Source organism: Scyliorhinus torazame, chromosome 12 (genome assembly GCF_047496885.1).
Source record: "Scyliorhinus torazame isolate Kashiwa2021f chromosome 12, sScyTor2.1, whole genome shotgun sequence".
Lineage (NCBI taxonomy): Eukaryota > Metazoa > Chordata > Chondrichthyes > Carcharhiniformes > Scyliorhinidae > Scyliorhinus > Scyliorhinus torazame.
Genome location: NC_092718.1, coordinates 130055447 through 130199625, shown reverse-complemented (window position 1 = coordinate 130199625; position 144179 = coordinate 130055447).

The following is a 144179-nucleotide window of genomic DNA, read 5'->3' as shown; positions in this document are numbered from 1 at the left end:
CACGTCCAAATTCAAATCTTGTTGTTTAGCTTTGAGGCACACTAATGTGCTCATTTTGATGAGATTTTGATTAGATTTATTTGCACATGTACCGAAGTACAGTGAAAATTATTTTTCTGCGGCCAAGGGAACGTCCACAGTAAATATATAGTAGACATAAAAAGTAATAATTTACAGAGTACATGAACAAACGGTATATCGACGAACAGTGATTGGGTACAGTGCGGACAAAGGGGCATAACAAAGCCAATACATGATCCAGAGAAGCATGGGACGTCGTGAATAGTGTTCTTACAAGGAAAAGATCAGACCAAGGGAGAGTCGGTGTAGAGTCTAGTAGCTGCGGGGAAGAAGCCGTTCCTATATCTGGATATGCGGGTCTTCAGACTTCTGTATCTTCTGCTTGATGGAAGGATATTAAAGAAGGTAAATCCTACATGGGGGAGGGGGGGGAGGGTGGCGGGATCTGAAAATGCTGTCTGCCTTCCTTCTTAAAAAAAAAAAATTTAGAGTATCCAATTCATTTTTTTCCAATTAAGGGGCAATTTAGCGTGGCCAATCCACGTACCTTGCACATCATTGGGTTATAGGGGCGAAACCTACGCAAACACGGGAGAATGTGCAAAATGCACATGGGCAGTGATCCAGAGCCGGGATCGATCATGGGACCGCTGCGCCGTGAGACAGCAGTGCTAATCACGTGCCACCGTGCTGCCCAACTGTCTGCTTTCCTCAGGCAGGGGCAGGTAAACACAGAATCAATGTGCGAGTGGCAAGTTTGTGTGATGCAGTTTCTTGCACTCCGCAGTTTCTTGCGATCTTGGGCCGAGCAGTTGTTTTTTGTTTTGTTTTTATTGCTTATTGTCACAAGCAGTCTTCAGTGAAGATACTGTGAAAAGCCCGTGGTCGCCACATTCTGGCGTCTGTTCGGGGAGGCTAGTACGGGAATTGTATCCACGCTGCTGACCTTGTTCTGCATTACAAGCCAACTGTTTGGCCAACTGTGCTAAACCAGCCCCAGTTGCCAAACCGAGCTGTGATGCAGCTGGATAGGATGTTCTCTATCGCATATCTGTAGACGTTTGTGAGAGTCGATGCAGATATGCAGAATTTCTTCACCTTCCATAGGAAGTAGAGACGTTGTTGGGCTGTCTTGACTGTTGCAGCAACGTTAGTGTACCAGGACCTAGTGTTGGGTGGTGGTGACCCCCAGGAACTTAAAGCTATCGGCGATCTGCACTTCTGAGCCATTGATGTGTCGTCCTGCGCTTCCTGAAGTCAACGATCAGTTCCTTGGTCCTTCCGACATTTAGAGAGAGGTTGTTTTCGGTACACCATGCAACCAAGTGATTTATCTCCCTTCTGTAGCCTGATTCGTCATTGTTTGAGATACGGCCCATCAACGTTGTATCATGCACAAACTTATAGATTGAGTCGGAGTTAAATCTTGCCACACAGCCGTGTGTTTGTAGTACAGTAGAGGACTGAGCACTCATCCTTGCTGGGCCCCGGTTGAGAACTCTTGTGGACGAAGTGCTGATGCCTATCAGGGCAGATTGCGGTCTGTTGGTGAGGAAATCGCGGATCAAGCTGCACAGGGAGGAGTCAAGTACAAGATTGCAAAGTTTGGCTGTAATTCTTGTTGGGATTATGGTGTTGAAGGCGAAACTGCAGTCCATGAACAGCAGTCTCACGTAGGTGTCCCTGTTGTCGACGTGTTCGAGTGTGAATCATAGAGCCAGTGAGACAGCATCTGCTATGGGCTTCATGGAGTGTCGTCAATGAAAGAATTAGCTAATCCAAATAAAGATTTAAATATGATAGTAAAAATTGTGACATTTGAAACGTTTCTAAGAAAATGTCTTTACTCGGTAACGGGAAGTGGGCGTCACTGGCTCGGCCAACATTTATTGACGCTGAACTTCCGATGACGACGATGGGCAGAGCAGTCGCGCGTCAAGTGGCTCTGCTCCCGTGGATCCGATAAATAGCCACTTTTGAACGAATACTTGCCAAAAAACGCACCAACCCATTTCCCCAACCTTAGAATGACAGAGGAAGGAAGAAGGAGGGGGGTAATATGAGAAAAGATGCCCGAAGAAAGTCAAACTAGGGGCCGAATAGAGACCCGGCGTGGAAGGGGCCAGGAACGGCAGTACTCGGACGAGCCAACCAGCACACGAGGTGGCGGAGCATAAGTTTCGCCGGAGCACGAAGGGCAGGGCAGCCATGAACAAACCCCTCTCGCACCGAGGGGCAGGGACGGGGGGGGGGGGGGGTGGAGCTGAAGGGCATCGTTCACGGAATCACGAAGGAACCACCAGCAGGAGATAAAGGCTAAGATAAAAGTGGACATGCAAGACGCAGTAAAGGAGGTGGTAGCCGAGACCCTGGCCAAATACAACTCGCCCTGAGTAGAAAATAGAGGAGACTTTAAACGCTAGAGGCTACTATCAAGGACATGGAGCAAGATGCAACCGATCAGAGTGATCGGATTGTGGAGCTAGAGAAAGATGGGGCAAGATTGGTCGCGACACAGAGCACTCTGAGGGGTGAAGTGTAGGATCAGGAGAACCGCTCAAAGAGCAAAATGTGCGGATTGTGGGCCTACTGGAAGGAATCAAAGGCAGAGACCCCACGCTCTATGTGGCCCAGATGCTGGGCAAACTGTTGGGAAATTAACTTTCCCAACCCACCAGAAATAGACTGGGCTCAGCAGTCGCTGTGCCAGAAACCCAAAGCCGGGGAACAACCGAGGGCAATAATCGCCAGGATATATCAGGACATTGGGGCTGACCTGGCTAGAAAACGGGAGCAATGTAACAGGGCAAAAGCAGCCCTTTACAAGAACGGCGTACACTTTCGTATGCTGTACCCAGTAAAGCCCATTTCCCCAACCTTAGAATGACAGAGGAAGGAAGAAGGAGAGGGGTAATATGAGAAAAGATGCCCGAAAAAAGCCAAACTAGCGGCCGAACAGAGACCAGGCGTGGAAGGGGCCAGGAACGGCATTACTCGGACGAGCCATCCAGCACATGAGGTGGCGGAGCATAAGTTTCGCCGGAGCACGAAGGGCAGGCCACGAATAAACCCCTCTCGCACCGAGGGGCGGGAGGGGGGGTTGTGGAGTGGAGCTGAAAGGCATCCTTCACGGAATCACAAAGGAACCACCAGCAGGAGATAAAGGCTAAGATAAAAGTGGACATGCAAGACGCAGTAAGGGGGGAGGTAGCCGAGACCCTGGCCAAATACAACTCGCCCTGAGTAGAAAATAAAGGAGACTTGAAACGCTAGAGGCTACGATCAAGGACATGGAGAAAGGCGCAACCGACCAGAGTGATCGGATTGTTGAGCTGGAGAAAGATGTGGCAAGATTGGTCGCGACACAGAGCACTCTGAGGGGTGAAGTGTAGGATCAGGAGAACCGCTCAAAGAGTAAAATGTGCAAAAAGGCAAGGAACACTTTATTTACAGCCCCATCCGAGGCAGACAATGTTTGTTGTGGAGTGCAGACTGGAACAGCGACAGCAGGGGAGCGATAAAGGGTCCCTGGCAACAAACGAAAGCACGGCGACGAGACGTCGCTGTGGAGGGGGGGGGGGGGGGTGGAGAGGAAGCGCCTCTCCCCACCCAAATAAATCCTGAGTGACAAGCAGCGATGCACCACCTGACACCGGTTCGCGCGGGAGTACGTGGACTCGTTTAAGAGAACGAGAGCAGAATATAAGGGTAAGTGGAGGGGCAAGCGAGAGGTGTGCATGGCACGACGGTGAAAGAATGGGCATGAACTACAGTGAACGGGCGGGGAAGAAGCGAGACAGTAACTCCCGGGAGGGGGGTCGCCAAGCTAGCGGGCAAGCTCGTGCCGGCATCATGCAACAGAGAAAGGCCGCGGCGCACCATCAACAGGGGAATGGCGCCAGGCGGGGAGGAGGGGGGCTGTGGTGGCGGGGGGGGGGGGGGGGGAGCAAAGGGTGAAAAGAGCAGGGAGAAGGGGGCAGAGGAGGGGGAGCACGAGAAATGGTGGAAAAGAGGGGAGGGTGGGCATAGGGAGGGAGCGGAACATAGGGAAAGAGGTACCAATATGATCGGAGCGAGAGAGGCAATATGGTTACAAAAGGGCCGCAAAAAGCGGCCCGGAGCAAGGAAGCACTGCAAGCAACCACCTAGTAAGGATTCTGGGCGAAGGGAGATCAGAAGTGCAGGGGCCTACCCATCTGGCGGATGCACTTATGGCGGCCATGTTGGGTGCCCTCAGGCACGGGGAAACTCCGGAGCGCAGAAACCCGACCGATGGAGAGAGCAGTAACAGCGGCCATCTTGGACGCCCCCCGAACAAAGGTAAATCCCGGATTGCATGGGCTCGTCCACCAGATAAGCATGGCTAATACCACAGGAACGAGCGGGAGGGTTACACCCCCCCCCCCTTCCATATTGTTCACCCACCTAAGAAACAAGAAAGCCGACACAGCCTTCCTCCAAGAGAAACACCTGAGAGAGCAGGGCCGACTGCGGGTAAGGAAGGGCTGGGTACGACAGACCTACCGTTCCTGTTACGGAACAAGGGACAGGGGGTGGCAGTACTGATCAATAAGAGGACGATGCTAAGGCAACGAAGATAGTTGCAGACCAAGGGGGACAGTACGCCATGTTCAGAGTGGCACCGGTCGTACAAAACATGGAAGAACTCGAACATTGCGAAGGAATTTGGTCATTTTATGGAGGTTCACCCACCCAGGGGAGAAAGAGTTCACCTTCCTCTCCTCAGTGAAAAACGTATAATCTAGGATCGACATCTTTGTGGTGTGAAAATGGATACTACCAGGGCAGGTCAAAACAGAATACTCCGCAATCGTAATCACCAACCACGCTCCATATTATATGCATGTGACGTTGGAGATGGGCATTGCCCAACCCCCTACATGGAGATTAGACACTGCACACTGGCTAATATGGCTTTCAACGAGAGGGTACCACATGCCATAGCTGAGTATACGTAAAATAACCAAAATGGAGAGGTCTCACCCTTCATGTTATGGGAGACGCTAAAGGCCCTGATTCGAGCGGACAGCATCATCATCAACGTGCGAAGCGACAGGGAGGAAAGGATGGCGATACAGCAGCTGGTCGACTCTGCACTGGAGGTAGACCGTAAGAACTCCGAGACAACGTCCGTCGAGCTCCTGGTGGAGTGGAAAAAGCTACAAATGGGCTTTGGCCTGCTCTCCACGAGGATATCGGTGCATCAAATGCGCCAGGCACGGCAGACCCTATACGAACACTGAGACAAAGCCAGCCGCCTGTTGGCACACCAAATGAGAAAGCAGGCCGCCACTAGGGAGATCACGCATGTCTGAGAAAACAGAGGATCAATGGACACAGGCCCAGAAAAGGTCAACAGAACCTTCGAGGTCTTTTACTGGGGTCTGTATACCTCAGAGCCCCATGGGGGACTCAAGGATGACACAGTTCCTCGACGGACTGGACATGACAGTTGTGGGGGAGGACAGAATACGGGACTTGGAAGCACTGCGAGAATTGAGAGAGATCATGGAGAGTATTAGCTCCATGCAGGCAGGGAATGTGCCGGGAGCAGAGGGATGCCCGGCGGACTTCCACAAAAACCTCGCAATAGCACTGACCCTGCACCTGCGGGAGATGTTCACAGACTCGCTGGCAAGGTGCCCACTGCCACCTCCACTAGCACAGGCCTCAATCTCGCTAACACCTAAGAAAAACAAAGGCCCAATGGAGTGCGGGTCGTCCAGATACATCTCACTGCTAAACGGAGAAGTGAAAATATTGCCAAGATCCCAGCCAATGTGTTGGAGAACTGCATTGCAGAGGTGGTCGCAGACGATCAACCGGACTTTGTCAAAGGTGGACAACTAACATCGAACATTAGGCGTTTGCTGCACGTGATCATGACCCCCTCCGGGGAGAGAGCACCTGAGGTGATCGTCTCCCTGAACGCAGAAAAGACTTTCGACAAAGTCGACTGGAAGTACCTCATACAGGGATTGGATCGGTTTAGACTTGTTACAGGTTTCACCGTCTGGGTGAAGCTCCTGTACAAAGTTCCCATGGCGAGCGCACGGACAAACAACACCAGCTGCCTGTACTTCCAACTGCACAGGGGCACCAGACAGGGTTACTCCTTGTCCCCGCTGCTGTTCATCCGATCGATGGTACCACTAGCGATCGTTCTAGAGCAGGAAAAATGGGAGGGGGATCTAAACGGGATGCAGAGAGCAGTGTCCCGCTCAATGCGGGTGGCCTGCTCCTGTTCATCTCGGACTCACAAAGCAGCATGGAAGGAATCACCGCGCTCCTGACAGAGCTCTTTGCCTTCTCGGGCAACAAACTCAACAAGAGAAAAAGTGTGATCTACCCAGTAAGCCCGCAAGGGGGAGGGTCAGCAGTGGTGGGACTGCCGTAGAAACAAGCCCAACACAAATTCCGCTAACTGGAGATCCAAATCGCTGATGACCAGGCGGGGCTTCACATGTGGAACATGACCAATCTGCCAGAGGAAGTCAAAAAGGAACTGCGGAGAAGGACCATACACCACCCCCATTTCCCGTCCATGGAGAGTGCGGACGATCGAAATGAACGTGCTGCTCAGGTACCTCTTCCTACCTAGATCTATCACCATCTATATCCCCAAGGCCTTTCTCACTGGACAAATCAATCATGGCGTGTAGAAGGGGTGCGGGGGAGGGGGGTGGGGGTGGGAGAATGCTTGGTTCCCAAATAAGGTCTTACAGAAAACAAAGTCCAGGGGAGCCCTCGCCCACCCAAACCTACAGGACTACCACTGGGCAGCGACACAGAAAGAGTAATGGGATGGATTAAGGAGCCAGAAGTCGAGTGGGTGCGCGCACAAGAGGCCTCCAGCGGGGGAACCTCGCTCTGGGCCCTCGCCACGGCGGCACTCCATCACCATACAAAAAACAGCCGAGCCGCCAAGTGGTAATAGCCACCTTCCAGATCTAGAACTAGTTACGGCAGCAATTGCATGACCTAAGTGTCCAATAAAGCCCCCATCTGCAATAACCATCGGTTTGCACCAACACTCACCTTTAAAATGGCGCGGGAACACTGACAGTCAGGAACCTACACACCGACGGCAGGATCACAACACCGGACGAACTGTCGGAGAGATTCCAGCGAGCTAAGGGCAACAAACTCAATTACTTGCAGCGTAGAAACTTCATATGGAAGGAGACAAGTACGTACCTGCGGCCACTGCGACAGAAACTACTAAAATAACTATTGGATGCAAATATTCTAGGTACAGGGAACGAGCAACATGTACGAACGACTGATGGAGAGGGCCAACACTGTACTGGGTGCGATAAGTGGGAAATTGGAGGAAGACTCGGGACTCGAAGTAGGGTGGGGACTCTGGAGCGAATCACTGCATAGGGTCAATTCCACCGCCACGTCTGCAAGACTCAAGCTAACGCAACTAAAGGTGGTACATAGAGCCCACTCAACAAGAACCCGAATGAGTTGGTACTTCTTGGAGATGGAAGGCAGATGTTGAAAGGTGCCAAGGAGACCCGGCCAACTATGAACACATGTTCTGTTATTGCCCATGACTTGCTGGATACTGCACAGCCTTCTTTGAGGCAATGTCCAAAGCGGTTGTATAAGTGTCGAGCCAAATGTGGCAGTCTTCGGGGTATCAGACCAGCCAGGTCGGTTCATGTGCAGGAGAGGCTTCTTTATCACCCGCTGTAGAACCCTGTTCGGCTGGCGCTCGGCAGCACCACGTAAAGCTGCAGATTGGCCGTCTGATCTTCCGCAATTTCGCCAAATGGAGCAAATCAAATTCGCCAGCCGGGGGTCAGAAGATGTCCTCCTCAGAACATGGGAAGCATTCAGACAATTATTCTGGTACCTGTTTGTGGCCAACGAACAAACACATAGATAAACAAGTAATGGAGAGGCAGGGGAAAGTAACCAGACATGAGAGGAGAGAAGAAACGGCGGGAGGACTGGGGACGGCAGTGCAAGTGGGAGTAGCCAAACACAACGGTCGAGGGGAGGAAAACAACAGGGGGGAGCCAGAGGAGAGCAAAGAAGAGGGAACACAAATAGGGGGAGAGCAAGGAAATGACATCGGCCACAAGCACAGCATGGCAAAAATGAGCAAATGGACAACATGCACGTGACATCAGGGGCACCAGCCAGGTGCCCCTCCCACCCGTTTTTTTTGTTTGTATTTAATTTAAAAAAAAAACATCATGGGCAGGACGGTGATGCAATGGTTGGCACTGCTGCCTCACGGCGCCGAAGTCCCAGGTTCGATCCAGGCTCTGCCTCACTGTCCGTGTAGAGTTTGCACATTCTCCTCCTGTCGCCCCCCACAACACAAAAAGATGTGCAGGGAAGGTGGAATGGCCATGCTAAATTATCCCTTTACTTGAAAAAATTGAATTGTTTACTATAAATCTATATTTACAAAAGCAGAAAAGAAAAGCGGGGAGGGAAGCCCCCTTCTCCCCTTAATGGCATGTGTAATGGAACGTTCTCTTCTTTGCTTCTTTGTATATGTATATGTTTTTATTCCCCCACCGTTGCGTTTTTTAGTTTTCTAGTTTTGTAGTGTTTTTGTTATTTCATTTTGTTTTCTCTGTGCGTACATCTGTAAATGTACCATGTATAAAATACAATAAAAACATTCTTTAAAAAAAAATTATTGTCCCTTCCTCTTGCACATTACATGTGTTGGTGAGGTGCTTTCTTGAAGAACTGTACAGGACTCTGCTGAGACCACATTTGGAGTATTGTGTTCAGTTCTGGTCACCTCACTGTAGGAGGGATGTGGAAGAATTGGAAAGGGTGCAAAGGACATTTAAAAGGATGCTGCCTGGTTTGGAGTGTATGTCTTATGAGGAAAGGTTGAGGGAGGTAGGGATTTTCTCTTGGAGCGTAGGAGGATGAGAGGCGACTTAATAGAAGTTTATAAGATAATGAGGGGGATAGAGAGAGCGGACATTCAGAAACTATTTCCTAGGGTGGATGTAGCTGTGACAAGGGCGCATAAATATACGGTTCGGAGTGGAAGATATAGGAGGGGTGTCCGGGGTAGGCTCATTACTCAGAGAGTGGTTAGAACAAGGAACAAAAACAAAGAAAATTACAGCACAGGAACAGGCCCTTCGGCCCTCCCAGCCTGCGCCGATCCAGATCCTTTACCTAAACCTGTCTTCGATTTTCAAAGGATCTATTTCCCTCTGTTCCCCCCCCCCCCGTTCATACATCTGTCTAGATGCATCTTAAATCGTGTCCGCCTCTATCACCTCCGCTGGCAAAGAGTTCCAGGCACCCACTCCCTCTGCGTAAAAAGGTTTCCACGCACATCTCCCTTAAACTTTCCCCCTCTCACCTAGAAATCGTGACCTCTTGTAATTGACACCCCTACTCTTGGAAAAAGCTTGTTGCTATCCATCCTGTCCATACCTCTCATAATTTTGTAGACCTCAATCAGGTCCCCCCCTCAACCTCCGTCTTTCCAACGAAAACAATCCTAATCTACTCAACCTTTCTTCATAGCAAGCACCCTCCATACCAGGCAACATCCTGGTAAGCCTCCTCTGCACCCTCTCTAAAGCATCCACATCCTTCTGGTAATGTGGCGACCAGAACTGCACACACTATTCCAAATGTAGCCTAACCAAAGTCCTACACAACTGTAACATGACCTGTTGACTCTTGTACTGAATACCTCATCCAATGAAGGCAAGCATGCTGTATGCCTTCTTGACCACTCTATCGACCTGCGTTGCCACCTTCAGGGTACAATGGACCTGAACTCCCAGATCTCTCTGTACATCAATTTTCCCCAGTACTCTTCCATTCACTGTATAGTCCGCTCTTGAATTAGATCTTCCAAAATGCATCACCTCGCATTTGCCTGGATTGAACCCCATCTGCCATTTCTCTGCCCAACTCCACAATCTATCTATATTTTGCTGTATTCTCTGACAGTCCTCCTCGCTATCTGCAACTCCAACAATCTTAGTATCATCTCAAACTTGCTAATCAGCCAACCTATGCCTTCGTCCAGATCATTTATGTATATCACAAACAACAGTGGTCCGAGCACGGATCCCAGTGGAACACAACTAGTCACCTTTCTCCATTTTGAGACACTCCCTTCCACCACTACACTCTGTCTCCTGTTGCCCAGCCAGTTCTTTATCCATCTGCCTAGTGCGCCCTGAACCACATACGACTTCACTTTTTCCATCAACCTGCCATGGGAAACTTTATCAAACGCCTTACTGAAGTCTATGTATATGACATCCACAGCTCTTCCCTCATCAATTAACTTTGTCACTTCCTCAAAGAATTCAATTAGGTTTGTAAGACATGAACGTCCCTGCACAAAATCATGCTGCCGATCACTGCTAAGTTTATTTTCTTCCAAATGTGAATAGATCCTATCACTCAGTATCTTCTCCAACAGTTTGCCTACCACTGACGTCAAGCTCACATGTCTATAATTCCCTGGATTATCCCTGCTACCCTTCTTAAACAAAGGGACAACATTAGCAATTATCCAGTCCTCCGGGACCTCACCCGTGCTCAAGGATGCGGCAAAGATATCTGTTAAGGCCCCAGCTATTTCGTCCCTCGCTTCCCTCAGTAACCTGGATAGATCCCATCCGGACCTGGGGACCTGTCCACCCAAATGCCTTTTAAAATACCCAAAGCTTCCCCCTTCTTTATGCCGATTTGACCTAGAGTATTTAAACATCCACCCCTAGACTCAACATCCATAATATCCCTCTCCTTGGTGAATACTGTTGCAAAGTACTCATTAAGAATCTCACAATTTCCTCTGACTCCACGCATAAATTCCCTCTTTTGTCGTTGAGTGGGCCAATCTGTTCTCTAGTTAGCCTCATGCTCCTTATATACGAATAAAAGGCTTTGGGGTTTTCCTTAATCCTGTTAGCCAAAGATATTTCATGACCCCTTTTAGCCCTCTTTATTGCGCGTTTGAGATTTACTTACCCGATATTCCTCCAAAGCTTCATCAGTTTTCAGTCGCCTAGATCTTATGTATGCTTCCTTTTCCATCTTAGCTAGTCTCACAATTCCACCCGTCATCCATGGTTCCCTAATCTTACTATTTCTATCCCTCATTTTCACAGGGACATGTCTGTCCTGCACTCGAATCAACCTTTCCTTAAAAGACTCCCACATTTCAAATATGGATTTACCCTTCAACAGCTGCTCCCAATCCACATTCCCTAGCTCCTGCCGAATTTTGTTATACTTGGCCTTTCCTCAATTTAGCACTCTTTCTTTAGGACCATTCTCGTATTTGTCCATGAGTATTCTAAAACTTACGGAATTGTGATCGCTATTCCCAAAGTAATCAGCGACTGAAACTTCAACCACCTGGCCGGGATCATTCCCCAATATCAGGTCCAGTATGGCCCTTTCCCGAGTTAGACTATTTACATACTGCTCTAAAAAACTCTCCATCTAATCCTGCAACACAACATGAGCCCCTTTCAATGTTTGGGAAATTATAATCTTCCATCACGACCACCCTATTGCTCCTCATGTTTCTACAATCTGTCTACATATTTGTACCTCTACTTCACGCTCGCTTTTGGGAGGCCTTTAGTAAAGTCCCAACAATGTTACTGCACCCTTCCTATTTCTTAGCTCTACCCATAGTGCCTCAGTCCTCGAATCCTCCATTGTACCCTCCTTAATCCCAGCTGTGATATCATCTCAGACCAGTAATCCAACTCCTCCACCCCTTTTACCTCCCTCTCTGTGCCTCCTGAAGCATTTATACCCTGGGATATTTAGTTGACAGTCTTGCCACTCCCTCAACCAAGTCTCAGTAATACCAATAACATCATATTCCCAGGTACTAATCCAAACCCTAAATTCATCTGCCTTACCTGCTACACTTCTCGCATTGAAACAAATTCACCTCAGACCACCTGTCCCTTTGCGTTCATCATCTCTTCCCTGTCTACTCATCCCCTTAGTCACATTGTGTTTATTATCTAGTACCTTACTGACTTTAGTTGTTGCCTCTTTACTGACCTCTAACTTCCTAATCTGGTTCCCATCCCTCAGCAAAATTAGTTAAAAACCTGCCCAACAGTTTTAGCAAAAGGATCTCCGAGGACATTTGTTCCAGTCCTGCCCAGGTGTAGACCATCCGATTTGTAATGGTCTCACCGCAACGAGAACCGTTTCCAATGTCCCAAAAATCTGAACCCCTCCCTCCTGCACCTTATCTCAAGCCACCTATTCATTCTGACTATTCTTGAATTTCTACTCTGACTGTCTCGTGGCACTGGTAGCAATCCTGAGATTACTACCTTTGAGGTCCTACTTTTTAACTTATCTCCTAACTCCCTAAATTCAGATTGTCGGACCTCATCCCGTGTTTTACCAATGTCGCTGATGCCTATATGTCCCACAACAACTGGATATTCACCCTCCCCCTTCAGTATGTCCTGCAACCGATCTGAGACATCCCTGATCCGTGCACCCGGGAGGCAACCTACCATTCGGGAGTCTCGTTTCCGACCATAGAAACGCTTGTCTACTCCCCTTATGATTGAAACCCCTATGACTACAGCCCTGTTAGTGTTTTTCCCGCCCTTCTGTGCAGCAGAGCCAGCCACAGTGCAATGAGCCTGGCTACTACTGCCTTCCCCTGGTGAGTCATCTCCCTGTTTTGGAGGGAGATGACCGTAGGGGAAACCTGCACTGCCTCTCTGCTCTTTCTCTGCCTTTTGGTCCCCCATTCCCTGTCTCCCTTTCCAATCCAAATCTGCGGTGTGACCAACTCACTGAACGTGCTTTCCACGACCTCCTCAGCTTCGCGGATGCTCCAAAGTGAGTCCATCCGCATGTCCAGAGCCGTCATGCCGTCTAACAGGAGCTGCAACTGGACACGCTTCCCGAACATGAAGGAGTCAGGGGCATCGGCCGCGTCCATGAACTCCCACATTGAGCAAGAGGAGCATAACACGGATCTGGGATCTCCTGGCATTTTTACACTCCCAACAGTAAGGTTTTTAAAAAAGATTACTTTCCTTATCAGCAAGCACTCACTCAGCAACCACTGTGCCCCGCAAGATAACACCTCAGGAAAAAGAAAAACTACTTACCAGTCACATCCAATCACCTACCTGCAGGCTGTGACGTCACGGTTCAACTTCCTTCTACTTCTACCTGCTCTCGAGTCTCCCTCTTGATCTTTACTCGGCTGCGATGCTCACAGTGATTGCCTTTTTTTTGGTTAGAGGAGGAGGTAGGGAGGGAAACACTGAAGAAGTGTTTCTGGTTTAACTGTCACCTGCCAACAGCTCCTCCACAAACGACCTTTTGGATGCAGTGACCGCAATGCACGGATGCAAATTTCCCCACAACAGCCAATCAGCATCTCCGCTCTACTGCCCTCTGCTGGATGCTTGCCTTGCCTTGAACACCTAGAGTGTCTTGCTCAGGTACGCTTTCTGGATGCAGTGACCGCAATGCACGGATGCACATTCCCCCCTTCCCCCCCCCCCCCAACAGCCATATTTCCCCCACAACAATAGAGCTCGAGTTCCATCTTAAGGCACTGAAAATTAAATGCGATCTTCCGGGAGTTAGGGAGTATCGTAATTCTGGAACAGAACCTAGTGGCGATACGTCTACGCCCATGCAGTCCCTCACAAAGTTTGAAGAAAAGGAAGTAGAAACATTTTCTTAGGTATTTGAGAAAATAGCAACTCAAATGGAGTGAACGAAGGAAAGGTGAACAGTCCCCACGCAAAGCACATTGACGGAGTGTGGACATGATGCGCACGCTTTCCTGTGAGATGAGGTATTTAAGGAATATGAGAGCGCAAATATGACTATTGCTAGCGTATATGAATTAGTTCCCAAAGCATATCGACAAAAGTGTTGGAATTTAAGGATAGAGCCGGACAGACTTATATTGAATTTGAAAGGGTGAAGCAGAACAATTTTAATCGATGCTTAGGAGTATTAGTAGTTGAAGCTACCTCTGAGGCTGTAAGAAAAGTAATTCTCTTCGAAAATGTAAAAATTCTCTCCCTTCTGTGATTATGGATCCATGATGAAGACAAAAATATAATAGCGGCTAAACAAGTTACAATAAAGGTTGAGAATTATCAGCTGACGTATACATTTAAACCTTTGTCCCATCATCCCCATACCTTTGAGAGTGACTGAGTGGGAGAGTGAAAGGAAGGCAGGTAGCCAAGATAAGTAACGGGCAGCTGGGTATGCTCCGAGATCGTACCTTAAAACAGCGAGTCAATAATTGAGGGTGGAGGTCTGACTCGAAAGCCGAGGTGTTACAAGTGCAATAAAACATACCACGCTCATTCAGCATGTTGGAAGTCGCGAGAAAACCCCATGCGAGTTGTTCGAGTTCATAAGTACTATTCTGAAAAGGGAACATAACGTGGCAGCATAATACAGGGCAGATTGTAGCTCCAACTGAACTTAGGAGACCTGAGATAAACACTGTTGTGGGAGCATGTGTGGCGAATGAGGCAGATGTAAAATATGCAGAGTAAAGTTCTATGGGGAACGTCTCCCATCTTCATCAACATGTAGCCTACCCCGTAGCTATTTTATGGAGTAGAGGTGCTACGTAATCTCTCTTACTGGAGAGGCATTTGGTTTTCCTTCCGGGTTGTTCAACAAAATCTAAGATATTAGTGAACTGGATAGGGGAGATTATATCCGAGTCTCATTGTATAAGGCATAATTGGACTGTACTTTATTGCCAGGTACTGTAGTAGTCAGAATTTTTAAGACGTTACCAGTGGATGCAGTAGACGTACTTTTCGGGAAAGATTTGACAGGAGCGCAGGTTGTGGATTCACCTATGATTGCATTGACTCTGAGGGAAGATAAGGAGAAGCACAATTACAGGAAAAATTTCCAGATATTTACCCATCGTTTCTGGTGACCAGGGCAGTGGCTAAACATAATTCACCACCAGATATTAAAGTAACGTTGCAATCAGATAGTAAAGTAACCGAAATTATCTTTGGGAATAGGGATCGTGCCGAGGAAGTTTTTGATAGGACGCCATTGATTGAGGTCCTGAAGGAATATCCAGAGATACATAGATTAGCACAGTCAACTGTTACAGAAGTTGAGGTCAAGGTTTTTTTTTACAATTACATTAATAACAGTGTTCAGGTAAGGATATTGAGGCATGCTCATAGGCCTCAGGACGAGGCATGGAGACTGTTCAACAGACAGTGGTACCGCTCAAATATTGGAGGAAATTCTGAAGATAATGCTTTAATTACCAATGGCAAGATATGTGGCAATTCGGAAAACTCGGGTATTAGTCAACTGGCTTTTTTCCTGGCCAGAACTGCAAAAGAATTTGCTGCAAATCTGTACAACCTATCATACCTGTAAAACACAGCATTTCCTTAAACATGTACCAGTGTTTGAAGAACAATTTAGTTGAGTATCTGTAGATTACGTAGGACCATTGCCTAAAACGACGACAGCAATCAGTCCATTCTTATGGTCGGCGATATTACGACCCGATTTCAGGAAGTTATACCTTTGAGAATAATTTCAGCTCATATAATGGTTGCTACAGTTTATCACACGCTATGGCCTACCCCTAGAATGCCGGTTTTGATCAAACTGAAAACACCCCAGCTCCAAGTAATTGGCCCACATCTCTCCCTTGATGCGCTGTAATGTAAGCCGTGATGTCATTTTTATGGACTTCGCTAGAAACCAATCAACTCCATTCCAATCCCGGGGCTGGGCAGATCTTCGATACGAATTGTTGTTTTTTTTATTGTAGACTTCACTGCTGGGTTCCTCTCCGTGTGATTGGTTTCAGTTTACATTTTTTGGGTCAGAGATGAAGAAGTCTTTAAGTTCTCCCTCTTTGAAAGATGTGAATCTCTCTCAAGAGCTCCAGTTGGAGGCTGCGTTTCATCCACAGCTGAGCTGGTAGGCATTCTTTGTGAGACGGTTTCTCTACTCAGTTTTGTTTGGAGCTGTAGAGCGCATCAGAATCCTTTTGAAAAGCTCTCCCTGAAGGGGGGAATTTACTCTGAAAAATCTCGTCAAGTAAACAGAGCTGTTCGTGAGGATTCAACGTCTAAAGATCGATCTTGCAGAGGGTCGTGGGGATTTCTGAATTCCTCTCATATTAAAGGGCAGCACGGTAGCACAGTGGGTCGCACCGTTGCTTCACAGCTCAAGGGTCCCAGGTTAGATTCCCGGCTTTGGTCACTGCCTGTGCGAAGTCTGCACGTCCTCCTCGTGTCTGCGTTGGTTTCCCCTGGGTGCGCCAGTTTCCTTGCACAGTACAAAGATGTGCAGGTTTGGTGTATTGGCCATGATAAATTGCCCTTGGTTCCCAAAGAGGTTCGGTTGAGTTACTCCGTTATGGGGATAGGGTGGAAGCGTGGGCTTCAGCTGCGTGCTCTTTCCAAGGGTCTGTGCAGACTTGATTGGCCAAATGGCCTCCTTCTGCACTGAAAACTCTGTGTTCTGTGATGACCAGACTACTCGGCCTCGCGAAAACTGCTACTCTGATGATCTGTTTATATGAGGCAAGCTGCTGCTGAGCCTGCTGAAACGGACTCCGTATCGGAAAGTAAGCAGTCCTGAAGTGCATCTTCCGTGAATAAGGCTCAGCTCAACGCAAGTTGATCCCGTGCAGAGGATCCCACAGCCTGATGTTCCGACATAAGTGGCACAGATTGAAGATCCAAACCAATTGATGGTTTTCAACACATGATATTCTGAAGCGATTACCACCTGCAAAGACCTTAACCCCAGCGGTGAAGATCCTCAAATCACTCATAACTTTCAATTCCTGGTATTTTTGTAACCTTTCCTACCCCCACTATATGTCTGTATTATGTGTGTCTGGGTGGTGGGTGTGATGGGGTTTTAAAAAATAATTAGACCAGCAGACGATTATTCCATTCTTAATGATTATATATTCACCTCTTACTCTGGTTATAGCTAAACAGTTTTGTTGATAATTTACTTACAGATACGGTGTCTGTAACCCATTGGAGCAGTCAAGGTTCAAAGATCTCCGGAAAATACGCAAATTATTGGTTAATTTACTAATGTTGGGACTCCGGGGTCTGTGGGGCTGTATCTGACTGTGAACTCGCCCATCGTGTCACAACAACATCTATTGGGCTTTGATAATCTGGATTAATTTATGGCCTTGAAATATGGGATGCATAGATATTTATGCAAGATAAGATTTTAAATCCTCAGGACAAATCCTCAATGTTGGATTATGTAGATGGTACGTGGCACAATGGTTGGCACTGCTGCCTCGCGGCACCAAGGACCGGGTTCAATCAGGGGCCTGGGCCACTGTGCGTGTTGAGATTGCACATCCTACCAGTGTCTGCGTAGGTCTCATCCCCTCAACCCAATATGTGCAGGTTGAGTGGGTTGGCCACGCTAAAATGCTCCTTTATTGAAATGAAAATATTGTATTAGGTATCCATATTTCTTTAAACTTTTGCAACAGCTTGTCAGGTAGCCCAATAGTATGTCAAGGGCAAGCTTTCCCACTTACCAGAGGAATAGTGAAAAGATCTAAAAAAGGTACTGAAAAAAATAGGCTGGTTTTTGGCACACAAGCATGACTTTAACTAATCATGATATAGATATAGCGAATTGTGAACCAATGTAGCAACATCAATGTTGACTACCCCCAGAGAGACTGGCTCAAAAAGAGGCGGCAATCCGGTTCATGTTGGATATGATGCTGAAACAAACGCAAAGGCGAGACCCACAGAACGCCAAGTGGAGTTGAGGGCGTGTCAGTTGGCGAACTAGTGCTGACAACCCCAGATTTTTCAACACCGTTAAAATGGCGGTAGCCGAGAGTGATCAGGGGTGTGACAGTGCTACTGAAAATCGTTGATGCAGCAGTAGAAATGCCAGTGGGATATTTTTCAATAATAATCTAAATCCGTGCCAAATACAGAATCCACAATTGAGAAGGAAGCCTCCTTATTGCCACTAGCACTTCGGTACTGTGCCGTGTATGTCTGGCATGATAATAAGCAAAGCATAGTTTCTCGGAACCGTAATCCTCTTGCATTCATGGAACAGTATAAACCCGGAATGTAATATTATTATGTTGGAGTTTATTGTTACAATAGTTCAATGTTGGAATTGTCCACATCACCAGAGGGTTACCGTGCTAACCGATGCTTTATAATGGGTTTAAGGGTAACGAAATAGGAATGTATGCGCCGGGAATGGAAATTACATAATGAAGATGTATGAACAGATATGTCTTTGTAATTTATATATTGCGTACCTCATAAGGAAACGTCCATGCCCTTTCATTTCTTTTATGCAGGTACGGTATGTAAGGGCCATTCCTGTTTATCACATTACTTCCCATTTCTGTTACTTCGTCATTGTCATTTTTATCCATTGATATTTAATGGCCAGATAAAATTAAGACGAGCAAACGTAGTGTGGAACTCGAAAGTGTTGAAGTTCTTAGCTAGATTATGAATAGATGTTGCTCCTGACAGTAACAGCTAAAGGCTGCTACTGTCAACAAACGCCTTTGACTCAAGTAACCATACTCGTCAAGGGAAATCAAACAACATGGAGCATAAAGCCCGCCAACAATCGCTTACCCCAAGCCTGTTAGAGCGAGCGGTTATAGTATTGAATGCATCAATGCCGCGTGCAGTGACAGCTGATTCATTGCAATCATAATTGAGCACAAACGACACCCGGGTCTTTTTATGGTGAACAGGTATTATTTTTGAATCAAAAGCCTCAGGATTTTGTTTTCCAATTTGAAGGTTATGGTTGCATATCCCCACACCATAAGCTCGATAATCGCACTTCATGTCCTAAAAATAGAAGTGTTCAAGAAATCCTTATTGTTGTTTAAGCCAATCAACTAAAATTGAAAAAAATTGTTTGCTGGCAAGTCCATCAATCTTGACTGTTTAGATCAATTAACTCTGTCCTGACTCATTGGACAGCACCATCGGATCCTCCCTCAACCTTGTCTTCCAGGGAGCAATCCAACAGTCTCCAATCTACCGTCGCAACTGAAACAGATATATATCTGAAGCCTCTTTTAAGATGTTTGAATCAAGCAATTTGAGACTATGAGTGGAAGGAAAGTGAGGTGAGGAATTATTAATTGCTTTGCACTGCTTCGAAAATATATTAATACTAGTTGCTATTATAAAAAAAGCACTTGCTAAAGCATGCTAGGATTGCTTGACGTTATTTTAACACTGTGCTTAGCCATGTCATAGAATGATGGGTAAATTAAAAAGTAGTGGGAAACAACCTTTCGATTCATCCAGCATTGCTGAGAAGTTGTTTCAACCAAGGAAGCCAGGATGTGCTACACAATGTTGTCAGTTACGAGATAATAAACCAAAAGATTGTAGTCGCACTCCCATGGTTGCCTCGTATAGCTATGGACAGGCCAGGTGTTGTTTTGCACGAATAGCTGTTCATTTCGGTGTATAAAGATAGGTTATGTGCTGCTGTAACTCAGGGAGCTGGCGAATGGTCATTTGCAGGCTCTCGACGATACGGTGTTAATAAACTGAAACAAAGCTCGAAGTATCCGTCCAATATTATTTCCACACCAAATTGGCAGGATCTCTAATTTAACGAAATTCGAACAGACAGAAACAGTAAGACTAAAAAGCACATTCTCAGCTGAAAGGGAGAGAGCGACCGGCGTGTCCCAGCTGTAAGGGGGATGACGCCCGGCAGCCTGCTTACCGGCCGGTGGCTCATGATTGAACGAGATAGATGTCCATAGGTTCCATCGAGAAAGTATAGTCAAAGAGCTAAATTGAGAGGCAAACTTCGAGGGTCGCGAAAGGAGAACATATAACATACAGTGCAGAGGAGGCTATTCGGCCCATCCAGTCTGCCCCGACCCATTTTAAGCCCTCACTTCCACCCTACCCCCGTAATCCAATGACCCCTCCTCACCTTTTTGGCCATTAAGGACAAAGTTGCATGTTAAATCTACTTTACCTGCACGTCTTTGGACAGTGTGAGGAAACCGGAGCACCCGGAGGAAACCCACGCAGACACGGGGAGAATGTGCAGACTCCGTACAGACAGTGACTCAGCGGGAAATGTAAGCTGGGACCCTGGCGCTGTGGAGCCACAATGCTCACCACTGTGCTACCGTGCTGCCCCTGAGAAAACCGGTGAACGCTCGTAATATTTCTGAATAATTTCCGTTGTTGTATGTATGTACTAAAGTATCTTTGCAGGGAACTAGAACCATAGGCAATAAACTCGGACGCTCCTTTACAAGTCGTCCCGAAGCCTCGAAGAAGCATCTAGAGCGAGAAAGAAGGTGACGTCCAGAAATAAGACAGACGAGATAGTTAAAATGAGTAAGAAAACTTAAAATAGGATAAAAATAATCGTAAAGCCTCGAAATAAGTAGGAGATCCTATCGTTCCGCCGGCATCGCCATTTAGCATCTGGAGCGAGAAAGAAGGTGACGTCCAGAAAGAAGACAGACGAGAGAGTTAAAATGAGTAAGAAAACTGAAAATAGGATAAAAATAACCGTAAAGCCTCGGAATAAGTAGAAGATCCTATCGTTCCGCCGGCATCGCCATTTGACGCTGTAATAAGAGACATTGGAGACAGTCGATATGCGTGAACGTTCAGTAGCGATTTGTATGGTTGGTCCCACGGAGCAATACGTTGATTGAAACATTTGAAGCACTGACGGGAGACGGGCGTGGAGATTCTAATTGGGATATTAATTATATGTTGCGGTGTTGAAAGACATGGAAAGAAGTGGCTAGGAGATATCAGCCCCCCGAAATAACGCAAATGAAAGAATAGTGATATAAGTGAAAAGGTAGTAGAGAATGAGAAAAAGGGAGACGGTAGAAAAAATTATTCTTTTTCAAATGAATTTTGAGTCCCCAAATATTTATTTTTCCAATTAGGGAGGAATATAGCATGGCCAATCCACCTAACCTGCACATCTTAGGTTTGTGGGGGGTGAACCCCACATAGACACGAGGGGAATGTACAAACTCCACATGGACAGTGACCAGGGACCGGAATTCGAACCCTGATCCTGAGTGTCGTAGGTAGCAGTGTTGACCATTGTGCCACGTGCCGCCCTGATAGAAATAAAGATGAGGAAAACGAGGTAGAGCCCGAAACTGCAGCAGGCATGTACCCTAATGTGTTAACAGAGGCTCCTGGGGCGTCAGAAGAATTAAACAACATACTAATGGTGGCAGCTGCTTGGAGAGGACAGCATCAAGCGGCAGCAGCAGCATCCCCCCCCCCCCTTTCAATCCTCTAGCGAATCTACAAATTGATCAGATTGTAATCCAGCCCGGTGTACTCATTGCCCCAGACTACCAGCCTCCAGCTGCAGTTCCTCTCCCCTTTGCAGTCGGTGCAGGTGCTGTAGCCGCCAAGCAAATCCCCGATGACGGCAACGTTCAGCCAGATTGTACGACATCCGGTAGTTCAGAATCTCCCCGACTACGTAGGCCAAGACCGGGAACACAAAACGAGAAAGAAGAGAAGGGACCAGGCGGTTCCCCTCAGGGCCTGTTGTCCATAACCCCAAAACAATGATTGGAGGTTTACCGGTCTGAAAACCTTGGGCTCCTGCTGAAGTAAGGGCCATGGTAAATGAAAACCCTGATCCCATAAAGAAACCTACAGCATTCCACAACTGGGTAAAACAAATGTGTAATATTTATAGCTCCTTGCCAGGGGATGTTTTGCTGCTTCTAAAATGCACTTTGGCCAGTTTTGAAGGATGGATTTGCAGTTCCACCCGGCATCAATGGAGACTGGGCTCACAATATTGATCATCTGAATGAAAGAAATGAGTCCCTTGATCACTGGTTAGCAAATAGAGGGAAAGAAACTATCATGAAAGAGCGAAAAAGCACAGTGATGTAAGGGAAGCGACTCTATGTTTGGAGAAAAAGAGTAAGAGAATGCCCGAATTTGTGGCTCGAATTAAACATTGGTGGGAAGAGCATGCTGCTATTTCATTGGGTGCAAATGGACCCTTAGGTGTTCAGACATTGCTAAATTGTATGCTGCCAGAGCATGCGCAAAGTTACAAATTGATTAATCTCACCTGGCAAAACTAGACATGGTCAGAAGTAATTACCTCCTTGGTAAATGTGATACCTGCGCTACTATGTTCTCTGTACCCACTTCGTGGAAATGCCCCACCCCGTCATCCGGTGATCCTCTATTGTCACTGTGAGAATAGCCGTATTCCCATGATGGAGCCATTATCACGCTCAACAAACATGGAAATAGATAATGTCCCCCTGGTAGATACTATGGTTAGAACATAGAACATAGAACATACAGTGCAGAAGGAGGCCATTCAGCCCATCGAGTCTGCACCGACCCACTTAAGTCCTCACTTCCACCCTATCCCTGTAACCCAGTAACCCCACCTAACCTTTTTGGTCACTAAGGGCAATTTATCATGGTCCATCCACCTAACCTGCACGTCTTTGGACTGTGGGAGGAAACCGGAGCACCCGGAGGAAACCCACGCACACACGGGGAGAACGTGCAGACTCCTCACAGACAGTGACCCAGCAGGGAATCGAACCTGGGACCCTGGCGCTGTGAAGCCACAGTGCTAACCACTTGTGCTACCGTGCTGCCCTAAGATTATTTCAAGAAGAGCGTCCCTTCTCATATTCGGAAGATAGACACTCTGAAAATAGGAGCGGCAATTCATTCCAGTAATGAGGGAAATACCAACTCATCAGTTGCTAAAAATAATAGGTTTGGAGGCTGTGCCTAATCATTCCGTGCCTGTGTTGTATTGCTGGCTGCTGAACGCGAAGTCCTTTGGTAATATTGTTCAGGGAATGCAAGAAATCCTACAACAGATTAATGATCCTTGGACACTACCGTTGAAAAACCTGATAGGGTCCAGCCGAGAAAATATAGTGACTCATTGCACGGCTGGGTATGCTTGTGGGGTGAGAAAGCGCACAAAGAACAAGCGCAATATCACTTGGGAAAGCAGTCCTAATTGCAAGTCACTCCCTATTTACTTTTCGGTGTTTTGGGATTAGGAATGTTAGTAGAATTAACCCGGCTATGCAATTGTATCTCCATTCCAAGGAGTGGAAGCTTTTAATCTGCCTTCGGGAACGTCTGCTTAAGCGGTCGAGTTGTTTGCCCTCACTGGAGCATGCATTCTAGCTGAAAGCAAAACGGTCAATATCGACACCGATTCTCGATAACTTTTCGGGTAGTTCATGATTTTGGCCAATTATAGAAAAACGGGGGATTCATGACTTTCTCCGGCCAACATATTAAACATGCTTAATTACTTATAAATTTACTAGATGCTGCTTAGTTGGCCAGCAAGGTAACGGTTTTAAAGTGCGAAGCACATATTCGCGCAGAGGATGATGTATCCTGCGGCAATGGATTCGCTGATGGAATTGCAAAGGACGTGGCTCTCAAACAACAGCCACAACTGCAAGCTGCAGCAGTTGATCTTCCGTCCACCATAACAGAACCACAGTTACAACAGGCCCAGGAGCAAGACTCCCGACAGGAGCAACGCTCTTGGTTAAAAGCGGGTTGCTATAAAAACAAACATTAAATATGGATCCACGCAGATACACGCGTAGTATGCCCCAGAAGTCTGTTTTTGCCACTGTGTCGCGTTGCGCATGGGCAGGCTCCCGTGGGCAAAGGAGGGATGACACAAGCATATGTCAACAATGGTATGCTACAGGTATTACTGTAACAATTGAAAAAGTAGCCCGCACATGCATGATTTGACAAAAGAATAATCGGGATAAAACAGCTGCTGTCTTTGACCATCTATCACAGCTCGAAACGCCTTTTGAAAATTTTCCGATAGGTTTTGAACACATGCCGGTGGCTAAACGATTCAAATATCTGTTGGTGATAGTGGGTATGTTTTCACAATTGGTAGAAGCATTTCAACCAAAAGAGATGGTGCTAGAACAGTCGTAACATATTCTATTAAAATAAATAATATCTAGGTTAGAATATCAATGGGTATCAACAGTGACAGAGGAACTTAATTCACCTGCAAATTGACCATAGCCCTAACAGAAACCATGGGGTTTAACTGGAATGTGCATATACCACATCAGCCAAAATCCTCAAGAATGGTGGAAAGGCGAGTGGAATAATGAAAACAGCAGTAACAAAAGTGTGTCAACAAAATGGGCTGCTATGGCCAGATGCCATGCCTATAGTAATGTATGTCTAGAAGAATCCAAAAATTCGTAATACGGGCTTAACCCCGGATGAGATATTAATGGGACGGTCCATGACAACTGAAGCAAAACCCTCAATGACTCCAGCGGAAGTAGCCTTAATATAGACAGATGAGGTATTAGTAAAGTATGCCCAAGCCATGTGAGGAACCGCTGGAAAAATACATTAAAGAGTACGACAGGCTCAGTTGCAATCAAAAGAGTGAAATACACACCCCTTAAACCTGAACGCATTACACAAAGATTATTTTCTCCTAGGTGGAAACGACACTTCTAAGTGCTGCTAACAACCCGAACAGCTATTGAAGGAAAATAAAAACCAGATTGGATCCACGCAATTCTGCGTAAATGATATCATACGGAGCTGTGAGAATACTATAGAAACGCTGACCTAAAGGGAATGATACACCTTAATATACATGTTTCACTCGTACGTCAAGAGGATAAATAAATCCAGTTGGTGAGTTAGCACACAAATACCGAGATGCTCGGGGGAGGCATACCTGTGGAGATATCCCATTCACCAGTTAGGAGATAGCAGGATGGTCTCTAAGAAGAAATAGTACAGGACATGGCTTAGGTACACAGGACATGTTAGAATGGAAATCATCTCGATACGATATGAAGAGGTTTGAGGGATGGTGGTTGCCAAGGTTTAATGTAACACGTAGACCGCCCAGTTTGGTCCTTCCCAATCACGCTGGAGTCCCAAAAGGAGGTATGTACTTACAGCAACCTTTTTACACAGAGGGTAGTGGGTGCCTGGAACTCGTTGCCGGAGGAGGTGGTGGAAGCAGGCGAGAGTGACGTTTAAAGGGCATCTTGACAAATACATGAATATGATAGGAATAGAGGGATACGGACCCCGGAAGTGTAGAATATTTTAGTTTAGACGGGCAGCAAGGTCGGCACAGGCTTGGAGGGCCTAAGGCCGCTTCCTGTGCTGTGCTTTTCTTTGTTCTTTGAAAGAGAAACCAAATTTGACTGATGGAAAAGGAGACGTGACTGCATATAATGGCACATATTTTATCTGTGCTCATAAGGAGTGTCCTTGGTTAACGGAAATTGGGAAGGTTCCTGCTATTTGGGATAGGTTGTCCTTATGTTCATCATGTCCAGTAATTAGAGGATCATCCCCATCACAGGAGTAAACGAAGTGTTATGACATGGGCAAAATTGATGGGAATATTGATACAATCATTAGGAATAGTAACCAATAGATACGAGTTGCGTGAACTACGGGGTATCTTGAGCAAGTGGCAAATGATGCTGAAGACGCTATTAAACAGATCGACGCTGAGATGGTTGCTATAAGAACGGTTGCCCTGCAGAATAGAATGGCGCTTGATTTCTTGTCAGCTGAAAAGGGAGGTACTTGGGCCCTCATTGGAAGCGAATGTTTCCGTTACATTCCAGATAACTTGCAAAAAAATGATAATCTGTTAGATCCCATTCGTAAAGGCGAAGCAAAATTCCATGACGATGAAGGATGTGCCTTTGGGTTTGGGTGGTTAGGCAAGTCAGGACAGAACATTGTATTCTGTATTATAATCGCCCTTATAATATTAATTGTAGCATGGTTACTGTTTAAATGTTGTGCGGGATATTGTTCGAACATAAGAGGAACCCTTGCAGCATTACCACCTTGCTACCATCCTCCTAACACGCAGGAACAGATAAGCAAGGAATTTTCCTGTAATACTTCCTTTTCTCAGACATTATAAACCACCCTTTGATACGAAGGACACGATAAGGTACCACAACGTGTTGATTAAAAGATCAACAAGGAAGGAATTATACAAGGAAAGTAATGTTAGGAATTATTAATTGCTTTGGCCCGCTTCGAAAATATATTAGTTGCTATGATAAAAAAAACACTTGCTAAAGCAATCTGGGATTGCTTGACTAGATTTTAACACTGTGCTTAGCCATATCTTAGAATGATGGGTAAAGTAAAAAGTACTTGTAAACAACTTTTAGATTAATTCTATTGTGCTGACAAGTTGTTTCAGTCAAGGAAGCCAGAATGTGCAACAAAATGTTGTCAGTTAAGAGGTAATAAACCAAAAGAGAATAGTCGCACTCCCAATGTTGTCTAGTATAGTCATGGCCAGGCCAGATGTTGTTTTGCACGAAAACCTGTTTGTTTCGGTGTATAAAGATAGGCTCTGTACTGCTGCAAGTCAGAGAATGGTCATTGACCATTGCAGACTCTCCACGATATTGTGTTAATAAACTCCTGAAACGAGGCTCGAAGTTTCCGTCTAATATTATTTCCACGACACTATGCACAATTTGAATTAGGACCACCATCTAAATATACGTTTTTTTTTCGTTTTTTTAAATTTAGAGTACCCAATTCATTTTTTCCAATTGAGGGGCAATTTAGCGTGGCCAATCCAACGAGCCTGCACATCTTTGGGTTGTGGGGGCGAAACCCACGCAAACAAGGGGAGAATGTGCAAACTCCACAGGGACAGTGACCCAGAGCTGGGATTCGAACCTGGGACCTCGGCGCCGTGAGGGAACAGGGCTCAACCACTGTGCCACAGTGCTGCCCGTCTAAATATTAATCGCACCTTAAAATTCTTTGTTTTTTCATCCTATGCCACTTTTTATCAATTCAATGTCTCAGTTGCCTTTGTAAACCACGTTCCTGAATCTGTCACATTATCGGATTTATACACGGACACCAGCAGGAAGTTGTGCGCCTGTGTACTCGTCAGGTTATACAATCTCTAATCGTCCTTAATCCTAACACAATTCATTGGCTTCAGTTCGAAATTTCGTCTGTCAGATTTTGGTCAATTCTGGTAGTATTTCTAAATCGCTGTGATTAAGATAACTCCGTTCCCCATAGTTCACAAAGCGATAGAGTTTTGTGCCATATTAAAAATTGGAAAGGTAGGCCTTCATACCCACCTTTATTGAGAAAATTAAAACACAGTAGGCTTGTCCTTGGCAGAGATTCGTGTTCTTTTCCATTTCTTAGAACAAGTAACAAAGAATAATACAGCACAGGAACTGGCCCATTGACCCTCCAAGCCTGTACCGATCATAACAACCCCTGCCAAACCCTTTAGCACTTCCTTGTGCCGTATCCCTCGTACTAATCAGACCAGCAACATTTACCTCAAAATCGTTATGTATACTGTAAACAACGGACTTCCCTGCACAGATCCCTGTGGAACACCACTAGACACAAACTTCCATTCAGAAAAGCACTCTTATACTGCTACTCTTTCCCACCGTGACTGATCCAGTTCTGTAACCATCTTACCACCTACCGCTGATCCCATGTGACTTTACCTTTGGTACCAGTTTGCCACAAGGCACCTTGTCAAAGGCTTTACTGAATTCCAGGTAATAAACATCAACCATCCTTCCCTCATCAATTATCTTTGTCACCGCCACATAAAACGCGGTCAAGTTAGTGAGGCACGACCTCCCATTCTCAAAATCATGTTGTCTATCGCTAATGAATCCATTTCATCATAGAATTTACAGTGCATATGGAGGCCACTCGGCCCATCGAATCTGCTCCGCCATTCAATCATGACTGATATTTTCTCATTCCCATTCTCCTCCCTTCGCCCCATAACTCCTGATCCCCTTCTTAACCAAGAACGTATCTATCCCTGTCTTAAAGAAACTCAGTGAACTGACCTCCGCAGCCATCTGCGGCCAAGTGTTCCACAGATTCACCACCCTCTGGCTGAAGAAATTCCTCCTCATCTCTTTTAAAGGATCGTCACTTTAGTCTGAGATAATATCCTCTGGTTCTCGTTTTTCCTGCAAGCAGAAACAGCCTCTCCACGTCCACTCTATCCAGGCCTCGCAGTATCATGTAAGTTTCAATAAGATCCCCCCTCATCCTTCTAAACTCCAACGAGTACAGTCCCATAGTCCACAAACGTTCCACCTACGGCAAGTTCTTCATTCCACGGATCATTCTTGTGAACCTCCTCTGGCCCCTTTCCAAGGCCAGTACATCCTTCCTTAGATAGGCGGCCTACAACTGCTCACAATACTCCAAATGGGGTCTGACCAGAGCCTTATACAGCCTCAGAAGTACATCCCTGGTCTTGTATTCTTGCCCTCTTGACATGACTGCTTACATTGCATTTGCCTTCTTATCTGGCAACTGAACCTGCACATTAACATTAAGAGAATTGTAAGCAAGGACTCCCAATTCCGTTTGTGCTTCTACTCTCCGAAGCATTTCCCCATTTGGAAAATTGTCTATGTCTATAGTCATCTTCCAAAGTGCTGAACCTCACACTTTTCCACATTGTATTTCACTTGCCACTTCGTTGCCCACAGTCCGAGCTTGTCCAAGTACTTTTGCAACCTCCTTGCTTCCTCAGTACTACCTGTCCCTCTACAGACCTTTCTATCATCTGCAAGTTTAGCAACAGTACCTTCAGTAGCTTCCTCCAGATCGTTATTGTATATTGTAAACAGTTTTGGTCCCAGCACAGACACCTGAGGCACACCACTAGCCACCGGCTCCATTCAGAAAAAAGACCCCTTTATCCCCACTCGCTGCCTTCTGCCAATCAGTCAATCCTCTACCCACGTCAGCATTTTACCCTGAACACCATGAGCTCTTAACTTATTTAACAGTCTCCTATGGAGAGCCTTGTCAAAGCACTTCTGGCTATCTAAATAAATCACGTCCACTGGTTCTCCTTGGTCTAACTTCCTTGTTACCTCCTCAAAGGACTCTAACAGATTTGTCAGAATTAACAGATACGACCTCCCTTTGACAAAGCTGAGCTGACTCAGTCCCATATTATCATGCACTTTCAAGTATTTCACGATCTCATCTTTAATAACAGACAGTAATATCTTACGAATGACCGAAGTCAGGCTAACCGGCCTATAATTTCCCGTATTCTGCTTCCCTCCCTTCTTAAACAGTGGTGTTACATTGGCCACCTTCTAGTCCTCTGGGACCCTTCCTTCCTCCAGTGATTCCTGAAAGGTCATCACTAATGCCTCCACAATTTCCTCAACTGTCTCTTTTAGGATCCTGGGATGTAGTCAATCAGGTCCAGGTTACTTATCCACCTTCAGACGTTTCAGTTTCCCAAGATCCTTCTGCCTAGTAATGGTCACTGCACTCACCTCTGTACCCTGGTTATCCTGGAGCTCTGTCATCGCACGGGTGTCTTCCACCGTGAAACTGATGCAAAGTAACTATTTAGTTCGTCTGCCATTTCTTTGTTTCCTATTATTACTTCTCCAACCACAGTTGCTCGTGGTCCAATGTCTATTTTTGTCTGCCTCTTACCTATTATATATTGAAAGAATCTTTTCCTATCTTCCTTTTTCTTACCAGCTAGCTTGCACTCATACTTCATCCCCCCCCCCCCCACGCCCCCCCCCCCTTATTGCTTTTTTGGTTGTCCTCTGCTCTCGTTTAAGGTTATCCCAACCTCTAGTTTCCCACTACTCATCGCAATTTTGTATTCTTTTTCTTTAGCCTGTATGCTGTCCTTGACATCCCTCGTCAGCCATGGATGCCTTGTCTTCCTCTCAAGCATGTTTCCTCCTCCTTGGGATGAACTTCTGTTGTGCCTCCCGAATAACCCCCCAAAACCCCTGCCATTGCTGTTTTACTGTCTTTCCTGCTATGCTACTTTTCCAATGAACTCTGGCCAGCTCATCCCTCATGTCTGTATAGTTACCCTTATCTAATTGTAATACCGTTACATCTGATTGTAGCTTCTCCCTCTCAAACTGCAGGGTAAATTCGATCATATTGTGGTCACTGCTCCCTAAGAGCTCCTTCACCTTCGGTTCCCTAATCACGTCTGCCACATTACACATCACCAAATCGACAACTTCCTGTTCCCGAGCAGGCTCTGTCACAAGCTGCTCCAAAAATCATCTCTTAGACATTCCACAAATTCCATACCTTGGGATCCACGACCAAGCTGCTTTTCCCAGTCCACCTGCATATTGAAGTCTCCCAGGATTATTGTAATATTGCCACTTTTACATGCCTTATCTATCTCCTGATTTATTTTCTGCCCCACATGCTGTCTACTGCTAGGGGGCCTGTATATAACTCCCATCAGGGTCTTTTTACCTTTTCACCTGCACATCTTTGGACTGTGGAAGGAAACTGCAGCACCAGCAAGAATCCCACGCAGAGACGGGGAGAACGTGCAGACTCCGCACAGGCAGTGACCCAAGCCAGAAATCGAACCTGGGGCCCTGGAGCTGTAAAGCCACTGTGCTAACTACTGTGCTGCCGTGCCTCCCATCAAAATGGGTATAAATCCTGACACTGAGAATTCTCTCCAAATAATTTACCTACTACTGACGTGAGGCTTACCAGTCTATAGATTCCAGGATTTACCCTGGTACCTTTCTTAAACAGTGGTACCACATCAGCTATTCTTCAGTCCTCTGGGATCTCACCTGCAGCCAATGAGGATATAAAGATGTCAGTCAAGGTCCCAGCAATTTCCGAACTTGTTTCCCTCAGTATTCTGGGGTAAATCCCATCCGGCCCGGGAGACTTCTGTACCTTAATACATTTTTAAAACTACACAATGCCTCGTCCTTTTCGATGTCAACATGACCCAGACTGTCCACAAACCCGGCCCAAGAATCATATTCAACAAAGTAATTTCCTTTGGGTACACTGATGTGATGTACGCATTTAGTACCTCACCCATTTCGTCTGGCTTAACACATGGATCCACCCGCCACTGTCGTTAAGTGGTCCAATCCGTTCCCTGGCCACCCAGTTGATTTTTACAAAGGAATAAAATGCTTTGGGATTCATCTTGAATATACTTGCGAAGGACTTTTCATGACCCCCCCCCCCCCCCCCCACCCCCCCAGCCGTCCTAATTTCCTGCTTGAGTACCTTCTTACCTTGTTTATACCCGTCGATGTTTCCGACTGTCCCCACCCTTCTGGACCGTACACAGTCTATTTTTTCTTTTTGCCGAGGTTCACAATATCCCTCGTTATCCAAGGTTACCTCAACTTCCCTTCCTTATCGATCGTTCTCTCAGGATAGTGACTTTCAGAACGGTGGAGACACAGTATAAAAGAGCGCGAGGAGTGCGGCGGGGACACAGTGAAAGAACGCGAGGAGAGCGAAGGAGATACAGGATAACAGAGCGCCAGGAGAGCGGCGGGGTCACAGTGAAAGAACGCGAGGAGAGCGGCGGAGACACAGGATCACTGAGCGCCAGGAAAGCGTCGGGGCACAGTGAAAGAGCGCGAGGAGAGCGGCGGAGACACAGGATAAAAGAGCGTGAGGATAGCGGCGGGGACACAGTGAAAGAGAGCGGCGAGAGCAGCGGGGACACAGTGAAAGAGTGCGAGGAGAGCGGCGGGGCCACAGTGAAAGAGCGCGAGGAGAGCGGCGGGGACACAGGATAAAAGAGCGCGAGGAGAACGGCGGGGACACAGCTGCAGGGGAAGCGGCCTTCTGATTTTCGGTGGGAGCAGTGGCCAGGGGTCTGTCGGGAAGGTACGTTTACCTCTTTAAAAACGTACCTGAAGAGTGACATCACAGCAAAGCAGTGACCTGATTGGCTGGTAAGGAAAGTGCTCCAAATAGCAGTAGCTGGGAGAAATTTAACTCATCGCGTGTTGGTAAGTCTTGTGATTGGTAAGTAAAATCTTTATTCCTGTCACTTATTCATTATTTGATATTATATTTGTAATCAGTTAAGGTAAAGTGTAAAAAGGGGAGGAGATCCCAGACCCATGTTATGATCCACGTGCTTAATGTGTCAGTTCAGGGACCCGGACGATGCCACTGACTCCTTCATGTGCGGGAAGTATGTCCAGCTGCAGCTTCTGTTAGACCGGATGACGGCTCTGGAACTGCTCATGGACTCACTTTGGAGCATCCGCAATGCTGAGGAGGTCGTGGATAGCACGTTCAGTGAGTTGGTCACACCGCAGATTAGAATTGGAGAGGGAGACAGGGAATGGGTGACCAAAAGGCAGAGAATGAGCAGTAAGGCAATGCAGGTGTCCCCTGCGGTCATCTCCCTCTAAAACAGGTATATCACTTTGGTTACGGTTCGGGGAGTTGACTCACCAGGGGAAGGCAGTAGTAGCCAGGCTCATGGAACCGTGGCTGGCTCTGCTGCACAGAAGGGCGGGAAAAGACTGGCAGGGCTATAGTACAGGGGTTTCAATCGTAAGGGGAGTAGACAGGCGTTTCTCTGGTCGAAAACGAGACTTCCGAATGGTATGCTGCCTCCCGGGTGCACGGGTCAGTGATGTCTTAGATCGGCTGCAGGACAATCGGGGAAGGGTGAACAACCAGTTGTCGTGGTGCCTATAGGTACCAACGATAAAGGTACAAAACGGGATGAGGTCCTACATTCAGAATTTAGGGAGTTAGGAGATAAGCTAAAAAGTAGGACCTCAAAGGTAGTAATCTCAGGATTGCTACCAGTGCCACGAGACAGTCAGAGTAGAAAATCAAGAATAGTCAGAATGGATACGTGGCATGAGAGATGGTGCAGGAGGGATGGGTTCTGATTTTTGGGACATTAGAACCGGCTCTGGGGGCGGTGGGACCATTACAAATCAGGTGGTCTACACCTGGGCAAGACTCGAACCAATGTCCTCGGGGGTGCTTTTGCTAACACTGTTGAGGAGGTTTTAAACTAATATGGCAGGGGGATGGGAACCAGATTCGGAAGTTAGAGGTCAGTAAAGAGGCAGCACATAAAGCCAGTAAGGTGCTAGATAATAAACTCAATGTGACTAAGGGGAAGAGTAGACAGTGAAGAGATGATGCACGCAAAGGGACAGGTGGTCTGAGGTGCATTTGTTTTAATGCGAGAAGTGCAGCACAAGTGCTAGGGCTTGGATTAGTACCTGTGAATATGATGTTTTTGGTATTACTGAGACTTGGTTGAGGGCAAGACCGGCAACTAAATATCCCAGGGTATAGATGCTTCAGGAGGGATAGAGAGGGAGGTAAAATGGGTAGAGGAGTTGCATTACTGGTCAGAGCTGATGTCACAGCTGGTATTAAGGAGGGCACGATGGAGGTTTGAGCACTGAGGCACTATGGGTAGAGCTAAGAAATAGGAAGGGTGCAGTAACATTGTTGGGACTTTACTACAGGCCTCCCAAAAGCGAGCGTGAAGTAGATGTACAAATATGTAGACAGATTATAGAAAAATGTATGAGCAATAGGGTGGTCGTGATGAGAGATTTTTAATTTAAAAAAAATTAATTTAGAGTACCCAATTCATTTTTTCCAATTAAGGGGCAATTTAGCGTGGCCAATTCACCTACCCTGCACATATTTGGGTTGTGGGGGCGAAACCCACGCAAACACGGGGAGAATGTGTAAACTCCACACGGGCAGTGACCCAGAGCCGGGATAGAACCTGGGACCTCGGCACTGTGAGACAGCTGTGCTATCCACTATGCCACCGTGCTGCCCTTTGATGGGAGATTGTAACTTCCACAACATTAAGTGGGACTCATGTAGTGTTGGAGGCGTAGATGGGGCAGCATTTGTAAGGAGCATCCAGTGGAGTTCTTTTAGAGCAGTATGTAAATAGTCCAACTCGGGAAGGGGCCATAGTGGGCGTGGTATTGGGGAATGATCCCGACCAGATGGTTGAGGTTTCAGTCGGTGATTACTTTGGGAATAGCGATCACAATTCCGTAAGTTTTAGAATATTCATCGACAAAGACAAGAGTGGTCCTAAAGGAAGAGTGCTAAATTGGGGAAAGGCCAAGTATAACAAAATTCGGCAGGAGCTAGGGAATGTGGATTGGGAGCAACCCTTTAAGGGTAAATCCACATTTGAAATGTGGGAGCCTTACGAGGAAAGGATGATTAGAGTGCAGGACAGACATGTCCCTGTGAAAATGAGGGATATAAATGACAAGATTAGGGATCCATGGATGACGGGTGGAATTGTGAGACTAGCTCAGATGAAAAAGCAAGCATCTCGGCGACGTAAAATGATGAAGCTTTGATGGAATATCTGGAAAGTCGGACAAACCTCCAACACGTAATAAAGTGGGCTAAAAGGGGTCATGAAATATCTTCGGCTAAAAGGGATAAGGAAAATCTCAAAGACTTTTATTCGTATATAAGGAGCAAGGGGGGAACTAGAGGAAGGATTGGCCCACTGAAAGACAAAAGAGGGAATTTATGCGTGGAGTCAGAGGAAATGGGTGAGATTCTAAATGAGTACTTTGCATCAGTATTCATCAAGGAGAGGGACATGGCCATTGTTGAGGCTAGGGATGGATGTTTAAATACTCTAGCTCAAGTCGGCATAAGGAAGGGGGAAGTTTAGGGTATTCTAAAAGGCATTAAGGTGGACAAGTCCCCGGGTCCGGATGGACCTAGCCCAGGTTACTGAGGGAAGCGAGGGACGAAATAGCTGGGGTTTTAACAGATATCGTTGCAGCATTCTTGAGCACGGGTGAGGTCCCGGAGGACTGGAGAATTGCTAATGTTGTCCCTTTGTTTAAGAAGGGCAGCAGGGATAATCCAGGGAATTATAGACCTGTGAACTTGACGTCAGTGGTAGGAAAACTGTTGGATAAGGCACTGGGGTTAGGGTCTGTTCACACTTGGAAGAAAAAAGACTTGTTAGTCATAGGCAGCATGGTTTTGTACAGGGAAGGTCATGTCTTACAAACCTATTGGAATTTTTGAGGAAGTGACAACGTTAATTGATGTGGGAAGGGCTGTAGAGGTCATATACATGGGCTTCAGTAAGGCGTTTGATTAAGTTTCCCATGGTAGGTTGATGGAAAAAGTGAAGTCCTATGGTGTTCAGGGTGTACTAGCTGCATGGATAAAAAACTGGCTGGGCATCAGGAGACAGAGAGTAGTGGTGGAAAGGAGAGTCTCAAAATGTAGAAAGGTGACTAGTGGTGTTCCACAGGGATCCGTGCGCGGACCACTGTTGTTTGTGACATACATAAATGATCTGGACGAAGGGATAGAAATGAAATGAAAATCGCTTATTGTCACAAGTATGCTTCAAATGAAGTTACTGTGAAAAGCCCCTAGTCGCCACATTCCGGCGCTTGTTCCGGGAGGCAGATACGTGAATTGAACCGTGCTGCTGGCCTGCTTTGGTCTGCTTTCAATGCCAGCGATGTAGCCCTGTGCTAAACAGCCACTGGGGTGGTCTGATTAGCAAGTTTGCAGATGTTACTAAGATTGGTGTTGTTGCAGGTAGCGAGGAGGACTGTCAGGGAATACAGCAAAATATAGATATATTGGCGAGTTGGACAGAGAAATGGCAGATGGAGTTAAATCCAGGCTAATGCAAGGTGACGCATTTTGGAAGATCTAATTCAAGAGCGGACTACACGGTCAATGGAAGAGCCCTGGGGGAAATGGATGTACAGAGAGAGCTCGGAGTTCAGGTCCATTGTACCCTGAAGGTGGCAACGCAGGTCGATAGAGTGGTCAGGAAGGCATACTGCATGCTTGCCTTCATCGGACGGGGCATTGAGTCCAAGCTCGGCAGGTCGTGTTACAGTTGTAAAGGAATTTGGTTAGGCCACATTTGGAATACTGCGTGCAGTTCTGGTCGCAAAATTGGCGGAAGGATGTGGGTTCTTTAGCGAGGGTGCAGAGGAGGTTCACCAGTATGTTGTCTGGTATGGAGGGTGCGAGCTATGAAGAAAGGTTGAGTAGATTAGGATTGTTTTCGTTGGAAAGACGGAGGCTGAGGGGGACCTGATTGAGGACTACAAAATTATGAGAGGTATGGACAGGGTGGATAGCAACAAGCTTTTTCCAAGAGTGGGGGTGTCAATTACAAGGGGTCACTATTTCAAGGTGAGAGGGGGGGAAGTTTAAGGGAGGTAGAACATAGAACATATAGAACATAGAACGATACAGCGCAGTACAGGTCCTTCGGCCCACGATGTTGCACCGAAACAAAAGCCATCTAACCTACACTATGCCATTATCATCCATATGTTCATCCAATAAACTTTTAAATGCCCTCAATGTTGGCGAGTTCACTACAGTAGCAGGTAGGGCATTCCACGGCCTCGCTACTCTTTGCGTAAAGAATCTACCTCTGACCTCTGTCCTATATCTATTACCTCTAAGTTTAAAGCTATGTCCCCTCGTGCCAGCCATTTCCATCCGCGGGAGAAGGTTCTCACTGTTCACCCTATCTAACCCCCTGGTCATTTTGTATGCCTCTATTAAGTCTCCTCTTAACCTTCTTCTCGCCAACGAAAACAACCTCAAGTCCATCAGCCTTTCCTCATAAGATTATCCCTCCATAACCAGGCAACATCCTGGTAAATCTCCTCTGCACCCGCTCCAAAGCCTCCACGTCCTTCCTATAATGCAGTGACCAGAACTGTACGCAATACTCCAAATGCGGCCGTACCAGAGTTCTGTACAGCTGCAACATGACCTCCTGACTCCGGAACTCAATCCCTCTACCAATAAAGGCCAACACTCCATAGGCCTTTTTCACAACCCTATCAACCTGGGTGGAAACTTTCAGGGATCTATGTACATGGACACCTAGATCCCTCTGCTCATCCACACTTCCAAGAACTTTACCATTAGCCAAATATTCCGCATTCCTGTTATTCCTTCCAAAGTGAATCACCTCACACTTCTCTACATAAAACTCAATTTGCCACCTCTCACCCCAGCTCTGCAGCTTATCTATATCCCTCTGTAACCTGCTACATCCTTCCACACTATCGACAACACCACCGACTTTAGTATTGTCTGCAAATTTTCTCACCCACCCTTCTGCACCTTCCTCTAGGTCATTGATAAAAATGACAAACAGCAACGGCCCCAGAACAGATCCTTGTGGTACTCCACTTGTAACTGAACTCCATTCTGAACATTTCCCATCAACCACCACCCTCTGACCTCTTTCAGCTAGCCAATTTCTGATCCACATCTCTAAATCACCCTCAATCCCCAGCCTCCGTATTTTCTGCAATAGCCTACCGTGGGGAACCTTATCAAACGCTTTACTGAAATCCATATACACCACATCAACTGCTCTACCCTCGTCTACCTGTTCAGTCACCTTCTCAAAGAACTCGATAAGGTTTGTGAGGCATGACCCACCCTTCACAAAGCCATGCTGACTATCCCTGATCATATTATTCCTATCTAGATGATTATAAATCTTGTCTCTGAGAATCCCCTCCAATACTTTACCCACTGCAGACGTGAGGCTCACCGGTCTATAGTTGCCGGGGTTGTCTCTGCTCCCCCTTTTGAACAAAGGGACCACATTTGCTATCCTTCAGTCCTCTGGCACTATTCCTGGAGCCAATGATGACATAAAAATCAAAGCCAAAGGTCCAGCAATCTCTTCCCTGGCCTCCCAGAAAATCCTAGGATAAATCCCTTCAGGACACGGGGACCTATCTATTGTCAGCCTGTCCAGAATTGCCAACACCTCTTCCCTACGTACCTCAATGCCATCTATTCTAATAGCCTGGGTCTCAGCATTCTCCTCCACAACATTATCTTTTTCCTGAGTGAATACTGACGAAAAATATTCATTTAATATCTCGCCTATCTCTTCAGACTCCACACACAACTTCCCATCCCTGTCCTTGACTGGTCCTACTCTTTCCCTAGTCATTCGCTTATTCCTGACATACCTATAGAAAGCTTTTGGGTTTTCATTGATCCTACCTGCCAAATACTTCTCATGTCCCCTCCTTGCTCGTCTTAGCTCTCTCTTTAGATCCTTCCTCGCTACCTTGTAACTATGCATCGTCCCAACTGCAACTTCACACCTCATCTTCACATAGGCCTCCTTTTTCCTCTTAACAAGAGATTCCACTTCTTTGGTAAACCACGGTTCCCTCGCTTGACGCCTTCCTCCCTGCCTGACCGGTACACACTTATCAAGAACACGCAGTAGCTGATCCTTGAACAAGCTCCACTTATCCAGTGTGCCCAACACTTGCAGCCTACTTCTCCACCTTAACCCCCCCCCCCCAAGTCACGTCTAATGACATCATAATTGCCCTTCCCCCAGCTATAACTCTTGCCCTGCGGTGTATACTTATCCCTTTCCATCATTAACGTAAACGTCACCGAATTGTGGTCACTGTCCCCAAAGTGCTCTCCTACCTCCAAATCCAACACCTGGCCTGGTTCATTACCCAAAACCAAATCCAACGTGGCCTCGCCTCTTGTTGGCCTGTCAACATATTGTGTCAGGAAACCCTCCTGCACACACTGTACAAAAAACGACCCATCTAATGTACTCGAACTATATCTTTTCCAGTCAATATTTGGAAAGTTAAAGTCTCCCATAATATCTACCCTGTTACTTTCGCTCTTATCCAGGATCATCCTCGGCATCCTTTCCTCTACATCCCTAGAACTATTGGGAGGCCTATAGAAGACTCCCAACAGGGTGACCTCTCCTTTCATGTTTCTAATCTCAGGCGATACTACCTCGGAAGATGAGTCCCCATCTGGCATCCTCTCTGCCACCGTAATACTGTTCTTGACTAGCAGCGCCACGCCTCCGCCTCTTTTGCCTCCTTCTCTGAGCTTACTAAAACACCTAAACCGCGGAACCTGCAACATCCATTCCTGTCCCTACTCTATCCATGTCTCCGAAATGGCCAAAACATCGAAGTCCCAGGTACCAACATATGCTGCCAGTTCCCCTGCCTTATTTCGTATACTCCTGGCATTGAAGTAGACACACTTCAAACCACCTACCTGAACACTGGCCCCCTCCTGCGACGTCAAATCTGTGCTCCTGACCTCTATACTCTCATTCTCCCTTACCCTGAAACTACAATCCAGGTTCCCATGCCCCTGCTGCATTAGTTTAAACCACCCAAAGAGCACTAACAAATCTCCCCCCCTCCCCCCCCCCCAGGATATTTGTGCCCCTCAGTTTCAGATGTAGACCATCCTGTCTGTAGAGGTCCCACCTTCCCCAGAAAGAGCCCCAGTTATCCAGAAATCTGAATCCCTCCCGCCTGCACCATCCCTGTAGCCACGTGTTTAATTGCTCTCTCTCCCTATTCCTCATCTCACTATCACGTGGCACGGGCAACAACCCAGAGATAACAACTCTGTTTGCCCTAGTTCTGAGCTTCCATCCTAGCTCCCTGAAAGCCTGCCTGACATCCTTGTCCCCTTTCCTACCTATGTCGTTAGTGCCAATGTGGACCACGACTTGGGGCTGCTCCCCCTCCCCCCTAAGGACCCGGAAAACACGATCCGAGACATCATGTACCCTTGCACCTGGGAGGCAACATACCAAACGTGAGTCTCTCACGCTCCCACAAAATCTCCTATCTGTTCCCCTGACTATCGAGTCCCCAATTACTAATGCTCTGCTCCTCTCCCCCTTCCCTCCTGAGCAACAGGGACAGACTCCGTGCCAGAGGCCCGTACCCCATGGCTTACCCCTGGTAATCGTCCCCCCCCCCCCCCAGACACAAGTATCCAAAGCGGTATACTTGTTTCTCAGGGGAACGACCGCAGGGTATCCCTGCACTGACTGCTTCTTCCCAGTCCCTCTTACAGTTACCCATCTATCTCCAATCTTTGGTGTAACTAATTCCCTGAAGCTGCTATCTATGACCCCCTCTGCCTCCCGAATGATCCGAAGTTCTTCCAACTCCAGCTCCAGTTCCCTAACTCGGTCTTGGAGGAACTGGAAATGGCTGCACTTCCTGCAGGTAAAATCAGCAGGGACACTAACGGCATCCCTCACCTCAAACATCCTGCAGGAGGAACATTGCACTCCCTTCCCTGCCATCCGTCTAACTTTCTATCAAGATCTGGCTAACAACTAAATTATTTTTTTTTAAAAATAATAATAAAATATGGTACTTACCTCACACCAATGGGTTTTATTATTAGGTTAGAGGAGGAGGGCGGGTGGGAGACACTACACGTGTAGTGTCTCGGGTTTCCTCTCCACCAAAATTTATTGGTGAGGGTCTTCCCAGAAGTCCGCGGGTCGAACGTCCTGTTCCCGCCTTAAACACTAAAATTTAAAAAAAACAGCAAAGAGGGACCGAAAACGGGACCAGTTAAGGGTTTACCGCTGAAATTGACTAGTCTGCTCCTGTGAAGGTCTCCCAGAAATCACTAACGCAGCGCTGAAAATAACTAACCTGCTGCGCTCCCGCTGAAATCGACTGGCCTGCTCCTGCAAAGACAAGTGTTTTTATAGGAGAAACTTACCTCCCAGAAACCACTTGCGCACTGCTCCCGCTGAAATTGACTAACCTGCTCCGCTCCCGCTGAAATCGCCTGGCCTGCTCCTGCAAAGACAAGTGTTTTTAAAGGAGAAACTTACCTCCCAGAAACCACTTGCGCACTGCTCCCGCTGAAATTGACGAACCTGCTCCGCTCCCGCTGAAATCGACAGATTTCGTGGATGTGCGTGGACAGTTTTTTACACTGAGGGTCGTGGCTGCCTGGAATTCTTTGCCAGCGTACGTGGTAGCGGCGGCACGATAGCATCATTCAAGATGTATGTAGACAGATATATGAACGTGCGCGGAAAATAGGCGACAGGTTTAGATAAAGAACCTGGAACGGCGCAGGCTGGGAGGGCCGAAGGGCCTGTTCCTGTGCTGTAATTTTCTTTGTTCTTTGGTCATTTTTCCTAAATCCTAATCACCCGTGGATTGAAAGACATGTCACACATGTCCGATGTTGATTTACCCTCTAGCAGCCCCACCCAAATCAAGTTCTTCAATTCCTGTGCAATGTTATCCTAATTTATCTTTCCCCAGTTTAACACCTTAACACGAGATTTACCCTCATCCGTGTCGAAAGTAGCCCACAACATACGGAATTGTAGTCGTTACTCCCAAAATGTTTCCCCACTCAAACCTTAACGACCTGACAAGGCTCACTCCCCAATATCAGATCTAGTACTACCACTTTCCAACTGTACTATCTACATGTTGTATCAAAAAGCCATCCTGGATATACCTTCCAAACTCTGCCCCATCCAAGACTCGAGCACTAAGTGAGTGCCAGTCAATATAAGGGAAGTTAAAAACCCCTACCACAACAACCCTGTTACCTTTGCATCTATCAAGAACCCTTTGCCTATCTGGTCCTCGATCTCTCTCCGGCAGTTGGACGACCTGTAATAAACGCCCAGCATTGTGTTTGCCCTTTTCCTATTCCGAAACTCTATCCAGATGGTCTCATATTATGAGCCGTCCGAGGTGTCATCCGTCAGTACGGCTATATTATTCTCCTTAACCAGTGCTACTACTCTCTCCTGAAGCATTCATTCTCTCAAACTGCCAAACGTGCCCTTCTTTTAACCACGCTTCTGAGATAGCCACAACATCATAATTCCAAGAACTAATAAGTGCTCTAAGTTCATCTTCTGAATAAGATGACAAATCCACAACCGTTCTCTGCGTCAATCTTTTCTCAGCCTCATAGTCGTAATGGAACAAAACGACACGACAACAGAAAGTTAAGTAAGTTAACGAGTATAATAGTCTTCGCATCATCTGGATACCTCAAGCACCTTTTTGGACAACAGAATGGAAATTAAGCGTGTGCCCTGAATATAAATATAGACATACAAATAATTTAAATGCTATTATATGCATAATATATGATATATTGTGTATATTATATTTGGTATACATATTTATTTATTAACAGCATTGCCTCAAAGCCCCTGGTGACTGGATGGTTTCTCCAGTCACTTTTCTGCGGGATGCATTCTTCAAGGTCACAGCTTCTCTTTCCATAATGCAGATATTGGAGTTAGATTCAGTTGAAAGATCAGATGAGCTCACAGGTGCTTATCGTAGCTAAACCATCGAACCGCTGTCAAAGAAATATACCCTTCATTGCTGTACTGGCCTTCTCCTCCAATCGCTAGAACCTACAAGGTTCCGACAAAAAGAATCGAGCCTGTGGTGTGCTGGGCCACGGTTGACCTCTGTAACTTTGCAACGAATACACAGGGCAAAAGCAAAGGAACTGTGGATGATTTTACGAGTATTATTTGACAATAGATTAGGTTTTAGAAAACTGAGGGTTTTTTCACAAATAACGCCGTCGTGCTGTGGAGAGAGGGAATAATCAGCTTTACATTCGAAGAGTGTAAATAACAATGCCGGCAAATGCGTAGGGGGTATTAAGTAATTCGCCTCAGGTGCTAACTCAAATCTATTCGTGTTGCATCAATTGCTTGGTATGAACTCACCCATTTACCATTTTAACTGACTTAGCTCAGGCAAGTCGTCCAATCGGGAAATGTTGTGGGATCATCGATTTTGCTTCCCCAGCAATGGATTGGGTCTATTTCTTGTCCCTTGACATAAGTCACGGCAACATCGAAAACAGATAGGAAACACGTACCTCACAGTGTACTGAAACATGTCATGTGCATTACTCACTCAATTCTCTTATCTTCTCCTGCAGGCTTTCTATTACTGCGAAGCGAAGCAATAATAGTCAGGTTCGTATGTTTCACCCCACATGAGCAGGCATATTGACATCCAAGAGAGCGAATTTTAGATTTTTAACCCACATGTGGGTTGTATCCGGCTTCTAACCCAACGACAGTGAAGGAACTGCGATATATTTCCATTCAGAACGCTGGGTGACTTGGGGGGGGGGGGGGGTGGGGGTGGGGGGGGGGGGGGGGGGTGGTTCCAGGTGTTAGTGTTCTCCTGCCCTTTTGCTTCCATATAGTAAGGGTTGTAGTTTTGGACGGTTCTCTCCAGGGCGGCTGTATGATTGCATTTTGCAGCTGGCACACCTTGCTGTTATTGTGTGTCGGTGGTGGAGGGACTAACTGTTGTTGGTTGGGTTGCCAATTACGCGGGTTGCTTTTTCAAGGATGTAAACTTATTCGAGTGTGGTTGCAGCTGCAGTCATCCAGGCGAGCGGACAGTATTTTATCACCCTCTTTACGTGTGCCTTGCAGATTGTGGAAAGCTTTTTTGGAATCAGAAACAAAGTTATTCACCGCAGTATTTCTTGACTCTGATTAGTTCTTGGAGCTTGGGGGCTTATATGGTTATTCAGTTCAGTTTCTGGCCAATGGTAATCACTAGAATCTTGATCCTGCGGAATTCAGCGACGGCAAGACATTGATTGAACCCGCCATTGACTGGCATTTGCATGGCTCTAATGTAGCCTGCCGTTTTTAGTCCAAGCTTGATTGTTATCCAGTTCGTTCTGCATTTGCAACATTAATAACTTTTAATGGGAGGTAGTGGTGAGTGGTATTGTTGTTGGACTATTAATCCACCAACCAATATATTCCTCTGATGTTCTGTTTTCGACTCGCTCCACGGTACAAGGGGCAACGAACAAAGAACTGTACAGCGCAGGAACAGGCTGTTCGGCCCTTCAAGCCTGCGCCGACCATGCTGCCGGTCTATATTAAACTCGTCTACACTTCCGGAGTCGGTATCTCTCTACTCCCATCCTGTTTATGTATTTGTCAAGCTGGCCCATAAACGTCACTATCGTCGCTGTTTCCACCACCTCCTCCGACAATGAGTTCCAGGCACCCACTACCCTCAGTGTAAAAAACTTACCTCGTACATCTCCTCTAAAATTTGCCCCGCGCACATTAAACCTCTGCCCCCTAATAATTGACCACTCTATCCTGGCAAAAAGCCTCTGACTATCCACTCAGTCTATGCCCCTCATAATTTTGCAGACCTCTATCACGTCGCCCCTCAACCTCCTTCGTTCCAGTGAGAACAAACCGACATTATTCAAACTCTCTACATAGCCAATGCCCTCCATTTCAGGCAACATCCTGGTAAATTTCTTCTGCACCCTCACTAAAGTCTCCACATCCTTCTGGCGACCAGAATTGAGCACTATACTCCTAGTGTGGCCAAACTAAGGTTCTCCACACCTGCAACATGACTTGCCAATTTTTATACTCAATGCCCCGGCGTATGGAGACAAGCATGCCGTATGCCTTCTTGACTAACTTCTCCACCTGTGTCACCCCTTTCAGTGCCCTGTGGACCTGTACACCAAGATCTCTCTGACTGTCAATACTCTTGAGGGTTTTACCTTACACCATATATTACCTACCTGTATTAGACCTTCCAAAATTCATTACCTCACATTTATCTGGATTAAACCCCATCTGTCATTGCGCCGCCCAAGTCCCCAAACGATCTAAATTATGCTGTATCCTCTGACAGTCCTCATCGGTTTCCGCAATTCCACCAACCTTTGTGTCATCCGCAAAAGTACGAATCAGACTAGTTACATTTTCCTCCAATTCATTTATATACACTACGAACTGCAAAGGTCCCAGCACTGATCCCCGCAGAACACCACGCGTCACAGCCCTCCAATCATAAAAGCACCATTCCATTGCTACTGTCTGCCTTCTTTCACCTTGACAGTTCTGCATCCATCTTGCCAGGTCACCTATGATCTCGTGTGACATCACCGTTGTAGCGGTCTAACATGAGGGGCCTTGTCATAGGCCTTACGTATGTCCATATAGACAACATCTACTGCCGACCTGCATCAATCATCTTTGTGACCTCCTCGAAAAACCCGATCAAGTTAGTGGGACACGACCTCCCCTTTACTAAACTGTGCTGCCTCTCGCTGAAATGACGAATTGCTTCCAAATGGGAGTAGATCCTGTCTCGAAACATTCTCTCCGGTAATTTCTCTACGACTGATGTAAGGCTCACCGGCCTTTTTTCCCCTGGATTGTCCTTGCAACCCTTCCCAAACAAAGGAACAACATTGGCTATTCTCCAGTCCTCGGGGACATCACCTGAAAACAATGAGGATCCAAAGATTTCTGTCAAGGCCTCAGCAATTTCCTCTCTTGCCTCCTTCGGTATTCTGGGGTAGATCCCATCAGGTCCTAGGGACTTATCCACCTTAATATTTTTCAAGACGCCCAACACCTCGTCTTTTTGGATCTCAATGTGACCCAGGCTATCTACACACCCTTCTCCACACGCGACATCCACCAATTCCTTCTCTTTGGTGAATACTGATGCAAAGTATTCATTTAGTACCTCGCCCATTTCCTCTGGCGCTGCACGTAAATCTCCTCACCTGTCCTTCAGTGGGCAAACCCTTTCCCTGGCTACCTTCTTGCTTTTTAGGTCGGTGTAAAAAGCCTTGGGGTTTTCATTAACCCTATTTGCCAATGACTGTTCGTGAGTCCTTTTCGCCCTCCTGACTCCTTGCTTTCGTTACTTCCTACTTTCCTTATATTCCACACATGCTCCATCTGTTCCCAGCCTTCTCGCCGTGACAAATGCCTCCATTTTCTTTTTGACGAGGCCTACAATACCTCTCGGTATCTAAGGTTCCCCAAATTTGCCATTTTTATTCTTCTTCCTCACAGGAACATGTCGGTCCTGAATTACTTTCAACTGACATTTGAAAGCTTTCCACATGTCAGATGTTGATTTACCCTCAAACATCTATGTTTTTCATGTCCCACCTAATATTGTTATAATTAGCCTTCCCCAATTTAGCACATTCACCCTACGACCACTCTTATCCTTGTTTACCAGCACTTCTAAACTTACTGAATTGTGGTCACTTTTCCCGAAATGCTCCCGTACTGAAACTTCTACCTCCTAGCCGGTCTCAGTCCCCAATGCCAGATCTAGTTGCACTATCCACATATTATTTTAAGAAGCCCTCCCGGGCGCTCCTTACAAACTCTACCCCGTCCAAGCCCCTAACACTAAGTGAATCCCAGACAATATTGTGGAAGTTAAAGTCTCCCATCACATCAACTCTGTTGCTTTTACTCCTTTCCAACATCTGTCTACCTATCTGCTCCTCTGTCTCCCGGTGGCTGTTGGGACGCCAATAGTAAAGCCCCAACATTGTGACTTAACCCTTCTTATTCCTGATCTCCAACCATATAGCCTCATTGCTCTATGAGGTGTCCTCCCGTAGTACCGCTGTGATATTCTCCCTAACCAATAGTGCAACTCCTCCACCCCTTTTACATCCCCCTCTATCCCACCCGAAACATCTAAGTCCTGGAATGTTTAGATGCCAATCCGGTCCTTCCCTCAACCAGGAATCTGTAATATCAACAACATCATAGTTCCAAGTGCTAACCGAGCTCTACGTTCATCTGCCTTACCTGTTATACTTCTTACATTAAAACATGCACTTCAGGCCACCAGTCTCGCTGTTTTCAGCAAGGTCTCCGTGTCTGCTTTTCCTCGGAGCCATAGTGGCCCTATTTCCTAGTTCTCCCTCAATTTTCCCACGTTCTAACCTATTGCTCCGGTACCCACCCCCCGCCATGCTAGTTCAAACCCTCCCATGTGACACTAGCCAACCTCCCGGCCAGGATATTTATGCCTCTCCAGTTTAGATGCAATCCGCCCTTTTTATACATGTCACACCTGCCCGAAAGAGCTCTCGGTGGTCCAGATAACTGAAACCCTCTCTCCTATTCCAGTTGTTTCGCCATGTGTTTAACTGCGCTATCTTCCTATTTCTGGCCTCACCGGCACGTGGCACAGGGAGTAATCCCGAGATAACAACCCTTGAGGTCCTGTCTTATAACGTTCTGCCTAGCTCATTGAACTCCGGCTGCAGGACCTCATCCCCCTTCCTGCCTGTGTCGTTAGTACGAATATGTACCATGACCTCGGCCTTTTTGCCTTCCCCCTTCAAGATGCCCGCGACAAGTTGTGAGACATCCTGGACACTGGCACCAGAGAGGCACCAGGGAGGTAGATGGTCGAATTTAAATTCAGTAAAATATTATAGCATGTTGTCATAAAACCCTAACTGGTTCACTAATCCCCATTAGTGAAGTGTAAAAATTAACTTTCACAGAAGTCATTAGCAAATATAAAAAGAAACCGCATAGGCTGCAGCTGGCACTCCCCAAATCCCTGTGCTAGGTTGCGTTTCTCACCAGTGCTGCACACCCTGCCTCCTGATTGGTTACCTAGCCCAGGTGTTCGTCACTTTGCTGTGATTCCCTGAAAGTGCACCCTACTTGCGACTCCCGACCAGCAGCAATGGTAACACTTAAATGTCCACTGTAAGGGCCGAGACGTCATGATTGTCTTCACAAATATTGAAACAGGACGGACCACTCGGCACCCACATAAAGACAACCAAAACAATATCATCCCCAGCCCTGTCGATTCTGCAAAGTCCTCGTTGCTAACATTTGTAGGTGTGCGCCAAAATTGGAAGATCTATCGCACACAAATGTCAAACAACAGCCTGACGAAGCATACTCACGCAATAATACCTGAAGAATAATGTCCTGGACACCACTATATTCCAGAGTTATCGGGGCAGTGATATACAGTTGATAGCTCATTATCCTGGGAATCGAATCCGGACGCAGGCCAAGTATGTGCGAGGTAACATCCGCCGCTTAATAGGTCCAGTTCCCTGCCCCAACTGATGAATGTGTATTCCTCCATGTTGAACACCATCTCCAGGAAGCACTGAAGATGGCAAATGCGCAGAATGTACTCTCGATGGGGATCCTCAATTCCCATCAACAAGATTCGCTTGATAGTGTCATTACAGACCGAGGAGCCCGAGTGCTCATGGATCTATCTGCTGGACTGCACCTGAAGCAGTTGCCGAGGCAACCCGCAGGACGCAAAACACATGCATGACCCGATGCTCACCAATCTGTCTGCAGCAGATGCATCTGTGGATGAAACTATCAGTATAAGTGACCACCACGTACACCATGTGGGGACGAAGTACAGTCTTCCCTTTGATAATATCCTCAAGCGTGCTGTGTGGCACTGCCACCGTACTAAGTGCAATAAACTTTGAACAATTCCAGCAACTCAAGCCTGGGTATTCATGCGGCACTATGGGCCATTAGAAGCGGCAGAATTGTACTCAAGCATAATCTGTAGCCTGAGGGCCTGACATATACTCGCTGCACCGTTACTACTGAGCTACGAAATCAGCCTTAGTCACTGAAGTTTGCAGGAGGCTTGCCAGGACCCTCAGTAGGCATACTTAAAAATGAGTTGTTAACTTGATGAAGTTAAAACACCGGGCTATTTGCACACTGGACAAACTATGTGCAAAACAATTGGATAGCCCACCAGAGGAGGACGCTCCAAATATCCCCATCTTAAATGATGGAGTAGTTCAGCACATGATTGCCAAATGTAAGGCCGAAGTACTCACAATAATCTTGAGCCAAAAGTGCCGATTGAATGATCCATCACTGTTTTCTCCGAAGATCTCATAATCAAAGATGCCAGTCTTCAGCCAATTCCATTTACTCATCTCACCCATGATATCAAGGATGATTTCGGCGGGAGTGGAGCTGGCTGGTTAGTCAATTTCAGCAGGAGCTGAGAAATTTTCTTTTTTTTAATTAGTTTTTTAGGCGGGAACAGGAAGTCGACCCGCGGATGTCTGGGAAGACCCTCACCAATAAATTCTGGTGGAGAGGAAACCCGAGACACTACACGTGTAGTGTCTCCCAACCCACCCTCCTCCTCTAACCTAATAATAAAACCCATTGGTCTGAGGTAAGTACCATATTTTATTATATTATTATTATTTTTTATAAAAATTTAATTTTATTAAAAGCCAGATCTTGGTAGAAAGTTAGAGGAATGGCAGGGAAGGGAGTGCAATGTTCCTCCTGCAGGATGTTTGAGGTGAGGGATGCAGTTAGTGTCCCTGCTGATTTTACCTGCAGGAAGTGCTGCCATCTCCAGCTCCTGCAAGACCGAGTTAGGGAACTGGAGCTGGAGTTGGAAGAACTTCGGATCATTCGGGAGGCAGAAGGGGTCATAGATAGCAACTTCAGGGAATTAGTTACACCAAAGATTGGAGATAGGTGGGTAACTGTAAGAGGGACTGGGAAAAAGCAGTCAGTGCAGGGATCCCCTGCGGTCGTTCCCCTGAGAAACAAGTATACCGCTTTGGATACTTGTGGGGACGACGACTTACCAGGGGTAAGCCATGTGGTACGGGCCTCTGGCACGGAGTCTGTCCCTGTTGCTCAGAGGGGAAGGGGGGAGAGGAGCAGATCATTAGTAATTGGGGACTCTATAGTCAGGGGCACAGATAGGAGATTTTGTGGGAGCGTGAGAGACTCACGTTTGGTATGTTGCCTCCCAGGTGCAAGGGTACGTGATGTCTCGGATCGTGTTTTCCGGGTCCTTAGGGGGGAGGGGGAGCAGCCCCAAGTCGTGGTCCACATTGGCACTAACGACATAGGTAGGAAAGGGAACAAGGATGTCAGACAGGCTTTCAGGGAGCTAGGATGGAAGCTCAGAACTAGAACAAACGGAGTTGTTATCTCTGGGTTGTTGCCCGTGCCACGTGATAGTGAGATGAGGAATAGGGAGAGAGAGCATTTAAACACGTGGCTACAGGGATGGTGCAGGTGGGAGGGATTCAGATTTTTGGATAACTGGGGCTCTTTCTGGGGAAGGTGGGACCTCTACAGACAGGATGGTCTACACCTGAACCTGAGGGGCACAAATATCCTGGGGGGGGGAGATTTGTTAGTGCTCTTTGGGGGGGGGGGGAGTTTAAACTAATGCAGCAGGGGCATGGGAACCTGGATTGTAGTTTTAGGGTAAGAGAGAATGAGAGTATAGAGGTCAGGAGCACAGATTTGACGTCGCAGGAGGGGGCCAGTGTTCAGGTAGGTGGTTTGAAGTGTGTCTACTTCAATGCCAGGAGTTTACGAAACAAGGTTGGGGAACTGGCAGCATGGGTTGGTACCTGGGACTTCGATGTTGTGGCCATTTCGGAGACATGGATAGAGCAGGGACAGGAATGGATGTTGCAGGTTCCGGGGTTTAGGTGTTTTAGTAAGCTCAGAGAAGGAGGCAAAAGAGGGGGAGGTGTGGCGCTCCTAGTCAAGAGCAGTATTACGGTTGCGGAGAGGCTGCTAGATGGGGACTCTTCTTCCGAGGTAGTATGGGCTGAAGTTAGAAACAGGAAAGGAGAGGTCACCCTGTTGGGAGTCTTTTATAGGCCTCCTAATAGTTCTAGGGATGTAGAGGAAAGGATGGCGAAGATGATTCTGGATATGAGCGAAAGTAAAAGGGTAGTTATTATGGGAGACTTTAACTTTCCAAATATTGACTGGAAAAGATATAGTTCGAGTACAATAGATGGGTCGTTTTTTGTACAGTGTGTGCAGGAGGGTTTCCTGAAACAATATGTTGACAGGCCAACAAGAGGCGAGGCCACGTTGGATTTGGTTTTGGGTAATGAACCAGGCCAGGTGTTGGATTTGGAGGTAGGAGAGCACTTAGGGGACAGTGACCACAATTCGGTGACGTTTACGTTAATGATGGAAAGGGATAAGTATACACCGCAGGGCAAGAGTTATAGCTGGGGGAAGGGCAATTATGATGCCATTAGACGTGACTTGGGGGTGGGGGGGTGGATAAGGTGGAGAAGTAGGCTGCAAGTGTTGGGCACACTGGATAAGTGGGGCTTGTTCAAGGATCAGCTACTGCGTGTTCTTGATAAGTATGTACCGGTCAGACAGGGAGGAAGGCGTCGAGCGAGGGAACCGTGGTTTACCAATGAAGTTGAATCTCTTATTAAGAGGAAGAAGGAGGCCTATGTGAAGATGAAGTGTGAAGTTTCGGTCGGGGCGATAGATAGTTACAAGGTAGCGAGGAAGGATCAAAAGAGAGAGCTAAGACGAGCAAGGAGGGGACATGAGAAGTATTTGGCAGGAAGGATCAAGGAAAACCCAAAAGCTTTCTCTAGGTATGTCAGGAATAAGCGAATGACTAGGGAAAGAGTAGGACCAGTCAAGGACAGGGATGGGAAATTGTGTGTGGAGTCTGAAGAGATAGGCGAGATACTAAATGAATATTTTTCGTCAGTATTCACTCAGGAAAAAGACAATGTTGTGGACGAGAATGCTGAGCCCCAGGCTGATAGAATAGATGGCATTGAGGTACGTAGGGAAGAGGTGTTGGCAATTCTGGACAGGCTGAAAATAGATAAGTCCCCGGGACCTGATGGGATTTATCCTAGGATTCTCTGGGAGGCCAGGGAAGAGATTGCTGGACCTTTGGCTTTGATTTTTATGTCATCATTGGCTACAGGAATAGTGCCAGAGGACTGGAGGACAGCAAATGTGGTCCCTTTGTTCAAAAAGGGGAGCAGAGACAACCCCGGCTACTATAGACCGGTGAGCCTCACGTCTATAGTGGGTAAAGTCTTGGAGGGGATTATAAGGGACAAGATTTATAATCATCTAGATAGGAATAATATGATCAGGGATAGTCAGCATGGCTTTGGGAAGGGTAGGTCATGCCTCACAAACCTTATTGAGTTATTTGAGAAGGTGACTGAACAGGTAGACGAGGGTAGAGCAGTTGATGTGGTGTATATGGATTTCAGCAAAGCGTTTGATAAGGTTCCCCACGGTAGGCTATTGCAGAAAATACGGAGGCTGGGGATTGAGGGTGATTTAGAGATGTGGATCAGAAATTGGCTAGCTGAAAGAAGACAGAGGGTGGTGGTTGATGGGAAATGTTCAGAATGGAGTACAGTCACAAGTGGAGTACCACAAGGATCTGTTCTGGGGCCGTTGCTGTTTGTCATTTTTATCAATGACCTAGAGGAAGGCGCAGAAGGGTGGGTGAGTAAATTTGCAGACGATACTAAAGTCGGTGGTGTTGTCGATAGTGTGGAAGGATGTAGCAGGTTACAGAGGGATATAGATATGCTGCAGAGCTGGGCTGAGAGGTGGCAAATGGAGTTTAATGTAGAGAAGTGTGAGGTGATTCACTTTGGAAGGAATAACAGGAATGCGGAATATTTGGCTAATGGTAAAGTTCTTGAAAGTGTGGATGAGCAGCGGGATCTATGTGTCCATGTACATAGATCCCTGAAAGTTGCCACCCAGGTTGATAGGGTTGTGAAGAAGGCCTATGGAGTGTTGGCCTTTATTGGTAGAGGGATTGAGTTCCGGAGTCGGGAGGTCACGTTGCAGCTGTACAGAACTCTGGTACGGCCGCATTTGGAGTATTGCGTACAGTTCTGGTCACCGCATTATAGGAAGGACGTGGAGGCTTTGGAGCGGGTGCAGAGGAGATTTACCAGGATGTTGCCTGGTATGGAGGGAAAATCTTATGAGGAAAAGCTGATGGACTTGAGGTTGTTTTCGTTGGAGAGAAGAAGGTTAAGAGGAGACTTAATAGAGGCATACAAAATGATCAGGGGGTTGGATAGGGTGGACAGTGAGAGCATTCTCCCGCGGATGGATATGGCTGGCACGAGGGGACATAACTTTAAACTGAGGGGTAATAGATATAGGACAGAGGTCAGAGGTAGGTTCTTTACGCTAAGAGTAGTGAGGCCGTGGAATGCCCTACCTGCTACAGTAGTGAACTCGCCAACATTGAGGGCATTTAAAAGTTTATTGGATAAAGATATGGATGATAATGGCATAGTGTAGGTAAGATGGCTTTTGTTTCGGTGCAACATCGTGGGCCGAAGGGCCTGTACTGCGCTGTATTGTTCTATGTTCTATGACTGGAGGCACTGGATTGTTCAAGGACCATGGACCCTGACAAAATGCCAGCAATAGCATTGAACATGTGTGCTGCAGAATTTACTGCGCCCCTTGCCAAGCTGTTCTACTACAGCAACAATAGTCACATCTGCCCGACAATACGGAAAATTGCCCCGGCAAGTCCTGTGCCCAAATAAGAGGGTAAGTCTCAGCTGGCCAATTCCCACCCCAGAGGTCTACTCTCCATCATAAGCAAAGTGATGAAAGGGGTCCTCATTCATAAGATCAACCGGAAATTAATCAGCAACAAACCGCTCACAGACGCTCAGTTTGGGTTCTGCCGGGTAACTCAACTCCTGACTAAATTATAGCCGTGCTTGAAACATGGACACAAAATTTGAACACCAGAGGTGAGGTAAGAGTACCTTCCCTTGACATCAAGACTGTATTTGACCTAATGTTACGTTAAGGAATCCTCACATAACAGGAGTCAGTGTGAATCAGGGAAAACGTGTTCTGCTCGGGAAGACGTACCTGACACAAACATGGGTGTGGCGGTTGAAGATAAATGATCCCACTGCAAGTGTTCCTGAGGGTAGTGCCGGAGGCCCAGCCATCGTTAGCTGCTTTATTAATTACCTTCCTTCCATTATTAGATCAGCAGTGTGGATGTGCACTGAGGACTGCAAACTGACTAGCACCATTCGCGATTCTACGGATACTGAAAAAGTAAATGTCAAAATGAAGCAAGAGTTTGGAAACTATCAGTGGCATTAGCATCTCCGAAGCCATTGCTATCAACATTCTAGGGGATACCTGCGGCTGGAAACTGAAATGGGCTAGCCATATAAATCCCATGGTTATCAGCGATGGTGACAGGCTGGGATTCCGGCACAGAGTAACTCATATACTGAACCCCATAAACTTCCACCATCTACAAGGTAAACGTTGCCTGTGTAATATAATATTCTCCACTTACCTGGATTGAACGCAACACCACCAACACTGAAGAAACACTGCACCATCAAAGCTAAATGAGCCCATTTGATTGCTACATCTGCCACAAACGTTTAATCACTCCACCAATGACGCACAGTGGCAGCCGTGTTTACCATCTACAGGTACAAGATGCACTGCATGAACTCGCCTTGGTATCTAAGGTATTATCCTACAAACCCATGGCCACTACCATCTGGAAGAACAGGAACGGCTGATAACTTGAAACTCCACATTCTGGAGGTTCTCCCCAAAGCTATCACGTTCCTTCTCTGGTGAGCTAAATAACCTTGATTTCCCTCCCTCACAGCGCTGTGCGTGTTACTACACCATAGGGAATGCAGCTGTTCAAGAAGGCAATTTTGAAGGGGAACTAGCATTTGGAAATTAATGCCGGCCGAGCCAGCAATGCCCGCATCTCCTAAATGTTTTACATTTCTCTTTTATAAATTTAGAGTAGCCATTTATTTTTATTTTCCAATTAAGGGGCAATTTAACGTGGCCATCCACCTAACCAACACATCTTTGGGTTGTGGGGGGGGGGGGGACCCACGCAGACATGGGGAGAATGTGCTAACACCACAGGGACAGTGATCCCAGTGCCGGGGTTCGGGTCCTAATCGCCGCAATCCAAGTGCTATCCACTGCGCCACATGGCGCCCTTTGCATGAAGAATACAAATGATACTGCTCAACTCAAGCATAAATTGACGAGTTGATATCCTGAAAATATGTTCTCGTGTCCTCGTTCCCCCCCAACCAGTGGAAACAATGTTATAGCACCTACCGCGATAAGTCATATACGGAATCCATTGCAGCATAATATTACCTGCTCACCAAAGACCTTCGGCTTGAAAATGGGATTAGAATAGATTGTTGTTTGGTGATTGGAGCAGGAACGGTGGGCCGAAGCGCCTCTATTTATACCCTCATTCTTCTAAACATCAGGCGACCTGCCTCCTCTTTTGGGAACGAATCCTCGCTGCACCACATGAAATTGAAATATGTATTTAGAGGACTGTGGAGGCCTCCAGTTGACGTCTCATGAAATTCCAAATTCGATCCTGTGCTTCGGTTTTCTAACTATTATTTGTGTTTACAAGGCATGCGATGTTGACCTAAATTGCGTCGGGTTCCAGAGAATTCCTAAAATGTGGAAGGTGCCCATTCTGCCCATCGAGTCTGCACTTTTCCTCATAACCAACTATGCTTAGGCCGATTCTTCTGCCCTTTTCAAGTAGCCCTGTGCACTGATCAAGCTCAATCCACTTAATTGTACATTGATGAACACCATGGGCAATTTAGCATGGCCGATCCACTTAAGTGACGTACATGTGGACAGGAGCACCTCGCGGAAACTACTCAGACAGGGCGACAGCGTGCAAACTCCACATGGAAGTCGGAATAGAACATTTGTCCCTGGTTCTTTGAGGCTGCAGTGCCATTCAGCGTGCCTCCGTGACGCACTCGACGTTTATCATGCTGAGATATGCATAATGGCAAGGAATTTGAGATAATGCAGCTCAGATTCAAAGAAACATTACACCATATTAGTCAGACTCCCCTGGACGCCGAATTGCATGTTTAAGTGGAAAATAAACACCACCACAAGTCGAATATTCCCCATGTACATCAAAAGATGCGTAATTCTTGAAGCAATGTAACTGTATAAATATACTTTTGACTCTGAGTAATACGAACTACCCATCGAATTCCAAATCCAATCAAAACAAAATGCAACTATTATGGGCCAGGGTTTTAAAAACTCAAAAGTATATTGAGGAGTTCACCTGACCCATAACTGATTATTGATTTTGGTTGCGATTAGCACAAGAGCCTCCCTCTTAGGTGTTATTCAACAGAGTTCTGAGGCGCTTTGAATCAAAAACAAACTTTATTCTACGAAATTAGTTTACATTTGTCTAAACACACACAGTAAGGCTTTTTATAAACTTCAAACATGCAGCCCCCACACAGCGAAAGTAATCTGTGTGTGACTCTTAATGAATTCCCGCGAACTGTTCCAATTCAATAACAAGTTCTCATAAACCAAAAACTCAGATAATCATAGTATTGCAGAGAACTATAGTCATTGGGTTTATTCCTGGGAATAACTCTTTAAGATTGAAAATAGAGAGACAGGCAAAATACATCTCTGTCTGAGTCTATAGCAGCCAAATGTGAAAGCGGAAGTAAAAACTCACAGAGCCATAAAACAGCTCCAAAACCCAAAGTGAAAGCAAAAATTCACAGTGCCACAGCCCAGTTCCACCCACATACTGACATCACTGAAGCCATGAGATAAGACAAAAGCATTTCATAAAGGGACACTCCCATAATAACTGTAATGAACATTTAAAATATTTTTTGTCAGTAGAGATCTTCAAGTCAAAGCCATTTGTAACTCCATTAGACCTTGTATTTATCGAAGTAGATTGAAAATTTCAGATTTCACTTGTATGTAGTGATGCCTTTTTCACTTCATGAATACAATGACAAGTTTAACGAATTGGCATGTTTTACCTGCATTTGTGTCCTCTGCATCAGACTCTACAGGCGGCGAAATTAAAAGGAACACTGTATTACTCTCTGAGATTTTGTAAAGGGAGAATGTAATGACACACGTACAAATTGAAAACCTAAACTTTTAGCAATGTTGTATCTCATTATGCCGAAACGAGCACAACCAAAGAAGTCCAACATCTCCATCATTAGCATGAGTCCTGCATCATATCCTTCTCATGTATTTATCCAAATTCCTGAAAATGTTCCTGTTCATTGTCTCTATCCTCGGTTCAAACAAGATGTTGTAATTCATTTTTAAATACCGCTTTGTTAAAAAAGGTGCTGCAAGCAGATTATCCTTCCAGAGACACCATTTGCCAACCGTTTCCTCGTCACACAACTACGTTATTTTAAAGAGCGCTTTTTATGTTTCCAGTTGGTGTTTGCAGGCTGAGGGGAACAACTGCGGCCCCATCGTGCAAAACTAAATGCAACGGTAAACGGCACAGTTGACACGACATTCTTAAGGGCACGAAACAGATGGGAAGGAAAATATTTTTATTTGATGATGTTGGTGAAGATACTCTCTTTTGAAATTTGCATTTTACACCTCTGAATGCATTTTGTTTTGTACTCAATCTGCGCAGAACATTCTGCCTCATTCAACGCACATTGTTCGCTACTAATATTGATACAGCGCCTATATCTGGACGAGATCAGAGAATTAATTGATGATACGGCCACTAAAAGGTTTTGCTGTGGCTTTCTGGATTATGCACAAACATTATTAAACATAAATCACAATGGTTGATCACTTGTAACACGTCATTCTGTGACCTTTAGATAGTGAATGTAAAGTCGCCCTAGTCCTAGATAACCAGAGGCTGCTTTCCCTTCGGAAGAGTGAGGAGGATGATTTAAACTGAGGTTCACCACACCTAAGACAACAGGAAAGGTTGAGAAGACAGTGTGGTGCCTTCCTGAACAACATGAGCCGGTGCGGAAAAGTAACCTCTGAATCACCAACCAGCTATGTAACCAACTGAGCTAAACCTCTGCGAGGCCTATACATAGAGCACTGTTGTTCAAAACTGGCACAACTTCTGCACACTGCGTAGCTTTTCTGAGGAAGTTAAGCAGCGAATTGCAGACGGAGTCCACGTATAACAGCCAGCATTTATTTATCGTCCCAGAAGGCATTTAAGAAACAAATACAATGGTTAGCCTTGCTGCCTCACGGCGCCGAGGTCCCAGGTTCGATCCCTGCTCTGGGTCACTGTCCGTGTTGAGTTTGCACATTGTCCCCCTGTTTGCGTGGGTTTCGCCCCCACAAACCAAAGATGTGCAGGGTAGGTAAAATGGCCATGCGATATTGCCCGTTCATTGGAAAAAGATTGGGTATTCTAAATTTAGTTAAAAAAAAGAATAAACCACCTGTCATCATTAGACTTTTTCATTGCCGATTGTGTGCTTGATCACAAATTTTATCAGCTGCCATGATGGGATTCGAATCAGGGTCCATCGAACATTTCTCGGTGTTTCTGGATCACTAGTCGAAACATTAGGTCACTGCCTACCCTGTTCCATAAAACCCTCACCGGGACTTCAAACATCTTTTCACCACACCTTAAGCCAAGCATTGCCACCCTTGGTTCAGCATCAAAGACATGTGAACCTCAACATTACCCATCTGATATTGCAGATTTATTGAAAGATCAGTATAATTATCAATTCGTCCATGTTTTCCGTGGGCAATAGGTCGCTGACATCTGAATACTCTTACCGACATAACTGGAGTAATGCAGGCCTCTCAGGACGCTGTTGTGCCGGATGGTCAATACCATTTTCAAACAAAAGTGAGAGGTCTACCCTTGGATGGAGAGTAACTGTTAAAAAGTATAAATTACAGGATGCCAGGAGAATTGGACTTCATGCGAGTTACGAAGTGCACAGCAGTGTTGGACAACCTCGGCGTTCTGTTGACTAGAGCACTGGTCAAGCGGGGATACGGCAAGCATTGATATGTCAACTTCAGTGAATATGAGGTTAGGGTGAGCTCTTCTGCAGATGATGAGTGCTGACAGATAGCGCCCAGCGTTCTGTGGCGAATGCAGAGAGAACAATTGTAAGTAAGAGCATGGATATGTTGTCCAAAAGCTATCTTGGTTTACGCGTGACATTAGTTTCCCAGCAATGTTTTTCAGCCTCGTAAAAGTGCCAAAAAGAGAAAAATAAAGATGAAGGTTGGGGAACCAAGCGTTGGCGGCCTGTTAGTTTCCTTTCGGGAGACAGAAACTCTCCCATTCAGGAGTGTAGGCACATTTGGAAGAGAGCAACTGTGAGGCACAAAGCTTGAAATAATAGGTTCAGCTCATGAGCAATCCACGGAACACAGGCGTCTTCCCAAGTAGTGAAAGGGAAGTCACATATCATGTTCATTACCCAGTAACTTAGTCAGCGTCAAATAACGTGTGAATTCCGCCCTGTAGCTCAAACAATTCTAAACGTCAAAGTATGTTGGCCCTTTACCACATACCAAGAACAAGGCCAAATTATGATATCTTGCTGATAAATAAATACATTACAGCACAATAGATTAACTTGTTTCTTGAAATGTATTTTAGTACAACCATGTACAAAAGCAGGTTATAGCGAATAAACGTTCCGGGAATCATACTTCCCAGTAATCAACTATACAGTCTGCACAGATTTTCCCCTTTTTCACCCCCCCACCCCCACGCAACCCCGCGACGAAAAGCCCCTCCAACAGGGCCACAAACATCCCCCACTTTTACTCAACCACCCCTGAAGAGCCCCTTAACTCATAATTTATCTTCTCGAACCGCAGGAATCCCACATATCACTCAATCAAATCGTTACCCGCGGTGGCGATGCTGGCCGCAACTCTAGCAAAACTAGCCGCTGTGCAATCAGAGAGCCGAAGATCATATCATTGGCCTTTCTCTTCTGCATGAGCTCCGGCGCCTCTGAAACCGCAAATATCGCCACCAAAGGGTTCGGGTCCACCTCTTGCTCCACTACCCTGGCTAAGACCGTGAACACTCACGCCCCGAATCTTCCCAATGTTCAGCAATCCAATAAAATGTGCGCGTGATTCGCTCGTCCCTGCCCACACCTCTCACACTCTTACATTCTGAAAGAACCCATTCATTCTCGCCCGAGTCATATGCACCCTGTGCATCACCGTAAACTGTATCAGGCTCAACTTGCACAAGAGGTGGTCCCGTTTACCCTACGCAGTGCCTCACTACACACTCCTCAATTGATCTCCCCACCCAACTCCGCTTCCCTTTTCTCCTTGATCTTCACCATCCCCTCGCTTCACTGCTCCCTCAGCCACTGTATATATCCCCAATTCTTCCCTCCACTTTCAAATCCGGAAGCAGCAGTCGCTCCAGCAGGGTGTATCCCAACAACCTCGGGAACACCCTCTTGATCTTATGCGTAAAGTCCCTAACTTGCAGATACCTGAACTCACTCCCCCTCGGCAGCTTGAGCGTCTCCCTTAACCCCTTCAGACTAGCGAACCCTTTTCCAAATACAAATTCCTCACCTTGACCAGCCCCACTTCCCTCCACCTTCTGTATGCACTATCCACACCTCCCCCCCCCCGGGGCTTAAACCCATGATTCTCGCACAACGGCATTATTATCGATATCCCTCCCACCCTAAAATGCCTCCTCAACTGATTCCATATATTCACCGTGGACTTGACCACCTGGTTCCCTGAATACCGACTGGGAGCCACTGGCAACGCGGCCGTCACCACAGCCTTAAACTAGACCTCTTACAAGATTCCTCCTCCATCATCGCCCGTTCGGCCTTTCTCCTTGCCACCACCGCCGCACCTTATCCCCATTCGCCGCCAAATAGTAATGAAACAGGTTCGGCAACTGCAACCCTCCCTGACATCTCTGCCTCTGCAGCACGGCTCTCCACGCGCTCGGCGGCACCTTCCCCGCCCATACAAAGTCGAAATGATCGTGTCCACTTTCCGAAAAAAAGGGCTGTGGTATAAAGGTCAGGAGAGCTTGAAAGATGAACAAGATCTTTGGCAGAATATTCATTTTCACCTCTTGGGCTCTCCCCGCCAGTGTTCAGTGCAGTGTACCCACCTCTTAAAATATTTCCTGGCCTCCTCCACCAGCTTCGTTAAATTCCACTTATGGTGCCCCGTCATTTCCTTCGCTACCTGAATCCCCAAATACCAAAAACTATCACTCGCTACCGTAAAAGGCATCACCCCTAAATTAGCCTACATTCCCAGCTCATTCACTGGGAAAGCCTCGCTGTTCCCTACTTTCAGTTTGTATCACGTGAGCCCTCCAAACTTCCCCAGCAGGCCAATAGTCCTTCCCATACTCTCCAACGGATCCGAAACATACAGCCAGAGGTCATCGGCATCGAGCGAAGCCAATTCTCCCTCTATCTCCTCATAATCCTCCGCCACTCTGCCGGCCCCGTGAGAGCCATCGCCAATGGCTCTATGGCCAGCGCAAACAGAAACGGCGACAGCGGGCACTCCTGCCTCGTACCCTTGTGTAAGTCAAAGTTTCATGAACTTACATTCATCCTCACCCACGCCCTTAGTGCCACATGCCACACATCTCGGCCCAAACCCACATCTTTCCAAACCTCGAAAAAGAACCGCCTCTCCATCCGATCAAATGCCTTCTCTGCATCCACGGACACGACCACCGACGATGCCAGACGCCCAACGGATTAATCACCACGTTCAAAAGCCATCTTCTATTACTTGTGAGCAGCCTGCCCTACAAGAAGCCTGTTTGATCTTCTGCAATCACCGCTGGGATACATTCCTCCATCCTCCCAGTCAACAACTTAGCCAATACTTTCACGTCCATGCTCAGTAGTGATTGGACCTATAAGACCGACATTGCACCGTGTCCTTCCTCCTTTTCGGGATGAGTGTGATTGCTGCCTGCGGGCAACTCCCCCTCATCTAGTGCTTCATTAAACGCCCCCAACAGATGTGCTGCCAGTTCCGTCGCAAATTCTTGATAAAATTCCACTGGGAACCCATCCGGCTGAGGAGCCTTCCCCGACTTCATACCACTGATAATATCCAGTACCTCCCTCAGCCTCAGGGTCTCCTTCAGGGCCTGCCTTTTGCTTCCTCCAGCTGGGTAAATTCCAGCTCGTCCAGAAACTGCCCCAGGTCCCCCTCCTCTCCCCTACGGTATGCCTCATAAAGTCCCTGGTAGTACTCCCCCAATACCTCATTTCTCTTCCCTGTCTCTGGCACGACATCCCAAGCCGGAGTGCGTATCTTGAATATTTCCCTGGGCGCAGCCTGCCTTTGTAGCTGGTGCACCAGCATGCGTCTCGCATTCTTTCCATACTCATATTGCACCCCCCCCCCTTGCCCTACGCAGTTGCCTTACCACCCTCCCAGTTCACAGCATGTCAAACTGCTTTGCAACGTTTTCCTCCTCACCAATCCCTTCAAGGTGGGCACCCTCGAATGTTCCCTGTCCATCTCCACTATCTCGCTCATGGAACGGTCATGTTCCTCCCCCCCCCCCCCCCCTTTTTCCTATCCGCAATAACCTTGAACTAAATAATTGTCCCGCGGACCACTGCCTTCAGTGCTTCCCAAAAAATGGCCGCCGAGAACTCTCCATTCTGAATCAACTCCACATACTCCGTGATCACCGGCCGCACCTAATCACAGAAACCAACATCCGCCAACAACCCCGAGTCAAACATCCATCCCGGCCTCTGTTCTCGGCCAGATCTAAACTGAATCTCCAGCCTGTGGGGCGCATGGTCTGGGAAAACTATCCCCGCATACTCTGCGCCGTCCACCCCAACCAAATCTCCCGACTCACTACAAGGTAACCAATCCTCGAACACACCTTAGTGACGTGTCAAAAGAAGGAATACTGCCTTCCCCGTGGTTTATGAAAGCGCCATGAATTCACTATACCCATCCTCTGCAAACCCCCCCCCCCCCCCAGCTGCCCCTTCTAATACCGCACTCACAATCACATATCTCCCATACTGAAGCCTCACCTCCTTCGGACTCACAAATCCCATTTTTCTGCTCATAAAATCGGCACTCCCCTCGATTTCGAATCAAACCCTAGTGGAAACCCTACCCGAGCCACCCTTTCCTTAACCTAACCTGGTCCTTCACACGGAGGTGCGCCTCCTGCAGAAAGACCACCCCACTTTCAAGCTCCTGAGTTGTGCGAACGCCCATAAGACCATAAGGAGTAGGAGCAGAATTAGGCCACTCGGCCCATCAAGTCTGCTCCACCATTCAATCATGGCTGATATTCATCTCACCCCCATTCTCCTGCCTTCTTTCCACAACTGCTGATCCTCATTTTGATCAAGAACATATCTATCTCTGTCTTAAGGACACTCAGTGATGTGGCCTCCATAGCCTTCTGCGGCAAGCCATTCCACAGATTCACCACCCTCCGGCTGAAGACATTTCTCCTCGTCTCTGCTTTAAAGGGTCGTCTCATTAGTCTGAGATTGTGTTTCTGCTTCTAGCTTTTCCCACAAGTGGAAACAACCTATCCACGTCCACTCTATCCAGGCCTCGCATTATCCTGGAAGATTCAATATGATCCCCTGCATCCTTCTAAACTCCAATGAGTACAAACCCAGAGACATCAGCCGTTACTCATACGACAACCTCTTAATTCCAGCGATCATTCTTGTGATCTTCATATGGACCCTTTCCAAGGCCAACACATCCTTTCTTAGATACGGGGCCCCAAACTGCTCACAACATTCCAAATGGGGTCTGACCAGAGCCTTATATATCCCCAAATCTACGTCCCTGGTCTTGTATTCTAGCCCTCAAGACATGAATGTTAACATTCCATTTGCCTTCCTAACTGCAGACTGAAGGTGCACGTTAACCTTAAGGGAATGTTGTACAAGGACTCCCAAGTCCCTTTGTGCTTCTGATTTGCTAAGCATCTCCCCATTTTGAAAATAGTCTATGCCTGCATTTCTCCTTCCAATGTAAATAACGTCACACGTTTCCACATTATATTCCATCTGCCAATTTTTTCCCTACTCGCCTAGCCTGTCCAAGTCCTTCTGCAGCCCGCCTACTTCCTCAATATTACCTGGCCTTCTACGGATCGTTGAATCACCCGCAAACGGAGGAACAGTGCCTTCAGTTCCTACTTCCAGATCATTAATGTATATTGCAAAAGGTCGTGATCCCAGCACCAACGCCTCAGGCACCGGCTGCCATCCTGAAAAAAGACCCCTTTATCAGGGATAATCCAGGTAATTATAGACCGGTGAGCCTGGCGTCAGTGGTAGGGAAATGCTGGAGAAGATACTGAGGGATAGGATATATTCCCATTTGGAAGAAAGTGGGCTTATCAGTGATAGGCAACATGGTTTTGTGGAGGAAAGGTCATGTCTTTACAGCTTAATATAATTCATTGAGGAAGTGACAAAGTTGGCTGATGAGGGAAGGGCGGTAGATGTCAGATACATGGACTTGAGTAATGCATTTCATAAGGTTCCCCATGCTATGCTGATGGAGAAAGTGAAGTCTCATGGGGTCCCGGGTGTACTAGCTAGATGGATAAAGAACTGGCTGGGCAACAGGAGACAGAGAGTAGTAGTGGAAGGGAGTTTTTTAAAATGGAGAACTGTGACCAGTGGTGTTCCACAGGGATCCGTGCTGGGACCACTGTTGTTTTCGATATACATAAATGATCTGGAGGAAGGTATAGGTGGTCTGATTAGCAAGTTTGCAGATGACACTAAGATTGGTGGAGTAGCCGATAGTGAAGGGGACTGTCCGAGAATACAGCAGAATATAGATAGATTGGAGAGTTGGCTGAAGAAATGGCAGATGGAGTCCAATCCAGGGAAATGCGAGGTGATGCATTTTGGAAGATCCAATTCAAGAGCGAACTATACGGTAAATGAAAAAGTCCTGTGGAAAATTGATGTACAGAGAGCTCTGTGTGTTCAGGTCCATTGTACCCTGAAGATGGCTGCGCAGGTCGATGCAGTGGTCAAGAAGGCATACGGCATGCTTTCCTTCATCGGAAGGGGTATTGAGTACATGTCATGTTACAGTTGTATAAGAATTTGATTCGGCCACATTTGGAATACTGCGTACAGTTCTGGTCGCCACATTACCAAAAGGATGTGGATGCTTTGGAGAAGGTGCAGAGGAGGTTCACCAGGATTTTGCCTGGTATGGAGGGCGCTAGCTATGAAGAGATGTTGAGTAGATTAGGATTATTTTCATTAGAAAGACGGAGGTTGAGGGGGGACCTTATTGCGGTCTACAAAATCATGAGAGGTGTTGACATGGGGGGGGGGGGGGGGTAGCTAGAAGCTTTTATCCAGAGTGGGGGACTGAATTACTAGGGATCACGAGTTCAAGGTGAGAGGGGAAAAGTTTTACGGAGATATGCGTGGAAAGTTCTTTACGCAGAGGGTGGTGGGTGCCTGGAACACATTGCCGGCGGAGGTGGTAGAGGCTGGCACGATAGCATCATTTCAGATGTACCTAGATAGATACATAAATGGGAAGGGAGCAGGTGGATACGTATGCTTAGAAAATAGGCGACAGTTTTAGATAGAGGATCTGGATCAGAGCAGGCTTGGAGGGCCGAAGGGCCTGTTCCTGTGCTGTAATTTTTATTTGTTCTTTCTTTGTTCTTATCTCCACTCTCTGCCTTATGCCAGTCAGTCAATGCTCGATCAATGCCACAATCTTACCCTGAAATCTATGGGCTCTTAACCTATTTAAAAGTTTCCTATGTGGCAAAGGCATTCTGGAAATTTAAATAAATCAAGCCCCCTGGTTCTCCTTTGTCTAACTTCCTTGTTACTTCCTCAAATGACTTAAACAGATTTGTCAGACAGGACCTTCCCTTGACGAAGCCTTGCTGACTCAGTCCTATTTTATCATGCACTTCGAAGTATTCTGCGATCTCATCTTTAATAGTGGGCTCTAAAATCTTACCAATGACTGAAGCCAGGCTAACTGACCTATAACAGTCCGCCTTATGCCTTCCTCCATTCTTAAACAGCGGCGTTACATTAGTCACTTTATAGTCCTCTGGGACCCTACCTGCCTGGAGTGATCACTGAAAGATAACCACCAATGCCTCCACAATTTCCTCAGCTATCTCTTTTTGAACCCTGGGGAGTAGTCCATCAAGCTCAGGTGAATTAAGAACGAAGAACAAAGAACAAAGAAAAGTACAGCACAGGAGGAGGCCCTTCGGCCCCCCAAGCCTGTGCCGACCATGCTGCCTGTCTAATCTAAAATCTTCTACACTTCCGGCATCCGCATCCCTCTATTCCCATCCCATTCGTGTATTTGTCAAGATGCCCCTCAAATGCCACAATCGTCCCTGCTTCCACCGCCTCCTCCGGCAGCGAGTTCCAGGCACCCACTACCATCTTTGTAAAAAACGTGCCTCATACATCTCCTTTAAACTTTGCCCCTCGCACCTTAAAGCCCCTTGTAATTGATCCCTCTACCCTGGGGAAAAGTTTCTGACTATCCACATTATCTATGCCCCTCTTAATTTTGTAAATAAGAACATAAGAACAGAAGAATGGTTCTACCATTCACTGAATATTCCCTACCTGCATTAGACCTTCCCAAATGCATTACCTCATATTTTTCCGGATTACGATCCATCATCCATTGCTCCGCCCAAGTCTCCAAACGATCTAAATCCTGCTGTATCCTCTGACAGTCCTCATCACTATCCGCAATTGTGCCGTCCGCATACTTACTAACCAGACCAGTTACATTTTCCTCAAAATCATTTATCGATACTCTGAACATCAAAGTTCCCAGCACTGGTACCTGCGGAACATCACTAGTCACAGCCCTCCAATCAGAAAAGCACCCTTCTATTGCTACTCTCTGCCTTCTATGAGCTAGCCAGTTCTGTATCCATCTGGCCAGCTCACCTCTGATCCCGTGTGACTTCATTTTTGTACCAGTCTGCCATGAGGGACCTTGTCAAAGGCCTTACTGAAGTACATGGAGACTCATCCACTGCCCTACCTGCATCAATCATTTTTGTGACCTCCTCGAAAAACTCTATCAAGTTAGTGAGACACGACCTCCCCTTCACAAAACCGTGCTGCCTCTCGCTAATACGTCCATTTGCTTCCAAATGGGAGTAGATCCTGTCTCGAAGAATGCTCTCCATTAATTTCCCTACCACTGACGTAAGGCTCCCGACCTGTAGTTCCCTGGATTATCCTTACTACCCCTCTTAAACAAAATAAAAATGAAAATGAAAATCGCTTATTGTCACAAGTAGGCTTGAAATGAAGTTCCTGTGAAAAGCCCCTCGTCGCCACATTCCGGCGCCTGTTCGTGGAGGCTGTTACGGGAATTGAACCGTGCTGCTGGTCTGCCTTGGTCTGCTTTCAAAGCCAGCGATTTAGCCCTGTGCTAAACAGCCCCCATCACAATTATTCACCTTCAGACATTTCAGTTCCCCCACAACCCTCTCCTCAGTAATGGTCAATGCTTTCATCTCTACCCCCTGATTCTCCCGGAGCTCTGGCATTCCACTGGTGTCTTCCACCGTGAAGACTGATGTAAAGTAACTACTTAGTTCCTCTGCCATTTCTTTGTTTCCTATCATTACTTCTCCAGCCACATTTTCCAGTGGTCCCATATCTATTTTCCCTGTCTCTTACCTTTTATATATTCACAAAAATCTCTTCCTATCGTCCTTTGTATTGCTAGCTAGACTGCCTCGTATTTCATCTTCTCCCCTCTTATTGATTTTTTAGTTGTCCTCTGCTCGGTTTTAAAGGCATCCCAATCTTCTGGCTTCCCACTAATCTTCGTCACGTTTTATGCTTTGTATTTTGTTTTTATGCTGTCCTTGCCTCCCCTCGTTGGCCATGGATTTCTCGTCCACTCCTCAGCATTTTTCCTTCTCCTTGGCATGGATGTCTGTTGTGGCTCCCGAATAACCCACAAAAACAGCTGCCATTGCTGTTCTACTATCTTCCCTGCTCGGTTCCTTTCCCAATCAACTCTGGCCAGCTCCTCCCTCATGTGTTTGTAGTTACCCTTATTTAGTTGTAATACCATTACATTTGCTTGCAGCTTCTCGCTCTCAAGCTGCGGGGCACATTCTATCATATTATGATCACTGCTCCCAAAGGGTCACCTTAAGTCCCCTAATCAAGTCTGTCTCATTGCACATCACTAAATCCATAATTGCGTGTTCCCTAGTAGGCTCTGTCATAAGCTTCTCCAAGAAAACATATCTTAGACATTCCACAATTCCTTTTCTTGGGATCCACTACCAACCTTATTTTCCCAGACGACCTCCATATTCATGTCCCCCATGATTATTGCCTTGTCGCCTTTTTTAAATGCCATTGCTAACTCCTGTTTTATCCTGACTACTGCTCGGGGGCATGTACATAACTCCCATCAGTGTCTTTCTACTTTTGCAATTCCTCAACTTTACCCAGAGTTTCTAAGCCTTCTGATCCCAATCGCGCCTTGCTATTGCTTTAGTTCATTCCTACTAAGAATGCAACCTCGCCCCCTTTCCTAATCTGCTTGTCCTTCCGATAGGGCGCATACCCTTGGATCCCAGTACTGATCCCCTCACAGTCACGTCTCTGTGATGCCCGCAACATTATCCCGGTCAATTTCAATATGCGCAGCAAGCTCATTTACCTTGTTCCATATACTGCACGCATTTAGGTACAAAACCCTCAATCCCGCATTGACCACCTCCCTTCCCACACGTGTCACCTTTTTTGCTCTGCCTGTGGGTGATGTTGTTCTGTTATTTTACTTCTCTATTTCCCCTTCAGTTATTGCACTTCTCAGCTCACTGCTGGTTACCACCCCTCTGCCACACTAGTTTAAATCCTGCCATGTGACTCGAGCAAACCTCCCAGCCAGGATATTGGTGCTCTAGTCCCACCTGCTTCGGAACAGATCCCAATGGTCCATAAATCTGAAACCCTCCCTTTTACACGAATGTTTCTGCACGTGGTTAGCTGCACTGTCATCCTATTCTAGCCTCACTGGCACGTGATACAGGGTGTAGCCCTGAAATGACAACCCAAAGGTCCTGCATTTTAGCTTACTGCCTAACTCCTTCAACTCCTTTTGCAGGACTTCATCACTTTTCATACCTATGTAGGTCGTGCCTATGTGCACTACGACCTCAGCTTTTTCACCCTCCCCTTCAGGATACCCTCTGTTCGTTTAGAGACAAGCTTGACCCTTGCACCAGGGAGGCAACATACCATCCTGGAGTCTCTTTCACGTATACAGAAGCGCCTATCTGTTCCCCTCACGATAGAATCCCCTATAACTATTGCTCTCCTTGACCCTTTTAACCAGCCCATTCAGTCCCCGGACGTTCCACGTTTCCAGCCTGACCGGACGCTTGTGTCTCTAATCCCCTCTACCATCTGTCATCCTCCCCAGCTTCAGGGGTCTCGAAATAATTCTCCAGAATGTCACCCATAATTACGCTGGTAGAGTACCCCAAACTTTATCTGCCGCCGGTACAGCACCGCCTTGAACTTGTTGATGCTTGCTTGTCGTTTCGCCAACTCGACTCCAATGTCCTGATAAATTCGGACGCTATTCCCCTCCTAGTCGTAGGTGCGCTTCTCCCTTGCCCATCGCAAATTCTTCTATTTCTCGACAAATCTGTGGGGTGTCACGATCACCACCCACGGCGGCTCCCCAACTCTGATTCTGCCTCAGGGACCGATGCGCTCGGTCCAGGAAAGGCACCTTATCTAGTACACCTGCTGCCACCAGCCCCGAAAGCATCTTTGATACGTAACTCGAGGCACCCACGCCTTCTACTCCTTCAGACAGACCCACTATTCACTGATTCTACCTTCTCGATGCATTCTCCTGCTCCTCCACCTTTGCCTTCAATGTTTTAAAACGATCTCCATGGAGTCACATCCGCCTCCAGAATTACCACACGATCTCTGTGGTCCGGGATCACTCCTTCCATTTCCCGAATCTGTCACTCCTGCACCTCCAAACACTTCTATCCCCGTTGGAAATAACTCTTCAGGCGTGCCACCGCTTCTTCGATGGCATTTGCACAATCCTCCCGCATTTATTTCCTCTGCTGCTGGAATTCAGCTTTAATAAATGCCATCAAGTCAAGTTGAAGCCTGCAAACTTCCATCAGCCCTTCCCCCGCCAGAACATTTAAAGTGGCGGCTGTTGTTGCTGAAACAGAAGCCTGTACCAACTTTTCAGACAAATCTCTCACAGATTTTTGCCAGTTCTGGTAGCCAGCTTACATACCACTCCCGCGGCAAACTACTCCTCTAACCTTTTGATCAAAATGTCTACACCTTTTGATCAAAATTCCACCCAGTATTGGGTAAAAAGTGTTTTCTTTTGCGCCAGCTTCCTCGGGGCCAACGACCTTCAGTAATTTTGTTGGGTTGTTTTTAGAGCCTACTACCTTCGACGTATCTCCATGCAGTTCTCAACTTTCTGCTCTATTGACAACCACACAACCGTTGTTTCCTTGCATCCTGTGCAAAAGCCTTGTGTACAGCCACTGGCGTCTGGCACTAATCATTTAAATATATTAAATCAAAGGAAGTGACCTAATTCAGAATCTTGTGAACCCGACTGAAAAAAGGTCACCAGTCTCAGAAACTGGAACCAACAATTACATGGTTCTCTATGCCTGCCAACCAAATCTGGAACTTGATCTTTCCTTTGGATATCATGGCATATTAGGGACACGCAACCAACATCCATTTACGGTAAAATTAATAAGCAGAGGCTGCATGATAAAAAAACGGACCGGTGCAACCTACTATGCTACATCCTCAACATTTCCTTATGTTAGTCTAAAAGGGACATTTTATTTCCCATTCCTTGCAGACAGATTTTAATTGCCCGATGCTCTTTCTAACCGAAATCAAGTGCCAAAAGCAGTGCTCTCTTGCGGTACTGACGTTGCAATAACCGATCCACCAGCGTTTTCCTTATGTCCGCTAGGGCCATTATCAACTTGGAGCGTCGAGGTCAGAAAGAAAATCAAAGGTCAGATGAGATTCGATGCGCGATTTGTCAAGGGTTTTTTTGAGGAAATGCAACATCAATGAGCCAAGGTAAAATTGTTGTGAAGGAGAATCAAGTCAGTAAATCCTCACCAATGACGGGAATCCTGCCAGAGGCAAAGGGAATTTAATCAGTTTGTTACACACAATCCGTCCAGGAGTTCCTCGGAGTCTTAATAGCAAGCATTTTCTGCTGCCTCAACAATGGCTTTTCCTTCTTCACGAAATCATGTGGGGCGGGATTCTCCACTCCCACGCCGAAGTGGCCTCGCCATCGTGAACGCTGTCGAGGTTCACGACGGCGCGGAACGGCCCCGGTCCCGATCGATTCAGGCCCTGACAAATGGCCAGGATCGGGGCCGCGTCATCTACACGTGCCAGGCCTTGTTGCCCGCGTAAAAGTGGCGCCGAATAGATGACGCGGCCGGCGCCAACCCGCGCATGTGTGCTTGCGGTCCTCTCTAAGTCTGCCCCGCAAGAAGACGGGGGAAGGATCTTACGGGGCTGCGGAAGGAAGGAGGTCCTCATTCAGAGAGGACGGCCCGACGATCGGTGGGCGCCGATCGCGGGCCACCCCACATTCCAGGTAAAGGACGGTGCAGGATCCCCCCACGCCCCCCAACATGCGCCCCCCCCCCCCCCCCCCAGCGTTCACACACCGCTCACGACTGCAGCGACCAGGTGTGGACGGCGCCGGGGGAACCCGCCATTTTGGCCTGGCCGCTCGGCCCATCCGGGCCTGAGAATAGCGGGGGTTCCGGAGAATCGCTATTTTGGATGTCTCCGGCGATTCTTCGGCCTGCACACCGCGAAACTCGACCGCTTGGGAGAATCGGGGGAGGGCGTCGGACCGGCGTCCCCGGAATTTTGGCGGCCCAGGCGATTCGCCCAACCAGCGTGGGAGTGGAGAATCGCGCCCCAGATGTGGGGATGGCCCTGAAGACTACATTGTGTTCTTTGCATTCCTCCTCAGATATGCTTCAAATCCTGGACAATATATAGGCTCAGGGTACTGGCAGATAGTATTTACGTCTCACATAGGAAACAAAGAACATCTCGTCAAGAGATGATATGATGTGGAGATGCCGGTGTTGGACTGGGGCGAGCACAGTAAGTAGCCTTACAAAACCAGGTTAAAGTCCAACAGGTTTGTTTCGAATCACTAGCTTTCGGAGTGCAGCTCCTTCCTCTGGTAAATGAAGAGGTCGTTTCCATAAACATATCTATAGACAAAGTCAATGATGCAAGACGATTATTTGAATGCGAGTCTTTGCAGGTAATTAAGTCTGTACAGGTCCAGACGGGGCAACTAGAGAGATGGATAATCACAGGTTAAAGAAATGTGAATTGTCTCAAGCCCGGACAGTTGGTAGGATTTCGCATGCACAGGCCAGTTGGTGGGAGGTGAATGTAATGCGACATGAATCCAAGGCCCCTGTTGAGGCCGTGCTCATATGTGCGGCACTTGGCTATAAGTTTCTGCGTGGCGATTCTGCGTAGACGCACATCCTGAAGGCTACCTTGCAGGACGCTTACCCGTAGGTCAGAGGCTAAATGCCCTTGACTGCTGAAATGTTCCATGACTGGAAGGGGACATCCCTGCCTGGCGTTGTCGCGCGATGTCCATTCATCTGTTGTCACAGCATCTGCATGGTCTCGGAAATGTACCACGCTTCGGGACATTCTTTCCTGCAGTGTATGAGGTAGAGAACGTTGGTCGAGTCGCACGAGTATGTACCACGTACCTGGTGTTCTCACGAGTAATGGTGGTACCCATGTCGATTATCTGGCACGTCTTGCAGAGGTTGCCATGGCAGGTATGTGTGCTGTCTTGTTCGCTGTTCTGAAGGTTGGGCAGTCTGCTGCAAAAAATGGTCTGTTTGAGGTTGCACGGTTGTTTGAAGGCAAGTAGTGGGGTGTGGGGATAATGTTCGCCTTCATCGATGACGTGTTCAAGGCTGCAAATAATATGTAGTACTTATTCCACTCCGGAGAAGTACTGGACGATGAAGTGTACTCTGTCGGTTGTGTGCCGTGTTTGTCTTCCGAGGAGGTCGGTGCGGGTTTTTTCCGTGGCGCATTGGAACTGTCGATCGATGAGTTGAGCACCATATCCCGTTCATACGAGGGCATCTTTCAGCGTCTGTAGATGTCTGTTCGGTTTCTCCTCGTCTGAGCAGATCCTGTGTAAACGGAGGGCTTGTCCATAGGAGATGGCTTTTGTATTGAATTTATGGTGGAAGCTGGAGAAGTGGAGCATCGTGAGGTTATCCGTGGGCATACGATAACGCAAAGTGCTGAGGTGACCGTCCTTGATGGAGATTACTGTGTCCAGGGATGCAACCGATTCTCGAGGGTAGTCCATGATGACTCTGACGGTGGGATGGTACCTCTGCGGCGTGGGGCCAAAGGAAAACCATGTCATCGATGTAACTGGTGTATAACGCCGGTTGAAAGTCCTGTGCAGAGAGGAGGTCTCGTTCAAACTTGTGCATGAAGACGTTGGCATATTGAAGTGCGAATTTTGTCCCTAAACCTGTTCTGAGTTTATGGATGAAGAACTTGTTGTCGAAGGTGACGACGATGTCATCCAGAATGAAGCAGATAAGTTGCAGAATTGAGTCTGTTGATTGGCAATTATCGGTGTTGAGTACTGAGGCTGTTGCAGCAATGCCATCGTCATGGAAATGCTGATGTAGAGTGCCGTTACGTCCATCGTGACAGTAGAATGTTCCTTGTTCAACTGGTCCATGGGTGCTAAGTTTCTGTAAGAAGTCCGTCAATCATGACAGAAGCTGGGTGTTCCTTCAATGATGTGTTTCAAAATGCACTCAATGTATGCAAAGAGATTCTCACACAGGGCCCCATTGTCTGATACGAGAGGACGGACTAGTGTGTTGGCTTTTGAGTATTTTCAGGAGCAAGTAGAGATCTCCAACGCGGGGAGTACGTGGGATGAGAACACGTATTGTGCTCTGAAGGTCCGGATCCAAGGTCTTGATCAGTCTGTTGAGCTGACGGGTGTGTTCCTTGGTCGGATCTTCGGTAACTGTCTGCACTGTTCCTGGTTGTTGTGGTGTCTGCACATTTATTTGCAGTAGTCCGTTCTGTTCAGTATGATGGTGGCTCCTTCTTTGTCTGTTTTGGTTTGATGACGATACTGCAGTTGGTCTTGAGAGCGCAGATCGCATTGTGTTGTGCTTGGGGGACTTTTGGGGCTGCCTTGTGAATGCGACTGATGAATCTGGCATTTATGCGACTCCTGATGGCTTGAGCATAGATGTCGTGTAAGGGGCAGCAGTCTTCTGGAGGGGTTCTATTCCAATCTTTCCTCATCGGTTGCCGAACCGCAGACCTCTCGATCTGCTGTTCTGGTTCATTGGTTGTCTCATTGGGTTCTTACCGGCCTCTTGGGTTTATGGAAGAACTCCTGGAACTTCAGTCGCCTGAAGAATTCCTCCGTGTCTGCCGCGAGGCTGATGGGGTCCATTTTGGTGGTGGTGCAGAAACTGAAGACTTCGATTTCGTCTGGTTCAAGGGTGTAATCCGAAAAGTTCACAACAGATTTCCCTGTATTGTTTTCTACTTTGGTACCGGGTAGGCTTGGTTGCTGCTGGTGGTAATGCTGAGTTTCTCAAACTTCCTATTCTTGGTGTGCATATAGATGGTGTAGTATCATTGTCTCATCTGTTTGGTGGTGTTCCGCAGCTGGTCTATTGCGTAATTCCTGCAGCCAGGCAGCAATGTTCCCATCTAGTCAAGGAACACCTCCGCATGCAAGGGCCTTGAGCCTCTGGTCTTCGGGCAAGCATTCTACAAGGCGGCCTTCAGGACGTGAGACAACGCAGAATCGTCGGGCAGAAACGTATAGCCAAGTTCCGCACACATGAGTAGGGCATCAACTGGGATCTGGGATTCATGTCGCATTACATTCATCCCCCCGCCATCTGACCTGGGCTTGCGAAATCCTACCAAATGTATTGGCTTGAGACAATCCACACATCTTTAACCTGTGATTACCCCTCCCTCCAGTTGCTCCGTATGGGCCTGTAAAGACTAAATTACCTGCAAAGACTTGCATTCAAAGTATTGTTTTGCATCATTGACTTTGTCTATATATATGTTTCTGGAACCCACCTCTTCATTGACCTGAGGAAGGAGCTGCGCTCCGAAAGCTAGTGATTAGAAACAAATCTTTTGGTCTTTAACCTGGTGTTGTAAGAGATTATATGACCGGCTCTCATTCTGTTGTACTCCATTGCTAGAAGCTGAGTTCAACACTATCAACATTCAGGTGTTCACGTTGGTCGAAAAAGTAAGTGGACCAGCTAAGAATTTGGCTCAGATGAACTCGCCCTCTGACCATCGAAATTCTGCAGATCACCTACAAGGCACATGCTAACGAAAAGGAGGAGCATGCTCCTCTTTACAGGATTAGTGTGCCCCTACCAATAACGTAGAAACTCGACGCGATATAGAGAACAAAACTAACCTGGATGAATGTCACCACATGTCCCACCATAAGCATTCACACGACTATCTGCTGACATATAGTAGCAGCAGCACATCAGAAATGCACTGAAGCAAATTACCAAGAAGACTACTGACAAACGTTTGATCAAAACCATCAGGAAGGTCACAGCCGATAGATAAGTGTATCAAGCTCCTCGCCATCCTGACTTAGGCCGATGTCCACATTTCCTTCCTGCTGCTGATTCAAAATCATGGGAGAGCGTTCATTACAACACGCCATTGGAGGTTGCAGGACGCCGGCAGACCCCGCCACTTTATATTATCCCCGCTTGATATCGCCAAACAGCCCCAAATGCCATGGCTGCTTCTATCAACTTTTGTGCAGCAACTGAAACTGGTGCCCTGACAAGGCGTAGGATTCGATGACCTTAAATTACATGTCTTCATCATCTCGGTCAGCTAAAGTTTCCCTATCTCCTGGACTCCAACACTGATTTTTGAAATAGTCAGATTTGAAAATTCAGTGCTGTCAGGTGTTCCCAGTTCCCTCTTCGATAGAATCATAGATTCATAGAAAGATTACAGGACAGTAGGCGGCCATTCGGCCCAACTTCTCCATTCCAGCTCGAGGACAAGAAGGTGCCCGTCCTTGCCCCCCTTTCTGCACGAAGTTCATCGCTTTGTATCTAACAGCACTTCACGTGGAGATCCAGGTACTTCTAAAAAAGAATCTCTGCCTCTACCACCAACTCGGGCAGCGGATTTCAGACTCCCACTACCCCCCCTGTGTAAAAACGAGTCTCACCATGTCCCCTCTGCACCGCCTGCCTCTGATCTTGAATAGATGTCCCCTGGTTCTCGAATTCTCTCCCAAGTGAATCAATTTGATACCGTCTGCATTATCGCTTCCCCTAATAAATCTGTATATCTCAATGGGCAACATGGTGGCACATGTACAGCGCGGTAATGCAGTGGTTAGCACTGCTCCTTAACAGCGCCAGGGTCCCAGGTTCGATTCTTGGCTTGGGTCACTGTCTGCGCGGACTTCCATGTTCTCTCTGTGTCTGCGCGGGTTTTGTCCGGGTGCTCCGGTTTCCTCCCACAAGTCCCGAAATAAGTGCTTTGAGATAATTTGGACTTTATGAATTCTCCCTTCGTGTACCTAAGCACGTGCCGAAGTGTGGCGACTAGGAGCTTTTCACAGTAACTTCATTGCAGTGTTAATGTAAACCTACTTGTGACAATAAAGATTCTTATTATTATTTAGTCACTCCTCAGGCTACTTGTTCCAGGAAAATAACCCAACCTATTCTATCTATCCCCGTCGCTACACTTTTCTGGCCCTGGCAACATTCTTTAAACCTCCTCTAAAATCTCTCCATTCGGACCGTCCTAAATTTGGTGAGCAGACTGCACACAATACTGCAGTTGTGGCCTAACAGTGTTTTATACATATCCATAATTTTGTACTTTATATTCTATACCTCTGGCAATGGGCAGCACGGTAGCATTGTGGATAGCACAATTGCTTCATAGCTCCAGGGTCCCAGGTTCGATTCCGGCTTGGGTCACTGTCTGTGCGGAGTCTGCACATCCTCCCCGTGTGTGCGTGGGTTTGCTCCGGGTGCTCCGGTTTCCTCCCACAGTCGAAAGATGTGCAGGTTAGGTGGATTGGCCTTGATAAATTGACCTTAGTGTCCAAAATTGTCCTTAGTGTTGGGTGGGGTTGCTGGGTTATAGGGATAGAGTGGAGGTGTTGACCTTGGGTAGGGTGCTCTTTCCAAGAGCCGGTGCAGACTCGATGGGCCGAATGGTCTCCTTCTGCACTGTAACTTCTATGATAATCTATGAAGGAAAGCATTCCATATGCTTTATTTGCAATCTTGTCTACTTGACCTGATGTTTTTATGTACCTGTGTACTTGTACACCAAGATTTCTTACTTCATCTTCACTTCTGGTAAATTCTCATTTGTCATGTTCCCCGTATAACTATTTGACCTCCCTAAATGCATGATTCCCATCTGCCACTTTGCCGCCCAATCTGCCGACCCATCAATATCATTTTGGAGACTGACTATCCTCTACACTGTCCAGAACTTGTAAAACCGTTGTGGGGACCTCAATTGTCCCAGTCGTACTCCCCACGTGCACGGTGAAATCGTTAATGTATAACACAAACAGCGAGAGTCCCAACACTTAGCTGTGTGCAATACTACTTGAAACAACGCTCCAATTGCCAGGGCATCAACCATGTATCATGCTTCCTGTTATTGAGCAAACATTTTATTCAGTTTGCCATATTGCCTTGTATCCCATGGATTTTCACTTTCTTGGCCAGGCTGCCATGTGGTACTTTGTCAAACATCTTGATAAAATGCATATGCACAACATCCACTCCATTGCCTTCATCAACTATTATTGTCAGGTCCTCTAATGATTCAACCACATTTGTGACGCAAGACTTTCCTTGTACAAATCCATTTCGACTATCCTTGAATAGGCCATGTCTTCCGCTGCGATAGTTAATCATAGGATTGACTCCACTTACTTGCCGAGCACCGACTAATAACTCTCCTATACATATTTGGCATTTCTTTCGTTGCTTTTTTAATTAATGGAACCACTTGTGCAGTTATCCAGTTCTCTAGTACGTCATCTGTACCTAGCGAGGATTGGGAAATCATCCGCAGAGCATCTGTTATCTCCTCACTGTCCTCCTTTAGGAACCTTTGAAAGAATCCATCTGACCCTGGCGACGTATCAACGTTCAAGGATTTCAACCTTACGAGTGCTTCCTGTCTCTTTATAATTATCCCATCCAATACCTCACAGTGTTCCTCCTAGAGTACAGTATCGGCATAATCCAATTCCTTTGTAAACTCGGCGACAAACTACTTAAAAGCCTTCCCACATCATCTGCATCTACACGCAAGTTCCCTTCTTCATCTCTGATTGATCCCACTTGCTCCTTGTTGCAATACTTCTTGTATTCAAGTATAAACAGTTCAACCTCACCATTTTCTCTTGCTGGAAACTTTCTTACCCTTGCATCTCCTGTAATTCCAGGCCGGTCACAACATTTTTACTTCTATTTTCCGGATCTGAATTTGACCAATCTGATCCTACTCTTGGAGTCCCATCCCCCTGCCACGCTAGTTTAAATGTTTCTGTCAGTTCTTAATGGCACGCGGGTAGATCGCCTCATAGCGGCCTGATCGACACCCTGCAGAATAATACGAACCAATCCTCCCCATAAATGAAATGCACAAATCAACTAAATGCACCAATCAGACTTCATTTTGGAGAATTGAGATTTCTTTCATTTATTTATTGTCTATTATCTCACAATATTGATTTCATTGATTTGCTCCCGCTTAAAGCCTCTAGGTATTTCACGACCCCCCCCCCCCCCCCATGACAGTCTGTCATCAAATTTATCCCTCTCTATGTTTGACCATGGGGTATATATTTTCATCCCTCCAGTCCTACTGCCAGCATCCGCAATTATTGACCATTTTGAAGTTTGAAGCCAGAACGTACACAGGATCCCTTCGCTTCCCATAGTGGCATGGACACAGGCTGAGACAAATAACTTGGGTTCTGCTAAGCCTTGAGGTGTGTTATCTTTGTCCATTTTGAATTTACCAATATCGTTAGTGTCTCTGCCTCATTGTCTGATGGTTAGCGGAATGATTTTCGTGTTGAACGCAGAGGGATCAGTTATTTCCGGAATCGCAGCTCCTGCTAAGCAATGTTATGTTATTATCAGTCCCAGTAAGAAGTCTTATAGCACCAGATTAAAGTCCAACAGGTTTTTTTTCGAATAACTAGCTTTCGGAGCGCAGCTTTTTCCTCAAGGTTCACCTGCGAAAGGAGATGCGCTCCGAAAGGTCGTGATTCGAAACAAACCTGTTGGACTTTAACCTGGTGTTGTAAGACTTCTTACTGTGCCCACCCCAGTCCAACGCCGGCATCTCCAGATAATTATTAGTCCCGTTCAGCCATTAATATATGTTAACATTTCTTGAACGAACCGCTTTATGAGTTACCTTGGAAGGAGATCATGGCTGATGGGGAGAAGGCAGGAGAATGCGGATGAGACAAAATCTGACATGATAGAAGGGCGGAGCAGACTCGGTGGGCCGAGTGGCCTAATTTCGCTCCTATGTTGTCTGGTCCTCTGGTCTTATGTCAAGATTGAGCCGAAGATATTTACGTGCTCGCTCCCTACTACCAACAGAGTTCACAATTTTAGCCAACTTTCTGCAAGCTCCGCTTTCAATGAGACATTTATTGTGAAATATTGAACGTAAGAGCATATGGTCTTTCTCCATCCTTTGGGTCTCCTTGCCATTCAGATAGTTCACGAATTATCTGTGCTTTAAGTGCATCGTCGACCATGTCTGTGTACCCTTGGCAGCATCGCACAAGAAAATGATGTAGACTTCAGTTTCGAAGTTTTCACATGAACCTGAACTAAACAAATATTCTAGGGAAACGCGTTTCAGATACAATTGACTTGTCTGTCCTTCTCTAATTTCTGACGTTACACCTGACTATCGTAGCATTAATTTTAAGTGCTGCATCTTAAAAAAAAAATTCCATTAGTCCCCGAGGGAAATTGCACGCCATATTTACATTCCACTCTGAAGCTTCAATTTGTATTTTGAGCTCCCCGAAGTGATTGGTTGATAATTTAGAGACATACAAAACAGAGGCTCCATGGGGTTGGTAATTTAGTACTTACTGCTTTTCCGCAGCATTCCTTCACATTCTTAAAGCAGATAAAGAGAGCATTGAATGAATCAAACAGACTGTATTAAAAATGTCTTGTCTCGTGTCACAAAATGGATGCATTCGGATCAACCACCCGTTCTGTAGAAATATTCACTCCCGTCGCGCCCAGACAGGGTTGCTCGTCAAAGGGCTCGATTACTCTTCCTGGTCATAAACTATAATCCTCGGACTGCAATTGCGTGGAATAAAGTTCGTTTGATCAATCTTATCCGTGTTTAATAATGATGACTGCACCCTTATAAACTTGTGGGGTTAACAAGAAATCGGGTCTACTGATAGACCCAAAGGATGGAATATGAAGCCATTGACCAGTCTGGCGTACGTCTGGATAGAAAACAATGTGAATATTTAACTGCCCTCTGGTCAAAGAAAATGAGGCAGATGAACCCGATTCATCACCTCCGGAGGTCAACAGAGAGCTAAGTGGTGAAGCGTTTTAAAACAGTCAGTGGACCTGGTCTGGACAATTTGTTTCCTTTCCTCGTTACATTCAAGTTGAAACCGACCTCAGATTTGTCGATCACTTGACGGACTTCGCCCGGCAACTTTTACTTTAACAATTTTATATGTGTATCGAAGCCAATGTAAGCCTCTACTCAGATAATGATAATTGGTGTTGTCACTGGCCCATCATCAAATCTTTGGTCATCCTAGGACGTGACGCCAACGATTGGTTGAAATCTCAATGGATCTGTAATCTCCTTAGATCGATTTCAAGGCACAAATACGAGTTGACAAATCACTTTGTGCATTTCCAAGAGATACGAAACAGACTTGCCCTGAGATCAAACTTCATGGTAATAATTTGTGAAAGTGCATTCAGTTGGTTGAAATTCTTATTTACATGGCTAACGTAAGAGGACATGCAGAAATGGGTCAGGTCTGACTCGATATTTCTGGAGAGGTCATGCATGGGCGTGATTCTCTGTCCCGCCAGCCCCGTATTGTGGCACAGTGCGCCCCCTCCCCCCCCCCCCCCCCCCCCCCGGCAGCACGATTCTCTTTCCAGCAGCTGGCCAACGAGGGCTGAATTATGTGCCGTCGGAATTCTCCGCTTTTCCCGCTACCCCACACTGCGATACCCCTTTGACAGCCAGCGCAACAGACAGTTCCAATGACATGCCGCACAAGGCGCTGGATTCTCGGTTTGCCACCGCCAAAATCGTGAAATGCGATTGGGCGGAGTATAGCTTCCGATGCTGAAAACGCAGAAGACGCCGGTTTGACGCCAAATCGGGGTGCTCTGGCACCCCGAAATTGGCGTAAATGCGATGCTCGTCACGCGGGCTGAAAGCACTGTAGGCATATCATTAGTGAGTCTGATTCGCGTGATTCACCGCCTCCGGTAGGCGATTTCCCGACGGCGTTGTTCACTTGTGCTGTCACAAATCCTGAACCTGGTGTCCTGGCTACTGAGTGACAGAAAGACAGAAGCAAATGGTGTGGAGTGACTGCTGGCTGCTGCCTGCGGTGGGGAGCTGGGCATGCGACGGCCGGAGGAGGGGAAGGGGAGGAATGTGGGCGGGGTGGGTCAGGCCGAGCAGCAAGGTCAACTCCCCCCCCCCCCCATACACCCACGGTACTGGCTCATTGCCCAGGCACCGACGGCTATCCTGCTGAACACCCACTGGCCGACCACTCATCCCGGCCCCTAGTCCGACCAGTGCACCAGCAGAAAGGATGTGCTAAACCCTCACACCCGCCCCCCCGCCTCTTGCAGCCCACCCATCCCCCGACACCAAACACCACGCCCAGCCGGCAGACACCCACCGGGGGACCACTCAGGGCCACACCCACGGCAGCCCCAGTGAGGGCAATGCCAGCCAACGATGCCCCTGGCAGCTGGGAAAGGCGCCCGGACCAGGGACACAGTCAGATAACAGGCGGGGGTGAGGGGGCCGAGGGGTGTGGTTGAGGGGTGCGGGCATCCGGCATGGCCGCCTTAGCAAGTTTGCACCATCCCTTAACCCCACTGAAGCCCACATCTCCGCCCTATCCCCATCCCAGTAACCCACCAAAACGTTTTGGACACCAACGGCAATTGAGAATGGCCAACCCACCTAACCTGCACATCTTTGGAATGTGTGAGGAAACTGGAGCAGCTGGCGGAAACCAACGAAGGCACGCGGTGTAAGTGGAAACTCCACACAGAAAGTGACCCAAGCCGGGAATCGAACCTGAAACCCTCGAGTTGCGAAGCAACCGTGCCAATCACTGTGCTACCGTGCCGCCCGATGGACATGATGGACAGAGACACCAGGGCATGGAAACCACTTCGGACACCAATATTTGGGGCCCAGAACTAAAGAAGGATGTCACTCGCTATATTGAGCATGGCCTCATTTGCGCCCTGAATATTCCCCACTGTGACACCAGGAGGGGACATATACGGACACAGCCGTTCTGTGAAGGGTCCCTGCACGAATCCCCATGTAGATTACATCGGACCACTCCCACAATGCAGAAATTGATTTAGGGATGTACTGGTCACCATTGACACCTTCACCAAGCATTTCCCACATGCAAAGCAACCGTCCCACAACCACTCATATTCCCCAGTCCCCCTCTTGGACATGGGGTATTTCCGGACAGTTGGTCAGAGTAGCCGAGCAATTCGAGGACCAGGACACGGTAACGCTGAACCAAATGAACAGAAGGAACTTTCTGACGCGGGTCTGGCGAACAGGGGAGGTAGGCGATTCCATGGATGAATCTCCCATGGGGGAATTTCAAGAACACTTGCAGAGCGCAGTGTTCTGATTTCTGTGGAGCACAAACATTCTGCGGTGTACAGATGATGACAATCGGACGCCTCCCAAAAAGCGTGGCACGCAATTTCTGATGGAACCTGTCCCATCATGAGTGCTACACGTACGTACGTCTAGTTTGTTTGTGCGCTGTTTCACCCTCGTCACCCATCCTTTCTTCTAGTCACTAAATGCTATTTGCAATTCAAACTGTCCTTCGCTTCTTAGTGATCAGACTCTGAGAACACCTTCATCATCAGCACTCAAGCTAAGCCGTTTTTCCCCTGCAGGGATAACAACCACCAACGCATACTACATTGTGTGCCTGCCACACGACTGCATGATTGACCCCACTACATGCAGCAATTGTTAAATGCATTGCCGTGTGTGCATACGGTTCCAGCTTTGGAAGGTAGCATGGTCGGCGCAGGCTTGGACGACCAAAGGACCTCTTTGTGTGCTGTATTTGTACTTGCACCCTTCCCCCCATTGTATTTCATTGGGATGAACCCACGGCTATTTTCACTCCATGACCATCTTTCTCTCCCCCCCCCCGCCCCCCGATTTGATCTTCACAGTTTGATCTTCACCGTCGCTGTGACGAATTCCACGGAGTCACGCCGGCGCAGTTCACACGTGGTTCCACCTGGTGGGACCTCGGCGTTCTGCCTGTGGGTGGGGTGGGGGGGGGGGGGGGTCCCACTCCGGGGGGGGGGGGGCTCCACAATGGCCAGGCCGGCGTTCGGGGCTTTGTTACTCTGTGCCGCGTCCCTGCAGGGATCCGCCATGTTGCGCGGGGTCAGCGCGGAGAGGGCGGGCGCGGGGTCAGCGCGGAGAGGGCGGGCGCGCGCATGCGCGGACCCGCGCCAGCCGTGGAGGGCAGCCTTTCGGGCCCGCAGCAGCGCGCGGCTCTCCGGCGCTGTGTTAACCCCGTGAGCAGAGCTGAATTGCTGGGCCAGTAGCCCCGTTGATGCCGGCGTACAGCACTCAGGCGTTTACGACCGGCGTCAACACTTGCCCGAGATTTCGGACAGTCACGGCCGAGGTTTCCTATTGTGGCCGACCCAGGCTGTCGGGAAACCAGCGGGCATTTGTGCCCTGCCGGCGAAGCAGTGGGTCCCTCCGATGGAGAATCGCGCAGATGGTTGGCCTAAATCATCTAGTAGTAGATCAAGAGTAGTGAGGCCGTGGAATGCCCTACCTGCTACAGTAGTGAACTCGCCAACATTGAGGGCATTTAAAAGTTTATTGGAAAAACATATGGATGATAATGGCATAGTGTAGGTTAGATGGCTTTTGTTTCGGTGCAACATCGTGGGCCGAAGGGCCTGTACTGCGCTGTATTGTTCTATGTTCTATGTTCTAAATCACTCTGCTGCACTCTATTATTTGATAATTTCACCTTGTTCGGATATTTTGTGGAAAATGGAAATCAATAATATGTTTGAGACAATGTATGGCGCAACAATAAGAATCTTCACGTTTTGCAGAAAGATAGAAAAGAGGATCAAGCGTGGCCTTTCGGCCTTTGGAGCCTACTCAGCATTGATTATTATCATGACTCATAGTCCAACTCGATTGTCTGATCTCGCCTTCCGCCTCATATGATTTAATCCTCTTTGCCCAACGTGTTGAATCGCACGTGAGAAGAAAACGTTGGCGGCGCTGGACGCCTGACAGAAAGCTTTGGGCCGGTGCCCCGACAGCAGTGTCAATACTTTCTAGTCATCGGATACGGTAAACATCATTGGCATATCATTATCGGTACTGACTCTGGATTATTCAGGGCTTCATTAATGCTCCGCCTCCACCAGAAGAAATTTGCAATGCTGAGTTTCACTTGTGGTTTTTAAAATCTCGAAACAGGCGCCATGGCTGATGAGCGAGAAAGCAGGAAGGGCACGTGATGTGCCGAACCTGCGAATGGCATGGCTGACTGGGGGCGTCTGTCAGGCCTGGCGCGGACGTGGAGGGTGCTGGGGTGACCAGAAGATGTGCCATGGGGTCGGGTGACTCTTCACGGGACCGGAGCATCCAGGCACGGACCGCCATTGCTGCGTCCTTCAAGGCAGCCATCTTGCGGAACAGCCCACTGACCGCACCCCATGGCCCGTGGTTTCTCAGAATGACACTGCCTACCTATCCAGGCACCCCAGCCCTCACACTCCATCACAGCACGACCGCCCACAATCCCACACCTTCCACCCAGCGATCCTCTCACGCCAACCCATCAATGCGAAGAGATATCACGTAGCCCACCCAGAAGCAACACCCAGAGTAGCCCCTATAGGCTGACTACAGGCGAGGCTCACCATTGAGCGTACCACTGGCATAGGTACTGCCAACCAATGGCACCTTTGACAGTAGACGTAGGCGTCAGGGCCAGAGTCCGTCATGGTCCCTGGCAATGATGAGACCAAGTAGCGCGGAGGGCGAGAACCAGGGGGAATCTCCAGGAGTGTTTGTGGGAGTGGGTGAGGAGCGGAAGAGGTGCACATGCGGAGGCAGGATGTGCAATGCAGACCGGGCCCACCGTGTAGCCCGTTGGACATGGTTATGCATGGAGGAACTCACCATACCAATATGTCTGCCTCCAAAGCACTGCAGACAATGGCAATAAGAATGGCCATCAAGGTGATGTGCGCCCTGAACTTTTAAGCCACAGCGTTCTACGATGCGCCGGGGTTTCATACACGGGGCAATTATCAAAGAAATTCCCACCCGTAACCTCAGAATCAACAGACTACACTTGTCCCTAAACGATTTGCCTATTTTCAAATATGGGTGGTGAGATCGATGACAACAAGCAACAAGACTTACCTGGACACTGTGTTTCAGGAGGCAGTCACACCTGTCAGAGTAATTAGTTTAAATCCTGCCAGTGGCCAGGGACAGCGGGGTGTGACTGCAAGTCAGGCAGGTAAAGTGAACCAGCAGTCAGGAACTCAGGAGCCTCAGACCTTGACGCTGTCCAACAGGGATGAGGCACTTGCTCCCTGTGTGGATGGCGAACAGGGCTGCATAGAGGATGAGTCAGTTGACCAAGGCACCATGGTTCAGCAGGCCATTCAAGGGGAGGGAGTAAATAGGCAAGTTGTAGTGGATTCTATTATCAGGGGGATAGATAGTATCCTTTGTGAGCGGATAAAGAGTCCCGCGTGGTATGTTGCCTGCCCGGTGCTCGGGTGCGGGACATCTCTGACCGGCTTGAAAGGATACTGGAGAGGGAGGGGGAGGATCCAGTTGTTGTGGTCCATGTCTGTACCAACAACATAGGCAAGTCTAGGAAAGACGGCCTGTTTAGAGATTATAAAGAGCTAGGATTCAAATTAAAGAACAGGTCCTCAAGGGTCATAATCTCCGGATTACTGCCCGAGCCACGTGCAAATTGGCATAGGGAGGCAAGAATAAGGGAAGTTAACACGTGGCTTAAAGAGTGGTGTGGGAAAGAGGGGTTCATTTTCATGGGACACTGGCATCAGTTTTGGGACAGGGGGACCTATGCCGTTGGGATGGTCTCCACCTGAACCGAGCTGGGACCAGTGTTCTGGCGAAAGGAGTAAATAGGGTGGTCAATAGGACTTTAAACTGGAGATTGGGGGGAAGGGAAAGTGAGGGAACCAAGAGGTGAAGTAATCAGTGGGAAGCGTAGCTGTTTAGCAATACAAAAACGCACAGAAAGACAAAACTCAGGAGAGGTTACGATAGTCCCCATCCCACAAAATATGACACAGTGTACGGAAAGGCTCAGTAAACCACGGTCCACCACACTAAGAAAACAAAAAGGGACGGTCAATAGAGAATTAAAGGTGCCATATTTGAATTCGTGCAGTGTACGGAACAAGGTAGATGAGCTTGTGGCCCAGATTGTGACTGGCATTTAAACATCCAGGGATTCACAACCTATCGAATAGACAGAGAGGTGGGCAGAGGGGGCGGGATTGCCTTGTTAATTAGGAATGAAATTAAATCAATAGCACTAAACGACATAGGGTCAGATGATGTGAAGTCTGTGTGGGTAGAGTTGAGGAACCACAAAGGCAAAAAAAACATAATGGGAGTTATGTACAGGCCTCCTAACAGTGGTCAGGACCGGGGGCACAAAATGCACCACGAAATAGAAAGTGCATGTCAGAAAGGCAAGGTCACAGTGATCATGGGGGACTTCAATATGCAGGTGGACTGGGTAAATAATGCTGCCAGTGGGCCCAAGGAAAGGGAATTCATTGAATGTTTACAGGAGGGCTTTTTGGAACAGCTTGGATGGAGCCCACGAGGGAACAGGCCATTCTGGACATAGAGTTATGGAATGATCCAGACTTGGTTAAAGATCTTAAAGTAAGGGGGCACTTAGGAGGCAGTGAACATAATATGGTAGAATTCAATCTCCAATTTGAAAGAAAGAAGGTAGAATCAGATGTAAAGGTGTTACAGTTAAATAAAGGTAACTACAGGGGCATGAGGGAGGAACTGACGAAAATCGACTGGGAGCAGAGCCTAGTGGGACAGACAGTAGAACAGCAATGGCAGGAGTTTCTGGGAGTAATTGAGCACACAGTACAGTACATCCCAAAGAAAAGAAAGGTTATCAGAGGGGGGATTAGGCAGCAATGGCTGACAAAGGAAGTTCGGGAATGCATCAAAGCTAAAGAGAAAGCCTATAATGTGGCAAAGAGTGGTGGGAAGTCAGAAGATTGGGAAGGCTACAAAAACAAACAGAGGATAACAAAGAGAGAAATAACGGAAAGAGAGGATCAAAATTGAAGGTAGGCTAGCCAGTAACATTAGGAATGATAGTAAAAGTTTCTTTAGATACATTAAAAACAAACGGGAGGCAAAAGTTGACATTGGGCCGCTCCAAAATGACGCTGGTAATCTAGTGATGGCAGACAAGGATATAGCTGAGGAACTAAATAAGTACTTTGCGTCAGTCTTCACAGTAGAAGACATGAGTCATCTCCCAACAATTCCGGAGAGTCAGGGGGCAGAGTTGAATATGGCAGCCATCACAAAGGAGAAAGTGCTAGAGAAACGAAGAGGTCTAAAAATTGATAAATCTCCGGGCCCAGATGGGCTACATACTAGAGTTCTAAACAAGATAGCTGAAGAAATAGTGGAGGCGTTAGTTATGATCTTTCAAAAGTCACTGGAGTCATGGAAAGTCCCAGAGGATTGGAAAATCGCTGTTGTAACCCCCCTGTTCAAGAAGGGAACAAGGAAAAAGATGTAAAATTATAGGCCAATTAGCCTAACCTCGGTTGTTGGCAAGATTATAGAATCCATTGTTAAGGATGATATTTCTAAATTCTTGGAAATGCAGGGTCGGATTAGGACAAGTCAGCATCGCTTTAGTAAGGGGAGGTCGTGCCTGACAAACCTGTTAGAGTTCTTTGAAGAGATAACAAATAGGTTTAACCAAAGAGAGCCAATGGATGTTGAATTGACTTCCAAAGGGCCTTTGATAAGGTGCGTCACGGCAGACTGCTGAGTAAAATAAGGACCCATGGTATTCGAGGCAAGGTACTAACGTGGATTGACGCTTGGCTGTCAGGCAGAAGGCAGAGAGTTGGGCCAAAAGGTTATTTTTCGGAATGGCAACCGGTGACGAGTGGTGTCCCGCAGGGTTCAGTGTTGGGGCCACAGCTGTTCTCTTTATATATTAACGATCTAATTGACGGGACTGGGGGCATTCTGGCTAAGTTCGCCGATGATACAGAGACAGGTGGAGGGGCAGGTAGCATGGAGGAGGTGGGGAGGCTGCAGAAAGATTTAGACAGTTTAGGAGAGTGGTCCAAGAAATGGCTGATGAAATTCAACGTGGGCAAGTGCGAGGTCTTGCACTTTGGAAAAAAGAATAGAGGCATGGACTATTTTCTAAACGGTGACAAAATTAATAATGCTGAAGTGCAAAGGGACTTGGGAGTCCGAGTCCAGGATTCTCTAAAGGTAAACTTGCAGGTTGAGTAATTAAGAAAGCAAATGCAATGTTGTCATTCATCTCAAGAGGCTTGGAATATTAAAGCAGGGATGTACTTCTGAAGCTTTGTAAAGCATTAGTAGGCCCCATTTAGAATACTGTGAGCAGTTTTGGGTCCCCACCTCAGGAAGGACATACTGGCATTGGAGCGGGTCTAGCGGAGATTCACACGGATGATCCCAGGAATGGTAGGCCTAACATACGATGAACGTCTGAGGATCCTGGGATTATATTCATTGGAGTTTAGGAAGTTGCGGGGAGATCTAATAGAAACTTACAAGATAATGAATGGCTTAGATAGGGTGGATGTAGGGAAGTTGTTTCCATTAGCAGGGGAGACTAGGACCCGGGGGCACAGCCTTAGAATTAAAGGGAGTCACTTTAGAACAGAGATGAAGAGAAATTTCTTCAGCCAGAGAGTGGTGGGTCTGTCGAATTCATTGCCAGAGAGGGAGGCGGAGGCCGGGACGTTGAGTGTCCGTAAGACAGAAGTTGATAAATTCTTGATTTCTCGAGGAATTAAGAGCTATGGAGAGAGAGCGGGTAAATGGAGTTGACATCAGCCATGATTGAATGGTGGAGTGGACTCGATGGGCCGAATGGCCTTACTTCCGCTCCTATGTCTTATGGTCTTATGGTCTTAGCGTTGCCATTATCTTTATATGTTTTTGTGTCATTACACGTGTATATAAGTAATGTCGCTGTCCGCATTCAATTTCATGGACGAACCACATAACACCTGTTTGCATCTGTCGCCCGAAACAAACCTGAAGAAGCGTATTATGTTTTTTTCTCGCCACTGTAGTAACCAAGGTCACGGTCACGATACCTAACCCAAACTCATCATAGACCTTTGAGCATTAAGGGCAGTCATGGCTGCGAAGAAGAGAAGAATTAATGATTAAACGATATGGGCGGGACTCTCCTGTCACTGGTTGGCGGTGGGATTCTCTTTTTCCGCCGGGGGTGCACCCTCGTTCGCGCGTTTCCAGGCGGCATTGGTGACTTCAGGAGGACTTTCCGTTGACGAGCAGCGTGATTTCCGATTTTTGCCAAAGTTTTCCGCTATCGCTAGCAGCTGCAGCGGGGTGGAATGGCAACGGGAAATCTAGTCCTTTATGTTATATTGATGAACTTACCCTGATCCATTTTGTTCAACTTTTTCCCTGTGAATCAAGTCATAGCAATCAGCTATAATGTCCACATTTAACCAAACGACCTCAACGATATTCTCTGTTTTCCATATTTACATGTTTTAATCGCATGCTGATATGCAAGTTAGCTCTGCAAGTTATACGATGTAATAAAAGCAGCACAACCATATTTTACAGTTCGTTCTAGCTTGTTTTCAATTTCCCATGTGACATTATCGATTTTCCGAGACTAAAATGCCGCCTGTTCATATTCCGGAAAGATGCCCCCCCCCCCCCCCCGCCCCCAGCCAGTCATCCTCATTCCCATTGGATCGGCCACTTCACCGATTGAACAAAATCCCAATGCTCGACCTGACAAGATCGGACTAAATTATCATTTTTTGTACAATTTAGTTTTCCAATATCCAGTGTCAATTGTTGCCAGGACATTTTTCCATGACGTAGCATGGATACAATCTTTCTGTTGCTGTGGCGAACATATTTTCTTTTCAGAGTTGATAACCCTAAATCCTGAAGAATATTAGAAATGTATTCTGCTGTACAAATTTCAATAAAAAAGTCGATTTGGTTCCTTGGTCGGGGGAGGGGGGGGGGGAGTGCGTGTTGAGGATGTGGATTCAAGTGCTTTTCTTTGTAAACAGATTGCGTGATGATGTGACTATCGAACTATTCAGCGTTATTTTTCGATTGAAACGTCAAGATCTTGACAAATGCATCAGAGGATGTAATTTGACCTATCAGGTCCAGGCATACCTTATGCAACCAAAATTAGATGTCTCCTAGAATTGTGCAATGCAGACAAGATAAATCTTGCATTTACACACTACTAACATTCGATCTTTATGCTGACCCCTATTACAAGTTGGGAACCCCATCAAGAACAATCCAGCTTTTCCCGAGTACAGTGCGCATTATGAACCAAGTAATCTTATCGTGATTCAATTGGATATTTATCTGTATCAGTGAGATGTCAGCTTAATCAATAATCGGTATACCTATTTGATCAATGTATTCCTTTGAGGCAGCTTTACTCAATCTTACTATCGAGAACACGCAGAATTACAAGACATTGTTAGCTACGAAGATTATTCTAGCGTCCGAGGAGAGGCATAACTTCATGACAAATGTAATATAAAAAAGGGAATAATGTAAACGTAATGTCAGTCAGGTACATAGTAATTGGCTGTTCAGAATAAGGGCAGTTACCAGTAAACCGTTAATAAAAATACGAGTCCTACTGGCCCAATCATATGATTTCGGATTATTCTGCTCACATTTTCAGATTGATTTTGATGCACTGCAAAATGAACGTAATCGGATGTATGTTGATGACGACGGAGGGTGTCATCAGCCCTTATTTGCATTATTGGGAAAAAAAGACTAACACGGTCTTGTATTGGACCAAACTTTGCTTGTTGTACGCCGTAATTAGACTAGTACGGTGGGGCACAAGTAGTGTCATGTTCTTGATAGAAATTTCGAAATTATAGGATGATTGTGTGCTAATCCAGGAAGTCCTCAACATCGATGCATAATGCGGGTAGCAATACAGAAACGGCTGAACTCCTGTTTGCATATTTCGTATATATTAATTCACCGGTGTTGCATCGTTTGAACATTTGAAACCAATCAACTAAGAGATCTTTATGACGGATGTCATTTTTAATCGTTATGAGTGAAGATGGAGATGGTTGATTCATTTTTTTATTATATTAACGATGCGTCCTGATCCATATCAACACAGACAAGCAGAATGAGGGATGCCATACTGAACACTACATTCTGTCAGCGAGCAGGCAAATGTAACAGCAGGAACGTAAAGGTACAAATGTAATATTACTCGGGGTGACATTTAGCAGCCAGTTCAGAAGATGTGCAAGACGAAGGGGTATAAAAACTGAGTATGGACTATACATTCGATTGGGTTTACACCTCAACGGTGAAGGATTTAATACTGTGGCGAGCGGGATGCTTGCTAGGTTTGTTATGGAATATTTGAAGTAACCTTCTGGGCTATAAAACCGAAAGGGAAGGCAAAAAGCAAAGAAATACAGCAAGATTTAATTGAAAGCCACATAACTAGCAGATTCGTTTGAAATCTATTGGCTATGAAAGTAGTAAATAGACAATAAGAACGTTCTGCATTATTAATTGCCATGAAACTGAACGCAGGGAGTGCATTGATCAATGCAATGAGTTACCATCACAGATTTACACTAAGGGCGATGGCATTTGAGTGATACTGAGACATGGCAAAAAGAAATTCAGAAATAGAAGCTCAATCTTCCTGGTTACAGGGTACTGAGGTCAGATAGAGAAGGGAAAAAACACTTATTCGTAAATGTCCTTGAAGTATATACATATTGTAATGTTGTGATACTCCGTGAGCTTAGGTGAAGAGAAAAAAAGCGACAATCATGTTCCTTGTTGTGCAAAAATTTGCAAAAGCAGTTTCCGACCCTGAACGGGTTGTCCAAAAATGCAGGTTTCTCCCATTCTTCCGAGCAGTATTCGAATTGAGCATCATTCACATGTGACGATATGCAGCAATCCTCCAGGGGAATCGATGCAGAACCCACGCCGTAATTTTACTGAACTCGCTGCCGTTTTGCCTTCCGTAACGTAGTTAGATCACTCAAAGCTGTTTTTAAAAGAATTATTACAAGAGGATGCTACGCAGCAGAAATGGCTAAAGGACAGTGTGTGCAAGATTGAAGCATGGATAAGGAAACGCGTTAAGGAATACAACTTAACGAAGTCATAGAAACCCAACAGTGCAGAAGGTGGCCATGTGGATCATCGACTTGCACCGACAGTCAAAAAAACATTCTGCCGAATGCCCTTCCCTCCGCACTATCCCTGTAGTGATCATTACCAATTCACAGAAGCTGCACTGATAGCGTTGGAAAAGCGTTAGTGCTGCGTTTAATTATGCTGGCAGCTGGGAAATGCGGTAGTGCGTGAAATCAAACGTTCGGTAGGGTCGCAGGTGAATCGGTCCTTGGGTGTGTGCAGTGGATAGCGTATCACGTAGATTGTTGGTTGAGGGCTGAGTGCTAAATAGGGTGGTAGTGTGATGTGGAAAAGTGGGTGAGGCTGATGTAATATCCTGCTTGAGCTGGGAAGATTTTCCAGTGGTGACGTGCGTAGTTGGATGAGGTAGATTGGGTGGTGGGCATGTGGCTAGACTTTGGATTGGATTTGTTTTATTGTCACTTGTACAGAGGTACAGCGAAAAGTATAGTTCTGCATACTGTCCAGACAGATCATTCCATACATGAAAAAAAACATAGGGCATACATCAATACACAGCAAAATGTGGAGGCGATGTGTTTGTGCTTGAACGCCTGACAAGAGGGTGATATTGGATCGCGTAACATGGTGTATGGTTAGACGTCGTTGAGAAGATTCGTTTGGCAGTTGAATGAGATGGATCAGGTTGCATTTTGGTGAGTGGGTACATGGGTTTGATTCAGGTCGTGGAGTTATGATAATGCTTGAGTCAGGGACAAGGCAGTTATCGTATGGCTGAGGGGAGGGAGGGCGCTGATGTAGTCAGATGAGATCACAGGAGTGGCGTGTTTGCAATCGTGTCTCCAGAGTAGTTGACCACTCGGAGACGCTGGACGATTTGGAATTATTTTGTATATTTGCCCACGGGTTAGACACAGTTGTTCTCGGTACTTATGGGGGAGCAGCGCCGAACTGTCAAAGATCTCTGAATATCACGCAGAGGAAGCAGGGGGATTACAAGACGGAAGGTCAACTTTGTAGGGGAATCCCAGAGAATCATTATTTTTGAAACATCCGAAGGTTCCCATTCGACGCTTTCCGAGACAAATCTTCAATCCGACGAATAAAATAACGGAAGGTTTTGGGACACATACTTTTATGACAGAAACATAGGAATTCGCACAGCAAAAGGAGTGTACCATCTTAAACAGTTTTGACTCAACATCGATAAAATAGGAACATAAAAATAATGCATTAAAAGTGGCGGCGTCGTCCAAAATGCCCCCACTGTTTGTATATTGAATGCCTTATGCGTTTTATTAAATCAAAACGAGCGGGTGAAGCTCAAATTGCAATTAGGTTAAAATAATAACCAAATTAGCACTGCAGAAACATCATGCAGGGGATTTGGGAATCGGTGGCTAGGCCAGCACTTATTGCCCATTCAAAACCGCCCTGCAAAAGTTGGTGGAGAGCTCACTTTTTGAACCGCTACAGCCCCTGAAGGCTAGTAGAGAGTAGAAGAGAAGTGCTCCTTCGTGAGGGAGTCCATGATTTCGCCCTAACGACAAAGGAATGACGATATATTTACAAGTCTGGATGTAATAGAGTCAGTGTAATCGCGACTGCAGAAGGTGGAAACCCGGACCTTAGAGTCTACACTGATGGTCCGACAGAGCATCCTACCTCGCCCCAAAAATATGCAGGGGAAGATCGGCAGGGCTATGATCATAATTCGACAGAACTCTCTGCTTTTCTGTATTGGGACACAGGAATAGAGTTGAACTAACTGTACTGTTGCTAAAATAAACAAAAAGACAGGGCGGCACACATACTTGTCATTGAGCCTCATCTTGATGGCAAAAGCTTCAGGGGAAACAATTCTGAGGCACATGCTGAGTTTAAAATGAATTGATAAATAGAAATAGGAGAGAGCTTGTTAACATGGCCGTTATTTGGAGAGGGTTCAAGAAGGAAACAAGAAGATTTATGTACATTTTACCGAGTATTCAAATGTCATCCCTGATAGCAACCCTTCCACGAATTCAAAGCATCAGTAGATTCTAAAGAAAACGAGTGCCGTTAAATAATTTGCGAATGGCAAAGCTCGACTGTATTTCTGTCGTTGGAGCTCAATCAATGAAAGTGCTTCGGTGATTTTCCTAAACGAAAGTCCGCAGCCAATTAGATCTAATTGTGTCGTGCAAACTCATCGTTGAAATTCGGTTTGCAGTTTCAGAAATAGAACGTCTTTCCTCACCTGCATCTCTGAGCAAGTCTTTTAAGTTTTCCAGTTCTGCATTAAAGCGGGTGAATTATTCACAGTTGTTCTCAAAGCGTAATCTTGCTCATCTAAAGCATGTAAACGTCGGCATTAAAAACTATCGACCTGTCTTTTATGTTATTCTCCGTGTTTATTTTAAAACTTTCGGTATTCCATTGGCGGTGACTCAGTTGAATAAACTTGGCAAAGAATGTCCAATAGATTTTTTATTAGCTTAAAAGTAGACAATTCTGACATGTAGCTTGACTGGTAAACACTCTCCTGGATACAACGTATGCCAGACTTTGGACAAGATTTTCTGTTAAAATAAGTTTGAAATGTTCGTCGAAGTGAGAGAGCGGAAGGAGGGCTTCATCGCATAGCCATAAAATAGAGATGTCGTTATAAACTACGTTTAGTAACGGGGCAGGAGGCCGGGTGGGGATGGTTCGGGTTTAGGAGGAATGTGCCTTCTGGAATCCATTCGGGTGCACTAGGTGAAAATCGGGTTGAGCGTGCAAAGTGATAACTGAGAGAAAGAGATGACTGCGTTTGTCACCTGTCTGATTTCTGAAATATGAACGTACATAGAATTTACAGTGCAGAAGGAGGCCATTCGGCCCATCGAGTCTGCACCGGCTCTTGGAAAGAGCACCCTACCCAAGGTCAACACCTGCACCCTATCCCCATAACCCATTAACCCCACCCAACACTAAGGGCAATTTTGGACACTAAGGACAATTTATCCTGGCCAATCCACCTAACATGCACATCTTTGGACTGTGGGAGGAAACCGGAGCACCCGGAGAAAACCCGCGCACACACGGGGAGGATGTGCAGACTCCTGTAGTGCAGACTCTTGTAATTGGACAAAAGGCGAATTGCTTTCATTCTTGTTCAGTGAATTCACAGGGAAAAAACATGGAAGAGAATATTTTAAAGATGAGGAAAAGCCGCAAAACCCATCAGGTGTAAACATTGCCTTGCCTGTCTTGACAACCTCAAGAACAGAAACCATGAAACACTTTTCGACAAAATGCAACCAATATCGCTTTGCTGGTCTTGTGGATTTGTTGGGTGGATACGGATTAGGTATCACGCAGTTTTTGTTTGCGGTCGATACAGATTTATTGAAGGTCAGCTTGCGGAAATATACATTCACGAGTCTCGGGTTGTTATTGTACCAGGTGCATTACTGACAATGTGGAAACAAACAAAAATCTGAAATTACCCAAGTTCTTTTTGTCCATTTCGCCCTCTGTAATTAATATATATTTTTTAACGTGATTAATTTTCGCGTTAGAAATAGCAGTACCTTTCAACTGTCGAAGAATGAATTTCAACACAAACCTGGGCGTAAAACTGATGCAATTTCCTCCATTCATAATTTCCCGCCTGGCGAGATAATCAGTTATTCCTGGCGCAGTATAACTGCAATGCGATGCACCATACAGAGCAAGGCAAACCTCAATTTGCTTTCTGTATTCAAGTCTAAATTTGGAGTACATAATCCAATAACTGATAGTTTCATGATATGAATGCAGAATGCGTAATTAACCCGAGGAGGGGGGGGGGGGGTTTAAAAGTTAATAAAATACATGTATTGCATTTGTGTACTGGCTATACACTTCATTAAGACGTCAATGAACCCTATAATCGCAAGAAGATTAACTTTAAATTGTAGGCAGCATTGCGATGCACGTACTCACAAGAGCAGTTTGTCTCATCAAATTCAAAGTAATCCTCCTCCAGACTCAACATCTACCAATTCCTTCTCTTTGCATCAGTATTCACCAAAGAGAAGGAATTGGTAGATGTTGAGTCTGGAGAAGGGTGTGTAGACAGCCTGGGTCACATTGAGGTCCAAACAGACGAGGTGTTGGGCGTCCTGAAAAATATTAAGATAGATAAGTCCCCAGGGCCTGATGGGATGTACCCCAGAATACTGAAGGAGGCTTGATAGGAAATTACTGAGAAACCCTTGACAGAAATCTTTGGATCCTCACTGTCTTCAGGTGATGTTCAGAAGGACTGGAGAATAGCCAGTCTTGTTCCTCTGTTCAAGTAGGGTAGCAACGATAATCCAGGGAACTACAGGCCGGCGAGCCTTACGTCAGTGGTCGGGAAATTACTGGAGAGAATTCTGCCAGACAGAATCTCCTCCCATTTGGAAGCAAATGGACGTATTAGTGAGAGGCAGGGTGGTTTTGTGAAGGGGAGGTCGTGTCTCACTAACTTGATAGAGTTTTTCGAGGAGGTCACAAAGAAGATTGATGCAGGTAGGGCAGTGGATGTTGTACATATAGACTTCAGGAAGGACTTTGACAAGGTCCCTCATGGTAGACTAGTACAAAAGGTGAAGTCACACGGGATCAGGGGTGAGCTGGCAAGGTGGATACAGAACTGTCTAGGTCATAGAAGGCACTGAGTAGCAATGGAAGGATGCTTTTCTAATTGGAGCGCTGTGACTTGTGGTGTTCCGCGGGGATCAGTGCTGGGACCTTTGCTGTTTGTAGTATATATAAATGATTTGGAGGAAAATGTAACTGGTCTGATTAGTAAGTTTGCAGACGACACAATGTTTGATGGAATTGCGGATAGCGATGAGGACTCTCAGAGGATACAGCAGGATTTAGATTGTTTGGAGACTTGGGCGGAGGGATGGCAGATGGAGTTTAATCCGGACAAATGTGAGGTAATGCATTTTGGAAGATCTAATGCAGGTAGGGAATGTACAGTGAATGGTAGAACCCTCAAGAGTTTTGCAAGTCAGAGAGATCAAGGTGTACAGGCCCACAGGTCACTGAAAGGGGCAACACAGGTGGAGAAGGTAGTCAAGAAGGCGTACGGCATGCTTGCCTTCATTGGCCGGGGCATTGAGCATAAGAATTGGCAAATCATGTTGCAGCTGTATAGAACCTTAGTTAGGCCACACTTGGCGTATAGTGTTCAATTCTGGTCGCCACACTGCCAGAAGGACGTGGAGGCTTTAGAGAAGGTGCAGAAGAGATTTACCAGAATGTTGCTAGGTATGGAGGACATTAGCTATGAGGAGCGGTTGAATAAGCTCGGTTTGTTCTCTCTGGAACGACGGAAGTTGAGGGGCGCCCTGATAGAGGTCTGCAAAATTAATGAGGAGCATAGACAGAGTGGATAGTCAGAGGCTTTTCCTCAGGGTAGGGGGGCCAATTACTCGGGGGCATAGGTTTAAGCTGCGAGGGGCAAGGTTCAGAGTAGATGTACGAGGCAAGTGTTTTACACAGAGAGTAGTGGGTGCCTGGAATTCGCTACCGGTGGAGGTGGTGGAAGCAGGGAGAATAGTGACATTTAAGGGGCATCTTGAGGAATACATGAATAGGATGGGAATAGAGGGATACGGACCAAGGAAGTGTAGAAGATTGTAGTTTAGTCGGGCAGCATAGTCTGCAATGGCTTGGAGGGCCAAAGGGCCTGTTCCTGTGCTGTACTTTTCTTTGTTATTTGTTTGTTCTTTGTTTGTAATACATTCAATCCATTGATAATATCTACGTCTTTGTTCGTGACTTTAGTTTTTGGATCAACACTTTACTTTTTTTCCTCAACATGATCTCTGTAGTAGAATTTGCACCTTACTAAGGTCGTAGTGGATTTCAATTCTACATTCTATTATGCGGCTTGGGCGTGACAGTAAATGCCATGCTGATAAATGCTTCGTTGGCCACCATCCTTAATTGCCTTTCAACAATGTCATGCTGAGGAGCTCACTAATGAGTGAACCACACTGCTGGCTAACTGGAGTCACATGTATGCCAGATAGATAATGATGGCTGATTTCCTTCCCAAAATACATCAGTGATCTAGTTAAGCCTTGTTTGAGACTAGGAATTAACTTCAGATTTACTTCCCATTGGCTATCGTGGAGAGGATGGAACCCTTGTTCACGTAGCATTAAACGTGCTTCTGACTAATTAGTTCAGTAATATTGCCAGTACTCCGTCATGCTTGCACGTCTGACCCTGCAGCTGGTATTCCAAATGTGGGAAGATATGGAAACGAACACGTAAAAGGTGGTACGCGAAACGTGCCCTTGAGTGCCCATTTTCATACATCCACAACATCGTTATTTTAGTGCCATCGTCCTATATCCCCATATTCCCTGCACACCAAAAATGTGTAAATTACAGTTTTAAATAAATACATTTAATCCGCATGCAGAGCCGATGGGTGAAAATGTTCACGTTATCCCAACTCTCCCGGTATATAAAAATGTCTCTTCTATGCCAATTTTGCCTCCTTTCTAGGCCATCTAGACAATAAATGTTTCCCCGAATCATTAACATTTTAAAACTCTCTCATTTTTTTTGTTCCTCGACATCACCATTCATTCTTCTGTCTTCCAGAGAGAGAGCAAATGTCCATTGACGGAATCTGTCTGATCCCAAGACAACTCCAGATAATTTATCGACAAACAAAAATGCACTCTAGTCTCAAGAATTTTAAAATTGGAGCGAAATTGTCACTGGACTGATAACCCAGAAACCCAAGGATGACACAATGGTTGGCACGAATGCCTCACAGCGGCAGGGACCCGGGATCAATTCATGCCTTGGATGACTGTATGGAGTTTGCACTCTCACTCGTGTCTGCGTGAGTGTCCTCTGGGTGTTCAGGTTTCCTCCCACAGTCCAAGGTCATGCAATTTAGGTCGACTGGCGGGGCTAAATTGCTCTTTATTGTCTAAATATGTTTAGGTTAGTCAGGTTATGGAGTTACAGGGACAGGGCGGATTAGATGTAGAGTGGGCCTAGGTAGGGTGCTCTTTGCGAGGGTCGGTGCAGACTCGATGGGCCGAATCGACTCCTTCCAATTTCTAATACCTCCACTACTGTTTCAATTCCTTCATCTGCCTAATCCAGATGGAATTCTTTGCCTCAATTTCATAGAAGCTTGAAGGCGAATCAGGAGGCTAGTCGATAATTCTAACCTCTTTGCCAAGAATTATGATCATGGCTGATCATCCAAATCTTTAGCTTAATTCAGCTTCACATCCCCAACGCCCAATATCCTTTGATGCTCTTCGACCTAAATACTGTATCTAAACGCTTCTTGAAAACGTAAAATGTTTGGCCTTAATGAGCGGCACAGTAGCACAGTGGTTAGTACTGTTTCTTCATAACGCCAGGGACCTGAGTTCGCTTCCTGGCTTGGGTCGCTGGCTTTGTGGAGCCTGCATGCTCTCCCCCTGTCTGCACGGGTTTCCTCTGGGCGCTCCAGTTTCCTCCCACAAGTCGCAAAAGATATGCTTGTTATGTGGATCGGACATTCTGAATTCTCCCTCTGTGTATTCGAACAGGCGCTGTAGTGTGGCGATCATGGGATTTTCACAGTTACTTCATTGCAGTGTTAATACACGGCTACTTGCTATTCTCAGAAAGATTATTATTCCGGAAACAACTACTTTCTGTGGAAACAAACGCCGCCTGTACACCCATGCACATTCCTCTTTTAAGTGTTACTCGCCCCACCGATGAATCACCAGGCATCGGACCATGCACCGGACATGGCAATGGCATGCCTAACCCTGTCAACCCTGCGAGGTTTTCCTCAGGAATATTTGGGGGCTATGTGCCAAGGTGGGATACCTGTCTCACAGACGAGGTACGCAAAAGCGTGACGTTGCCATACACACATAATCACAGCTTACAGACAATGTCCCAGATACCACTATCACTATTCGCACCGATAGGAAGACCCAGCAAACGTGGTGGTACAGTGCTATACAGTCGGGAGGGTGTTGTACTCGGAGGCTTCAACATCGCCTTTTGGACCCCTTGAAATCTATTTGCTTTAGATTAAACATGGACAAGGAAACCACCTGCTGATTACCACATACCAGCCACCATCAGCTGATGAATCAGTACTCCTGCATGTTGACGACCATTTAGAGGAAACACTGAGAGTGACAAGGGCGCAGGATATGCTCTGGGTGGGGGACTTCAATGTCCATTATCAGGAGTTGCTCGGTAGAACCACTCGTGTCTGAGCTGGCCGGATTCTATAGGGCATAACTGCTAGACTGGTACTGCAGCAGGTGATGATGGAAACAAAACGAGTGAAAAACATACTTGACCTCATTCTCACCATCTGTCTGACGCAGGTGCATCTGTTCATGAGAGTATCGGTGGAGATAACAAACAAACATTCCTTGTGGAGACAAAGTTCCGTTTTCACATTCAGCATCGTGTTGTGTGGCACTACCGACATGTTAAATGAGACAGACTTCGAACTGAACTAGAAACTCAGCCTGAGGACCCAGAAGGCGCTGTGGGTCATCAGCAGCAGCAGAATTGTATTGAATTACAATCTGAAATAGCATGACCCCCATTTTCCCACCCTACCATTACCAACAAGCCAGGGGAGCAAAGCTGGTTCGATGAGGCGTGCAGGAGAGTATCGTCGGAGCAAAATTAGGTGAACCGAAACAAAGAAGTGTCAACCTGGTGAAGCTACAACAGAGGACTACTTATGTGCGAAACAGCACAAGCAGCAAGTAATAGACAGGGCTAAGTGATTACACAACGAATTCATAAGATCTAAGCTCTGCAATCCTGCCAGCTCTAGCCGTGAATCGTGGTGAACAATTAAACAATTCACTGAAGGAGGACGCGCCACCACTATCCCCATCCTCATTGATGCATTAGCCCAGCACATATGTATCAAAGACAGGGCTGAGGCATTCGCGATAATCTTCATTCAGAAGCGCCTTGTGGACGATTCTTCTTCGCAGGCCATCAGCATCAAAGATGTCAGTGGTCAGCCAATGCGATTCACTCCACGTGATATTTAGAAACGGCTGAAGGCATTTGATACTGCAAAGGCTATGGGCTCTGACAATATTCCGCAAAGTACTGGAAAAGTGTGTTCAAGAATTTGTCGCACGCCTAGCCAAGCTGTTACAGTACAGCTACAACACTGGCATCTACCCGGGAATACAGAAAAGTGCCCAGCTGTGTCCTGCACCCAAAAACAGATACATCGAACCGAAATAATTACCACCCGATCAGTCCACTCTCCATTATTGGCAAAGTGATGGATGGAGAGATCAACAGTGTTATCAAGTATCACTTACTCAGCAATAACATACTCACGGATTCTTAGTTTGGGTTTTGCCACGGCAATTCAGCTTCTAACCTCCTTACTCTCCTGGTTCAAACATGGGCAGAAGAGCCGAATGCTAGAAGTGAGGTGATAGTGCCCTTGACATCATCTCAGCATTTGACCGAGTGTGGCATCATGTAGAGACAGCTAGACCGTAGTCAATAGGAATCAGGGTGGAAATTTCCGCTGGTTGGTGTCATGCCTGTCATAAAGGCTGTGGTCGTTGGAGGCCAATCATCACAGGTCCAAGGTATCACTGCAGGGATTCCTCAGGGTAGTGTCCTCGGGCCAACCATCTCCAGCTGCTTCATCAATGACTTCTCTTCCATCATAAGGTCAGAAGTGGTGATCTTTGCAGATGACTGCACAATGTTCAGCACCATTCGCGGCTCCTCAGACAATGAAGCAGTCCATGTCCAAATGCAGCAATACCTGGACAATATCTAGGTTTGTGCTGGCAAGTGGCAAATTACATCCCGCCACAGACGTGACAGGCAGTGGCTATGTCCTCCAAGGGAGAATGCAAACGTCGTTCCTTGACATTCAATGGCATAGCCATCCCTGAACCCCCCCACCATAAACATCCCTGAATCCCCCACCATTGATCAGAAACTGAGCTTGACTAGCGACTTTAATGCTATGGCGACCAGGGCTGGTCAAAGGTGAGCAATTCTGCGCCGAATAACTCACCTCCTGACCCACAAAGCAGTCCCACCATCTACACGGCACAATTCAGGATTGTAATGGAATACTCTCCACTGGCTGGATGAGTGCAGATCCTACAACACTGAAAGCCTCGACACCATCGAGGATAAAACGGCCTGCTTGATTGTTGCCTTTCCACAAACATTCAGTCCTCCATTACCGAGGAGCAGTGGCAGCCACTTGTGCCATCTACAAGTTGCACAACAGTAACTCACCAAGTTTCCATAAACAGCATGCTCCAAACCCACGACCACTACCATCGAGAAGAACAACAGCAGCAGACACCTGGGAAACGCACCACCTGGATGTTCCCCTGAAGTCGCATTCATAACACTGAATTGAAAAAATGTCGCTGCTCCTTCACTATCGCTGGAAGTCACTAAAGGGGGAAAACCTGGAACTCGCTGTCTCACGGCACAGTGGGAGTATCTACACCTCAAGGATTGCAAACAGGCAACTTACGAACGCCTTCTGAAGGGTACCAGGGATGGGAAAGAAAAGCTGGATTAACCACCGAAGTTCACATCCCACAAATCAATAATAGCAACTTGACTATACATCTCAAATAGAAAGGAAGACCCAAGTAAACAACACAAATAAAGCTGATGGAAAATATTTCATATTTACAAATTTCACTGTAATAATCAGAATTCTTACACTGAGTAACACGGTAATTACATTTGAACCAAATAAGTCAATTTCATTTCAATTAGTAGATCCAACACAGATTATCCTCTTTGTTTCCAAGCACTGAAAGTTGCACCGTCTGCAACCTCACCATCTTCCTAAATCTGCATTCTTTGTGTAAGATTTAGTTCCTTCGTATTGAGCCTGGACTTGTCTTTCATCAGTAATAATCTATCGTAAGTTCTCTGACACAACTAACCCCGAAAACATTGGATTGGATTGGATTTGTTTATTGTCATTTGTGAAAGCAGAACGAGGGGGCATAGCCTCAAAATAAGGGGAAGTAGATTTAGGACTGAGTTTAGGAGGAACTTTTTCACCCAATGGGTTGTGAATCTATGGAATTCCTTGCCCAGTGAAGCAGTAGAGGCTCCTTCATTAAATGTTTTTAAGATAAAGATAGATAGTTTTTTGAAGAACAAAGGGATTAAGGGTTATGGTGTTCGGGCCGGAAAGTGGAGCTGAATCCACAAATGATCAGCCATGATATCATTGAATGGTGGAGCAGGCTCGAGGGGCTAGATGGCCTACTCCTGCTCCTAGTTGTTATGTTCTTATGTTCTTATATACCGAGGTACAGTGAAAAATATTTTTCCGAGTGCAGCTCAAACAGATCATTTTGAACATGAAAAGTAATAAAAAATACAGAATATGGAAACACACGGTACACAATTCAAATACCTAGACACTGGCATTGGGTGGACCATGCAGGAGTGTAGTATTAATCAGGTCAGCCCATAAGAGGGTCGTTTAGGAGCCTGGTAACAGCGGGAATATTTAAAAAAAAATCTGTTTGTGCATGTTCTCAGACTTTTTTTTAATCTGCTGCCCGATGGAAGAATTTGCAAGAGTGAGTAAGCCCAGTGAAAGGGATCATTGATTATGCTTCCTGCTTTCCCAAGGCAGCGGGAGATGTAGATAGTGTCAATAGATGGGAGGCGTATTTGTATCATAGACAGGGCGGTGTTCACGACTCTCTGAAGTTTCTTCCGTTCTTGGGCCGAGCAGTTGTCATACCAGGATGCGAGGCAGCTATATATGATGCTTTATATTCAGATGCATTGAAGATATGAGCAAGATGAGGCGTTTTGGCCCTCACCGCCTGCTCCACCATTTATCACGATCATGGCGGATCATCCAACTCAGTAGCCTAATCCTGCTTTCTCCCCATAACCTTTTATCCCATTCGCCCCAAGTGCTATATCCAGCCGCCTCTTGTACATATTAAATGTTTTCTCATCAACTACTTCCTGCGGTAATGTATTCTGCACGCTCACCACTCTTTGGGTGAAGAAATGTCTCCTGATCTCTGCCCGAAATGGCTTACCCTCAATCCTCAGACAGTGACCCCCTGGTTCTGGACCCACCACCATCAGGAACATCTTCCCTGAATCTACCCTGACTAGTCCTGTTAGAAAATTGCAAGTCGCTGTGAGATCCCCCCTCATGCTTCTGAACTCCAGTGACAACAGTCCTAACTTGGCCAATCTCTCCTCATATGACTGTCCCTTCACCCCTGGAATTACTCTGATAAACCTTCGCTGCGCTCCCTCGAGAGCAAGAACTTTCTTCCCCAAATAAGGAGACCAGAATTGCACACAATGCGCTAGGTGTAGTCTCACCAAGGTCCTGTATAATTGCGACAACATATCCCTGCTCCAGCACTCGAAAACTCTCGCAATGAAGGCCAACATGCCTTTAGCCTTTTTACCGCCTGCTGCACCTGCATGCTTACCTTCAGTGAACAGCACACAAGGACACCCAGGTCCCGCTGCACATTGCCCTCTCCCAATTTACAACCGTTCAGGTAGTAAATTGCCTTCCTGTTTTTGCTTCCAAATTGAATAACCTCACACTTATCCAAATTATACTGCATCTGCTGTAGGGTCTCTGCAACCTCGTCACAGTTCACCCTCCCAACCAACTTCGTATCATCTGCAACCATTGTGTTGTTATATTTTGCTCCCTCACCCACATTTTTTATGTATATTGTGAATAGCTCTGGTCCCTGCACCGATACCTGTGGCACCCCTGTAGTTGCTGCCTGCCAATTTGAAAAGGAACAATTAACCCCCACTCTTTGTTACCTCTCTGCCAACCAGTTTTCTAGCCACCTCAATACACTTACCCCAATCCCATGAGTGTTCATCTTGCACAATAATCTCTGATGCGGGACTTTGTCAAACGCTTCTGAATGCCCATATATACCACATCTACTGGCTCCCCTTTGTCAGCTGTACTTGTTACATCTTCAAAGAATTCCAGCAGACTTGTCAGGCATGATCACCCCTTCCTAATTCATTTCCCGCCTGCTGCACACGCATGCTTAACGTCGGAGACTCGTGCACAAGGACGCCCAGATTCCGCTGCACTCTCCCGCCTCCCAATTCACATCCGTTCAGGTAGTAATCTACCTTCCTGTTCTTGCTACCAAAGTGAATAACCTCACTCGTATCCAAATTATACTGCATCTGCCATTGATTTGCCGACTCGCCCAATCTGGCCATATTATGCTTTAGGATCCGTGCACCTTGGTCACAGTTCAAACTCCCACCCAGTTTCGCATCATCTGCAAACTTTGTGGCGTTATATATTGTTCCCTCATCAAAATCTTTAATAGATATTGTGAATAGCTGGTGTCCCACCACCGATCCATGTGGCACCCCACTAGTCACTTCCTGCCAATTTGAAAAGGACCCAATAATCCCTACTCTTTGTTTCCTCTCTGCCAACCGGTTTTCTATCCACCTCAAAACACAACCCGCAATCCAACGAGTTGAAAGCACTGCAGTTTCGGGATCCCTACATGACAACCATCAATGTTTTTTGCCCTTGGTATTCCTCAGCTCGGTATCTGACTGATCCTGACACTTCTTCGTAAACGTTCCGCTACAAAGTCGTTGATTATGGATTCAAGAATTTTCCTCAATATCGACGTTAGGCGTAGTTGTAGATAATTCTGTTTGCTCTCTACCACCCTTTTTGATTATTGGCGTGACATTAGCTACCACCCAATCTGCGGGGACTGTTCCAGAGTTTATAGAATCCCGGAAGATGACCACCAGCGCATCAACTATTTCTAGAGCCATCTCCTCGTTGTTTTAACAATTTAGAGTACCCAATTCATTTTTTCCAATTTAGGGGCAATTTAACGTGGCGAATCCACCTCGCCTCCACATATTTGGGTTGTGGGGATGAAACGCACGCAAACACAGGGAGAATGTGCTAACTACACACCGACAGTGACCCAGAGCCGGGATCGACCCTGCGCCACCGTGCTGCCCCAGAGCCATCTCCTTAAGCATTCTCGGATGAAGATTATCAGGCCCAGGGGAGTTATCCGCCTTCAAACCAATCAATCTTTCTTGCACCATTTTACGACTAATATTGATCTCCCTCAGTTCTCCCGCCTCAGTAAATCTTTCATTCGGCAACATTTTTGTTATCTGATTTGTATCCTCCTTTGTGAAGACAGAACCAAAGTATGCATTCAATTGTTCAGCCACTTCATTGTTCATTATTACACATTCCCCTGTTTCTGTCTGTGGCGTGCCTGCATTTCTCTTTACCAATCTCTTCTCTTCACACATCTATACAAACTCTTTATGTTCGTCTTTACGTATACTGCAACCTGACTTTCCGACTGTATTTTCCCCTTCTTAGTTAGTACCTAGGTCCTTCTTTGCTGAATTCTAAATTGTTCCCAATCCTCAGACTGAATATTTTTTTTGGCCAATCCGTCTGCTTCTTCTTTGGATCAGATGCTATTTTTAGCTTCTTTTGGAGCCGTGGGTTGGGCTTCTTGCCCATTTGCCTTGGTGCCAGACAGGAATGAACAGTTGCTGCAGTTCCCCCATACTTTCCTTGAGTGTTTGCCATTGCCTCTCCACTGCCACCCCTTTAAGTAACTCACCCCAATCTATCAAGGCAAACTCGCGTCTCATATCTTCACAGTTTCCTCTATTATGATTCAGCACCCTCGCCTCCGAGTCAACTACTTCACTCTCCATCTTGATAAAAAATGCTATCATGTTATGGCCGCTCATCCCCAAGGGGTCTCGCACAGTCAGATTGGCAATGATTCCCTTCTCATTACACAGTACCCAGTCTAAGATGTCCTGAACTCTAATTGGTTCCTCCACAAATTGGTCAAGCAAACTGTCCGGTTTATATGCCAGGAAATCCTCCTTTATGGCATTGTGGCGAATTTGAATTGCCCAATCTATGTGCAGATTAAAATCACCCATTAACACCGATATTCCCTGATTACATGAATCTACAATTTCCTGTTTAATGTCATTCCCAACATCAGGACTGCAGTTTGGGGTTCTATATATGACACACATTAATGATTGTTGTCCCTTGGTATTTCTAAACTCTACCCATTAAAACGCCACATTGTCAGAGCTAATATATTTTCTAACTATTGTGTTCATTTCCTCTTCAACCATAAGTGCCACGCCACCACCTTTTCTTTTATGCCTGTCATTCCTAAATACTGAACACTCTGGGACCTTCAGTTCCCATCCCTGGTCCATTCTGCAGCCATGTCTCCGTAATGCCAATTATATAGGACCCATTTATACCTATCTGCGCGATTAGTTCATCCACTTTCTTGAACTGCTCCGTGCATTAAGGCACAGAGGCGTTAAGTTTGTCTTTTTCACATTGTTTGCCTATGGTTTACCTCTAAAAGTTGGTAATAATCAGCGTGGACATGCCGGATTTCCTTAGTTTCCCGATGAAGTATAGGCGCTGTTGTGCTTTCTTGGTGGCAGCGTCGACGTCGGTGGACCAGGGCAGACTTTTGGTGATGTGCACATCTAGGAATTTGATGCTGTCAACCATCTCCACCTCGGTGTCCTTGGTGCAGACAAGGGTGTGTATAGTACTTTGCTTCCTGAAGTCAATTCCCAGCTCTTTAGTTTTGCTGGCATTGAGTTAGAGATTGTTGTCGTTACAACAAATCGACAATTTCATTCTCATTGTAGTCAGGAAAATCTTGTCACACATAATCAACATTGGCTCAATTTTAGATGTAACTAAGCTCTCTGACGGGCTCTGGAGCGCTGCAAGGAGAGAAATTGCGACTAATCAATTCATAATTTCTTGGCATTCTTGCCTTCAACGCTCATTTCTTCCCAAACATACACCACATGGTATCACGAACTGTCTGCTTTCATCTCATAGATCTACTTCCCAGGAAGCATCTGGTGAACATAAACTGTTCAATTAAAACAAAAACAAGGTTTTATTACGTTGCCATCGATTTTCAGTGTGTTATGGTAAGCCGCCTCGACACATGCTAAAATCGAAGAACAGTGCAATAACTTTTCTATTTACCCTTTGCTTCTCCCATGTTCATCCCGATGGCAACGCCAGGTGGCATCGGCATTTATTGAAAAGTAATGAACTCATAAACACTTAATAAAGTCTATTTTTCTTTCTTAAAGGGGATATTGTACAAAAGGAAGAGCAACGACAAGAGCAAATTAATTATATATCCATATAATCCCTACAGTGCCGAAGGTGGCCATTCGACCCCGCGAATCCGCACCAATCGACTGAAAGAGAACTACACCTTGGCCCACTCTCCCGTCCACCTAACCCACCTAACCTGTATATATCTCGAGACTTACGGGTAATTTAGCAAGGCCAATTCACCGAACCCACATATCTTTGGACTGTGAGAGGAAAACTGAGCACGCAGACGAAACTCACGCTGGCACTGGGTGACAGCGCAAACTCAACGCCGATGGTCACAGAAGACCAGAGTTGAAACCTTGTCCCTAGTGATGCGAGGCTTCAGTGCTAACCAGTGTGCCAATGGTGGTTACTTCAGATCGAAAACTTAATATAACATTCCTCTTTGTATATAGGTGCTGATGAGGATTTGCGTTACAGTTTGCTATTGCATTTTTTTGTTATTTTTCGTCCTAGATTCCAGTGCAATAAATCTACCCTGTTGTTTTTTTTAAAAAGTGTAATCTAAACATACGTGAATTAGCCCCTGGTGTACTGAATCCCGAGTTCCAGTGAATCTTTACAATAGTTTAACATTAAATTCGCTTGGGTCAGCTACTGCCTAGGAAATTAGTCTCCCTGTCAGGATGAAATTTCGCCGTCCTGAGTTACAATTTGCGCCAAGAAGTACACTAGCTATGCGAAGCGCGTTCATATTTGGCGACTCTGATTCCATGCTTTTGGGGTAACTTCGAACTGAGGCAACGAGTGCAAATAGGCAAATAATCGACATCGTAATGTTGACATTTCTCTCATCGAGGAATTATGGTAAGAGGTCCGAGTTTTGCAAAAGATTTACCAGAATAATTGACGGAAGATGGCGAATTTAAACACAATGTGTAACCAGTTTTGACAGAGCTCCTGTGATGATTGTCGCTGGTGTGTTATAGAAGAACATTTTGTTGAACTACATCTCGACGAAAACAACTTGGTTTTTTTAAAATGATATCGCATTATAGGTTGGCAATTTACATCAATAGAAGCTCGTAGACATTCCTGCATTTCTTGTCTTGACATTCATAACATGATTTAATAGTTGCAGGCTCGAATGTCATATGGACGTGATTTACTACGTTCCGCACTGTTCTATCTCCATCAGTAACTGTAAAACACGTGTCCACGTCAGATAAAGAATAATAATTACATAAATCAATGGGAGAAGTGCGTGGGAATAGTGACATATCATACACTGCAAAATTACAGTGCTTATGATATTATGGAACTTACTTTCTGTTTTTGTTGTCCTCTTCGGTAAATTGAAGTGCATAATAACCAAAGCAGTCTTAAGCACAATTTTTGAACAGTTAGCAAGTTTCCATTAAAATTATTTATAATACTAGTTCTTACATTGACATGTACACCGGGATTTATTCACTCGCTCAAAACAGTGGAATGGGAATCGATCATATCAGTTTTTCCGTAGCCATGGTTATTTTTCTATTTCACAGTGCACTATTGACCAAAATATGTTTGCTACTCACCAAAGGAGTTTTTATTTAGACCCAGTTCTGTTTTAAACATTATTAGTACAGATCAAACACTCATAAATGTTACATTTTGTCCAATTGATAAGATTTATGCTTTTGTGAGACGATGTACATATCTAAGTCAGAGTTCGCTTTGGGCGAGACAATTACACCTGCTTGTATTACACTGGGCAACTGTTATGTGTGCCACCTCAGATTCAGCAATACCATATCAACAAGTCTTATGATCAATCGCTTAGATGTCGTATAATCGTGCTCCTAACAGTTTGCATTATCCCGCAGATGACTATAGCCAATCCAATGTATTCCTCCTCTCATTCTTCTCATTCTAGCTCTGTACATATATCATACATGAGAACTGTTAGCTCCTCTTTCTCGTCATAATATATTTGCCTTTCATACATGTCGTTCAAATGTGGAAGGGGAATGGAGCATCCAGCAGACCTGACAGCATCAAAGAGATAGACAAAGAGTTACTGCTTTGAAGAAAAATCATACGGAATGCGAAACATTGGCCGGAAGTCTTCAGTCATTGCGATTCACTTTTCCGAAGGCAGGCCTCCATGCCCGCGGATTTCCCCGCTCCCTGTGGTGGTTGCAATTGGAAATCGATTGACTTGCAGTGGGAAGTTAGAATCCCAACTCAAACGAACGGCGCGCGACCAACAAAAACGCGGCTGACAACCAGAGAATACAGAGCGTCTGCATTTGAGACATGGCCGGCAAAAACATCAAATAGCCATTGAGTTTGCATATATTGATTAAATTCACCCCACTGTGTCTAGTTTTCTGGTCACTATTTGGAATGAGCACGGTATTTTTGGACTTTACCCTCATATCAGATTTATGTGGGCTCCAGTTGAGATCTGGACCATGAGAGGTGTACAATGAAGAGCACTGTCCAGTTTTGGTGTTATCCAGGTTCGCCCAAGAAATGTTGCATGGGCGTGGTCCCCTCATCTTGCTGAACTGATCTTTTCCATTCACAGACTAACCTGTTCCAGGAGATTTTTAAAACAACTTCTTGCCTTCTCACACGCCTTTTCCAATGAAGAGCGAGCAGTGCTATACAAATAGCCTCTATATTTTTTGGGTGTGCCAAGACTAGTTTTCGTTTTATTAAACCCTCTTCTCACAATGTGTTTCTCCAGTCCCGACAGAACTCATCCTTTCCTGCCGTCCGCTAGGGTTCACTCGTCCTGTAACAACCCATTGGACTATATTCTCCCGTCTGTTAGCCACGTGTCACTCGAACGCCCGCCATGCGCTGGCGGCTAGATTCTCACTTCCCGCCGTTAGTCAATGGGATTTCCCATTAAAGCCATTCAAGTAGTGGCCCGTGCCAGCGAAAAAATGGGAGAATCCAAATTATCTTCATTGCCGCCCAGAGCTTGCATGCTAAAGTTGCAGAGTTCAGTATCGACATACAGCATGCAAAACAACTAGCCAACAAATCTACTGCAGTGCCTTACAAATGCGTAAACCTTGGCTGGAATTTCCGATCGTTGGAATTCTCTTTTCTGTAGCAGCGCACCTCTGTCTGCGGCGTTCCAACCGGCGTTATCTGGCTTCAAAGGGAAATCTCATGGACAAGCAGCGGGAAGATATTAACGGCCACCAGCTAATGGTGCGAAGCCGAGAAACTCGCGGCTGGTGGACAGGAGAATCCTACTCAACGTTATCCGTTACATTGGACGGGTCTGAACACTAATATATGCATAATTCTTGCTTCATATTGCACGTTGTCACCAACGCTGCGCCCAGCCACTGGAAATATAACTTACCAATAAACAAGAACACACAACAAACACTCTTCAGCCCATCCACTGCTAAATAGTTTCGCAGCCGCGTTCAGGTCTCTTGGACCGAGAATGTGATGTATACTGTGATTGCTGTCATATCCGTATAGCTGTAATTCTTACCTGCTTTTCTTACATTTTCCTTTAGTTTTGCAATTTCTGAAAGCGCACGTTTAAATCTTGAGTTAAAAAATAAATTAGCATATAATAATGTTGATTATTGTCATAAGTACGCTTACATTAACACTGCAACGAATTTACTTTGGAAATTCCCTAGATTTGGACACTCCGGCACCAGTTCGGGAATACAAAGGGAGAATTAGGAATGTCCAATTCACCTAACAAACACGTATTTCCGGACTTGTGGGAGAAAATTAGAGCACCCGGAGGAAACACAGGTAAACACTGGGAGAAAGATCAGATCCGCACAGACAGCGACCCAGCTGCAAATCGAACCCGGGTTCCTGGCGCCTTGAAGCAACAGTGCTACTGTGTTTCATTTGCCTTCTGCTCTCCCTATTCCTCAAAATATTTCAGTCAGTTTAGGCCATGCTGCCTCGGTATGGTGTTGAGGAAATTATGACCCAGGACTTCTATGTCAATAAAAACATCGATACCACTTCCTGTCGGAGGATAGAGAAACCCAAAATATGCCCGATTACTGAAAAATACCTTTTCATGTACTAAACTAAAATTACCCCATTTGCTTTTACAAAAGGAAATAATTAACATGACCTAATGTGTGGAAACAGCCCTTCAGTTTACCGAAAAGCAGTTGGCAGCGGGAGTGTATAGCACAGGACTTTGACAGAGAGAGAGAGTACTTGGAGGGAGGCATGCATTTATGTCTGAAATGTTCACATTCTGCCATTGCTTGAGTCCAAATTAAAGTATTGGGCAAATGTATCGAAGCGTCAGTTTACAATATAGCTTGCCCCTGCAGTCAAGAATTAACCCCTAGCATTTTGACTAAAACGGGAATTAGGATGCGACATTATTGAATGTATAATTTCACTTCAGTGCTGCTTTTGGAGTATTTATTCTGCACTCTGCGCTCCATTCTTTGAATTTCTTCTTCTGAAATGCATTAATGGGACGTGATCGTCGCTGAATCGGTCAGCATTGATTGCTGCTGAACTGAATGAAGGCTTGGGGGAGTCAAGTATGTGCGGGAACTGGAATGGCATGTACAACAGAGCAGTTAGAGATGGAAGATTTCCTTCCCCAAATGGCATTCTAGAACAAATAATTGCTAATGTTAATTAGATAATCATTAGGCTAGAAATTCCATTTTTGAAAATTGAATATATATTCATCATGAGACGTGTGGGATTCCCGCGGGCTACCAGAGAATGATGCTGTGTTTCTGAAATACTGCCGAGTGACAATCCTGATCTGCCACCGTCTCGGCTCAAACCTAATGATTTATGATTTCAGCTAAAAATCACAAATATTGTTCTCAGCAAATCACCAAGAGATGATCACTCTCATATCAGATGTGACGACCACCTTCAGACAATATTTGGTGAATATTGTGTTTGCGTTTCATTGCTTTAAACGCGATTCTAGTTTACTTTGTCTAATCACTCTAAATCGGGAAATGTTAACAAAACCAGATAAAACTGTATTTATTACCATGTGACTTAATGTTATATTAAAATATACAGTGGCTTTACCAAAATATTGAACTGAACTTTTATACTGCACTTACTTCTGAATACCGCAACTCAGAAGGGATCTATTCATCCTGGCCGAGAAGCAGGAGATATCCATCCGGAATACATGTGACTTCGATGTGATTAAAGATGAGGACCAGTTACACGGATTAATCTTGCATGTTATTACACGTCTATATTTAAGATGCTCGTAATGAAGTGGATAAATAGTTGGCCCGAATATTTGACAATGATTACGGTAAAGTACGGTGCCCGATGTCAGACACGCTGAACATTTTTCAGCACGTTTCGTCTTTATTTTCTGAGGTTTGGCTTATTTACCTCTATCCTTGTCAAGTATGGATCTAGCTGTAAACAGATAGGCGGATCAAAATAAATTAGCATTGCTGCCAAACGCAAATGTGGCACATAAATTTTTGTTCCTTAATCAATTGAAATATAATATATGTATGGTTTTCTGAACGTTTAAACCAGTTCAACCGTGATCGAATGATACAAAGAAAATACGAAACGTATGTATCTAATCAATGAATATACTTAAAAGTTCTTCGGTGTGTTATGTAAACGTTTCAGCCAAAATGCCTTCAGCAGTGGTGGTCGAGCCCATTTTGTACGGGCATGTCACATGCTTTCATGTATCTGAAGTGCGACTTGACTGATGACCTTCTAAGTCAGAAGAATCAACCCTACCAGGAGTCGAAATGTACTGAGAACAAAACTCTGTTCAGATAAGGAAATGTGTTAGTCCTTTATCCTCCGGCTTACATGGTTAACTTTATCTTCTCTAGAACAGGTCCAGCAACCCCGAACATGTATCACAACAAACTGCCCTATTCCCACGTTAAATTCCCATGCATCTGGATGAGATATAACTCCTGCCTTTACGCCTCTTCTGTACTCACTGATAAATGTAACAGATTCGCTTCCAGTTAAAACAGTGGTTTTAGTGTCCTTCTTCAACCTAATATGTAGGTATTCAGTGCTCAGAATATGCTCCCTTCTACACTGGGCAGTTCAAGTTCAGATTCGATGAATAATTCTAAAAAAGATTATTTTCGCCCCGTGAGAAATACCCTGAGTTTCCATCGCCATTTCCCTTCTTTTTCATTTTGCAATTTGCTATCATGCTGACCTCTGTTCTCTGTATCCTTTTGTGTTCTATTCAAATTCAATTGAAGCTCAAAGCATAACAAGTATTTTTTCTCCTTTTACACGCTATGCCTGAGAACTGAAATTGACTTGTAAGAATTTGGGAGCACACTTTCAGGACTACTGGGACGATGTTAATGAGCTATGCAATCGACTGGCCTGATCTACAGTCAGCCTGTTTGGGACGACTGGCGTTTTTTCTCCAAAGAACATTACTCTATGCTTCTCTGACTGTAACCTGTGCCTCAATTTGATTTCCTTTTACTTTGCCGATTCAAAAAAAAGTACTTATGACATTCCCGTTTTGTCTTCAAACGGCAGCTGCTGTGCATTTCGCTCTGTTGTGAGATTTTACTTTTCTAGAAGAATCATTATCACAATCAAGCGCACAATCAAGTATTTTGGCATTTCTTCTCAGTGTATTACCCAGCGAATCAAAATCTTTCCATAATATCCCTTCAGCACCTTCCACCAATCGGTTGATACAACGTTATTACGTGTGTAACATTTCCACTGACGGGTCAATGAACTCACATCTAAATTATTTCTCATTCCGCAGTTGCTGCCTGCCCCTCTTGGGAAGTTTCAGCGTTTTCACTTTTGTATGAAACTGTTGCTAGCCGGGTTGCATAGAAAATGAAAGCAGAAGGTGACTATTCCGCATATCATAATGATCATGGCTGACCATCAAGTTCAATTCCATGATCCTGCCTTCGCCCCATATCCCTTGACCCTTTTAGCCCCAATTGCCATATCAGATTTATTCTTGAAATTACAGCTTTGGCCTCAACTACTTTATGCGATAATGAATTCCACAGATTCATCACGTTCTTTGTGAGGAAATATCTCCTCACCTCAGTCCTAAAATGTTTATCCCTTATCCTCAAACTATAACCCTTAGCTCTATACGTTGTATCAACGGAAACACTCTTTCTGAATCTACCCTCTCTAATCCAGTTAGCATTTTGTAAGCTTCCCTGAGGTCCCTTCGCACTCATCTGAACTCCAATGATGATAATCGTAACCGACATAGTCTTTCCTCATCTGACAGTCCTGTAATCGCAGGAATCAGACTGGTAAACCTTTGCTGCATTCCCTTCATAGCAAGAACACCCTTCCTCATATAAGAACACAAAAACTGCACACAATTCTCTATGTGAGGACGCACAAATGCCCTTTACAATTGCAGTAAAATATCTCGATTCCTACTTAAAACCTCTCGCTATGAAAGTCAACATGTTATTTGCCTTCATTCCCGCTTACACCGAGTGACTGGTCCATGAGGACACCAAAGTCTTACGGAGTATCCACCACCTTCAATTTGCACCCATTCAAATAATAATCTGCCTTCTTATTTTTCTACCAAAGCGGATATCATCGCATTTATCTGCATTACTATGCATCTGCCATGCATGTGCCCACTCACTCAGCCTGTTCCAAATCCCACTGCATCATCTCTGCACCCTCCTCACAGCTCACAGATCTTGCCTGTGAAAAAAACGAGAAGGTGTGAAAAATTATACAGAAACACAACGGGCTGAATTCTGACGTCGCCGCCGCCGAAATTACGTTCAGCGACAGGTCGGAGAATTCGTATTCACGATAGAATCTGGGGTAGCGCCGCTTTCGCGAGTCTCCACCCCGTCCAAAGTGGCGTGCTCTCCGAATACGCTGCGCCACGTATCGACGGCCTCTGGCCATTGCCTCAGGCCCACCCACCGATGCTGCGCCCCTAACCGGCCGAGTTCCCGCCGGCATGGGTCTCTCATGGTTTAACCCGTCAGGAACTCCGTCTCGCGCCGTCACAAGCCGGCCAAAAGGGGGGAGTAGAACGCGGTCCGGGTCTGTGAGTGGCATCCGCCATGAAACACGGCGTGGCCACGGACCCGGCAATTTTCCAGGCCATATCGGTAGCTGGAGCCGGGTGCTTTACCTGCCTGCCTGCTAGCACCCAGAAAAACGGGGAATCGTTGGCCGTTTTGCGCCAGTTATTTATTCCCACCCCGGTGTGGGGACATGGGGTTGGGTTATCCGCCGTCAGGATGCTCGATTTTGCCGGCAGCTCGGGGGTTTCCCAATTGTTTGGGGCTGCTTCACGATGGGATACCCAATTGGCCAGCCAGCAAAACGGAGCATCCCGCCGGCGTGCTGAAACTGAAGCCTGGCGCTGCGGGATGGAGAATCCAGCTGAACAATAAAAATAATAAAAGGAGCAAGGGGATGACTTAAATCGCAGACATGCATTGGTCGTCTGTTTACCGAACGAACAGTGTAATCCCATCTGGATAGAATACCATACATCATCTGCATCACACTGAGTGTATCGACTGTGTTTATTGCGATTAGTCTATGAAACAGTATTTTCAATGACCGAGTCAGTCTGTGGATCCATCTGCAATAAAGTATTTGAACTGTAATGTTAACTCTATTCCTCTCCAAAAAGATGACAACCAAACATGCTGAGTATTCCCAAATTTTGCTTTTATGTAAATCCTATTGACCTTGTTGTACAACTGAATATTAAACGGATGACCAAAAGCCATTCGTGTTACACCAACGTTTATGCGAATCTGGCCTTCATTCGAACGACCCAGGACGAATATCTATGGCACTGTAAAATCGACTTCTAAATCAAAATGTGCCATTTGTTTGGGCCAATATGAAATATGTATTCCTGCGCTCTCCATTACCTGCGTCTTGCAGCAGTTTGTCAAGTTCTAAACAATAATAAACATTAATGAATTTAACAGAGGATGCCATATTAAGGAAACACACAGAGATCCCTAGATGCTTTCAACATGATACAGTAGTGATCATATTAAGCATGGGACATAGGACATATTCTTCATCGGATCCGAATTGCCAGTCAAGGTGACTTTGGGGTGATATTGAAAAAAGTGGAATTACACCACGTCCTCACTGGTAGCCACCCAGATAGGGAAGAGTTACATTACAGGATGAATGTGCAGTAGATTGTTATGAACACCGACACTCTGCAGAGATGCATGATAACTGCTATTTCGTCTAGTTTTAGTAACTTTCTCATTCTCTCGGCTAAGAGTGCCTGGCCCTTCGAAGTCTTTATTGTTCCGGTGCAGGAGGAACAACATATTCAGCAAAGGGATAGACGCTAAGTTTCACTACAAAAATGTTATAATAAACAAATCAGTTATATGATATAACTGATTTGTTTATTCTAACATTTTTGTAGTGAAACTTAGCGTCTATCCTTTTGCTGAATAATTGGTTTCTCTTGCACCGGAACAATAAAGGCTTCGATGGGAATAAAGACTTGGAGTCGCCCAAGACAAGATGTTGCCAACACTCAGCACTGCAGAAAATTGGGTACTAATATGGTTGACCAAATGTGAAAATGTGTGTCATGAGCTGTAAGATTAGCAGTAGGCGGGCCTCGGGAAGGATTGGCATTTAGTCTTGGCTTCCAGCTGGATGTGGATATTTATGGTTCTGAAATAGGGAAATGAGTGTTCATTACGATTGAAGAGATCACATTAATTACTGCATCATCTTTGAATAAAACAGTGAGCGTCATCAGCCATGCCAGCTAAGCAAACACTCTTTATATATTGTCTTGTTTCTATCTTATGAAAAAGTCAGATATCCATGTTCAAATTTATTGAGTTTAGTTCTCACTGCCAACCTCCTAGCGTTTTTCAGTACTAAAGTCGATTTATGCCTCACATTGACTTCGTTGCGCATGTCGTGAAGGTATGTAATCACAAAGCTGAAGTGATCATGGCATGTGGAGCATGCTGGCACTAGCATCTGCTTATTCCCTGCTTGTAAACGTCTTTATATATGACTGGATTATATACCGTTTCTTACCTGGGTTAAAGTGGCACTGCGACAGATCTGCACGGCAAAATGTAAACGTGAATTTCAAACAGCAACGAATTACGAATGACATTGTGCAGTCCAGAGCAATCCGATGGAATGGAAATAAAAACAAATGCTTACTGAATAAGAGTTCAAAATGGATGTAGTTTTTACTCGGTAGCAGAGAGTCTTAAAAAGCAACTTATTGGGAAGCAAATTAGACGTGAGAGAGGCAGTGATGAGATCAGGACTGATGAGCATTCAAAAAATCTAGAAGTGATGTAACTCAAAACAAGGAGGTTCACAAGATGCATTTTATGACTGATTTCCCAATATGAGGGAGTACAGGATTAAGTAACACCATTTGAAAAATAGGGCTCTCTGGTTAATGTTGATTGGAGCATAATTTGATTTCTCTCAGGCGACCATATTATTGTGTGACCTTCGTCCACATGGAAGTGCGATAATGTATTCAAGGATGAATTAGATAAATTTCCGATCGACAATAAGTCTAGTATTATGCGGACACAAAAGAAAAAAAGGACTTACACCAGAACAAGGTAAACGGTGAGCAGATTGTAAAGCCTGTTAAATCTTTCTGCGTTCTGAGTTTCATTTTTTATGATTCATGCCCTGTAACATTGAAGACTTTTAGTTTTTACCTGAAACTTCGGTTTTCCGCTTTCCACGCCGGCCAACGTATTCAAGCTGCTACTGGACTGACTAATAAATTTGGGGTACAGGGCAAAGTACAATGAGACACCAAGATCGCGATTGTCCGTCGACTGACTTTGAAATCGCGAAATCGCGAAATGCGAAACGCGATTGAGCCGGGAATTAGTTTGGCGCCGAAATCTCGCCGGGCTCCGATTTCATGCCAAATCATCGGCTGGATTCTCCCTTTGCGGACGCCGAAATCGGGAAAAGCGGTTGCACGGAGAATAGCTTCAGACGCCGAAATCGCGGTTGACGCTGGTTTGACGGCAAATCGGGATGATCCGGCACAACAAAATGGTGTAAATGCAGCGCTCTCTGTGCGGCCTGAAAGTACAGTAGGCAGATCATTACCGGACCTGACGCATGGTGCTCCGGAGCCTCCGGAATTCAGCGCCTCTGATGAGCCGAGTTGCGGTCAGTGTGGTTCACTTGTGCTCTCACAAATCGTGAACGTGATGTCCTGGCTGCGAAGCGAGGGAGCGGCGGAAGTAAATGGCGTGGAGTGACTGTGGGCTACCGTGCCAGGCACTGTATGTGCAGGCTGCGGGGGGGGGGGTGCGGGGGTGGCGGTGGTGGGTGTTGGGGGGAGGGGGGCTGCCAGCGCTGGGGGAGGGGAGGCGGCCGGCCGAGCAGCCGCTGTCACTCCACGCCATCCAACGGTGCCCTTGACAGCAGGGACGGGCTGCAGGACCGGAAGAACCGGCGGATCACCTGCGGGGGTGAGGCGGGGGGGGTGGGTGAGGGATTGGGGGACGGTAAGGATGAGGGGCGCGAGCGATTCACAAAACAATGGTATTTTGGCCAACAGAGAGACACAGACAGGCTGACGTTTCCAAATATACAAGGGCTGTAGCCCCGATCTTGCAGGAACTAACACAGGGAAAAAGCCGTTGAACGGATATCCCGGGACAATGGGCCCCCAGATGGAAAGTAACAATATGTGGCAGGCTTGCTGGCATCGGTTTCCTTTTTTGGGAAGACCTACGTGCCTCGTACACAAAAGGTCATGGCCGACTGGGGCCTACCCGCCATCGAGGTGTTCACCACCAATTGTTTGAGATCGATCAGAGTGATCGAGCCCTGATCGATCTATTGGACATCTAATTGGGACCACACAAAAGTGCGCAAAATCTGCAAGGGATAAATTGTGCTGCGCAGCTCACTACCCGGTCACTCCAATAACAACAACGGTGATACCTGCACCAGTCAAGAAGAGGACTATCAACGCCATCCACAGAGGGACCAGAGCCGGGCATCTTGCACGGCCAGACGATGGATTCCAGATGAGGCCATATCTGCTCTGCACATGCCAGTCACCTGGAAGTTAAATTGGTCTTTCTTGTGTGTGAGTTTAGATTGTACCCTCCATGTGCGTGTGATTGACTAATATCCTCTGTGTGTATATTGAACTAGTATTATTTCATGAACATTCTGTGGTCAGATATGCATTGTATCCGGGTTGGAGACACACTGTGGTTCATAATGTACAACAAAACTGGCGACCCTGGTGCTACCCGGTTGGGAGTTACAATTGTTGCTCCGAGAGTGACCACCGGACAGTCTGGGATATTCCGCCTGAGCCCGGCGTAGTTAGTCAATCTATCCACATACTGGCCAGGATCCCAAGTTCATAGAAATTGAATATAAAGGTCGCTATTCTTGAGGATTATTCACAGATCGAAGATAAACCACAGTCGTGATCTCCGGACTGGACAACTCACCAGAATTCGGAAGGGCGTACTAACTTCATGTATACCTAACAAGTTAGGATAGAGTCAACCCAGCAGGAGTACGCGCAGCCTCTCAGGGATTAAGGCCAGAACACAGCCACAAGCCGTACCCGCTGCTCAATCGGCCCTCCACCCCCTTGTTCCCGAACGTCAATATGGCAGCTCGGACAACTGGTAGGGATGTAGATGCGCGAAAGACCGGAGCAGAGAGCTGTCTCATATGGCGGTGGCTAGTACGGGCATATATCAAACGGAGGGTTTCACGCACGTGGTCAGACTTTATTCGGGGCCGGAACAGGTCGAGGGGCTGCAGGAGACACTTGGTGCGAGGACGTGTCCACAGCGCATGGGAAACATCCACCGAACTATAGGTAGCCACTGGCCGTCCCTACAATATCATTGAGGCGAGGAGCCATTCCCGCAACCCCGACCCGGCAACTGCACAACCGACGCCCTAGCCAAGGGCCAGTCTCCATAACGGACAGCTCTGGCAGCCACCAGAGGTGAGCTGATGAATGCGATTGACGTCTCCCAGACTAACCTAGCCGACCTAGCTTAGTCCCAACGCACAGACGATTCACTAGGACGGATCCTGAACGGCGATTCCCTACCCTCAACGAAACATGGGAGGACGAGCTGACCATACAGGACGGATTCGTTTAAAGGGTGCGAAAAATGCTTTCCCTACCCAGGACCGAAACCAGCTTAGATACCAATCCTATGACGGACACGGACACCAGTGAAGAGAGACCACAACAGACCGCTATTATGTTGGCGCGCGGAACTAAAGGAGGATGTCACTCACTACATAGATGATGTCCTCATTTGCGCCCAGAATATTCCCGACGGTGCACCCCGGACGGATACCCACACCCACCATGTAGAGGTGGATGTAAGGATGTCCTGGTTATCAATGTCTTCTTCACGAAGCAGTTATCAATGTCTTCTCCACCCGCAACGCAATCGCCCAAAATCACTCACACTCCCCAGTCTCCTTATTGGAGATGGCAGCACGCCAGACGGTTGGTCAGATTAGCCGCACGATTCGAAGACCAGGACACGGTAATCTAGACTCCTGTACACGCAAGCAGCCGGCCGGCTAGTGTCACACGATTTATGATGCAACCTGCCCCTTCATGCCTGCTCCAGACACGCACGCACGCCTTATTTGTTTTAGTGTTGTTTGACCCTCGTTTCTCTATCCCTTGTTATCTATGCATGTTATTAGCAGTTCGAACTGGCCCTCGCCTCTCACTCATCAGACCCTGAGAGCACCTTCACCGTCAGAACTCACGCTAAGCTGTCATTCGCCTCAAGGGATAAGAGACCACCAAGCCATACTACATTGAGTGCCAGCCACACAACTTCACGATTAACCCCACTAGTCAGAGCAATTTTTATAATCACTACCTAGGGTGCAGAAATAGATTATATTCACTACCTAGGGTGCATACATCCTGGGGTGACCCTATGTGCATACATTGAATATAGAACATGGAACATACAGTGCAGAAGGAGGCCATTTGATACATCCCGTCTGCACCGACCCACTTAAGCCCTCACATCCACTCTATCCCGGTAACCCAATAACCCCTCCGAATCCCTTTGGCCACGATGGGCAATTTATCATGGCCAATCCACCTAACTTGCACGTCTTTGGAGTGTGGGACGAAACCGGAGCACACAGAGGAACCCACGCAGACACGGGGAGAACTTGCAGACTCCGCACAGACAGTGACCGGAGCACACAGAGAAACCCACCAGACACGGGGAGAACTTGCAGACTCCGCACAGACAGTGACCGGAGCACACAGAGAAACCCACGCAGACACGGGGAGAACTTGCAGACACCGCACAGACAGTGACTCAGCAGGGAATCGAACCTGGGACCCTGGCGCTGTCAAGCCACAGTGCTAATCACTTGTGCTACCGTGCTGCCCATACGGTTCCAGCTTAGGCAGTTACCATGGTCGGCACAGGCTGGGACGGCCGAAGTGCCTGTTCCTGTGCTGTATTGTTATTTGTGCGTGCACCCTTCCCCCTAGTTTATTTCATTGGGGCCAACCCGCGGTTATATTACTTTCTTCCCCCCCCCCCCCCCCCCCAATCAGACACCGATCTTCACCGTCGCTTTGCGGAAGGATCACCCAAACTTCAACAGATTAGGGGGTTGTCCTTGGACACCTGCCTTATCTGTGCCTGGTGGTTCTGACCCACCTGGCTATCCATAACTAAGAGGTAGACCCTTCCTCGGGACACACCCTCGTCCTGTAATCTGTCTTTGGACACCCAACATATTGCCATATCTGTTCTTGCTAGTTCTGACCCACCAATCTCTCCAGACCAAGGGTGTAGCCGCTCCCTACGAATGTGCACTTGTCCTGTTCTTCAACACACTCGGGTGGTGGAGTCACGGCATTTGCCCCGCCCTACCCGGGGACCCACTGAACCATTCAGAACGTTCAGGTAGTTGAGCAACGGCATTTTCCTCGCCCTACCCGGGGACCGCACACATTCTTCACCCGCCGCGGATCATACGCAGCTCCCTCAACACTAACCCCTACTTCCCTCCGATTCCGACTATCTGGAATGGCTAATTACAGTGCCAAACACTTGGCCACGTCTATTAACTAAACTGTTGTCCACACCCCACTGTTTGGTTGTTGAACGAAAAATGTATTCAGTGACTCTCGTCACAACTCATCCTCTTCTTCACTCTTCTTCAGAGATCCCTTTGGACCGACCCTCCATGCTATTTACGCTTAGCAACACTATGGTGATTGCTGTTGTGAAGGAATCGGGCTGACTTACAATTCGCCCCCCCCCCCTCCCACCCCTCTCCTCAGGTCACACCTCTGTGGTCCTTGGGCGAAACTGTATATAGATGGACGTCCTAGAGTTCGGCTGGTTAGGCCAAACCACAACAAGTATACGGTTGTGTTAAGTTATAAGTGGCTGAATGCAGGTTCTGGCCTCTCCACGCCCCAGCCAAAAGAAGGCTCTGTTGGGTTTGAACTTGTTGGGATGAAATGTTGCAAGGGGCGTGGTGGCACAGATGGTAGCAGTATGATAGAATGAACGCAGACATTAAGCTTTAAATAATAACAAGAACTGTCCTTTGTCCCCCTGGACGCTCGGAGGCAGCAAGCCCAGGATGCCCCCCCGGCAGATGCAGTATGCACAGCCAGAATTTGGTGGGATGATCCCTCGGATCGGGCCTCTGACCTTCGGTCACATCCCATTGTTCGTCTCCACCCGCACCTGGCTGTCATGCTGGTCCTGTTTACCTTGACCTACCTCATCATCCTCACGGTCCAATTCCATCGGTGGACAGCAGAGATCACAAAGCGCCAGGACATGGGACTGATGTTTACTTCACCGAGCAGTTTAATCCAGCCAGACCAACGATCCCCGGGAACTGATGCTTGTTTTCCACTCAGTAATCTGGTTGGCTTGTGTATGACTTTTGTACAACTGTAAATTATTAAGGTCAGCCAGTTTTTATTGATATGCACTATATTATAGGCCGCGGTTTCGTGAACACCAAAGCATATCATGGAGTTCACCTGACCCACAACTTTTAATATATTTTGATTATGGGGAACATGAGGGTCCACTTTACAGGTGTGAAGCAACAGAGTGTGTTGTATGTTTAAACAAAAACAATGTTTATTCTATTAATCCAGATAACATTTTATAAACAGACAGTAAACATCTTAACAACTACCAACACCGATAATCCCCACAGATAAAATACTCTATAGGTAACCCTTAATAATTTTCCTGCCAACATCCATCAGTCAAAACCCCTTTTTAACAAAGGCAGTAAGTTTTCATTCCTTACAGAAAGAGGTATCACTTTGAAATCATCAAGTGATCTGGAGACATTCTTTAGTAGGCAGTGAGAGAGACCTAAACACCTCCTTGGTTTGAATGCAGCTCCCCAACTGAAAATGAAACTAAAATTCAGAGCCAAGAAACAGTTTCCAGCTGAAACCGAAAGTAAAACGACAGAAACACAGCTCAGCTCCACCCACACAATGACATCACTGCAGCTATTTGATAAACACACTTTTCTTAAAGGGACACTCACATGACAACTACCGTCTGTATGTTCTGCAGTTTGTACTGGACAGTATTATCCACTTCTGCATAAGGTTTTCGCTACTGTTCCATCTCTGCATTGGACTGCCAATTATATCTTACAGTATGGACGTTTCCAGTTCTCTGATCGTATTAGGTCCATTATGGAATGTATATTCATATTTGACTTTGTTATTCGTATATTCTGCATTTGTGAGTTGAGCATGTAGAGTTAGGGAGCTACCTCACGGGCAGGTGACTGGGGATGCAGGCAGGTATTGGTCCGAGTGTGTCATCCACCAGGTTTCGCCTTAATGATCAGGAGAGGGATCTGTGGATTTCTGAAATGGCTGCCCGCAAACACGTTGGGTACCTCATGGATACGGGCGGACTGCAGCTTGCAAATGTTCAAAGGCTGCAGGCCAGATGGTACCTCGGGCCATAGCGGTTGAACGCAGGAGGGGACTATTCGGAGACTCGAGTATGCTCCGCCATTCGTTCTCTCGACCACCTACGGCAATAGCGGTGATACATTCACAAGACAAGGAGAGGGGCATCCTCGCCATTCACTGAGGGACCAGAGGCGGGGACACAGACGACCAGCAACGGACATCGAGTACTGCCAGACGACGGATTACAGGTAAGGTAATATGTGCTCTGTACTTTCCACTCACCTGGACTTCAATTTAGGGTCGGTTTTGTGTGTTAGTTTAGAATGCAACCTGTATGTGTGTGTTGACTGTGTGCGTGTAATGAATTATTACCGTATTGCACAACGTGTGGTCATTTGTCAACCGTCTACGGGCTACAGACACACACTGTGATTCAGAAGTGGCAACAGGGATCGGGGTGGGTGGGCTGTGGGGTGGGGTGGCGGTGAGGGGGTCTGGGGTGAGGGTGTAAGTCGAGGGGAGTGTGGGGTGGATGGGGGTGGGGCTATGGGAGTGTCTACACATGTGTGATCAGAATCCACAACGAAGCAGGAGCTCTCACTTGCTCGCCTGCCACCCACCTGCACCTCGATGAATTCCCGTTCCAGCGGGTCATCGACCACATCCAGTGCCCTCTGCTCGGGCATGATGAGTCTCGCAGTTCCGGTGGTCCCACTCTGGTCATCTCCTGCTCACGGCGGTTGTGCGTGGTCATCTCCTGGGAGGAGGGTGGGGCGTGGGCGGGGGGTTACGGGTATGTGGAGGTGGCGCACTTGTTACCGAGGGCACGGAGCAGCTGACTCACCATGCCTGAGGAGGTCGTGACTTTTTTCCCATGCTGGCCTTCCAGACAACATTGCCCACGGCGCTGACTGCCGCTGCTATCTCCGCCCAGGCACGGCAAACAGCGGCGCCATGAGGCCCTCCTCCCGAACCGGGGTAGGGTGTCATGCTTCTCTCCTCCATGGTGTCCAGCTCTGCGTCCATAAACCGTGGCGTTGCTCGCCTTACAGCAATCGTGAGTTCGAACATAGAACAGTACAGCACACTACAAGCCCTTCAGCCCACGATGTTGTGCCGACCATTTATCCTAATCTAAGATCAACCTAACTTACAACCCTTCAATTTACTGCTGTCCATGTGCCTGTCTAAGAGGCGCTTAAATGCCTCTAATGACTCTCACTCCATCACATCTGCTGACAGTCCATTCCACACACCCACCAATCTCTGTGTAAAGAACCTACCTCTGACATACCTTCCTCCAATCACCTTAAAATTATGCCCCTCGTGACCGCCATTTCCACCCTGGGGAAAAGTCTCTGGATATCAACTCTATCCATGCCTCTCATCACCTTGTCAACCTCTATCGCTTCACCTCTCTGCCTTCTTCGCTCCAGTGACAAAAGCCCTAGCTCCCTCAACCTTTCTTCATAAGACATGCCCTAAAGTCCAGGCAGCATCCTAGTAAATATCCTCTGTACCCTCTCCAAAGCCTCCACATCGTTCCTATAATGAGGCCACCAGAACTGGACACACTATTCCAAGTGTGGTCTAACTAGCGTTCTTAAACTCAATCCCCCTGTTAATGAAAGCCAACACACCATGCGCCTTCTTAGCAATGCTATCAAGCTGGGAGGCAACTTTGAGAGATCTATATACGTGGACCACAAGATCTCTCTGTTCCTCCAGACTTCCAAAAATCCTGCCTTTAACCTGTATGCAGCATTCATATTCGCCCTTCCAAAATGAATCACTTCAAATTTGCCAAGGTTGAACTCCATTTGCTACATCTCAGCCCAGCTCTGGATCCTGCCAATGTCCTGCTGTAACCTGCAACAACCCTCAACACTATCTACAGCTCCCCCAACATTCGTGTAATTGGCAACCTTAGTAACCCACCCTTCTACTTCCTCATCCAAGTAATTGACAAAAACCACAAAGCGCAGAGGTCCCAGAACAGAACCGTGCGGGACAGCACTGGTCCAGGCGGAATACTTTCCATCCACTACCACTGGCTGTCTTCTTTCGGCCAGCCAAGTCTGTATCCAGACAGCCACACTTCCCTGTATCCCATGCCCCCTAACTTTCTGAATGAGCCTACCATGGGGAATCTTATCAAATGCCTTACTAAAATCCATATACACCACTTCCACTGCCCGACCTTCATTAATATGTCTCATCACATCCTCTTAGAATTCAATGAGCCTTGTGAGGCATGACCTGCCCCTCACAAAGCCATGCTGACTATCTGTAAACAAACGATGTTTTTCTAAATAATCATAAATCCGTCCTCTCAGAATCCTTTCCAGTATTTTGCTCACCATAGACGTAAGACTGATGGGTCTGTAATTCCCAGGGATTGCCCTATTCACTTTCTTGAACAGGGGAACAACATTCGCCTCCCTAAAATCATCCGGTACTACTCCAGTGGAGAGTGAGGACGCAAAGATAATCGCCAAAGGCGCAGCAATCTCGTCCCTCGCTTCCCGCAGTAACTTTGGGTATATCCCGTCAGACCCAGGGGGCCTATCTATCCTGGTGCATTTCAAAGGTTCCAGCACATCCTCCTTCTTAATATCAACCTGTTAGAGCCTATGAACCTGGTTCACACTGTTCTCATGAGTAACACGATCACTCTCTCTCATGAATACTGAAGCAAAGTAATCATTTAGGGCCTCCGCCATCTCCTCAGACTCTCGGCTCAATTCCCTCCACTATTCCTGAGCTGCCCCAGTCTCACTCTGATCATCCTCTTATTTCTCACATAAGTGTAGAACGCCTTGGGGTTTTCCCTCATCCTTCCCGCTAGAGCTTTTTCAAGCGCCCTTCTAGCTCTCCTCAGTTCATTTTTGATTTCCTTCCTGGCTACCTTGTAACCCTCTAGAGCCGAGTCAGATCCTCGCTTCTTCAACCTTACGTAATCTTCCTTCTTCCTCTTGACAAGAAGCTCCACTTCTCTTGTCATCCAAGACTCCTTCACCTTAACATTCTTTCCTCGTCTCAGTGGGACAAAACTATTCTGCCCTCGCAGCAAGTGCTCCTTGAACAATCCCCACATTACTGTTGTGCATTTCCCCAAGAACAATTGTTCCCACTTTATGCTCCTCAACTCCTGTCTAATAGCAGTATAATTTCCTCTCCCCAAATTAAATAGCTTCTAAGTTCGTATTCTATGAGTTGATTGGTGTATGTGCGGGGAAGGATTGTTAAGTGTGGCAACGGCGTATGAATGTCATGTGCGGCAATTGCGGATCAGGCGAACCTGGCGCCGCTTTGCTTGGAACTGCGGTTCATGCCGCGACGGTGCTCACCCATTTGGAGTTGCTGAATCGGTGAAGCAGTTGCGCGGTTTTTGTCATAAAACACCACTGTTTCCACGCCAGCGTCAGCACTTAGCCTGAATATCGAAGAATTCAGCCCCACATTTCCCTATCACCTCTAAAGCGGCGTCTAAGCGTACCGGAGCGAATATGCAGTAGACATATTTTGTACATCAGTAGCGTGGCCGTCCCGGTATTCTCCGGGGCCTCCGCGATTTACTGCCTCTATTGGGCCGAGATCCCGAGAGCGTGCATCACTTGTGCTTTTAAAAATCTTGAAACCGGTGTGGTACTGCTGAGGGAGAGAAGGGGGTACGGAAAGTGTCCAACAGCACCATAGGTTGCTGACATTTGTGCCGCTGGCCGGGGGGCTACTGCCAAGGCCGAGGGTAGTAGTGCTGTATAGCCAGGAAGTGGGCAGCGTGATTGGCGTGAATGGGCATTGAACACCATTCCCGCATCCGAAAAGGCTCCCACGCAGCTGCGCACACCACAAACAGCCCAGTTTGAATCTAGTGCCACAGGTGCCAAAGGTGTACCTGCAACGCAATCCCCTGAGTGCGCTTTGGCAACAGCTGACACATCAGCTGTATGGGTGCGCTCCAGCACAACCAATGCCTTCTTTCTGGCTGGGATAAGTGTGTGTGGGGAGTTTAATGTGTATACCTGATTAATACTACAGTCCTGTATGGTTCAGCCGATGCCGCTGTCTACATGCTTACATTACGTATCTTGTGTTGCCATATTATGTATTTTCTTTTAGTTTTATTTTATTTTCATGAACTCAATGATCTGTTTGAGCTGCTCGCAGTAAAATACTTTCACTGTGCCTCGGTATACGTGACAATAAAGAAATCCAGTCCAATGTGTGGCTGCAGCTTTTCAGCCTCCTGTGTGTCCATCATGGAGCCGGTCAATCCCGCACCATTTTGTTCATTGAAATAAATTATGTCCCTCGCAGCACCAGTACGAGCCGCTCAATGGTAACGGATTCGGTCCAGATGTGGTGCAGGATTTTCTGTGGTAAAAGTTCACAGATTGTGCATTGGCGTCGGAAACGGAGAGTCCCGCCCCGTGTTTTTTCCTGAGCTGAACTGGTCGGAATTCTCTGTAAGACTCATTCTCCAAGTTAGTTTTCATTGCAACTGCAGAACTAAGCAGAATACTTTAGATTTCCTCTTCCAAATGCGGTGCAATTCCCTCTCAAAACGTTGATACAACTCCCTTCAGGCAAACAGAGCAGTCAGTGAACATTGAAAGCCTGGAGATAGAGCTATGGAGGGGAGCATTTTCCGGCTACCTCTCCGATTAAAGATACCAGACGATTCGAATTACTCATGAAAACTGCTGCTCTGATGTTCTGTTCAACTGACTGAAGCCGTTCGTGAGTCTGCTGAAGCTGCCCACAGATCAGAAACTGAGCATACCTGAACTGAATCTTCCGAGGGTGCGGCTCAGATGAAAACAGTTGGAGGCGTCCCCCAGATGGGATTCCAAAGTCTGTGAGTCTGTCCTGAGTGGCCCAGCTTGAATATCCAAACCAATCAACAGTTCAAGACCACATTTTCCGAGGAGAACAGAGCGAGCATATACCACAGCCAGAGCAGCGCTGATACTCAAATATGTTACACACAGATTATTCCCCATTATTTTCATTCTTCTCCTTTACCCCTTTCTTTCTGCCTTGTGTTATGCGGGATGGTGTTCTAGGAATAGTTAGACGAGCAGACCATTGTTCCAACATTCCCATTATATGTTCATCTTTTCGTCTTGATATAATAAACAGCTTTGCATTTTTTTACTAACAAATCTGGTGCCGGTAACTGATTGGTGCAGTTAATGGTTGATTAATTAATGTTGGAAGTCTGTGGTCAGTAGTATTGCAACCGACCGCACACATGCCCAGGCTGCAGGAACAAAAATTGGGAGCCCGTCCTGGATGGGAGAGAGCGTATGGCGAATTTCGGATACAACGCAAATTCTAAAGAGACAACAAGGGCGGGAATCTCCAGTGACCACGTCAAAATCAGCAAACCCGTTTTGTCCCGATGTGACGCCAAATCACGGGCTGGATTCTCCTATTTTCAGCCTAAGTGCTGACGCCGTCGTGAATACAGTGGAGGTTTACCATAGAAAAAGCAGCGTGACAGGTGAATGTTTTCAGCCACTCCAAAGGGGATAGCACCGGCGTCACGGGGAATGCCACAATTTCCACACGGAACGGCGGTAGATACTCCGGTTCCATGTTTGACGCAAAGCTGCAGCCGCACTTAAGATATTCTTCCCCCAACACCGCCCACCACCCCGCCCCCCCTCGCCCCACCCACGCACACACACCATTGCATGGCTGGGAAAAGAGCAGCGCTGCGCTTCTGTTATGCTGAGCTGGAGATCCAACTCAACTCCGTGGAGGAGAGGTGGATGGTTATGTCCCCCGCGCCAGGAGGAAGGCCCTCAGGCAGCGCTGCTCGTGGTGCCTGGGCGGATGTGGAAGTCACCATGAACTCGGCCAGCGAAATCACCTGGACTGGAATCAAGTGCAGAAAAGTACTGCACGACCTCCTCAGGGCGGCCAGGTGGAGTAGGCGGCGTTGTGTCCCTGGAACTACCCCTCTGCCCCCCACACAAATGTGACCCCCAGCGTGCCACACATGCCAGCACCCATGCCAACCGCAATGGCCGTGTGCACTGGTCACTGAGGCCATCAGCCACCGAACGCCTGCGCTGCATGCGCCGACTGTCTATCAGTGCCGTTGTTTGTGTTCCCCCCCCCCCCACCCCCCCAACCAGGGACAAGGCCGCGCACATCCGCCGAGAGGGGGAGAAGACCGGAGGGCGACTACCAGACCTGTGGGCCCTCACAGTGCCCGAGCAGAGAGCACTGGACGTGGTCGGCGGCCTGGAGGTAAGGGAGGTCGCTGAAGCAGAGGCCAGCGGCACGCATTCGTGCCCCCTAACCAATTACGCCCACAACACCTCACCCCAGACCCCAACACCTTTCACCCACACCCCTCACTCCCAAACCTCAGCCCTCACCCCCTCACCACCATCCGGCTGTCTCACCACACAAGACGTCTTGCGTCTTAAAGGACCTGCTGGAGATGGTGCCGGCGCATCCGCGAGCGCCCGCAGCCAGTGCCTGAACTGGTGCCCCCGGACGGCAGAGAACCAGCCCTTTTCCAAGACAAAGGAGACCCGAAGTTCGGGGCAGAGGAGGACACTGACGTTCCGTCATTGCTATGCCACTCACCATCCCAGAGACCTCGGTTGGGAACATTAGTGAAGAGGTTCCTGGGAGGTTCTCTGGTGTGCACCACACAGTCGGTCCAGTAGAGTAGGTGGAGGCAGTCGAGGGGCTGGACGGTTGGAGGGCAGGCCGGCTGCAGGAACCAGCCGCCATCCAGGACCCGGACTCCTGGAACATCCACTTCCATCCATAGTGCAGGTGCAGTCAGTAGCCCAGGCACTACAAGAGGGGATGGCGGCCGTCTTCCAGCACCTGCAAGGGCAGATGGCGGAGTCCATCTGCGTGCAGGAGCAGAGGGTGGTAGTGGCCATGTGTACCACCCTTGCCGAATCTGTCCGCGGAGAAGGCAATGGGGAGACAGTGTCGGATATGGTTCAGCGTGTGCAAGGCTTGGGGCATTCTGTGCATGCGGTGGCCGAGCACAGGCCAGGGCTGCCCTCTCACAGGTAATCATGTGCCAGAGCCAGCTGGAGATCGCATCGGCGCTCTGCAGCTGGGCCAATTCACGGCAGGCCATTGCTGAGATTGTCGGCGACAATGCCAAGGTGAAGGCCAGCATGGAACAGAAAGAGAGGCAGGTGATCCAGTCCCAGAGGAACGTGGCCCACTGACTGGCTGATGCGGCCCACACCCTGAGGGAAGTTGCCCACTGTTGTTCCTCTGTTTAAGAAGGGTAGCAAGGATAATCCCGGGACCTACAGGCCGGTGAGCCTTACTTCAGTGGCAGGGAAATTACTGGAGAGAATTCTTCCAGACAGGATCTACTCCCATTTGGAAGCAAATGGACGTATTAGTGAGAGGCAGCACGGTTTTGCGAAGGGGAGTTCGTGTCTCACTAACTTGATAGAGTTTTTCGAGGAGGTCACTAAGGTGATTGATGCAGGTAGGGCAGTGGATGTTGTCTATATGGACTTCAGTAAGGCCTTTGACAAGGTCCCTCATGGTAGACTAGTACAAAAGGTGAAGTCACACGGGATCAGGGGGGAGCTGGCAAGGTGGATACAGAACTGGCTAGGCCATAGATGGCAGAGATTAGCAATGGAAGGATGCTTTTCTCATTGGAGGGCTGTGACCAGTGGTGTTCCACATGGATCAGTGCTGGGACCTTTGCTCTTTGTAGTATATATAAATGATTTGGAGGAAAATGTAACTGGTCTGATTAGTAAGTTTGCAGACGACACAAAGGTTGGTGGATAGCGATGAGGACTGTCGGAGGATACAGCAGGATTTAGATTGTTTGGAGTCTTGGCCGGAGAGATGGCAGATGGAGCTTAATCCGGACAAATGTGAGGTAATGCATTTTGGAAGGTCTAATGCAGGGAATATACGGTGAATGGTAGAACCCTCAAGAGTATTGAAAGTCAAAGACATCTAGGAGTACAGGTCCACAGGTCATTGAAAGGGGCAACACAGGTGGAGAAGGTAATCAAGAAGGCATATGGCATGCTTGCCTTCATTGGCCGGGGCATTGAGTATAAGAATTGGCAAGTCATGTTGCAGCTGTATAGAACCTTACTTAGGCCACACTTGGAGTATAGTGTTCAATTCTGGTCGCCACGCTACCAGAAGGATGTGGAGGCCTTAGAGAGGGTGCAGAAGAGATTTACCAGAATGTTGCCTGGTATGGAGGGCATTAGCTATGAGGAGCGGTTGAATAAACTCCGCTTGTTCTCACTGGAACGAAGGAGGTTGAGGGGAGACCTGATAGAGGTATACAAAATTATGAGAGGCATAGACAGATTGGATAGTCAGAGGCTTTTCTCCAGGGTAGAGGGGTCAATTACTAGGGGGCATAGGTTTAAGGTGAGAGGGGCAAGGTTTAGGGTAGATGTACGAGGCAAGTTTTTTACGCAGAGGGTAGTGGGTGCCTGGAACCCGCTACCGGAGGAGGTGGTGGAAGCAGGGACGATAGTGACATTTAAGGGGCATCTTGAAAAATACATGAATAGGATGGGAATAGAAGGATATGGACCCAGGAAGTGTAGAAGATTGTAGTTTAGTCGGGCAGCATGGTCGGCACGGGCTTGGAGGGCCGAAGGGCCTGTTCCTGTGCTGTACATTTCTTTGTTCTTTGTTCTTTGATGTGACCCATTCACTCGCTGATGTGCTGCAGACCCTCCGGGTAGTGGCAGAGTCCCACACAGAGACGGGACGCTCCCCGTGCTCCGTGGCAGAGAGCGTTCAGACCCTTCTCGATACCAGAGAGGGCTTCCAGGACTGGCAGTGCCAGGTGTCGGGGGCCCATTGGGTTGGCTCTGCTCGCACCCCCATCCCATGACTTTGAAAGGAGACCAAGGCAGGCCAGCAGCATGGTTCGATTCCCATAACAGCCTCCCCGAACAGGCGCCGGAATGTGGCGACTAGGCGCATTTCACAGTAACTTCATTTGAAGCCTACTTGTGACAATAAGCGATTTTCATCTTTTCATGAAGAGACCCGTTGGCTGGCCACCGGGCATCCCGAGGGAGGAGGACGTGCTGGGGCCCGTGCCGGTGACCGCCCCCCCCCCCACCCCGCCAGGTGTGGTGCCGGAACACCGCAGCACCTTGGACTCCCTCCTCCTGTCACTGATGCGTCTGGTGGGCAGCGGGCTGAACAGGACGGCAGCCAGGATGCCCGTGAAGGAGCCGGGCCCATCCAGGGCGGGGCGCTACAGTTGACTCCACGTCAGTCTGTGGCCTCTGTATAGGCGTCATCAGCCACGGTATCAACGGGTAACCACTGTCGGCGAGCAACCAGCCCCGCTACTGGGGGCGGGGGAATGTCCCTCGAACATGATGCCAGCGAACCGTATGCCCAGGCATCCTGGCGGGCGCGGTCCACATGGTACTGGGTGTACTGCTCTGCCTGGCATGCAGGGCATCAGTTAATGCACAGTTGCGCCTGTGCATGGAAGCTTGTGAGATCCCGGACAGGTCCCCACTCCGCGACTGGAGGGACACCGTGGCTTAAAGTTCAGTGTGACCACCACCTTGACAGCCACCGGGAGCGCGTGTCCTTCCCCATGCACCTACAGTACCAGGTCTGCCATCATCTGTCGGAGGTGTCACACTGCCTCCCTGCTTAATGACAGTCTCCATCTGCATGCGCAGTCCGGAAGGTGCTCAAAGGACATGCGGTCGCAGTAAACGCTTGGCCTTATCCTGCACCCATTTGGCAGGTCATCCTCCTCCACCTTGGCAACTCCTCCTCCTCGTCGGCCTGTTCCGCAGCCGGCCCTCCAGCCTGAGTGGCTGCCACCTACTCCTTTTGCCGCACGCTCCTCTGCTGTAGCCGCCGCCTCCTCTCTGAGCGGCCAACACTCATGCTGCCACAGGGCTGTATTCAGGGCAGTGGCCATCGCCGCAGCGGCCAACATCGTAGGTTTTTGCCCGGTGTCAAATCTGGAAGCCAACAGTCACCCAACGCCACTTGCTACCTCCTCTCTCTGCCGCCGCAGCAGCACAACAGGTTCACGAGTTTTTCTACGCTTTAGAAACATGCTGTCGGGATATCGGCTCTCCGATGCGCTGAATCGCTGAAGCCAAGGAGAATCGGTCTTCTGGATCCATAATGATATGCCGACTGTACTTTAAGATCGCGCAGCGGGCGCCACGGTTTTGTCATTTTGGGGGGAATGGCGAATCCCGGTTTGGCGTGAAACCGGAGTCAGTCTTGATTTTGGCGTGGGAAGCTATTTTCCGCCGGATCGCGTTTCCCGATTTCTACATCAGCTGACGGAAAGTCCAGGCCCACATTACTCTATCACCTCGAAAATGACGTCCATTCGTACTGGAACGCACGTACTGTAAACACCGCTTGCATACCATTAGCGTGCAAGTCCCGGTATTTTCTGGGTCTTCCATGATTCTCTCTTCCAATGGACCGAATTCTCGATGGCGCAGTTTACTTGTGCTTTTAAAAATCGTGCAACTGGTGGTGTGGCTGATGCAGGAGAGAGTGAGATAGTAGGATGCAGATAATGATAGAATCATAGGATTTACAGTGCAGAAGGAGGCTTTTCGGCCCATAGAGTCTGCACCGACCTTTACAAAGAGCACCCGACTGAACCCACGTATGTACCCTATCCCGTAACCCAGTAACCCCAATTAACATTTTTTGGACACTGAGGGCAATTTAGCATGGCCAATCCACCTAACCAGCACATCTTTAGACTGCGGGAGGAAACCGGAGCACCCGGAGGAAACCCACGCAGACGCAGCGAGAACGTGTAGTCTCCGCACAGACAGTGAACCAGCCGGGAATCCAACCTGGGACACTGGAGCTGTGAAGCAACTATGCTAATCACTATGCTACCGCCAGGCTGGCCGCGGAGGCGAGGCCCCACCAGGGGATGGGGGGGGGGGGGGGGGAGGCGGGGGCGGGGGTGGGGGGGGGGGGGGGGGGGCGGGGGTTGATGGGTCAACAGGGTGAGTGACCATGGAGACCCCTCTACGGGACCCGAGCGGTGTGCAGGCATGGAGGTCCATTGCTGCTGCCATCTTGCTGCGCACCCCGCTGACCGTTCATGTAGACCCCTGTTTCTTCAGAGTGACACAGGCCATATGGGTGCCCCCAGCACCTCCCCCCCTCCCTGCCACCAAACACCTGCCGCCACCCGCCAGCGGCACACTCAGGGCAACACCCAGAGTAGCCGCTGCGGGGTCAGGGAACGTACCCCTGGCGAGAGCATTGCCAGCAAACGATATCTCTGACATTAGGGATGGGCTACAAGCCCCCAAATGCCTGCCATCGATTGGGTCAGGGGTGCAAGAATGGGAGGGTGAACCCTCGGGGGCAGAGTACGCAGTGCCTACGAACCGGGTTGGACACGTGGGCATGCACCATTCTAACTTGTGGGCCTTTCATGAAGGCAAACATAAAGGTTGCGGCCAGGCTGACTGGCTTGTGGTGCCTGGCCACTATGCACTTGGCCCTGAACAAGGCAGAAATGCTACTGGAGGCAGAGGGAAACATCATTAAGGAACTGGAAACAGCCTCAACAGACGAGAGCGACGGGATCGTCGCCCTCGAGGTAGTTATAGCGAGGCTGGTTGTGACATTGGGACGCCTAAAGGGGAAGTTAGAGGACGTGGAAAACCATTTGCGGCGTCAAATTCCAAGGAGTGTGTGCCTTCCATTGGAAATCCAAGTCAGAAACGCCAAGGGTACGTGGCCCAGATGCTGGCAAACTTGGAGCAGCATTCACAACCCTCCATCGTTTGACATATCCCACAGATTGCTCCTGTCAGAATCCACGGCTGCGGAGCAACCATCGGCCATAACCGGCAAAACGCCAGGTTACAAGGACAGGAAAGTAATCCTGCACTGTGCCCCAGAGGAAGTGAAGACATTCTTCCAAGAGAGCATGATGGGAAATCAGCAACTACATCAATGAGGAAAACATACCCGGAGAGACTAAAACACTAAAACCCAATATGCTCGGGACGGCGCCGCCCCCTTCACCTGGCAGCCAAAACGCAGAATAGAAGGGGCGAAAGCAGGCGAGAGTGAGGAAGAGGAGGAAGATAAACATCGTTTGAAGGGAAGGCGTGCACTGACCGCAGGAGGAGGGACACCGCTAGCGACAAGAGGTACGAGTGAGGCGGGGGTCGAGGTACATTTCCTGCCGTGACGAAAGTGCCTGGCAACAGACGGCGTCAACAGCGGGTGGGGAGGGAGGGGGAGGAAAAGCGGGGAGGGGCAACAGTGAGCAGGGTAAGAAGAGACGGGAGTGGCAGAACAATCGGGGGAACAGAGGTTGTAGGGAAGGGCCCTCGGCTGGCTTCAAGAGATCACACGTGGCAACACAAAACAAAACGGCATCGCAGGCACCACTTTGTTGAGCCGCCTAACAAAGGGAAAACGCGCAGTGGGCGACCGGACCATCTGATAAGAAGGATTGCTCCTTTGTCTCCCAGATACACAAGATTGCCTACTTTGTGGTGGGGGAAACAGTCTTTCCAATGATAGAGAGGGAAAAATAATTCGCAGTAGTATGACATTAACAGTTTTATGGTTGGAAATGGGCACTCGCCCCCCCCCCCCCCCCCCGCCCAGCCCCCCCCCCTCCCCCCGAGGAGGATGGACAGGCCCAAGGATAAAGGGAAACCCCGCCGAGCAGCGGCCCAGCCCCACGGTGAGCAGGCTTACTGTGGCCATTTTGGACGGCCCCATAACAAATGGAAACCCTGGGGTACAGGGAGCACTCTCAGGTTCACCATGGCTGATCACGTAGGAAGGCAGGGTCAAAGAAACCCCAACCCCAATCAGAATAGTTATCTGGAACGTCAGGGGACTTAATGGTCCAAAATATGGTTAAAATAACGATCAAAAATACTTTTCACTGTACCTCGGTACACGTGACAATAAACAAATCCAATCCAATCCAATCCAATCCGAAAAGATGCTGGGCGATATTCTTCATTCCGCCGCACCCCTTTTCTGGTGCGGAGCACCCCGGCGGTGCAGGATTCTTTGTCCTAGCAGCTAGCCAATGGGGTTTCCCATTGAGGGCAGCCACACACCATCGTGAAATCCACAGGTGTGAGTACACTACTGGCGAAATGGAGGACCCCCCAGTGGATAATCCAGCTGCTAGAGGTTGTGACCAAGTGCAAATTATTAAATCTAAAATAATACTCCTGCAAGAGACAAATCTGAGGGAGCAGGGTCATCTGGGGGGGTCACAAAGTGCCGGGTGCGACAAATATACCATTCTTGCAATGGGACGAACGCTACGTGATGGCCATACTATTTAACAATGGAATGGTGTTTACTGCAACATGGATGATTAAGGTCCGGGGGACGGTACTTCATGACCAGCATTGCCCTGGAAGGGGCACCAATGGTCCTTGTTAATGTGCATGCACTGAACTAGGATGAGACAGAGCACAGAAAGAAGACCATGGCGGAAATCCCAGACATAAACACGCACTGCTTAATCATGAGGGTGGGGGGGGGGGGGGGGGAGAGGATTTTACTATTTGCAGGATACCACCGTGGATCGCACTCCAAATTGGAGAAGGCCACAGATATGGTGAAAGAACTAAGCCCGTTCATGGACCAGTTGGGGGCTGTGGACCCGTGCGGACCCACACACTTGATGACAAGGATTTCTCCTTTGTCTCCCAGATACACAAGCTTGCCTTCTTTGTGGTGGGAAAAACAGTCTTTCCAATGAGAGAGAGGGAAAAATGTTTCGCAGTAGTATCACACTAAATATTTTTAAGGTTGGAAATGGGCACTCCCCCCCCCCCCCCCCGCACCCGCCCCAGTACCCCCCCCCCCCCCCCCTATTGGAGGATGTACAGGCCCTCCTTGCCGACAAGGCTTTTTGCGAGAAAATGAGACGGGTCATAGATTGGTATATTAACAATAACCAGAATGGAGAGTTCTCACCCTCCACATTCTGGGAGATGCTGAAGGCTTTGAAGAGAGGTGCAGAAACAGGAAGGAGATGGTGGCCTAGCGACTGATCAGCTCCATACCGGAGGTGGGGGCGACCGTCTCATACCACGACCGTAGATTTTCTCGCGGAGCGGGTAAAGCTACGAATGGGCATTAGGGTGCTCTCCAAAAGGAAGGTAGAGCACCACCTCCGTCATTCTCTCTGATCCCCAAGAAAGAAAATGACCCGAGCGAATGCATGTTTACAGACTCACTTCACTGCTCAGCGTAGAAAATATTGACCAAGATCGTGGCCAGCTGACTGGACACTGCGAACATGAGGTGGTCGCAGAGTATCATACACGCTTACGTAAGGTCGGCAGCTAATATCGAACAGTAAGCGCCTGCTGTACGTACTAAGTACTCTATCCAGGGAGAAAATACAAGAGGTGAACATATGCCCGGATGCAGAAAAGGCCTTTGACAGAGTCAATCGGAAGTATCTCATAGAGGTTCTGAGCGGTTCAGGCTTGGAGCACGTTTCACTGCATGTGTGAAACGTCTGTACAACTCTCCGATGGCGAACGTGTGGGCTAACACCAGCAGCTCTAAATACTTCCAGGTGAAGAGGGGCAGAAGGCAGAAATGCCCGTTGCCTACCGGTCAAATCGCTGTGGCAATTCTGCCCCTTGAGTGTGCCCGCAGAATGGCGAAAAATTGGAACGAGTTTCAAAGAGGGGACAGAGAGCACAGAGTCTCACTCTATGCGGATGACCTTCCCCTCTTCGTCTTGGACCCCTAAATCAGCTTGGAGTGGATCATAATGACCTGAAAGAGTTTGCAGGCTTCTCGGGCTACAAAGTCAACCTGAGGAAAAAGTGAAATCTTGCCGTTGAATCTGAAGGGGAGAGGGGCAGAGCTGGAGGGAATAATATTTAAACAACCCCAAAGCAAATTCCGGTACCTGGTGATCCAAATTGCCAACGACTGGACAAGAAAACGAATATGAAACATGAATAGTCTTGTGCACGAAGTAAAGAAGGACATGCAAAGACGATTAACTCTCCCTCACGGGGAGGGTGCAGCCGATCAAGATCAACGTACTGTCGAGGTTCCTCTTCCTGTTTGGATACATACTAATCTACATACCCAAGTTTTTTTACAACACGTTAAACATGGCGTTTGTGTGGAAGGGGTTGCGGGTGGAGAATCAAAGGATCCACTAACGTATCTTGTAATGATCAAGAAACCTGCAACACTATCACTGGGCAGTCACAGCGGAAGGTGAGGGGAAGGGGAAGGGAACGGAAAAAGAATGAGGAAGGATGGAGGAGAACCACTGCATAGTGATGTTGCTCCAGGCCTTGGCGACAGCAACACGCCCATCTCTGCTAGACAAGAACGCTACAAGAACAGTGGTAATAGCCACGCTCCTGAAATGGTCGGCACGGTAGCACAGTGGTTAGCACTGTTGCTTCACAGCTCCAGGGTCCCAGGTATGATTCCCGGCTTGTGTCGCTGTCTGTGCGGGGTTTGTACGTTCTCCTGTGTATGCGTGGGTTTCCTCCGGGTGCACCGGCTTCCTGTCACAGTCCAAAGATGTGCAGGTCAGGTGGATTGGCCATGCTAAATTGGCCTTAGTGTACAAAACGATTTGATGGGGTCACAGGGATCGTGTAGAGCTGCGGACCTATGTAGGGTTCTCCTTCCAAGGGTCGGTGCAAATTCGACGGGCCGAATGGCCTCCTTCTGCACTGTAAATTCTGTGATTCTATAAACGAGCTAAGTCAACATTTGGCCTGATCAAAATGTCCACCATGGCCCCCATCTGCACCAATCTCTGGTGCGCCTTTAATAGTAGAAACAGGACGGGGGACACTGACAGTTAGGAACCTGTTCCTGGGCGATAGACTTGTAACACTAGATGAGCTGATAGGAAGTTTCCATAGAGTGAACGAACTGTAACACATGCAAATCACAACTTTCTCTGTAAAAGAACGATAACGTATCCACTGACTCTCTCTGTATCTCGCACTGATAGAGGAGCTGTTGGACGTGAATGGCACAGGAAGGGGATATTCGTGCACCTGGATGGGCGACTGTTATGGGGAGCACGCGCCTCGCTGGGCGAGACAGGGAAAACTGGGAGGAAGAACTAGGGATATAAATAGGGTGGGGACTCTGGGAAGAAGTGCTGAACTGGGAATCTCCACCTCCACAAACGTACGGCTAAGCCTAATGCAGTTGAAATGCGTGCACAGAACGCACCTAACCAGAGCCCGAATGAGCAGGTTCTTACCGGAAGGTGGAGGACTACTGTGACTGGTGTCAGTGAAGCCCGGTCTGTCACACCCATAGGTTTTCAGCATTCCCCAGCCTAGTAGGGTTTTGGACAGCCGTCCTTGAGGCAATGTTCCAGATTGTGAGGGTGAGGGTGGAGTCAAGGCCCACAGTGGGCTTCGTCTGGGTATCAGACGAGCCAGACCTCGTCGTTGAGGTGGGGCGAGCGACACCCAAGCCATTGCCTCCCTAATATCCCGCTGAGGAATCCTGCTCGGCTGGCGATCAGCAGCACAATCCGAAGCTGCAGACTGGCTTCTGACCGATCAGAACTTCTACAACTGCAAAATATCTACTTTGCCATCTAGGGGCCGGAGGAGGGCTTCGAGAAGACGTGTAAGCCATTTGCCAACCTGTTCCAGGATCCCAACAGGCAATAATGTAGACATCAGAGTGGAAAGGCAGAGCGGCACACATCAACCACAGGTCGTAAAGGAGAGTGAATGGGGGGGGGAAAGGGAGCCGAGAGAGAGGGTATCTAAAATTCTTTAAAATACTGTGGGACAGAAGGAGCACAGCCGCGGGTGGCAGGTGCAAGGGCAGAGGTTGGACCATAGGGTGCAACAATACACGGGGTAGCAAAAGCTAGCGCCAACAATAGGCACGGCAAACAAGGCAGACCAGCTAACGGGGTCGATATCCTCCTAAATGGGGAAAACAGGGAAATGTAATTATGTCGAGTGATGCTAGTTTGTTTGTGCTTCATATGTTTTCAATTTCTCTTACGTAATTCTAACTTCGACTTGATTGCTTTTGTCAGGTGCTATTAGTAGCTACAACACTTGTAATTCAACGTACAAACTGACATGTGCAACCTACAGTGCGATATACAGTAAAAAGTTATGTAACCAAAAATGTTCAATGGACCATCAGGCAGTACTGTTATTGCTACATGATGAACAGGAAGAGAAAAGTGTAGTGAAGGTAGCAAAGGAGCGCACGCAATATTGCAGGGAAGCACCAGTGGGCCTTGTGTTAACTACCCGAGGGGTGGACCTCAAAACATTGGAACCACCAAAGCAACCTTCCTTTCACTAAACCTAGAGAGACTGGTTTGTTAAAGACTGAGGAACAATGCATGTTCGACACGTTGCAAATTAGGTCAAAACTGTTTTGGTCAGTGGAACGCCAAGGAGAGTCTCAGATGCCAAACGCCATGTTGGAGGAGTAACCATTGCTAGCCGTCCCCGGGCTTTTCCGAACTTCTAATGACTTGCATTTATGAGGACATTTAAAACACAAAATGCAGGATTTTACTATCGGGGTTATTATTTCAGTTTTTTCGAAAAATGATAATGAGATTGCAAGTGCTGTGTCATGTGTTTAAATGTTGAATCTTTACTAATTTCGTAACCGAGCAAAGGACTTGTGTAATGGGGCTAGCTTAAAGAGGTATGTGTTTGTGTTTTGTGCATTGGACACGTCATAATTAAACCTGGTGTCCAGGTCCTAACCTCTCATGAATTTGGGGCGGGGGCGGGGGAGGTATTTAAGGAACTTGTTACATCCTTGTCTGTTCTGTGTTTCTTTGTTTTTACATTTCTGTTCTGTAACATGACAGACTTTTGGTTTTGGGCTCAAACCCCTCATCTGCAAGCTGCTACTTCGACTGACCATGCAGATCCCTTGATTCAGTATGTTCTGTGGCACAGCCCATAATGCTACGTTGATGGATTTAGCTCCCAACCAATCACCTCCATTGCAATTTCAAAGAACAACAACAAAGAACAAAGAAATGTACAGCACAGGAACAGGCCCTTCGGCCCTCCAAGCCCGTGCCGACCATACTGCCCGACTAAACTACAATCTTCTACACTTCCTGGGTCCGTATCCTTCTATTCCCATCCTATTCATATATTTGTCAAGATGCCCCTTAAATGTCCCTATCGTCCCTGCCTCCACTACCTCCTCCGGTAGTGAGTTCCAGGCACCCACTACCCTCTGCGTAAAAAACTTGCCTCGTACATCTACTCTAAACTTTGCCCCTCTCACCTTAAACCTATGCCCCCTAGTAATTGACCCCTCTACCCTGGGGAAAAGCCTCTGACTATCCACTCTGTCTATGCCCCTCATAATTTTGTATACCTCTATCAGGTCGCCCCTCAACCTCCTTCGTTCCAGTGAGAACAAACCGAGTTTATTCAATCGCTCCTCATAGCTTATGCCCTCCATACCAGGCAACATTCTTGTAAATCTCTTCTGCACCCTCTCTAAAGCCTCCACATCCTTCTGGTAGTGTGGCGACCAGAATTGAACACTATACTCCAAGTGTGGCCTAACTAAGGTTCTATACAGCTGCAACATGACTTGCCAATTCTTATACTCAATGCCCCGGCCAATGAAGGCAAGCATGCCGTATGCCTTC